The sequence below is a fragment of the Oncorhynchus tshawytscha genome, linkage group LG10, assembly GCF_018296145.1.
Source record: "Oncorhynchus tshawytscha isolate Ot180627B linkage group LG10, Otsh_v2.0, whole genome shotgun sequence".
NCBI classification, from domain to species: Eukaryota; Metazoa; Chordata; class Actinopteri; order Salmoniformes; family Salmonidae; genus Oncorhynchus; species Oncorhynchus tshawytscha.
The window spans coordinates 56,877,583-56,999,772 of record NC_056438.1 but is presented as its reverse complement, the minus strand read 5'-3'; the positions used below and the strand labels follow the sequence as shown (position 1 = coordinate 56,999,772).

The 122,190-nt window shown below is 41.8% G+C and overlaps 4 protein-coding genes and 2 long non-coding RNA genes across 6 annotated transcripts; 4 read left to right on the top strand and 2 right to left on the bottom strand.

The window, feature by feature from the left end:
• Positions 1 to 8,292: 8,292 nt before the first annotated feature.
• Positions 8,293 to 72,294, top strand: LOC112260487 (XK-related protein 4-like). The gene is made up of 3 exons (XM_024435633.2): positions 8,293 to 9,146; positions 56,141 to 56,340; positions 67,574 to 72,294. The coding sequence occupies exons 1-3, from the start codon at positions 8,461 to 8,463 to the stop codon at positions 68,530 to 68,532; spliced, it is 1,845 nt and encodes a 614-aa protein (XP_024291401.1). The 5' UTR covers positions 8,293 to 8,460; the 3' UTR covers positions 68,533 to 72,294.
• Positions 29,055 to 30,466, bottom strand: LOC112260488. Its single transcript, XR_002955024.2, has 2 exons — positions 29,954 to 30,466; positions 29,055 to 29,491 (listed from the first exon to the last, which is right to left on the bottom strand). It is a non-coding gene; the product is annotated as an uncharacterized LOC112260488 (long non-coding RNA).
• Positions 72,295 to 78,849: 6,555 nt separating the features above from the next.
• On the bottom strand, positions 78,850 to 82,562 carry tmem68 (transmembrane protein 68). Its single transcript, XM_024435632.2, has 8 exons — positions 82,224 to 82,562; positions 81,723 to 81,777; positions 81,047 to 81,447; positions 80,546 to 80,713; positions 80,183 to 80,376; positions 79,906 to 79,966; positions 79,669 to 79,808; positions 78,850 to 79,552 (listed from the first exon to the last, which is right to left on the bottom strand). Exons 3-8 carry the CDS (start codon positions 81,369 to 81,371, stop codon positions 79,448 to 79,450), a joined length of 993 nt encoding a protein of 330 aa, XP_024291400.1. The 5' UTR covers positions 81,372 to 81,447; positions 81,723 to 81,777; positions 82,224 to 82,562; the 3' UTR covers positions 78,850 to 79,447.
• Positions 82,563 to 98,867: 16,305 nt separating this feature from the next.
• On the top strand, positions 98,868 to 99,318 carry LOC112260486. The gene is made up of 2 exons (XR_002955023.1): positions 98,868 to 98,946; positions 99,128 to 99,318. It is a non-coding gene; the product is annotated as an uncharacterized LOC112260486 (long non-coding RNA).
• A 3,870-nt stretch (positions 99,319 to 103,188) lies between these two features.
• LOC112260483 (tyrosine-protein kinase Lyn) lies at positions 103,189 to 115,109 on the top strand. The gene is made up of 13 exons (XM_024435631.2): positions 103,189 to 103,369; positions 106,331 to 106,467; positions 106,869 to 106,923; positions 107,089 to 107,194; positions 107,376 to 107,474; positions 107,644 to 107,747; positions 107,870 to 108,019; positions 108,425 to 108,577; positions 110,189 to 110,371; positions 110,536 to 110,612; positions 112,734 to 112,887; positions 113,661 to 113,792; positions 114,214 to 115,109. Exons 2-13 carry the CDS (start codon positions 106,336 to 106,338, stop codon positions 114,414 to 114,416), a joined length of 1,548 nt encoding a protein of 515 aa, XP_024291399.1. The 5' UTR covers positions 103,189 to 103,369; positions 106,331 to 106,335; the 3' UTR covers positions 114,417 to 115,109.
• A 341-nt stretch (positions 115,110 to 115,450) lies between these two features.
• Positions 115,451 to 120,699, top strand: LOC112260482 (uroporphyrinogen decarboxylase). The gene is made up of 10 exons (XM_024435630.2): positions 115,451 to 115,633; positions 116,375 to 116,487; positions 116,641 to 116,720; positions 116,813 to 116,875; positions 117,083 to 117,280; positions 117,529 to 117,690; positions 118,537 to 118,671; positions 119,081 to 119,181; positions 119,424 to 119,490; positions 119,958 to 120,699. Exons 1-10 carry the CDS (start codon positions 115,611 to 115,613, stop codon positions 120,117 to 120,119), a joined length of 1,104 nt encoding a protein of 367 aa, XP_024291398.1. The 5' UTR covers positions 115,451 to 115,610; the 3' UTR covers positions 120,120 to 120,699.
• The last annotated feature ends 1,491 nt before the right edge of the window (positions 120,700 to 122,190 follow it).

Sequence of the window (122,190 nt, the reverse complement as noted above, 5' to 3'; positions counted from 1 at the left end):
AAAAAAGCCAGACTACGGTTTAGACTATGGCACATGGGGACAAAGATCGTACTTTTTGGAGAAATATCCTCTGGTCTGATGAAACGAAAATAGAACTGTTTGGCCATAATGACCATCGTTATGTTTGGTGGAAAAAGGGGGAGTTTTGCAAGCCGAAGAACACCATCCCAACAGTAAAGCACGGGGGGGGGCAGAACTGAAAAGGTGTGTGCGAGCAAGGAGGCCTACAAACCTGACTCAGTTACATCAGCTCTGTCAGGAGGAATGGGCCAAAATTCACCCAACTTATTGTGGGAAGCTTATGGAAGGCTACCTGAAATATTTGACCCAAGTTAAACAATTTAAAGGCAATGCTACCAAATACTAATTGAGTTTATGTACACTTCTAACCCACTAGGAATGTGATGAAAGAAATAAAAGCTGAAATAAGTAATTATTTCTGCTATTATTCTGACATTTCATATTCTTAAAACAAAGTGGTGATCCTAACTGATCTAAGACAGTGAATTCTTACTAGGATTAAATGTCAGGAATTGTGAAATACTGAGTTTAAGTGTATTTGGGTAAGGTGTATGTAAACATCCGACTTCAACTGTACTTGTCGATCTTACCATTGTAATAGCTAACTAACTTGTTCAAGTGAGAGATTCAAATACAAACTGAAGAGAGAGAGCGAGGGTGTAGTCTATATTTTTATGTGGCTGGTATGTAATTGTCCACAGAAATCAGAGGCCTAGGTATTTAGCCAATCTGCAGCAGGCAGCGAGGCCAGCTTGACTCCTCCCATCTCTTCGCCTGAACTCTGGTATTGCCCTGAGGGTCTGGGTACCACCACCCAGGCATGTCACTCCCTCTCTCACACTCCTCTACAGATCATCCAGCTGGAAAGAGACAGGGCCAAGGCATGGGACAGGGTCAGCATCCTTCTCCAAAAATACCTTTAGATTAGAACACTCATGGGCTCCATGCAATGTCAACATAGAGCTTTTGCTGTTGAATTTTATTGAATTGAAGCTGCACTTGAATTTTTGCATTTCTTTCTGGGTCATTCCACGAAATGAGTGCCTTTTGCGTCCTTTTGATATTTTAAGTCAATTGTGCACAAATATTGAATTAGAAAAACCTGTTATTAAATGAGTTGCCCTTTAATATAGACCACATGGAAAATGCAATTAAATCTGATATTGTTATGTGAATAAAATTCTGCTTTTTGTCCCTTTGTGCATCCTCTGTGACTTCTAGGAAGATTTTAACCCTAATATTTTCCTAAGTTTTCACCATCATTGCAAAGCCCTAGTTTTTTAAAAAAAATGTAAGTCATTTCTGAAGATTACAAATGATTTAATGTGATGAGTGATTAATTTTAAGGTAAAAAAATACATGTCCAACTTTTTAAGGTCAACCCTGTTACGTTAACAGAACTCCCATTTTAATATGGTGAAACATTGAACATCTAATAGTCAAATCATAGTGTAAAAGTATGCAGGTGAGCTGGTTCTACTCTTTTGGACATTTTCTGGTGTTTTGTGGTAGAAAACTGAGCGGGTCGAGCATTACAGGTCAACTCTGTTACTCATAGATATACAGGCTAGAAATGTTATGCACACAACAAGCTTTCATTCCCCCTGTCACGAGGGATATATGGCTGATTTAAGATGAAATCATCAACCCTGTTACTGTCAACCCTGTTACTTTATTTGGCACTTAATAAGGCACTTACTATCATAATTTGTTTATTTAAGATGAGATGGGAATATTTTGGTGAAATAAAAATTTACACTACTCAAAAGGCACTTAATTAGTGAAACGACCCATCTGTATTACCAAGATATTGCCAAAAGCCCTCTATTGGCTACTCCAAGGACAACATTTTATGTTGTGGTTGTTATTACTTTGGCCCTGTTCCTATACACCACAATCTGGCACAAGTCAGCACGTAAGAAGCTGCTTTTTAATAAATGTCAGCGAAACATGCATCATTCTGTGTTGTTTACCAATGAAAACACCTAATTTGAAATGTTATGGCAATTAAGTCTGAGCTAATTAATTATGTTGCCCCCCTATTTCCTCTAGCCAAGTCAGCCCCCAAAGTAGACCATGGATCACAAGCACCCTCCCACTGGACACACACTGGCCGAATCAACGTTGTTTCCACGTAATTTCAACAAAATTATGTGTAACCAACGTGGAATAGACAATGAATTGAGATCTGTGCCCAGTGAGCTGGTCTCATACCCAGGGGCCAGACAGACAGTACCCAGACAAGATCTCTCAGAAGGGCTAGGCCAGACAGGCACAGTGTTCCCCTGCCAGTGGGAGTTACACAGTAGAACGAGTGACAGATTGACAGATTGAGAAATAATTAGAATATTGTACTCAGCCCATTGGCTGAGTTGGCAGTTGACAGCGGGTCTTTGATTTTGTTGTTGTCTGCTGCTTCTCTCTACCCCTTTCTCTTGCTCAGAATGACAAATAAAAGGAGAAATCAAAGAATGACGCTAAAGAAAATAAACGTTTATTGGTTGGTTAGTGACTCCAAAGGTTTGGGTATTTCAAACCCATTTCCGCGGACTATTTTGTCAACATTATGTTGGCACTGCACCATAGCTTTTCAATGTTTTGACACTTGCCATTTTATATTATAGTACAGTGCCTTCTGAAAGTATTCACACCCATTGACTTTTTCCACATTCTGTTGTGTTACAGCCTGAATTTAAAAGTAATTAAATTGAGATTCTGTGTCACTGACCTACACACAATACCCCATAATGTCGAAGTGGAATTATGTTTTTAGAAATGTTTGCAAATGAATTAAAATGAGGGTTAGGGTTAGCTGAAATGTTGTGTCAATAAATATTCAATCCTTTCTTGTAGCAAGTCTAAATAGGAGTAAAAATGTGTTTAACAAGTCATATAAGTTGCATGGACTCACTCTGTGTGCAATAATAGTGTTTAACATGATTTTTGAATGACTACCTCATCTCTGTACCCCACACATACAATTATCTGTAAGGTCCCTCAGTCAAGCAGTGCATTTCAAACCAGATTCAACCACAAAGATCAGGGAGGTTTTCCATTGCCTTGCAAAGAACCTATCGGTAGATGGGTATAAATTAAAAAAGCAGACATTAAATATCCCTTTGAGCATGGTAAAGTTATTAATTACACTTGATGGTGTATCAATACACCCAATCACTACAAAGATACAGGCAACCTTCCTGACTTAGTTGCTGGAGAGGAAGGAAACCGCTCAGGGATTTCACAATGAGGCCAATGGTGACTTTAAAACAGTTGCACAGTTTAATAGCTGTGATGAGAGAAAATTGAGGATGGATCAACAACATTGTAGTTACTTCACAATGCTAACCTAAATGACAGAGTGAAAAGAAGGATGCCAGTACAGAATACACATTTTCCAAAAGAAAGCATCCTGTTTGCGATAAGGCACTAAAGTAAAACTGCAAAAAATCTGTCAAAGAAATTAACTACCACTATTCATATTTTCAAGCATGGTGGTGGCTGCTTCATGTTATGGGTGTGCTTGCCATCGGCAACAATTAGGGAGATTTGTGGGATAAAAAGACATGGAATAGAGCTAAGCACAGGAAAAATCCTAGAGGAAAACCTGGTTCAGTCTGCTTTCCAACAGACACTGGGAGACAAATGCACCTCTCAGCAGGACAATAAACTAAAACACAAGGCCAAATATACCCTGGAGTTGCTTACCAAGAGGATATTGAATATTACTGAGTGTCCTAGTTACAGTTATGACATGATCAACAACCAACTTGACAGCTTGAAGGATTTTAAAAAGAATGTGCAAATATTGTACAATCCACATGTGCTAAGCTTTTCGAGACTTACCCAAAAGGATCCTCAGCTGTAATCTCTGCCAACGGTGATTCTAACGTGTATTGACTCAGGCGTGTGAATACTTATGCAATATATTTCTGTATTTTATTCTCAATACATTTGTAAACATTTCTAAAAACATGTTTCACTTTGTCGTTATGGGGTATTGTGTGTAGATGAGTGAGAGTAAAAAATGATGAATACTTTCTGAAGGCACTGTAAATCCAAGACGTCTAACCCAGTTTGAAAAAGTTTCAGACGAAGCCTCTTCTCATGACAAGCCTTGTTTGGTTCAGTGGACAAGCCTCCCTGTGTCACCATCTTTACAGTTAGATGCCAGTCTGAGAGTGGCTCTAGATAGCAAAGGCTACTGTCCCACTTTTAGCATGTCAGCTCTCTTACTATTCGAACGGACCTGTCACAATGGCATGTTGTCTCACCGCAGGTCCTGACTTTGAAACGTTGGGGTTTTGTGCTGAGCAACTACGGCTGTCATTAATAACAAAGGAAGAAGATTCTTCACTTGACAAAATTACATTTCATTCAAATTCAGAATGATGAGCATGTTTTCTGCCAGATCTGCTGATCGATATACATTTTTTCAATATTCATCACCTCTGAATTCTGCATCTGTGTGTGTTTTACATAATCTATTCATTGCAGATAGTAAGTGTAAAATGAACCCAAACCCTTCTGACAGAAAGGTCAGACTGATCTGAAACTCAGTTCATGTATCATGTTTGTTACAGGATGGTATATTTTAGAATAGGATATGTCTGTAGAATATACGTATAGTAATTATAGTATAGCATGTGAATTACAGTAAATAGACTGTATACATTGAATTGATACCATGTGTTTTAGGAGAGGATCACAGCAGCCTGCCTGGTTCTGATGACGTATGATGCTGAGGGTTGCTCTATTAATATTTCATACTGTAGATATGGCCCAGATATTTGATGCAACACTGGGCTTTGAATAGACAATGTCATCTGGATCTTTTAATATACAGTACCAATGAAGCATGCATATTTGGCGACTGCTTTCTTTTATGATAAAGAAATAATCTAGGTTGGAAACATATTTTAAATTAAAAAATACTCCAGTGAGTTTGTGTTGTGTCCAGTACTTAACAGTAAGAGACCATGAGGTGTTAAATGCGGAAGACACATTTCAGTTGAATACTTTCCGTTGGACAACTGACTAGGAATCCCCCTTTCCTTTCCCTTTCCCAGTACATTCAGATGAGTATTTATTTGCTGGTTGCCACTGATGCAACTGATTCAAGAGGCCAGTGGAGTTGTATGATTGCTCCTGTCATAAAAAATTAACCTTGGAAATCATTAGGAGGAATTAATGATGGAATTCAGAGCTAGGCATAGCTATCCATTTGACAGAGTGCCTGTTCAAATCAATAAGAGTAGACAGCAGTAATTAAATTGTGGTTGCATAGGGAGGGATGTCTCCTCCACAGAACAGGAGTCTCTCTTGAATAACTAATATGCTTACTGCTGAAAGATTTTAACAGCAATTTATGGTGGAGTAATTGAAAGTGAGAATTCCACATGATAAACATGAATATGTGTGAGAATTCATTGCTGCAGACAGTTATGAATAATGTACCTTTTCAGTTACTTCAAATCAAGAGGTGAGGGCTAAAGATAGGAAGCACAGCTATAAAACATGGGTGAGATAATGTGGGGGCTGTCCCTAGTTCTGTGAGGTGGCCCTTATTTCATCATGGCAAAAGTTAAACAGCTCACAGCAGCCCTCCTATTTAATGAGTTCCATCTAATGAGAAGAAATACATTGTTGAGGTTCTCTACTACAGTAGTGTTGGTACCCGGGACCAGAAACCATCCCGGGCATTGCAAACACACCGGCCCATTTTTCCCTTGTGGCCACCAAACAGGCAATTTTTTTCTAGAGGCCCCCGTTGTTATCCAAATAAACATTATGCGCAAAAAAACTGCAATTCAGACAGGCCCACTGGGCCAAAGATGGACCAACTCATCTGACATTTGTCCAAACTGCATTTAGGAAAGTCTGTTTCTGGTTGGTACGGAGTGAGCCATTCCTCCACAGTGTGTTGTGTTTATGATGTGACAGGTGAGCTAGGAGAGGATCCAGCACCAGGTGACAGCTAGCCTGACAACTCACACTAAATTCTCTCGCTGCTCTGTCGTTCGCTACATACTTTAGTCTGAGACTGCCATCATTGAAGTTCTTTATGGTGATGAGGTGCACGAAAGGCATTGTCAGTGATTGGATCGTCTCTAACCAATCAGAGTATCAAAGCCAATGACTCATTGTATAACCCATCGAAGCAGGCTTGAAAATAAACGCCTGAAACTAGATCCCCTACATCTTGACAAGATGGGAATAAAACTTGCACAGGAGGTTTTCTTCTGCACTGTTCAACCAATCCAGTAAATGTGGAGGAGGAGTTAAGATGGAGTGTTGCCTTCTTAATGTTCAAAAGAGGAAGCCACGCCACAGGCTCTCTTTCATTTCCCCTGAAAACCAGAACATCTAGTTGTTGTGGACTTGGCAGAGGCTGCGCATTTCCAAACCACTGCTTTACCTACGTGTGTTCTGGCTCTGGCCCAACCCATCGGTTTCTGGACCTATCAGACGGCCCCGAATGTGTTCACATTCGGTGAAGGGTTGGGGAGGTACTCAGATCCAGACTCATTGCGGAGAAGAAACTAACGTCTGTGGGTGTGGCGTAGCGTTTGGCCAGAGCAAGGAGTCTGGGTAGCCAGGCGAGGTGACAGCACCATCCTTCTGGCCTAGTCACCCATAAGTGGTGTGGCTGTGGCAGTCAGAGAGAGAGAGAGAGAGAGAGAGAGAGAGAGATGGCCACAGGTACAGCAACATGGCACAACACTGGCCAGTGGTGGAAGGAGATGTGTGACGCTCATCTTCACGTCAGTGGGGCTTGAAATGGGATCTGCCAAACACTAGCATTTCGAGTCACGCCAAGGTATTTATCCTCCCCTGCACCACTAATGACAGATGGTCACATCTTTGAAGATTTACCATGCGTCGCAGATTGGCTGCCTGGGAGGGAGGCTACGGTTGTCATTCGGGGCCCCTAGGTGCCGCAGTGCCACTGTATAAGCCATTATGAGTGTGTTATAGTGTTTAGTAATATAGAGCTATAGAGTTGTCCTCTTTTCCCCATCTCCTCATTCTCACTCCTCTGTAGCATCACCTGTCTGTCAATCAGTCATGGCATGGATAGATTTTTCTTTGTGACAGGGTCCATATTTATATCTGGATGCTCTCCACCTCTCACACAGGCACACAATTTATTAACTATTTCCCTCATTTTAGACAGCTAATACAATCAATCTCTCAGTTTTACATCGCAAATAATAATATTTTAGTGTCACTGTTCAGCATTTCAACAAAATACCATTGAATTAAGGTCGTGGTCGTGTTTTGAGGTTGTGCAGTTATATAGCGTGGTCGTCCTCTGGCCATGCGTGCAGCCAAGCTGCGAGGAGGGCGTGTCAAAATCACAGCGGTTGTGCCAAGGCATAGCCTGTTATAACTGCGGAGATCATTCATTAAAATCGCAGTCAATGACAGTGTCGGGACCCTCTAGTAATAAATGACGGGACTTGATTGCTTACCGGCGTATTCTGTATGAGGGTAGCAGTAGGCTACAGTATGAAAGTGAGTTGACGCGGGAGCTGTCCATGGTGCTGAACCGTTGTATGCACTGTACCAGAATACCCAGATGAGAAATAGGCTACATATGTGAATAGTGGGATAATTGACTTCTTAACCACAAATCAACACTTTCTAGTGGGTGCGTGCGTCACTGCTCCAGTTATTTATAGCTATTGTATTATTTCATAGTGGCAGCAGGAGAGCCCTATTCCCTCCCCACTGGGCACAGACGTCAGTTCAACGTCTAGTTTTTATTTACATTTGGTTGAGTTGTCAACTAACAATCATTCAACGTGATTTAGGTTCAAGGTTGGGTGAAAAAATACAGAATTCTCTGAAGTTGATGACTTTTTGCAAATCCAATCAGTTTTCCACGTCGATTCAACGTTTAAATTATGTGGATTCGACGTTGATTCAACCAGTTTTTGCCTAGTGGGTCTGGATTAGGTTAGGTTAATAGCCTATTGTATTTTGCTCATCGTTGGTCAAGTATAACCTACCTGAAATATTGGCCAGGCCTTCGATTCATTTTATTGAAGTGCTTTGGAATATATATATATAGCCTATTTATATATATTTTAATTAGCCTATACATTTGGTTTAATTGGGCCTATCAAGAGTGAATTGCAATATGCTGTAGCTCTATTGTGGCTATTGAGGAGAAATGTGAGGTGATGAGCGACTGAGGAAGAGTTGCGAAGCAATGATGTCATAGTTTCAAGTATGTGCCATGGGAGAGCATATGGTTCGTACCCGCTGCCGAGCGGTAGGGTTGCTTTGTTATGAACAGGCGGCGCTGTAGCTGGCGGAAGAGGAGGTCGCCCAGCCCAGTATCTCTTCGCCTGGAACACAGAAGCCGAGGGGGAGACAAGAAAACGGGAGGAGAAAAGACGGTGTTGGCTGGAGGAGAAAGAAAAAGCTACGATAATGGCCGCTAAATCTGATGGGGTATTGAAAATTAGAAAGAGCGATGTAGCGTTCACGCCTTTGCAGAATTCGGACCACTCAGGCTCAGTACAAGGACTCGTTCCAGGATCGCAGCCGGATTCGGGAACCGGGGATGGGGAATTCGTGAATGGGGAATCGCGGTGCTGTGGTTCTAATTCGACATGTCTTCGCCTTGGCAGAGAGCAGCAAACAAAATACACGATATGGGACTGTCTATGGATTCTCGCTGCAGTGGTTGTGTATTTCGCCGATGTAGGCACCGACATTTGGCTTTCTGTCGACTATTACCTCCGTCGCGACTACTGGTGGTTCGGGCTCACGCTATTTTTTGTTGTGCTAGGGTCGTTCTCCGTCCAAGTCTTTAGTTTTCGGTGGTTCGTCCACGATTTCAGCACCGACGAGGGCTCCAATGCCGCCGGTGCGGCAAACTGCTCATCCCACATGGACGGGAAGCTGCTGAGCGGTTCGGCTTCTCATGGAGATGTGGGCGCCCAACCGTCCACACCTCAAAGACAGGCGTCCACCGCGAGCAAGAGCAACACCACAACCAACAGCAACAGCAGCACGGCAACCCCGACTAATAAGAAAAGGTCGGCGTCCTGTTCAGTATTCATATGGTCCGCGCAATCCGTCACCCACATCTTGCAGCTTGGACAGATATGGAGGTAAGTGTTAAATATGCTCTTTGGAATGAAGAGAGTTGCAGCCCATTAGCCTACGTGTGTTAACTTCTGACTGCACGTACCTCATAGCCTACACTTAGCTCCCATCATGCCCAAGAGGTTCTACTGTTATTAATTATTAGGCACCAACTGCCATAGAACGTACAACATTTCAGGTTTTACGCGCACTGCAAAGCATTTTGAGTAGCATACCCTGAGTAGCTTCTTGGTGGGTTATAGGTGTTACATCTTAAATAAGCAATCATAGGGAGAGAAAATAATCTGTCGCAAAACAAAATGGTATCATGTTTCATGATGTGATATCCTTGTGAATGTGTTTGGTCCAATGGTGAGCTCGACGTTGTGCATGTTCAATTGAATTCCTCACACCATACAGTATAGGGCTAGATATATGTAGCCCAGCTTAGCATACAAATGGGAAACTCTTTACAACTAGGCCTATTATTTACAAACAAGTACATTATGTGTGAGGAAAGAAACAGTAATAAACCACATTGTTCTCCCTAAATTAAGAATATATCAAATATGTATCGGAGACATTTGGGTTCTGAACAGTGTGTGTGTGTGTGTGTGTGTGTGTGTGTGTGTGTGTGTGTGGACCAGGGCGTCAATACACAGTCTTTTTTGCAAAAAGCATGTCATGTCAGAAGAAATGGATTGTAAATTCACCCACATCAAGTTCAAAATCTATTGATAGAAACATATACTGAGGCATGATATTGAATAAAATCACATTGCAAATCCATTATTAATGACATTGAGCTTTTAACTTCAAGAATTTCTTGAATTAAATACAGGGGGCGTAACAAGCTATTAATGGATATTGCTTCCATTCTCAATTCAATTTCTCACTGGTGCCATCCTATTTTTGTATCCATTCTGTTCCAGTCACACACATGTTATCTGCCACTGGGCTAATTTAATGTGGGTGTGTTCGCACATGCATTATTATTTGCATGTGATATTATGTTTTATTGATTTCCTGTTTATCTCCTGGCCATGCATGCTAAGGGCATCACATCATCTACGATAATGTATATTTCATGGGGGCTTGCACCCTTGACTCCTTATGTAACTCCTTGACACTGCCACACTTCAGCACTTGAGCATTTAGGGAAAGGGGAAATTCAGTAGTACAACTGAATGCCTTCAACTGAAATGTGTCTAACCTTTCGGTTACTGGCCCAACGCTCTAACCGCTAGGCAACCTGCCGCCCCATTTAGTTTCATCATTGTTATGTCACATTGTCTGGTGCATTGAGAATACTGTATATCTGACTCCACCAGGGTGTGTATCCTCAGAGAGTAGACAGGGTATTGTTGAGACACGGCAGTGAGCACAGTAGTCTGGGGAAATCAGGCAAAGTTGAGGGTGGCATCCCAAATGGCACCCTATTCTTTATGTAGTGCACTACTTTGGACCAGAAGCCCTGGTCAAAGTAGTGCCGTATATAGGTAATAGGGTGCCATTTGAGACACAGACAAGGTTTTATAAATGGCTGAGTGTTAATGAAGTTCATCAGACCCCGTGTGAGCCATGTTGGTTCCTGACAACGGTTATGACATGACATCATCACCATGTATATTATTAGCACGATGACTCTGTAATTGTTTGTCCAAACAGGTTTCCATCAGATATTTCTCCAAACACTCACATTGGAAATGGTTTATGGTTTGAATAATTCAGTTATTTCTGAATTATGAGTAACCTTTTTTCAAATGCATTTTCTGTATTAGTTTCCTCTTATTTCACACACACAATGTAACGTTTTCAGTAAAGTTTTCCCCTTTCAATTGCAGCTGTGGGGTTAATAATATGTCTGTCAAACCTCCCCCTAAGTGTTTGTATTTATTATGGATCCCCATTAACTGCTGACAAGGCAGCAGCTACTCTTCCTGGGGTCCAGCAAAATGAAGGCAGTTTTATACAATTTAAAAAACATTACGATACATTCACAGATTTCACAACACACTGTGTGCCCTCAGGCCCCTACTTCACCACTAGCACATATCAACAGTACTAAGTGTGTGTGTGTATGTGTGTATAGTGCATATGTTATCGTGTGTGTATGCAGGTGTCTGTGCCTATGTTTGTGTTGCTTCACAGTCGCTGCTGTTCCATGAGGTGTTTTTTATCTATTTTTTAAATATTATTTTACTGCTTGCATCAGTTACTTGATGTGGAATAGAGTTCCATGTAGTCATGGCTCTATATAGTACTGTGCGCCTCCCATAGTCTGTTCTGGACTTGGGGACTGTAAAGAGACCTGTTGTAGCATGTTTTGTGGGGTATGCATGGGTGTCTGACAGTGTGACAGTAGTTTAGACAGACAGCTCGGTGCATTCAACATGTCAATATTGCTCATAAAAGAAGTAGCGATGAAGTCAATCTCTCCTCCACTTTGAGCCAGGAAAGATTTACCTGCATATCGTTAACATTAGCTCTTTGTGTACATCCAAGCGCCAGCTATGCTGTCCGTTTTTGTGGCACCTGACCACACGACTGAAAAGTAGTCAAGGTGCGACAAAACTAGCGCCTGTAGGACCTGCCTTGTTGATAGTGTTGTTTAGAAGGCAGAGCATCGCTTTATTATGGACAGACGTCTCCCCCTCTTAGCTACTACTGTATCAATATGTTTTGACCATGATAATTTACAATCTAGGGTTATTCTAAGCAGTTTAGTCAATTCCACATTATTTATTACAAGATTGAGTTGAGGTTTAGTGAATGGTTTGTCCCAAATACAATGCTTTTAGTTTTAGAAATATTTAGGGCTAACTTATTCCTTGCCACCCACTCTGAAACTAACTGCAGCTCTTTGTTAAGTGTTGCAGTCATTTCAGTCGCTGTAGTAGCTGACGTGTATGGTGTTGAGTCATCCGCATACATAGACACTCTGGCTTTACTCAAAGTCAGTGGCATGTTGTTAGTAAAAAAATAAAAAATAAAGCAAGGGGCCAAAAACAGCTGTCCTGGGGAATTCCTGGTTCAACCTGGATTATGTTTGAGAGGCTTCCATTAAAGAACACCCTGTGTTCTGTTAGACAAGTAACTATTCATCCACATTATAGTAGGGGGTGTAAAGCCATAACACATGCATTTTTCCAGCAGCAGACTATGATCGATAATGTAAAAAGCTGCACTGAAGTCTAACAAGACAGCCCCCACAATCATTATCATAAATTTATCATCAGTAGTCCAGATGTTTGTTGTATACGTCACATCTTTGGATTGACACTTACAGTACCAGTCAAAAGTTTGGACACGCCTACTCATTCAAGGGTTTTTCTTTATTTTTACTATTTTCTACACTGTAAAATAATAGTGAAGACATTAATACCATGAAATATCATATGGAATCATGTAGTAACCAAAATGTTTTTACACAAATCAAAATATATTTTATATTTGAGATTCTTCAAAGTAGCCACCATTTGCCTTGACAGCTATGCATTCTTGGCATTTTCTCAACCAGCTTCACCTGGAATGCTTTTCCAACAGGAGTTTACGAACATGCTGTGCACTTGTTGGCTGCTTTTCCTTCACTTTGTGGTCCAACTAATCTCAAACCATCTCAATTGGGTTGAGGTCGGTGATTGTGGAGACCAGGTCACCTGATGCAGCACACCATCACTCTCCTTCTTGGTCAAATAGCTCTTACACTGCCTGGAGGTGTGTTGGGTTATTCTCCTGTTGAAAAAAAAATGATAGTCCCACTAAGTGCGAACCAGATGGGATGGCGTATCACTGCAGAATGCTGTGGTAGCCATGCTGGTAAATAAATCACTGGCAGTGTCACCAGCAAAGCACCCCCACACCATCACACCTCCTCCTCCATGGTTTACGGTGGGAACTACACAGCCGTTCTACTCTGTGTCTCACAAAGACAGAGCGGTTGGAACCAAAAATCTCAAATTCAGACTCATCAGACCACAGGACAGATTTCCACCGGTCTAATGTCCATTGTTCATGTTTCGTGGCCCAAGCAAGTCTCTTCTTATTATTGTTGTCTTTTAGTAGTGGTTTCTTTGCAGCAATTTGACCATGAAGGCCTGATTCACGCAGTCTCCTCTGAACAGTTGATGTTGAGATGTGTCTGTTACTTGAACTCTGAAGCATTTATTTGGGCTGCAATTTCTGAGGTGCAGTTAACTCGAATGAACTTATCCTCTGCAGGTATCTCTGGGTCTTCCTTTCCTGTGGTGGTCCTCATGAGAGACAGTTTGATCATAGCGCTTGATGGTTTTTGCAACTGCACTTAAAGAAACTTTCAAAGTTCTTTGAACTTGGTATTTGGATTTGGTCTTTTACCAAATAGGGCTATCTTCTGTATATCACCCCTACCTTGTAACAACACAATTGATTGGCTCAAATGCATTAAGAAGGAAAACATTCCACAAATTCGTTTTTAGCAAAGCACACCTGTTAATTGAAATGCATTCCAGGTGACTACCTCATGAAGCTGGTTGAAGTAATGCAAAGAGTGTGCAAAGCTGTCATCAAGGCAAAGGGTGGCTACTTCAAAGAATCTCAAATATAAAATATATTTTGATTTGTTTAACACTTTTTTGGTTACACATGATTCCATATGTGTTATTTCATAGTTTTGATATATTCACTATTATTCTACTATGTAGAAAATAGTACAAATAAAGAAACCCAGGAATGAATGTGTGTACTGTATTTAACAATGGAATAGACCTGATTCCATTTCAAATGAGCAGCCAGGCAGCCTCAGTGTATACAGTATATACAGTGCATTCGGAAAGTATTCAGACCCCTTGACTTTTTCCACATTTTGTTACTTTATGACCTTGTTCTAAAATTGATTAATTCAATATTTTTTTCCTCATCAATCCACACACTATAATGACAAAGTGAAAACAGATTTATAGAGATTTTTGCAAATGTATTAAAAATAAACAGCACCCTTTTTTACACAAGTATTCAGACCCTTTGCTATGAGACTCGTAATAGAGCTCGGGTGCATTCTGTTTCCATTGATCATCCTTGATGTTTTTACAACTTGATTGGAGTCCACATGTGGCAATTTCAATTGATTGGACATGATTTGGAACGGCTCACACCTGTCTATACAAGGTCCCACAGTTGACAGTGTATGTCAGAGCAAAAACCAAGATGTGAGGTCAAATGAATTGTCCGTAGAGCTCCGAGACAGGATTGTGTCGAGGCACAGATCTGGGGAAAGGTACCAAAACATTTCTGCAGCTTTAAAGGTCCCCAGGAACACATTTGCCTCCATCATTCGTAAATGGAAGAAGTTTGGAACCACCAAGACTCTTCCTAGAGCTGGCCGGCCGGCCAAACTGAGCAATCGAGGGAGAAGGACCTTGGTCAGGCCTTGGCGACGGTTCTACTTCCAACAGGAAAATGACCCTAAGCACACAGCCAAGACACCGCAGGAGTGGCTTCGAGTCACTGAATGTCCTTGAGTGGCCCAGCCAGAGCCCAGACTTAAACCCGATCGAACATCTCTGGAGAGACCTGAATATAGCTGTGCAGCAACACTCCCCATCCAACCTGACAGAGCTTGAGTTGATCTGCAGAGAAGAATGAGAGAAACTCCCCAAATACAGGTGTGCCAAGCTTGTAGCGTCATACCCAAGAAGACTCGAGGCTGTAATCGCTGCCAAACCTGTTTTTGCATCATCATTATGGGGTATTGTGTGTAGATGGATGAGAAGTAAAAACGATTTAATACATTTTAGAATAAGGCTAGAACGTAACAATATGGAATAAGGCAAGGATTCAAAATACTTTCCGAATGCACTGCGTCGTTTTTTAGTGTATCTGTACATTACTATTTCTATTTTTGATGACTTTGTTTTACTCCACTACATTCCTAAAGAAAATAGTCTACTACATACATTTCCCCTGACACCCAAAAGTACTCGTTACATTTCCAATGCTTAGCAGGACAGGAAAATGGTCCAATTCACACACTTATCAAGAGAAAATCCCTGGTCATCCATGCTGCCTCTGATCTGGCCGATTCACTAAACACATGCTTCTTTTGTAAATGATTGTGGAAGTGTTGGAGTGTGCCCCTGGCTATCCGTCAATTAAAACAACAAGTAAATCATGGCGTCTGGTTTGCTTAATAGAAGGAATGTGAAATGATTTTTACTTTTGATACTTATGTATATTTAAAACCAAATACTGTTTTTCTTTTTACTCGAGTAGTATTTTACTGGGTGACTTTTACTTTTACATTTTCAATTAAGGTATCATTACTTTTACTCAAGTGTGACATTTGGGTACTTTTTCGACCACTGTCTACCAGCTGGACCAAACCGTTGAGGTTTTGCTCCAGATCCTCTTGTGCCACCACCCACCTTCTTCTACAATAGCTCACTGGCAATTGGATTCGGAACACAGAATTTAAGCACAGAATTCACTGGCGCTGGAAGAAAACATCTAGAGTTCTGCTTTCTGGTCACGCCCAGTGTCCATGTTCTCTCTCACTACTGTAGAAGTACACTATCTCTGGAAGATTGATCATCATCAGAGTGATCATATAACGGTTGTATAGTTTAACGAGTCAATGGGCCAGGCTTCTGCTATACAACTAACTTCATGAGTCAGTCCCTTATGTATAGAGCTTGTATAGAGCTATTATGTACATTGTAATGTATACAGTACAACACTTTATTGAATCCAATGCATTCTCTAGCTGCATCCTCATTTTGTCAACCGTTGTGTTCATACTGAATCCTGTCATGGAGATGATGCCTCTCCTTCGATACGTCCCAAATATCACTATATTCCTTATGTAGTGCACTACTACCCTATGAGCAAAATTTGGGACGCAGACCTTGTCTTGTGTGTGAAGTATCATTCTTAGGACGCCATGTATAAGTGATTTATGGTAGCATCAGTGCATCGTCAATCTGTACTAATGACTACATTTTGTGTAGGATGATGCTGGTAGGCTATTTTGTATTTGGAAGACTGTCATATTTCTAATCTGTGCATAGTATGCATCACAGGTTGTAGTTTCAAGTTCTGGTCACAGAGAACGAGGCATATTTGCTGTTGATTTATTTTTGGAGTACAATTGTCAACACTTTCACAGAGTTAAATCTGAATTAAAACACGTACGTAGTCTTCAATGGTAATAGTTTTCATGTTTTGATTGGTTAACAGTCCCCTGTTCGTCAGGGGCGCTGTGAGAGTTATTTAAGAACTATTCAAAGAGGTAGGGTTTCAGACTTTTCTGAAGATGGGCAGGAACTCTGTCATCTTGACTTTAAGGGGGAAGCTTGTTCCACCATTGGGGTGCCAGGAAAAAGAAGAGCTGTGACTGGGTTGGGAGCTGCCCTCCTGTAGAGGTGAGAGGGCTAAGAGACCAGATGTGGCGAACAGAGTGCACGTGTTGGGATGTAGGGTTTGAGCATACCCTGAAGGTAAGGAGGGGCAGTTCCCGTTGCTGGTCCACAGGCAAGCACCAGGGTCTTGAAGATGAAGCGAGCTTTGGCTGGAAGCCAGTGGAGTGTGCAGAGGAGCGGAGTGACATCAGAGAATATAGGAAGGTTCAAAACCAGGCGGGCTGTGGCATTCTGGATAAATTGCAGGGCTTTGATGGCAGAAGCGGGGAGCCCAGCCAACAGAGTTGAAGTAGTCTAGACGGGAAATTACAAGTGCCTGGATTAAGATCTTCGCCGCTTCCTGTGTGAGGAAAGGTCGTACTCTACGGATATTGTAGACTATGATCCTGCAGGAGTGAGTCACTTTTTAAAATGTTTGCAGAGAACGACAGGGTGTTGTCCAGGGTCACGCCAAGGTTCATTGCACTTTGGAAGGAGGACACTGTGGAGTTGTCAACAATGATTGAGATATCTTGGAGCGAGCAGGCCTTAACCAGGGAGGAAGAGCAGCTCTGTTTTGTCGAGGTTGAGCTTGAGGTGGTGGGCCGACATCCAAGCTGAGATGTATGCAAGGCACGCATAGATGTGTGTCCCCACCTGGGTGTCAGAAGGGGGAAGGAGAAGGGTAGTTGAGTGTAATCCGCAAAGCAATGATGGGAGAGACCATGTGAGGATCTGGCAGAGCCGAGTGACTTAAAAAATATATTAGGGGGTAGATCAACTTTAATATTGCAGAAAGACTATAGCTTCCACCAATGTAATTGTCTGCATCACTTCCAATCCCCCATATATTGTTTTTGCAAATACACATACATCCGCACACAAATATCTTAAAAAAAAAAATAAAAAAAACTTTATTACCCTCCAACCTTACCACCCCTCCCCCAATTGGAGCAAACTAGTGAACACGCTTAGGCCTGTATTTCCAGCTTATACATACAATATACATTTTATGGACACAGTCTATTTTACAATAGTTTCATTTAGTTTGTTTTTAACTCTTGTCCTTCCTCTACCCTCAACCTCTCCCATATATTTCTGATGTTCATCCGGTTTGATTTCTATTTTCCATATCTTTCAAACTGTGCAGTTTTCACCAAAGTTCTGAACCCATGTACGTTTTACAGACACAGTATGTTTTACATTAGGTATCTTGTTATTAGTTGTTATTAGTCCCAACCTTCAGCTCCATTCAATCTCTCCCATCTGTCTCTTAACACCATCCATATTGGATTTATATTTGACATAACTGTGCTGTGATGTTTCACAAAAGTTCTGAACCTTTCTATTCTCGTTGTTTCTACACATTGTAAATTGAAAGTATTATTATATTATTAATCGATTGACTATCACTTTTCAGATCGCCCAGTAGTGCTCCAGGTAAATATTGCAATTCTTTAGCCATTCCTGGACCTGTGACCAAAAATAAGCTTCATATGGACAGTACCAAAACAAATGATCTAATGGTTCTGCCTCTTCACAGAGGCAGAGCTGGGAAGGTTGTATCCCCCATATAAATAACATGCTATTGGTTGAAAGAATTCTGTATAATAAAAAATAAAAAAATCCAAGTTTTGCGCATCAGTTCATAAACCACATGCCATGGAATCGGTACCTCAAAAATCTCTTCCCAACTATTTTTCAATCTATATGTCACGGCTGTCAATTTTTTTGGTCCTTAAATGAAACTGGTATACTTTTTTATTCATCACAATTTTCTTGAACCAATTATGTTCTTTAATGCAGGGCCGACAGACAAGTTCTTTACTTGTATGACACCTCCACCAGTCCTATTCATGATTACGACAGAGCCTGGGCGCAAACCAAGAGTCTCTGATGGCACAGCTGGCGCTGCAGTACAGCACCCTTAACCACTGCGCCACCCAGGAGGCCTTTATTCATGATTTAATTTACAAAGATTATACCTTTTTAAAACATTTAAAAAATGTATATCTGAATTTTTGTTTGTTCTGTCTTTTCTGGTGGATTAAATTGAAACCAACTTTCTATGGCGTGTTTTAAAAATAGCGAGTGACTTGGTGAAAAGAGAAAAAAGGAGAGGACCTAGAACCAAACCCTAGGGGACCAGTAGCGAGAGCACATGGTGCAGACACAGATCCTCTCCACGCCACCTAGTAGGAGTGACCTGCCAGGTAGGATGCAATCCAGGAGTGTGCAGAGCCTGAGAAACCCAACCCTGAGAGGGTGGAGAGGAGGATCTGATAGAGCCTGAGACACCCAACCCTGAGAGGGTGGACAGGAGGATCTGATAGAGCCTGAGACACCCAACCCTGAGAGGGTGGAGGAGGATCTGATAGAGCCTGAGACACCCAACCCTGAGAGGGTGGACAGGAGGATCTGATAGAGCCTGAGACACCCAACCCTGAGTGGGTGGACAGGAGGATCTGATAGTAAACTGTGTTGAAGGCAGCGGATAGATCTAGGGGGATGACAACAGAGAGAGAGTCAGCTTTGGCAGAACAGAGAGCCTCTGTAACACAGAGGAGAGCAGTCTCAGTTGAGTGAGCTGCCTTGAAGCCTGACCGGTTAGGGTCAAGAAGATAAGTCTGAGAGAGATAGCGAGAGAGTTGGTCAGACAGCAGGCTCAAGTGTTTTGGAAATAAAATAAATAAGGGAAATATATATATTTTTAATTACCCCTTTTTTCAACCTTGTCACATCGCTGCATCTCCCCAACGGGCTCGGGAGGCGAATGTCAAGTCATGCATCCTCCGAAACATGACCCGCCAAAGCGTGCTTCTTAACACCTGCTCGCTTAACCCGGAAGGCAGCCGGACACTGTTCACCTGGCCAGCCGGACATCACTAGTCACAGGATTTAATCTGTCAAGAGAGGGGAGAAAGAGGTCAAGGTGTAGGGTAGTTCTGTGTGAGTGGGATTAGTGGGCTCAGTAGGCTGAGTGAATGAGGAGCGGATGCCGTCAACCTTTTTTTTCATTAGTGGTTGACAAAGTCGTTCGCAGAGAGTGAGGGGGGGAGGAGGTGGAGGATTAAGGAGGGAAGAGAAAGTGGAGAAGAGTTTCACAGGGCTGGAGGCAGAAGCTTTTAGAGTGATAGAAAGCAGCTTTAGCAGCAGATACTGAGAAAGAGAAGGTGGAGAGGAGGGAGTGGAAGGATGATAGGTCCTCCAGAAGTTTAGTTTTCCTCCATTTCCGCACAGCTGCCAGGAGCCCTGTTCTGTTAGCTTGCAGTGAGTCATTTGGCCATAGAGCAGGAGGGGAAGGTCGAGCCGGCCGGGAGGATATGGGACACTGAGATGCAGACAGGGAGGAAAGTATGGTCGAAGAGCCAGAGTCAGGAGACAGGAGGGAGAAGGATTTAGCAGACAGAGGATAGGATAGAGGAGGAGAGAATAGTGGGAGAGAGACAGCAAAGATTGCAGTGGCGCATCTGGGTAGGGATGGAGGAGAGAAAAGGAAACAAAGTAGGAATCAGAGACACGGAGGGGGGTTACAGTGAGATTAGTAGGCAAACAGCCTCTAGTGAAGATGAGGTACAACATATTGCCTGCGTTGTGAGTATGAGGTGACTGGGAAAGAGTGATATCAAAAGAGGCAAGGAGGGGAAAGAATGAGGTGTAAAGAAAATAATTGAAGTCAGGCGTCGGGGGGTCGAAGCCGCCTAGTACGATGAGTGGTGAGCCATCAGGAAATTAGCTTAAGGTGTCAAGCTCATTGAGGAACTCTCCAAGGGCACCTGGTGGGCAATAGATGACAACAATGTTAGGTTTGAGTGGACAAGTGACAGTGACTGCATGGAATTCAAATTAGGAGATGATCAGGTGTGTGAGGGAGAAAATAGAAAATCTCCAGGAATGAGTAGCACGTTGTCACCACCATGACGACCAGATGCTCTTGGACTATGAGAGAACACCTAGTCAGATGACGAGAGAGCAGCTGGAATAGCAGCGTTCTCTGGGGTGACCCATGTCTCTGTCAGTGCCAAAGTGTAGGGACTGAAGGGCAATATAGGCTGAGATTAACTCCGCTTTATTGAACGCAGATTGGCAGTTCCAAATGCTGCCGGAGACTAGGAAATCCACATGGGTTGTGCACGCAGGGTACAAAAAATGATAAGGGTTGCAGTCACCAGGTCGTGAGCATCTTTAAAACCTACAGAGAGAGGAGCGAACTGGGATAGAAATCACACACATACTTGCCAAAGCTACAAAAGAGCTAAATGAGATCATCAGAAAATAACTAGGTAAGATACTCAAGTGAGAGTGATGTGGAGCCTTCCTCTCTTTACTTCCTCAAACAACTCGGCAGAACAACTCGGAAGAACGTCTTTGTTTCGGTGACAACATTGTCGTTTGACAATACCACCGTTTACAGCTGCCACTGAAAAATGAGGGGGAACTAAAAGTACTAACACTAATTCCTAGCAAAGGTGAAAGACATACCTCCCAGAACTGATGCTGATTGCCTAGTAGAGGTGAAGAAAACACCCCCTAACATACAATACACCCACAAATTAGCAAGACTGTTAGACAAATAGGCCTGAAACTAGTCCACAGCAAGTCACAAGTACTGAGCAATGATTTAAGTAGGCTACTAGGTAAAAGACAGCAATTAAATTAAATTGCCCTAGCAAGACAATACCAACAGCTAAAAATGCCGCTGGAGAAGAAGGCAGATGTTTTACATGTGCCCAACCGATTGTGTTTTTTTGTTTGTAACTTATTTTGGAAACTTATTTTGTACATAATGTTGCCGCTACCGACTCTTATGACCGAAAATAACTTCTGGACATTACTCACCACGCGATTACTCACCACAGACTGGCAGAATCCTTTTTTTCCTTTAACGAGTCAGACGAGCCCAACGATAACAATCTACTGCTTTCTCGGGAACAGGCCCAGATCCCCGTGATTTGTGTGAACAGGAGGCAGAGAAAAAGGGACCAGAGGGAGGTCTGCTTTCTGGGAATTTGTAGGCGATCAAATAAACCCCCACTTCCTTCCATTCTGCTAGCAAGCGCTCCATCGTTGGAGAATAAAATGGATGACCTACGAGCAAGATTAAACTACCAACAGGACGTTCAAACTGTAATATCTTATGCATCACGTAGTCGTGGCTGAACAACGACACTATCAACATACAGCTGGCTGGTTATACGCTGTACCGGCAGGATAGAACAGCGGCGTCTGGTATAAGACAAGGGGCGGAGGGCTATGTATTTTTATAAATAACTAAGGAATATCTAAGTAAGTTTTGAGCTATTGCTCGCCTGAGGTAGAGTATCTCATGATAAGCTGTAGACCACACTATCTACCTAGGGAATTTATCTGTATTTTTCGTAGCTGTTTACATACCACCACAGTCAGAGGCTGGCACTAAGACAGCATTGTATGAGCTGTATTCCGCCATAAGCTAACAAGAAAACGCTCACCCAGAGGAGGCGCTCCTAGTAGCCGGGGACTTTAATGCATGGAAACTTAAATCAGTTTTTATCTCATTTCAATCAGCATGTTAAATGTGCAACCAGAGGGGGAAAAAAACTCTGGACCACCTTTACTCCACACTCAGAGACGCATACTAAGCTTTCCCTCACCCTCCATTTGGCAAATCTGACCATAATTATATTCTACTGATTCCAGCTTACAAGCAAAAATTAAAGCTGGAAGCACCAGTGACTAGGTCAATAAAAAAAGTGGTCAGATGAAGCAGATGCTAAACTACAGGACTGTTTTGCTATCACAGACTGGAATATGTTCCGGGATTATTCCAATGGCTTTGGGGAGTACACCATATCAGTCACTGGCTTCATCAATAAGTGCATCGATGACGTTGTCCCCACAGTGACCATACCCCAACCAGAAGCCATAGATTACAGGTAGCATCCGCTCTGAGCTAAAGGAGCAGGTTGATAGCTTCACGTTCCTTGGTGTCCACATCAACAACAAACTAACATGGTCCAAGCACACCAAGACAGTTGTGAAGAGCGCACGACAAAACCTATTCCAGCCACCCTAGTCATAGACTGTTGTCTCTTCTACCGACATGTACATATTCCCTCAACTAACCGGTGCCCCAGTACCCCCCTGTACAGTGCCTTGCAAAAGTATTCATCCCTCTTGGCATTTTTACTATTTTGTTGCGTTACAACCTGTTATTTAAAATTATTTTTATTTCAATTTCATGTAATGGACATACACAAAATAGTCCAAATTGGTGAAGTGAAATGTAAAAAATAACTTGTTTCATCAAATAAAATTGAAAGAAATTAAATGTAAAAATGGTGCATGCATTTGTCTTTATCCCCTTTGCTATGAAGCCCACAAATAAGATCTGGTGCAACCAATTACCTTCAGAAGTCACATAATTAGTTAAATAACGGACCACCTGTGTGCAATCTAAGTGTCACATGATCTGTGACATGATGATCTGTCTCAATACGCCTGTTCTGAAAGGCCCCAGAGTCTGCAACACAACTAAGCAAGGGGCACCACCAAGCAAGCGGCACCATGAAGACCAAGGGGCTCTCCCAACAGGTCAGCGACAAAGTTGTGGAGAAGTACACATCAGGGTTGGGTTATAAAAAAATATCAGAAACTTTGAACATCCCACAGAGCACCATTAAATCCATTATTAAAAATTGGAAAGAATATGGAACCACAACAAACCTGCTAAGAGAGGGCTGCCCACCAAAACTCATAGACCAGGCAAGGAATGCATTAATTAGAGAAGCATAAAAGAAACCAAGGATAACCCTAAAGGAGCTGCAAAACTCCACAGCGCAGATTGGATTATCTGTCCATAGTACCACTATAAGCTGTACACTCAGTGGCAAGAAAAAAGTAATTGCTCAAAGAAAAAATATAGGCAAACACATTTGGTCTTTGCCAAAAGGCATGTGGGAGATTCCCCAAACATATGGAAGAAGGTACTCTGATCAGATGAGGCTAAAATTGAGCATTTTGGCCATCAAGGAAAACGCAATGTCTGGTGCAAACACAACACATCTCATCACCCCAAGAAAGCATCCCCACAGTGAAGCATGGTGGTAGCAGCATTATGCTGTGAGGATGTTTTTCATCAGCAGGGACTGGGAAACTGGTCAGAATTGAAGGAATGATGGATGGCACTAAATACAGGGAAATTCTTCAGGGAAACCTGTTTCAGTCTTCCAGAGATTTGAGACTGGGACAGAGGTTCACCTTTGAGCAGGACAATGACCGTAAGCATACTGCTAAAGCATCACTCAAGTGGTTTATGAGGAAACATTTAAATGTCTTGGAATGGCTGAGTCAAAGCCCAGACCTCATTTCAATTGAGAATATGTGGTATGACTTAAAGATTGCTGTACACCAGCAGAACCCATACAACTCAGTTTTGCCTTGAAGAATGGGCAAAAATCCCAGTGCCAAACTTATAGAGACATACCCCAAGAGACTTGCAGCTGTAATTGCTGCAAAATGTGGCTCTACAAAGTATTGACTTTTGGGGGGGGGAATAGTTACACACGCTCAAGTTCTGTTTTTTTGTTTATTGTTTGTTTCACAATCAAATCAAATAAATTGCATCGTCAAAGTGGTTGACATGTTGTGTAAATCAAATGATACACCCCCCCCCCCAAAAATCAATTTTAATTCCAGGTTAAAAATGCCAAGGGGGTGAATACTTTCGCAAGCCACTGTATATAGTCTCGCTATTGTTATTTTACTGCTGCTCTTTAATTACTTGTTACTTTTATTCTTATCCATATTTTTTTTAAACTGCATTGTTGGTTAGGTGCTCGTAAATAAGCATTTCACTAAGGTCTACCTACACTTGTTGTATTTGGCCCATGTGACTAATAAAATTGTATTTTATTTTATTGAATCATGATGCTACATAAGCTACTTATCATATGATGATCATATGATGCCCTCCCACATACTGAAGTATACCTAAAGGTGCACAAACTGTATTTTTTGTGTAAAATACAGTGTGTACTGTGTCAAACCTACTTCCTCTCACTTACACATTGCAGTATATTAGTACTTGCCCACTCAATCCCAGTAGACCATGTATTTATTTACCTAGTGTGGGACAAGCTGTTGCTATAACATCAGAACACCATTCTAGAGGATAACTCAGCAATGCAATGCTGTTGAGGCAGCTGAAAATAAACCACAGCAATTACACTTTTAATTAGTAGTTTTCCGATTACGTCATACTATATGCTTACCTGTTGACACCTGCTGGCTAGTTAGTCTGGATGAGTAGACTGCCTACCTGTATCGTATTGTGGTGTGATGTTGGATGGTGCTAGGAGGGAGAGAAAGAGAGAGGGGGGAGGGAGAGGCCACACACACCAGATGGGCTCACACTGCCCACCCAGCATCAGGAAACAAACACCACAACAACTGGTGTCGCTCTCTCCTAATTGCCCCATAGTGAAACAGGATGTTTCCGCTCCCTTCCAGTACTGCAGTTTGAGTGCCTTTCTTTTAATTAATGTTGCAACATGCCTCATTTAACAAACAAACAACTTCAAAGTGAATCAGTGCTGCCATGGTGTGCTGTGTACATCATGTGTATTTATTCACTGCAGACCCCCATCCTTCCAAAAGGATGTCTTACTAGGAAACACCCTGTGAAATGCATGTTGTTGTTTTTTTTTGTTTTTTACAGTTTCCTGCAGGTATGTCCTGTCTGCTTTGGGATGGTCAGCCTTTGGACAAAACAATGATGACAAACCTACTTAGCTACCACTTTTTTGATTAAATTCACTTTGAGGCTAATACATTAAATGACCGACTGACCTAGTGGGGGCAACTTAATGACACAGTATAACCCTGTGCATTCCATATTGATCTTCATTAAGAATCCCTACTTAAAGAGCAACTTGGTCCTGAATGTTTGTGATGCATTACAGCCCTCTTTAGTGGGTCTTGATGCTCCTGATGGTTTATTGGCAGTTTAATATTTCATTTCTGTATGGCTTGATTGCATCTTACAAGGTGGACTATAAAGTATGATTGCGTGATTGACCGTAACATCCCCTGTGAGAGTCATCAAACCATAGATTGTGTAGAAATTAAACAGATAATAGTTATTCTGTATAATGCCGTTTGTAAGTTAACTGTGGGAAATAGTGAAAACAATATTATACCTCTGACTCAATGTCCAAAATAAGGTGTGACAAATTTAAACCTCTGTTTTTAACCATATTTGTTTGAATATGGTGTATTGAATATTAACTTGAGGAATTACAAAGCAAATGGAAGTTGATTCAATTTATAACCCGGTAAACAGAGGAAAATTCCTAAGCGCTACGTACCTCACAGAGGAAAGCTGTTTCCTTAAACTGCCACATTTCAGAGAGACTGCTTCTTATACCAGTGAATGGCCCAACAAGTAAGCCTCCTAAATGTATTGCTGTGGTCATGAGTGGAGCAGCTTGCTTCCATTGAGCTCCTCCATTACAGAGAAGGCATTCTGTAGGCTTTAGCAGCATGGGGGACTTAAAGCTGATACATACTCCCCATTCAAGGAGTAGAAGGATTGTATAGGATTGGAACCCACTACTCCAGTCAATACAGAGCGAGAGCAAGCAACACACTCTAAGTCCCATAATGCACAAGGCTCCCAGGGGGATACCTGGCTGGAGTGTTCCATCAACAACACTGCTCCAACACCCCCTCTACCACTTTCATCCATGTCAGTTTTTTAAATTATCTCCCCACCAGCCAATGACCCCACCAGCCAAGGTTCCATAAAGACTATGACCTGTGCTTCTTTTTCCTCTATTTCCTATAATCAGAACACCAGAGGAAGTATTTGCTCTCCCACTGACGACATAACACAGCACTTCTTGTTCCTGAAGGAGTCACAGAGAGAGTAGAGGAGAGCAGTGTCTCCATCAGGGAGGGATGTCCACCTTGGATGAACATTTAACCAGATGCTCAGCCTATCGAATCGCTCTTTCTCCGTTTTCCCCTCTCAACCCAGCCCCTCCAGTTTTGGATGGACCTGTCACTGTCCATTTGTTCTCTGGATTAAAATGAAGACCCCCCCCACACACACACACACACACACACATACACACAGTGGAGGTGCAGTGTGATGAGGCCCATCCGTGAAGCCCAGGGGGGCCTGCTTCTGCTCCAGGTGGCTGCAAAGATTCCAGACCCTCCATTTACCATCCCCATTATATACAAACCTTTTTTTTTTTTTGCGTTGTTCTTAACTTGTTTTGTACATATTAGGTTGGAGTCATTAAAATTCATTTTTCAACCACTCCACAAATTTCTTGTTAACAAACTAAAGTTTTGGCAAGTCGGTTAGGACATCTACTTTGTGCATGACACAAGTCATTTTTCCAACAATTGTTTACAGACAGATTATTTCACTTATAATTCACTGTGTCACAATTCCAGTGGGTCAGAAACTTACATACACTAAGTTGACTGTGCCTTTAAAGAGCTTTGAAAATTCCAGAAAATGGTGTCATGGCTTTAGAAGCTTCTGTTAGGCTAATTGACATCATTTGAGTCAATTGGAGGTGTACCTGTGGCTGTATTTCAAGGCCTACCTTCAAACTCAGTGCCTCTGCTTGACATCATGGGAAAATCTAAATATTTTTTAATCTATACAAACAATAGTATGCAAGTATGCAAGCGACGAGAGGCTAATCTGCCCTTGCCTTCTGTTCTGATAGCTAACGTTGAATCGCTGGAAAATAAATGGGACGAACTGAAAGCACGTATATCCTACCAACGGGACATTAAAAACTGTAATATCTTATTTTTCACCAAGTCGTGGCTGAACGACGACATTAAGAACATACAGCTGGCGGGTTATACACTCTATCGGCAGGACAGAACAGCATTCTCTGGTAAGACACGGGCGGGGGCCTATGCATATTTGTAAACAATAGCTGGTGTACGATATCGAAGGAAGTCTCAGGGTTTTGCTCACCTGAGGAAGAGTATCTCATGATAAGCGGTAGACCACACTATCTACCTAAGAGAGTTTATCTGTATTTTTTGTAGCGGTCTACATACCACCATAGACCGAGGCTGGCACTAAAACCGCACTCAATGAGCTGTATTCCGCCATAAGCAACAGGAAAACACTCATCCAGAGGCGGCTCTCCTAGTGCACAGGGACTTTAATGCAGGGAAACTTAAATCAGTTTTACCTCATTTCTACCAGCATATTAAATGTGCAACCAGAGGTTAAAAAAGTCTAGACCACCTTTACTCCAGACACAGAGATGCGTGCAAAGCTCTCCCTTGCCCTCCATTTGGCAAATCTGACCATAACTCGTATCCTCCTGATTCCTGCATACAAGCAAAAATGAAAGCAGGAAGCACCAGTGACTCGGTCAATAAAAAAGTGGTCAGATGAAGGAGATGCTAAACTACAGGACTGTTTTGCTATCAGACTGGAATATGTTCCGGGATTCTTCCGATGGCTTTGAGGAGTACACCACATCAGTCACTGGCTTTATCAATAAGTGCATTGAGGACGTAGTATCCAGTGACTGTACGTACATACCCCAATCAAAAGCCATGGATTACAGGAAACATTAGGGTAGAGCTGACACTTTCAAGGAGCGGGACTCTATCCCGGAAGCTTATAAGAAATCCCGCTATGCCCTCCGACGAACCATCAAACAGGCAGCCACCCTAGTCATAGTCTAGTGCCAAGTCTATGTCCAAGATGCTTCTAAACAGCTCCTACCCCCAAGCCATAAGACTCCTGAACAGCTAATCAAATGGCTAGGGATTTTTAGGGATTTGCTTAGAACTGCATTGTTGGTTAAGGGCTTGTAAGTAAGCATTTCACTGTAAGGTCTACACCTGTTGTATTTGGCGCATGTGACAAAATTTGATTTGAAACTACTACAGCTACTTCCCCCGAAATGGCCTCCCAGAGTAGAGCCAATAATAGAGCAGTCATGGTGCCAACAAGCTCTTCAGGCTGGCCAGCAGGTTGCATATCTTTCAAAGATGCGCACCCGCCCTCCCAGGCTCCATGTCGGTGTGAGTGTGCGTGAGTGTGTGTGCCAGAGTCTTGAATTGGCACACAGAGGCTCCATTTGAAAACATCTGTCTCATGTGTGCACGCGTGCGTGCATGCATTATAGAATTATAGGATCTCTATGGTGTGTGAGGCTTGGGTATCGGCCAACGCGCCAGGCAGTCCTGGGTCCATTCCTCTACAATCTGCCCACCACGTGATGGGACGTTAGGATCTTTCTCCACCACCTGGATGTTGAATATACCCCTGGCTTAGAGCTGACACAAGATAGTCAGGATGACGTGTTTCAGGAGCTTCTTTATCTATTAATAAGTGCAGTAACTTCTGATTATGGGCCATCACAGAATAGATCCACTTCATAGTATATTAACCCTTGTAGAGATGAAACGGTGTGAACATTTCACATGACGATTATAGTGACCAAAATTATCACGGCTATCAGTATTTTCACAGTATTATTAAAATGTGCTGAACATTTTCAAAAAGTACTGATAGACACACTGAAATCATTTCACCAAGTTTTATATTGAAAACCAATAATCAACAAATAAAATTAGCAGCACTATGAAATTTGTGTGTGCATAAACATTAAAATAATAACGTTAACATTAAAGATGCCACCATGTGGCCATGAGAGGTAAAAGTTTCCCTAGTGCAGATTTAAATGAACACAAACTTAAGTAAGCAAATCAAATAAACAAACAACAAATACAATTAGCAGCACTGACTTTGTATTGAGGCACGTCAACCTTCATCAGCCTCAGAAAGCCAGGCCTCTCAACAAATTGAAATTGCATCATGTCCTTTGCAATGAGGTCTTGAGCATTTTTGATGTGGGTGCATAAGCAGCCTGCCTTATAAATGTTTGCTCGAGTGTCTGTGTCACAACTGTAAATGAGGAGGGACCGGTAGCATCACAGGGTTTGTCTGCTGCTCGCCCACTCTGTAAACAAGGGAATAGCAAATGTATTATTATTATTATGTTACATTATTATTAACACACACACACACACACACACACAATTTACATAAATACAAAATGAGTCTTAAGAAGACAGTGATAGTAATTGCAATGAGCCCGACAATTTACATAAATACAGGAGTCTTTTATAGGAGTCTATAGTGTTCCTCCTGTTGAAACACTTTTATAACCAAGTCGACGTCTGCCGGATTTTAAATGAACAAATTATGTTGGTTGGGTATCGTGTGCAATGGGCGAATAGAGTCTGCAGACACCCAATCATACAGCAGCAGAACAACGTGTAGTGTTTCTACAAGACTAGGTAACACTGAACGCTTTAGTTTACATTATTGACAAGCTATTAGCAAGTCAGACAGACAAACCATGACATTTTCCCCCATTCCGAAGTCCCCACATCATGCATTGAGCTAAAAGTTAACTTACCTTGTGTAGGCTATAACGTAGTGGGTGGTGATCACGAATATGACTCAAGAGATTTGAAGTGTTTTCGCAGCGATTGTTTTTGCATGTTCTGGAGACAGGGTGACCATCTTCGATTAAGTTTCCCTCGGCACTCTTGTAAAACCAAAAATACGACCACACTTCAGATTTGGTCTTCTTAGAAGGCTGAAAAATCTCCCGGCGCTGTCACTGCCTTCCGCCATGTTTTCACACAAAACAAAACACACGTTTCATTACCACGGTTTTAATGATAATTCAAATTTGAAACGGTAATACTAATCATTTCATCCCTGCATTATTGCTCACAGTTTACAAATGTAGTGATAATAGTGTTCTTTGGAAAAAATCTGACCGACTAAAATATTTCAAACACATGAATGACTTCAGAATCGTATCACATTATGATGAACTGTCTGCATTAAGACTTCAGATCTCTATCATTTTTTATTATTTTATCATTACAGGGGTGCGGTTGGCAGGCTTCTGTCCTGCGCATCTCAGATTATGGTCTTTAACATAGGCTCCTGCCGAGTTGATTGGTCTCCATGGCAATAGAGGTGGAGACTAATGGCTTTTTCTTTGTCTTTCTTTCATTTCTGATGTTGTTGAGAAATTAACCTGGCAGTGAACAGCTAGCTAGCTACCTGTCTGTCTGTATGTCTGTCTATCTGTCTGTCCGTGTCTTTCTGATGCAAAAATGTACTTTCTATGCCTGTGATATGTGGTTGTCCCACCTAGCAATCTTAAAATGAATGCACTAACTGTATGTCGCTCTGGATAAGAGTGTCTGCTAAATGACTAAAATGTAAAAAATTGTGTCTGATATGTAAGAATGTGCTTAATTAATGGTATTTTGTGGTGATAGAATTACATCAGCAGTGATTGTCATCACACACTGTCTGTTGTTTGATGGTAACAGGCAGAAATTTGAAAAAAAATAATGTTTTCACAGAAACAGAGTACAATCACCTACATACTGCTATCAAACACCCACACTACTTTCAAGCTCACAATATTAAGGCTCTACCTCTGATATATGAAATGGCCTAAAGCAAAGCAGTTGTTGTATTGCATGTTTTACATATTATATTTTGTACCGAAAATAGATACTAGATTTTACATGGCCACTTCATAAGCAGACACTTTCTGTCATTCCATCCTTTACCTGTACTAACATATGAGGTGTTTGTGTATGTGTGATAGAGATGCTCTCTAAAGAGGCCCTGTGCTTTGTGCGTTTTGAAGATTGTCACTCCCTGAGTCCTCAGTCAGAGCAAGGCTGCTGTGTGTGTGTGTGTGTGTGTGTGTGTGTGTGTGTGTGTGTGTGTGTGTGTGTGTGTGTGTGTGTGTGTGTGTGTGTGTGTGTGTGTGTGTGTGTGTGTGTGTGTGTGTGACTATGGCTGTGTGCAGGCCAGGTCAGGGAACAGTGCGTTGTCAGCAGGACAGCTGCAGCGTGAGCCATGATGTGCAGGCAGTCAGTCCTCTCCTCAAAACCAGGATACTGCTGTTTGCTGCTATCCAAACACGGGCCTGGGGCCATTTTAGTGTCAGGGGTCCCGGCACCTTAGGCTCAATAGTCAACCCTACCCTCACAGGACACCATCCCCTTGACCTTGAGTGTCTTGTGTGTGTGATCGTGAATGCACACTTTTCCAATATTATATCAAACTGTTAAATACAAAATAGTTCTCGTTTCTAAAAATAGAAATGTAAGATTGGACCAGTGTAAAGAAAGAAACTAGCACACCACACTTCTTCCATTATCAACCAATAGCAGGCGAGTGACAGGGGCTCTGTCGCTGCTGCAGTAGTCTAGTTTGCTGCTGTCACTTCTCGTTGATTGTGTTCTCTGAGTTTGTCTCCAGGCGGTGTAGAGGCATGCCGAATCTCACCATGACAGTTCTACAGAGGTAACTCTGGGTTTGATTATTCAGGCCAAGGCTCTGGTGTTGATACATTCACTTCCTGCTAATCCTACTGCTGCAGTCCCCACTGTCAAGTCAAACCATTCTGACCTCATCATGCCTGCCTTAAAACCACTCACCCCTACTGTCACAGTAAACTATAACGACACAAGGCGAGACCCAGATACAGACACGGGAGGCAGATGGTTTGAGCTCTCATATATTTATTATAGTCCAAGAGGTAGGCAAAAGGCAAGTCGGGGACAGGCAAGAGTTCATAACCAGTTCAGAGTCCAAAACGGCACAGGGCGGCAGCAGGCAGGCTCGAGGTCAGGGGCAGGCAGAATAGTCAGGCAGGCGGGCTCAGAGTCAGGACAGGCAAGGGTCAGAACCAGGAGGACGAGGAAAAACAGGGACTGGGAAAAACAGGAGCTAGGAGAAAAATGCTGGTTGACTTGGCAAACAAGATGAACTGGCACAGACAGACAGAAAACACCGGTATAAATACAGGGGATAATGGGGAAGATGGGCGACACCTGGAGGGGGATGGAGACAAGCACAAGGACAGGTGAAACAGATCAGGGTCTGACAGTAAACATTACTAAGGACATGCGCATGAAGTAAATCGATAGGCCCTTGTGCTTATTTGATGGATGAGAAAGAGTTTTCATTGTGAACATGGTGCTAAACACACCAAAAAAAGGGTTATTTGGCTTGTAATCATAGTGGATCCCTTTTTGGTGCTATATAGAGTGCATTCGGGAAGTTTTCACACCATGAACCTTTTTCCACGTTTTGTTACGTTAAAGCCTTATTCTAAAGGGGATTAAATAAAACATTTTCCTCATCAATCTACACACAGTACCACATAATTACAAAGCGAACACAGGTTTTTAGATTTTTTTGCAAATGTAATAAAATAAATAATAATAAAACCATTTTTACATTAGTATTCAGACCCATTGCTATAAGACTCGAAATTGAACTCGGGTGCATCCTGTTTCAATTGATCATCCTTGAGATGCTTCTACAACTTAATTGGAGTTCACCTGTGGTAAAAATTGATTGGACATGATTTTGAAAGACACACACCTGTCTATATAAGGTCCCACAGTTCACAGTGCATGTCAGAGTAGAAACCAAGCCATGAGGTTGAAGGAATTGTCTGTAGAGCTCTGAGATCTGGGGAAGGGCACAGATCTGGGGAAGGGTACCAAAAATATTCTGCAGCATTATAGGTCCCCAAGAACATGGGCCATCCTTCAATCAAAGAAGTTTGGAACCAAGAAGACTCTTCCTAGTGTTGGCCACCCTACCAAATTGAGCAATCAGGGGAGAAGGGCCTTGGTCAGGGAGGGGACCAAGAACCTGATGGTCACTCTGACAGAACTCCAGAGTTCCTCTGTGGAGATGGGAGAACCTTCCAGAAGGACAACCATCTCTGCAGCACTCAACCAATCAGGCCTTTATGGTAGAGTGGACAGACGGAAGCCACTCCTCAGGAAAAGGCACATGACAGCCCGCTCTGAGTTTGCCATGAGGCACCTAAATTTTCTGAATTTCCTTGAGTGGCCCAGCCAGAGCCTGGACTTGAACCCAATCGAGCATCTTTGGAGAGAACTGAAAATAACTGTGCAGTGACGCCCCATCCAACCTGACAGAGATTGAGAGGATCTGCAGAGAAGAATGGGAGAAACTCCCAAAATACAGGTGTGCCAAGCTTGACCACATACAACTATAGGACAAGTCAACAACATCATTTGGATATGAGTTGAAGGGATTTTCCGGTACTTTTCTATACTTTTTAGCCAGTAGTTCTGAAAGTAGCATTCAGGAGCCAAAAGTGGTCCCTGAAAATTGCGTACTACGTCACATATGTGCACCATGTAATAGCGCTCTCTCTCGCTCTTCTGTGTGTGGATGATTTGCGTCTTGCTAGCTGTCACTCGTATGGTGAGGTGCTGAAGCTCATTGTTTGAACTCAAATTGCAATGGTGCTGGACCAGGTGGGGGAAAATGTAGGGAAAGGGCGCAGCACGTTTCCCAGAAAAACGTTGCTTTCAAACAAGTGATTTCATGGCTAATTGAGGTAAGACAGTAATTCTGCTCATAGATGATGCATGTATGAATTACACATTGGCACATCCAGCCCAAAGTGGAAGGTTTAAAAAATACTTAGTAGTCGCCTAAGTTCCATAGCATGTCTTTAACAGTATATATATATATAGAAAGTGAGATGTTCACTGGGCAGTTACATTCATTCACAAGTTGAATCCAGTGTACTGGAACGAGATCTGGAATGGCTGGGGCTCACTGAGCATAGAATTGAGAACCACTGATTTAGTCGTTTCTCAAAACACAAGGCCTTATGTGATGTTTAACATGTAATGACATAACACAACAGATTAGGTCAACTGGAATAAAATTCTCACTCACGGTTGCACAAAAAGAGCTGTGAGCAGACTAAGCCCCAAAATATTTGTATGTCCCTACATTTTAGTTATCACTAAAAGATGAAAGAAACCTTTTCTGATCTGCAAAGAACTGTTGAAGGGCTCAAAGGGTAATTTGCGTCATTATGGTTCCACATAGAACCATCACCCTGACCAAATAACCAAATAGGGGACAAAGCTCTTTATCTAACAATGAAACAGCTGTAGCAAATTACTCAGACAGAGTGCTGAGTCAGTGAAGAGAGAAGGCTTATTCCTTAATCTTGGAACTTACCCATCCCGGATCCGGGAGAATTGTCATCAACTACACTAATTAGCATAGCGCAGCGGTCAAAAGATATTACTAGAAAATATTCATATTCATGAAATCACAAGTGAAATATTGTGAAACACAGCTTAGCCTTTTGTTAATCACCCTGTCATCTCAGATTTAGAAATTATGCTGTACATTATGCTTTACAGCCAAAGCAAGACAAGCGTTTGTGTAAGTTTATCGATAGCCTAGCATAGCATTATGTCCAGCTAGCAGCAGGAAGCTTGGTCACAAAAATCAGAAAAGCAATCAAATTAACCGTTTACCTTTTGATGATCTTCGGATGTTTTCACTGACGAGACTCCCAGTTAGACAGCAAATGTTCCTTTTGTTCCATAAAGATTATTTTTATACCCAAAATTCACGTTATGTTGAGAAATCCACCGGAAATAGCGGTCACGACAACGCAGAAACATGGCAAACATTTTATAATCAATCCTCAAGGTGTTTTTCAAATATCTATTCGATAATATATCAACCGGGACAATTGGCTTTTCAGTAGGAGCGAGAGGAAAAATGACTACCTCTGTCTTTTACGCAAGAATCACTCTGAGAGCCCTCAGCTGGCCACTTATGCAATGTAGTCGTTTACGCTCATTCTTCAACATAAAGGCGTGAAACTACGTCACAATGCTGTAGACACCTTAGGGAATACGTAGAAAAAGGAATCTGGTTGATATCCCTTTCAGTGGCCAATAGGGGTGCATAGGACCACAACGGTTTCAAAACATGAGTCACTTCCTGATTGGATTTTCCTTAGGCTTTCGCCTGCAATATCAGTTCTGTTATATTCACAGACAATATTTTGACAGTTTTGGAAACATTAGAGTGTTTTCTATCCTAAGCTGTCAATTATATGCATATTCTAGAATCTGGTCCTAAGAAATAGGCGGTTTACTTTGGGAACATTATTTTTCCAAAAATAAAAATAGTTCCCCCTAGTTTCAAGAGTTAACTAGCTGAGCCTTATTCCAATACTTAATGATAAGACATGATGACTAGACTTACAGTGGGGTGAGGTTGCCAGAAATAGTACTTTTTATTCAACTTTTGAAGTAGAATAAAGTTGTTTTACTACCCTCCTTCCTGTGGATAAAATTGTTCTATGTGATCATGAGCGGCAAATGGCTGTCAGCAAACAATGCATAGTTTCTCTCACAACTATTTTCTCCCATGCTTCTTATGGCTTAGGGGGACGCAGCGTTTATTAGCCGGTGTGCGGCCAGGCGGTGACAAACTTTGAGGGATACGAATGCATCTCAAGTCAGGGATTAGACTTGGGCTAGGAGGAATCCCAAACACCAGATTTCCTTTTGATGTCATAGAGAGCTATTTGTGTTGCCTTTGATGATATGTAAACGTCCTTGCATTCGACAATGGATATCAAAGGGTTTTGGTCAAGGGGGCTGTTGGACGTATTAAATGACAGACAGTGTTTCATACATTGCTTGGAGAAATATGAGGGACAGCTGAGGTATGTGGAATGTATTTTCTGAATAAAGTTTGTAAGGATATAATACATGTCTCTCATGCCTCAAATGGTCAGTGGTTTACTGAAAAGAACATTGCATATTTCAGTATATGACGAACATCTATAGAAATGTTTACTCTCTCTATTTCTATCTCTCTATGGAATTGTGAATGGCTTGCCTTGAACGTCTTTACCTACCGCTATAGCTACAGCTAAAAACAACTCAGTTAACCTTCAGTAATATTCTGAATAGAACTGAATCCTGAAGAGAAGTGGTTAGGTTGCAAGCTTGCTTTTTGTCGTAGAGTATTCTCCAAATATAACATTCAGGTTTAATTCCAAAATAACTCAATCAATGTTTAGAATGTTTTCTTCACTTACTAAAAATCACGATGTTCTATGTGTTGGTAGCACCATTGGTCATCTCTGGTCTGGGTGTGTAGTAAGCGTTGGTTAGAGAGGTGGTGAATGTTCCCTAACAATCCTGGGCTATAAACAGATATTGAGTGATGCCCTCACAGTGTTCCAGCCAAGTCAATCTGTTCTTCAACTTGATCTGTAGCTGGAGACAAGCTGCATTTAATGGCAACCGGAGGGCACAATTATATTTCTTCCTGTCAGGATGGGGCTTAGCTGACTGTAGCTGTGGCCCTTTATCTGGGTCTGTAGTACTCCTAATCACTGTATACTGTTTACCTAACCGCAACGGTCCACCACTGATCTCAGATCATCTGACCCACATCTATTCATCTTGATCCAGAAAGTGTTGCCGCTCGCTACATATGCCCAATTGATGTTCTGTTTTGTATCTTTGTTCCAAAGCAAACACCAAACACGTCACTATAACCTACACTCATATATCATGCACATACTGTATATATGTAAGCTGTCTGGCGAAACTGGCAACCAACTGCAAGTGTTTGTAGTGTTGTCACAGTGCCAAGCCTGCCCACGGAAATGATCCCATGGTGATAGCACATTTTTATCAATGCACTGCTGAAGGGCACTTAGTGTTAGGCTGGGCATAATCAACCCAGGGAAAGGGCTTCCAAGGACCTAATACCAAGTGCCTTATGTCCATCTAAAGGACATCTCCTTCCTTCTCACAGATTTAACTTTCAAATAGTTTATAGAGAATGAAGTGTATGGATCATATTTCGGAGAGTAACCTTACATTGCTTTGGAACTGAAAGAGATCTGCTGCAAGGGATCTCTGCTGCAAGGGAGAAAAAGTCGGTATTTAAAGGCCCAGTGAAGTCAAAACTTGATTTCCTGTGTTATAAACTCAGCAAAAAAAGAAACATCCCTTTTTCAGGACCCTGTCTTTCAAAGATAATTTGTTAAAATCCCCAAAACTTCACAGATCTTCATTAAACACTGTTTCCCATGCTTGTTCAATGAACCATAAACAATTAATGAACAGTCGTTAAAACGACTGACTGGAACGGTCGTTAAGACACTAACAGCTTACAGACAGTAGGCAATTAAGGTCACAGTTATGAAAAGTTAGGACACTAAAGAGGCCTTTCTACTGACTCTGATAAATACCAAAAGAAAGATGCCCAGGGTCCCTGCTCATCTGCGTGAATGTGCCTTAGGCATGCTGCAAGGAGGCATAAGGATTGCAGATGTGGCCAGGGCAATAAATTGCAATGTCCGTACTGTGAGACGCCTAAGACAGCTCTACAAGGAGACAGGACTTTACAGCTGATCGTGCTCACAGAGGCAGACCTCGTGTAACAACGCCTGCGCAGGATCAGTACATCCGAACATCACACCTACGGGACAGGTACAGAATGGCAACAACAACTGCCCGAGTTACACCAGGAACGCACAATCCCTCCATCAGTGCTCAGACTGTCCGCAATAGGCTGAGAGAGGCTGGACTGAGGGCTTGTAGGCCTGTTGTAAGGCAGGTCCTCACCAGACACCACCGGCAACAACGTCGCCTATGGGCACAAACCCACCGTCGCTGGACCAGACAGGACTGGCAAAAAGTGCTCTTCACTGACGAGTCGCGGTTTTGTCTCACCAGGGGTGATGGTCGGATTTGAGTTTATCGTCAAATGAATGAGCGTTACACTGAGACCTGCACTCTGGAGTGGGATCGATTTGGAGGGGGAGGGTCTGGGTCTGGGTCTGGGTCTGGGTGTGTCAAAGCATCATCGGACTGAGCTTGTCATTGCAGGCAATCTCAACGCTATGCGTTACAGGGAAGACATCCTCCTCCCTCAAGTGGTACCCTTCCTGCAGGCTCATCCTGACATGACCCTCCAGCATGACAATGCCACCAGCCATACTGCTCGTTCTGTGCGTGATTTCCTGCAAGACAGGAATGTCAGTGTTCTGCCATGGCCAGCGCAGAGCACGGATCTCAATCCCATTGAGCACGTCTGGGACCTGTTGGATCGGAGGGTGAGGGCGCGGGCCATTCGCCCCCAGAAATGTCCGGGAACTTGCAGGTGCCTTAGTGGAAGAGTGAGGTAACATCCCACAGCAAGAACTGGCAAATCTGGTGCAGTCCATGAGGAGGAGATGCACTGCAGTACTTAATGCAGCTGGTGGCCACACCAGATACTGACTGTTACTTTTGATTTTGACCCCCCCTTTGTTCAGGGAGACATTATTCCATTTCTGTTAGTCACATGTCTGTGAAACTTGTTCAGTTTATGTCTCAGTTGTTGAATTTTATGTTCATACAAATATTTACACATGTTAAGTTTGCTGAAAATAAACGCAGTTGACAGTTTCTTGACGTTTCTTTTTTTGCCGAGTTGATGTATATATATATATATATCCACACTATGAGGTTGGAATAATACTGTGAAATTGTGAAAATGATGGTAATGCTTTTTTAGTGTAAGAGGTGCTTGAAAAGACAGCCTGAAATTTCAGGCTTTGGTGGGATGGAGTTTTGGCCTGCCTGGTGACATCATTAAATGAGTTAGTAGACCAATAAGAGTGTTCCAAACCTTTCGGCCAATAACAGATAGCTTTCAGTTTTCCCCTCCCCACTCAGACCACTTCCAGACAGTCCTAGCAAAGTTATTGCTTGAGAAATTGCTATTTGCTAAGAAGCTATTTTTGTTTGTTTCAATTAAAATTTTAAAAATAATCAGAGTAAGGCACTTTAAGTGAGACACTAGTCTCCTTTTCACCTCATGTATCATCTGATTTACTTAACAAAAGGTACACCTCAATAGGTGGTCCAGGTAATTCATGACATAGCACAAGCCTATCCACTTTTGTTCTCTATTGCTCCTCTATTGTTCCTCAAGAAAGGGGGAGGCCAATGACATTACGACTTCCCATCAGACCAACTCCTTGAATGCCCTACTCCTTAAACTTTGCAGTTGTGTGTAAAAAAAACAACATTATTTTGCGCAAAAATATTTTTGGACCCTTAAGTGTGTGTACTTTACTGTATTTATACTTGGGATGTCGCTTTTCAACAGTAAAAGTTTTTAAAAATGGTGGGTGGACGTATCTAATTGTTACCCAGAAATGATTTGAAGTCAGATAAAAATGGCTGCAATGGCCTTTTTTTAAAGCAAAATCTTAAAAGCGGTACGTTCAATTTGCCAAATGTTTCATCCCCTTTGTCTTTGTCTCTACAAAATGTCCAGTATCCTTTATTATTACATGACTGATAGTCAAATTACAAATTAGACAGAAATTCAGCATTTGAACAACAGGCATAATGAACAGAAAGGGACCAATTAGGAAAATTACAAAAAGTCTTAATCCAATAATTTGTCACTCAGTATCAGAATGTTTCACCCTGATAATGTTTTTCATCTATATTCTTATAAGAAAGATCTAGTTGGCATGCTATATGCTTATCATTGTTGTGTAAATTATGTATCAATCAAACCATAGTTTCATTGATCAAATGGGACTAAGCTGCTGCGTCCAATGTCACTTTGTGATGGATGGACCTTGTGGAGTAGCACTGGGCATGGAGACCAGGCAGTGATGGGCCTCCTGTGCCCAGACTGGGACATTATCATCTGGGATCGATGGTTGCAGACAGCTGTTGTAATGTCCCCCTGAGGAGGGCCTCAGCCCAGCCTGTGTGCCGGAAAGGGCCGGGGAGGGGAGACAGAGGGGGGAAGGGAGATGGAAGAGGGGAGGGGAAGGGTGGAAGAGGGAACAATGGTGTGCAACTGCAGCCTGCAATTCGGGGCATTTCTGCATGTGGGAATTCTCCCATTGGTTCCTTTTTGAACACTCCCCCTCTATCATCCCATTGGTTTACAAGCATTTTGCTACACTCGCAATAAGATCTGCTAAACACTTGTATGTGACCAATAACATTTGATTTGATTTGCATGAACACATCCCTCCTCGAGCATGACATCCTCATGCTTGTGACACTTTTGAATGTGGGTCAAAAGGGAAATAATTATTATCTGAGTGTCTTTCGCTTACACCTACTGAACACCTGCCCTTACCATCGTTAACAGAACTGCAGGAAAACATTGCCCGACAGGCAGGGGCGGAAGGACACTGTCTATTGGTGTCACTCCTGCCTAGCGCTAGCACAGCAGGTGGGAGGCTGGGGCGACACTGTGTGCTAGCTAACTAGCTATCTTGCTAGTTAGCGACACCGAGTGTCAGCTTGCAAGTTAGCTAGCACATGGTGTTGCCCCCGCCTCCCACCTGCTGTTATCTGGAGAAAACCTTGCCAGACATGTGGGCGAGAAGGACACTGTCACCCCCGCCTACCACTAGCACAGCAGGCGGGAGGCTGGGGAAACACTGTGTGTTAGCTAACTAGCTAGCTTGCTAGTTAGGGACACCACGTACTAGCTAGCATGCTAGTTATCTAGCTAGCACACGGTGTCATCCCCACCTCCTGTGTACCGGACTAGCTGGCTAAGCTAGCACAGTGTCTTCGCTCCCGCCTGCCGAACACCTGCCCTCGCTGTCCTTAACAGAACTGCAGGAAAACAGTGCCTGACAGGCGGGGACGATGCACACTGTCTATCATTGTGCGGCTACCATTGTTGCCCCTGCCCCTTCTTCTGTGGGGTTTATCGACGGCTGGCATTCAATGTTATTGTGCATTAACACCATCTACTGCACTAGAGCGTCCCCGCCTCCTGCCTGTCATAGCTTTAAAAATGTATCAATAGAAGTATAAAGAGGGGTTCCTGCAGATGCAAGAATGCCCACATGCAGGAACACCCCGAATTGCAGACCGCAATTCCACCCGTCTCAAAGGGAAGGGTCGGTGGGGGAGGGGCAGTGAAATGACCAAATGGGTCAGACGTTCCGGCATCCTCCAGGGGGATCACTCCCTCCCATCATCTTGAGTGAGCTACTCCAACACACAGGCGAAACCGCACACACGCAAACACACATATTATAACCACAGTAATGACAATGTATTGACAATGACGTTCAGATGAGATCAGCCCTCGTGGGTGACCCTACCCCAATCACATCTTCTGTCACAGCTGATGGATGGACATACACCACACCCTGATGTATGCAAATACACTCTATTGTTGATTTCAAGGTGTCATTGTCAGTGTTTCACCGGTTGAAATCACGCAGACAGTATTGCATTTGTGTCAACCTTTGTTGTCCCAGGACAGGAGAAGTCTGGGAAATAATTCAATGTATTAGAAATGTTTTATCTTTCAACAATTAATGGAATTTCTTTGTCTCTGGATAGATGATATAGTCGATTAGCCACACAGCAAGTACAGTATGTACTTTAGCTTGTTCTCTGTCTAGGGTTGCATTTCGTCAGCCCTTTTTAAGATTAATTATACTTAACAATACATATTCCAATTATGATTTCTGCTATTTCACCTTATAGTCGGCACCCTGCATGACGTCTATGAAGACCAGTGTTCCTTCCCAAGATATATTGTACATCAATACTTAATGTTTAAAGGGCAGCACTGCATCTTATGTTATGACAGTACTGGTTCAATGAAAGTCCTCCTCAGTCAGCCAAAGCAGCGCAAGCACCAAAAGGTGTTCTCATGTCTTTAATCTCTATCATTACCCCCCTGAGGAAATGAATTGGCCTGATATCTCATATCTGGGATTAAGGTGTTAAGGTGTTAAGGCAGATTAAGTGTTAAGGCAGATTTGCAGAGGAATCCGGTCCATCCATCTGGGTTTAATAAGCGTTTTTTAAATTCAGTTGACCATCCATAAACACGCATACAAAACCCCCTGCATCCATAGTCATACATCACTAAATGTTAAATGCAGCATACCAAGCATGAAGATATCATACTGTAGGGCCTATGTTGTTTGTATTTATATTTAAGTCTCACATCCATGTGTTTTATGTGTAGTTCAAACACTGGTGTTCTATGCATAATTATTGTTATTATTATTGAGTTAACAAATGTTAATGCAATGAATTTGGATAATTAAGGGTCAGATGTTTTTGATATATGTACTGCTGCACGAAACGCATGCTCTCAGTGATTATCAACTTTCAACTCTTGAGTCCAGTAGCTACTCATAAGCCACATGGGATGCAGAGGAGTTAGTCTATGCGATAGTGTTTAATGTAGTACCATCGGAAGCTATGCAAATGAACTTTAAGCAGTATTAAGTTAGTGGCAAAGGGGAAGAAGATGGAAGAAACAAGGATTTTTCTTTTTGTTTTCAAACTAAGATTCTGTAGGTTGCCCCAAAAGATCTCAATACCCCAGCTATTTGTCATAGAGCCAATATCACAGTTACACATTTGGGCCATCTGTTACATTGCTTTAGTGACAAATTGCCCTCTGGTCTTAGGAATCATTGCTTGCACAGCAACAAAAAAGTGCTTTTCAGGGAGGCCTGTTTGCCATAAATGCTTTGGAAACTGTGGGTGTCTATGCGTAACCCTGTGTATTGTACCTACTATAACATGATGTTATACTTAATGGCTGTACAGGACCATAGGCATTATACACCTCTATTTGCCAGTCTCAGTATAGATTCCATCTCTGCATGAATTTCAACTTGGAACTTTGCTTATCTTCACCGATCTTCTAATCCTAATCTTTACTGGCGATAAAATGGTCTCAAATCTACTCCGCTGTAACCAAGAAAATATGAACAAGACCAAACGGCCACAGGAGAGAGAGGGGGAACATCTTTGGCACCTTGAGGGTGAATCTCAGAGGAACCATGGGAGAGAGAGGCTTACGGCTGCTGGACATGCCTGGATGTCACTACTGGCTGAATGTAATCTTCTAGGTTACTCATGTGTGCACTGCTCTGGGTGCACTGCCATGTGCACGCTGCACCTCACACACTCAGCCATTTTGTTTCAGGGATTTTAATTGGGATGATAACATGGAGGGAGAGGGGAGGGTATTGGAGGGAAATTTGCAGGTGTAAGAGTACAGTATCTGTACTGTCTGGTAATGTGGCCCATACAGTATGACGATTGTGCTGAAGCACCCATAGTCCACACTCAGCACTATGAGCAGTCTGACCTGAGGGGACATGCTCTCCATGTGCCTAATGAGGGACACATTAACTGGAAAGGAGGATGCCTTGTACAGCTGTGTGTGTGTGTGTGTGTGTGTGTGTGTGTGTGTGTGTGTGTGTGTGTGTGTGTGTGTGTGTGTGTGTGTGTGTGTGTGTGTGTGTGTGTGTGTGTGTGTGTGGACTCAATGTGTCCAGGGGGCAAAGCACTGACAGCAGAGCCCCTTTATGCCGGCTGATTCTCAGGCTAGGAGGGGCTGTGCTAGGCTAAGGCTGGGCTTCTATCTGCCTCACTGGAGAGTGTAACAGTTACATGCCACTCTCTCTGAATAGGGCTCAGTGTAGACTGAAGTTTATGCGCTGTGACATAGCAGTGATAGCATCTGTGGGTCCTGGCATGCAGAGCAGTCTGACAGAGACCCAGGCAGCCCAGCCAGCTCTCTGACTGACAACATGGCTCTCTGTGGCTTCATGGTTAGTGCCTCCTCCTTCTTGTCCTCCTCCTTGTTCTCGTCCTCCTCCTCCTGAACACATACTGCGATGGCTGTCCTTCTGTCTATAGATAAGACACATTTGGACAAAACATGAAAACGCTACAGTCTATCGATCTGGAATACTGGTGGGAATAGTGTTGAGAACTATGAGGTCCAGTCCACAGAACTGCAGGATTTATTTATCTTATATGCATCCACTGATAAAGTGAATGAGATTTTAAATGACAGGATGGCATTCAGTGCCACCAAGTGAACCCATTATTAGATGAGGAAAACAATTGAAGGTGACGTACTGTGTTAATTTAATGGATTGCATTTAAAGACTGGAGTGACAAGCCATCTGGTTCCACCGTCCAGTTTATGCTTCAGGTACATCCTTAACATCAAGTGTGGCTGTCAATCACTCAAGGTTTTCTCTGTGACATTCTACCTCCAGACCGTCAATGGCTATAAGCCTGGAACCTATGTGTCTGCTGTGACTGGTAAATGCAAGAAATATGGCCGTGTCAAGAATTTAGTGCACAATAATATCCCGGCGAGAGTTTTATTTATGGCGGTGAATCCCATTGACCTTTTTCATTGGGCATCATGCAGAAAAAGTGCTCCTTTTGATAATTGCTGAATAACAAGGTTCAATTGATTGGGTTCCTCTTGGCAGCGGCACAGGATGCATTCATCATGTATGGGAAGGAGGCAGGACTGGACTGGGCTGAGCTGCAGGCTGGGGAGACGCTGGCTCCGGCTCCATGTGGCATTGATTGAGCCATGAAGGACACACACACACACACACACACGCAGAGAGAGAGACACACACACACACAGAGAGAGAGACAGACAGACATACCTTAAAGATATCATCCTTAATTCAAACAATAACAAAGCATTGTCCCCATCCCAGTTTCACTAAAAAGCTAAGGGATGGGGCTAGAGAAATGTAACCACTCTCAAATTCAGAGACAGAGCTATGGATGCAATGACTGACCATCCATTGTATCAAATAGTTTTAAACATGTATTGAGTTCATGTTTATGTTGTTTACAAACGTTGGAGTAAAACAAATGTATATTTTGGGTTTTGATGGGGTACAACAGTTGAACTAAGCTTATTAGGCATTTATAAGTTATATTCCTCAAGAATCAACCAAAAATGGATGCAGAACCTAAGGATTTTAGCTTTAAAGGTTTATTAGTATTAGAGGTGCAGTATTTCTGTGTTGTGATCTCACCCTGGTCTTCTAATTGACTTCAGCGAGCACGGTTGTAGTGTGCAGTGTGTCTCATTGTAGTGTGTCTTTCTCTGATGTTCTCTGATTGACAATGAGAAGCAGGAAAAGGCAGTAATTAGCAGACTTAGTTGGTCAACGGTGGTGTGGCGGTGAAGCTTTGATTTACTGTGAGAGATGGAAATTCCCTCCACACTTCTCCTGGCTGTATCGAAATCCTCATGAATAAGACGGTAGAGGTAAAGTGGTTGCTGTGTTTACCAGTCAAAATGGCATTCAGATCGATAGGGAAATAGTCCTTGCAAACCATTCGACTCAAGCCCATGTTGGTAATTACGATGAGTGTTTGCTGTCTCTGCGTTACCCCGAGGGTCCTGAGTGGATGCATGAAATCGTGCCACTATACGGTATAATTCACTATAGAAACACAGACCTCTAGAGAGGATTGCATACATGCAGCTGATGGTGATGGTGGTGCTTAGCAACGGAGGGAGCGCTTAAAGATCAGGTGTGTTCCGGCACTACAGCCTCAGCCTGTGTCTGCGTCCCAAATGGAACCATAGTCCCTCCATAGTGCACTACTTTGGACATGGGCCTATAGGGCTTTGGTCAAAAGTACTGTACTATAAAGCGAATAGGGTGCCATTTGGGACATTGCCTGTTCTGTTCCTTTCTTCCATGGTGTTTCTGTCTCCCAGGGCTTGTAGCCTGTCTCTGCCAGTCAACCTCAGAGCCTGGCTCTTACCACCTCAGTCTCCCCCATAAAAGCAAAGGCTTGTTCCACTGACCAGTTACCATTCTCCAGCAACCATTAGCAGGTCAAGTGCTCTCCAACTGTGAAGGATGAGTGTCACTCAATACTTGAGACTGTCTGAACTAGATATTTGACTATACAGTGCTGTATAGATGGGATCACCAGTTGAAATGTCTGAGTGGCTTGATTTCACAGACAGACAGACAGACAGTATAAAGTTTTAAAAGATAGTGTAGTCTGGTCTGGCTCTTTTGGAGGTGATTGACAGGACCCAGAGCTTGGGGAATAGATGAGGCTTTGGCAGCAGAGAGATATATTGGTGGGGAGAAAGTGTGCGTGCCTGTGTGTGTTTCTGGAGCTGTGAGTGGGAGTGTGTATGTGCGGGGGAACGTGGGTGATAACAACACTGGGCCACTGATGGTTGGGGAGGGATTGATTAAAATTAGACAGTGACGAAGGGGACGAGGCTGGACCCTACAGTATGATGCAAGAGCCAGTGAGACATGAAGGATAGAGCCATTGGGAGAACAGCTCTGTCACACAGAGAGAGAACAGAATAGCCACTGCCACCGGGCCCCAGAACCCACAGAGAAACAGCAAACAGAACAGAGCCAGAGGCCCAGGCCAGCAGCATGAGAAGTAACAAACAGGACGAACTAACCTGGGTCGTGTTCATTTGAACAGAGCCAGAAGCCCAGGCCAGTAGCATGAGAAGTAACAAACAGGACGAACTAACCTGGGTCGTGTTCCTTAGAACAGAACCAGAAGCCCAGGCCAGTAGCATGAGAAGTAACAAACAGGACGAACTAACCTGGGTCGTGTTCATTAGAACAGAGCCAGAAGCCCAGGCCAGCAGCATGAAAAGTAACAAACAGGACGCACCAATCTTGGGTCGTGTTCATTAGGCACGAGACAGCAGGAAACCTTTTGAAAATGAAGTGGAGGAGTGGAGCTATCAGAGCTCGGTCTCCACTGATCCTGTGAGTCGGCATGCATGGCCTGTGAGGATGCTTCCCTGTCCTGCACGCCTCACACAGTCAGTCAGTCACACAGCCCTGTGTGGAGCCTGTCATCATCACGTTTCTCAGTCTGGTGCTATTTAGACAATGTCAGTGTTTCTTAGCTCAGCCCTCAAACATAGACGCAGGCCTGCTTTGTGTGTATTGTATTATGGGTGTCTACTCAGGCAGGCGTGTTGTGTGTACACTGTACAGTAAGCTATGGGCCCATCCACAGGCATTGTTGCTCTATGCACGTCTCTTGAGCCACTCGACAGACTGGCATTGGCTGAGTGGTAGAAATAATCCCATTTCAGGGAAGGATGCACAACAACATTTGGCTAATCCCATTTAGAATGGCAATTTATCAGCACACCATGCAAAGCCCTGGCTCTCCGCTGCAGGAATAACATCATCCAGAGGCCAGTTACCCATCCAGTTATCCAGCCACACCCAGCTTTTCACATACTGGGGAGCTTGGTGCTGGGGACGATATGAAATGGGTAGTTACCATGAGCGGGATATGTTTTCAAAGGAAATAGCAAACGAATGGGCCTACTGATGTCCACTAATTCAGTACTGCAGTACTATTTGCTTCTATGGTATTGCACAGTATTTCATCATGGTAGTGTCCTGGATCAACCTGGAAGATTAGCTTTGTTTTTCATCGAGAGAACATGTGAGCAGTAATCTGTTGAGATGATCTCCAGATTAGCCTTGACAATGTGGAGAAGCAGTGAATGAGGAGGGCTAGTGTTCGTTCGGTCTTCATGGCAGTGTTAAGGGGATGGGGTGGAGTGCATCATTATGCTCTTCAGGGCCTGGAGCCCATTCATTGAGAAGGTCAGGAGGAAGATTCCACTGAGACTCCCAAGTGCAGACCTGGGCCTTGTCTAACACACACACCAGTAAGATTATTCCTGTTTTGATTGATAAATCATGAATAGGTCATTGGATCATTGACAGGGCAGGAGGGAAGTATTCTTGTAGTTTGCACAATACTTTACCTCTATAATAATCATGCATGTATGTAGATTTTGTAGAGCTTCCATGCCAGACATTGTTATACTAAAGTCTAATGTATCAGCAGAGGACTAATATACAGTTTATCATTTCAATTAATGTACATCATAGGCTCCTATTTAAAATTCCCTCATCCTATCGTCTCTCTCTTTAAGTCTAATTAATTACCGATTACCATAACAGAAACTGCTTCGTTTGACCCAAAGATACTATTCAGCAAATTGCTCAGTAAAAAAATGATCTATATTTCCGTGCAAGATTCGACTCATCTAAAAATAGGTCAGGATTCAAAATCATTTACATTTATCCTGGCACTTCTAGAACACACTTAATGCAAATTAGAGGCGTAAATCCAAGAGTAATGGAGGGTTGTAATAATTCTGTATGACACAGAGGTTCTCTTCTCCATACATCTCTGTAATAAGAACGTTTGTGGAAGAAGCCATTTAGTTATTCTATAAAATATTTGCCGACTGGACAAAGGAAGTTCGATGCTTGGCTTGTACCTAAAGCAATGGTTGGACCACTTGAATTATAGGTTATTTATAACGCAACAGTATATCTTTTGATGATGCTCCAATTAGAGAGAACCCAAAGCAAGTACTGATTCCATCGCCATAATTTGACTGTCCTTACTGTACAGTAGTACAGGCCAGGGGCTAGGATGAGTGGCTTCCTAAAGGGAGAGGCACGCAGTTCTTGACGGGGAAAAAGGCCTCCTTCCTCATTATCAAATCAATGGAGGAAATGAACTAGCATGATGTCACTAAGAGGAGTGATGCATTTCCCCAGATTCAGAAGATGTTTCGCCTTAGCACATTGAGAAAGGCAAAAGAGAACTTAATATGCATATGTCTGGGTTTTAAGATAACTCATCATGGGTTCGCTTGGTGGAGATATTTGTCATGAGTTTAGATATTATAAAATACTTGTTTAGTTGTGAGGAATGATGTGAAACATAATCCTTTAATTTTCATCATTGTAGTTAGAATACCTCATGGTAGGCCTCCCGAGTGGTGCAGCGGTCTAAGGCACTGCATCGCAGTGATAGAGGGGTTACTACAGACCTGGGTTCATTCCCAGGCTGTGCCACAACCAGCTGTGGCTGGGAGTCCCATAGGACAGTGCACAATTAGCCCAGCATCGTTAGGGGAGGGTTTGACCTGTGGGGCTTTACTTGGCTCATTGTGCTCTAGCAACTCCTTGTGGTGGACCGAGTGCCTGCGGGCTGACACCGGTCACCAGTTGAACAGTGTTTCCTTCAACACATTGATGTGGCTGTATTCTGGGTTAAGTTTGTGGGTATTCAGCAATGAGATAAGATTGAAAGTTGGAGAGAAAAAGGGGGTAAAAAAATATATACAGCACCAGTCATAAGTTTGGACACACCTACTCATTTAAGGGTGTTTCTTTATTTGTACTATTTTCTGTATTGTAGAATAATAGTAATAACATCAAAACTATGAAATAACACACATTTAATCATGTAGTAACCAAACATAATATTCAAAGTAGCCACCCTTTGCCCTGGTGAAAGCTTTGCACACTTTTGGCATTCTCTCAACGAGCTTCGTGAGGTAGTCACCTGGAATGCATTTCAATTAACAAGTGTGCCTTGTTAAAAGTTCATTTGTGGAATTTCTTTCCTTCTTAATGTGTTTGAGACAATCAGTTGCGTTGTGACAAGGTAGGGGTGGTATACAGAAGATAGACCTATTTGGTAAAATACCAAGTCCATATTATGGCAAGAACAGCTCAAAGAAGCAAAGTGAAACAACAGTCCATATTTACTTTAAGATATGAAGGTTAGTCAATTTGGAAAATTTCAAGAACTTTGAAAGTTTCTTCAAGTGCAATCACAAAAACCTTCAAGCGCTATGCTGAAACTGGCTCTCATGAGGACTGCCACAGGACTAGAAGACCCTGAGTTACCTCTGCTACAGAGGATAAGTTCATTAGAGTTACTAGCCTTAGAAATTGCAGCCTCAATAAATGCTGCCCAGAGTTCAAGTAACAGTCACATCTCAACATCAACTGTTCAGAGGATACTGTGTGAATCAGGCCTTCATGATCAAATTGCTGCAAAGAAACCACAACTACATGACACCAATAATAAGAAGAGACTTGTTTGGGCCAAGAAACATGAGCAATGTATATTAGACCGGTAGAAATCTGTCCTTTGGTCTCATGAGTCCAAATTTGATATTTTTGGTTCCAACTGCCATGTTTTTGCGAGATACAGAGTAGGTGAACGGATGATCTTTGCATGTGTGGTAACCACCATGAAGCATGGAGGAGGAGGTGTGATGGTGTGGGGGAGCTTTGCTGGTGACATTGTCAGTGATTGATTTAGAATTCCATGCACACTTAACCAACATCACTACCACAGCATTCTGCAGCTATACGCCATCCCATCTGGTTTGTGCTTAGTGAGACTATAATTTGTTTTTCAACAGGACAATGACCCAACACACCTCCAGGCTGTGTAAGGGCTATTTGACCAATAAGGAGAGTGATGGAGTGCTGCATCAGTTGAACTGGCCTCCACAATGACCCTACCTCAACCCAATTGAGATGGTTTTGGATGATTTGGACCACAGAGTGAAGGAAAAGCAACCAACAAGTGCTCAGCATACAGTGGAGCAAAAAAGTATTTAGTCAGCCACCAAGTTCTCCCACTTAAAAAGATGAGAGAGGCCTGTAATTTTCATCATAGGTACACTTCAACTATGACAGACAAAATGAGAAGAAAAAAATCCAGAAAATCACATTGTAGGATATTTAATGAATTTATTTGCAAATTATGGTGGAAAATAAGTATTTGGCCACCTACAAACAAGCAAGATTTCTGGCTCTCACAGACCTGTAACTTCTTCTTTAAGAGGCTCCTCTGTCCTCCACTCGTTACCTGTATTAATGGCACCTGTTTGAACTTGTTATCAGTATAAAAGACACCTGTCCACAACCTCAAACAGTCACACTCAACTCCACTATGGCCAAGACCAAAGAGCTGTCAAAGGACACCAGAAATACAATTGTAGACCTGCACCAGGCTGGGAAAACTGAATCTGCAATAGGTAAGCAGCTTGGTTTGAAGAAATCAACTGTGGGAGCAATTATTAGGAAATGGAAGACATATAAGACCACTGATAATCTCCCTCGATCTGGGGCTCCACGCAAGATCTCACCCCGTGGGGTCAAAATGATCACAAGAACGGTGAGCAAAAATCCCAGAACCACACGGGGGGACCTAGTGAATGACCTGCAGAGAGCTGGGACCAAAGTAACAAAGTCTACCATCAGTAACACACTACGCCGCCAGGGACTCAAATCCTGCAGTGCCAGACGTGTCCCCCTGCTTAAGCCAATACATGTCCAGGCCCGTCTGAAGTTAGCTAGAGAGCATTTGGATGATCCAGAAGAAGATTGGGAGAATGTCATATGGTCAGATGAAACCAAAATATAACTTTTTGGTAAAAACTCAACTCGTCGTGTTTGGAGGACAAAGAATGCTGAGTTGCATCCAAAGAACACCATACCTACTGTGAAGCATGGGGGTGGAAACATCATGCTTTGGGGCTGTTTTTCTGCTAAGGGACCAGGTAGACTGATCCGTGTAAAGGAAAGAATGAATGGGGCCATGTATCGTGAGATTTTGAGTGAAAACCTCCTTCCATCAGCAAGGGCATTGAAGATGAAACGTGGCTGGGTCTTTCAGCATGACAATGATCAAAAAAACACAACCCGGGCAACGAAGGAGTGGCTTCTTAAGAAGCATTTCAAGGTCCTGGAGTGGCCTAGCCAGTCTCCAGATCTCAACTCTCACCGCTGTCATCAAGGCAAAGTGTGGCTACTTTGAAGATTCTAGAATATAAAATAAATGTTGATTCGTTTAACACTTTTTTGGTTACTACATGATTTCATATGTGTTATTTCATAGTTTATGTCTTCACTATTATTCTACAATATAGAAAAACCCTTGAATGAGTAGGTGTGTCCAAACTTTTGACTGGTAATGTATATATATATATTTAACAAATACAAAGATTACCTCATGATAAGCTGTAGACCATACTATTCACAGAGAGAGATTTAATCTATATTTCTTGTAGCTGTCTATTTTCCACAGACCGATGCTGGCACTAAGACCACACTCAACGATCTGTATAGAGCCATAAGCAAACTAGAAAATGTTCATCTAGATGCAATGCTCCTAGTGTTCAGTGATTTTAATGTCTTATCTAATTTCACCCAACATGTCACTTGTGCACCTAGAGGCGAAACAACTCTAGATCACCTTTACGTCACACAGAAATGCATACAAAGCTCTCCCTCACCCTCCATATGTCAAATCTGACCATAACTCTATCCTCCTGATTCCTGCTTACAAGCAAAACTCAAACAGGAAGTACCATTACCATGGCTAATACGGAAGTGGGATATAGCCAAGTTACCATTACTGATTGTGTCACGGTTGTCGTAAGAATGGTACCAAGGCGCAGCGGATATTGAGTTCCACATATTTATTCCAAAGTGAAACATAAGCCAAAAAACAATAAATCAAATAAACGAACAACGGAACGTGACTACGTAGTGCACAAACACAAAATAATATCCCACAAACACAGGTGGGAAAAATATCTACTTAAATATGATCCTCAATTAGAGACAACGATTACCAGCTGCCTTTAATTGGGAATCATACAAAACACCAACATAGATATAAACTAGAATAACCCCAGTCATTGTGTATTTATTATTACTTTTATTATTATGTGTTATTACTTTTGTAGTATTTCTCTATTTTCTTTCTCTCTGCATTGTTGGGAAGTGCCTGTAAGTAAGAATTTCACTGTGTCTACACCTGTTGTTTACGAAGCATGTGACAAATAACATTTGATTTGATTGTACAAACATCAAAATAAAATCATTAGTGCCAAAAACCATACTTGGGAATATTTTGACTTAGTACTACAACCGTTAAAAACAAAGATTTATGGTAGCTGAAGACTGAGACTAAGCATTTGGGTTTGAAGTGCATTCATGTCATAATACAGGGGACGGTTGAGCTAACGTAGGCTAATGCGATCAGCATGAGGTTGTGAGTAACAAGAACATTTTCCAGGACATAGACATATCTGATATTGGCAGAAAGCTTAAATTATTGTTAATCTAACTGCACCCTCCAATTTACAGTAGCTATTACAGTGAAAGAATACTATGCTATTGTTTGAGAAGGGAGCACAATTTTGAACATAAAAAGTTATTAATAAACAAATTAAGCATTTGGGCAGTGTTGACACAAAATTTTGAACAGAAATACAATGGTTCATTGGATCAGACTAGAAGTTTGCACATACACTGCTGCCATATAGTGGCCAAAATGTATATTGCACCTGGGCTGGAATAATACTTTATGGTCTTTCTCTGGCATTTCAAAGATGACGGTACAAAAAAATACAAAAGAACGGTAGGTTTTTCTTTGTATTATCTTTTACCAGTTCTATTGTGTTATATTCTTCTACATTCCTTTCACATTTCTGCAAACTTCAACTTCAGAATATGCATATCCTTGCTTCAGGGCCTGAGCTACAAGCAGTTAGATTTGAGTATGTAATTTCAGGTGAAAATGGAGAAAAGGGGGCGGATCCTATTGGTTTACCTCTGTTGCCTGTGAGCGTGAGTATTTTGGCTGTGTGCCTAGGTGGGTCAGGGGGATAATGTGTCTGCGTGAGGACCCCAGACACTCTATGGGAATAGGGCATCTGGCACCGCGGGGCAGGACTGGTGCTGGGATACATTAGGGCACAGCTAGCAATTTTTTTTTAAGCGTTCATCAATTGAAAACAGAAAACAAGTGCTTCTTATTGTACAAGTTTAGGAAGTTGCTCCCTGTTCCAGTCCTTTTCTTTCTTCGTTTTGGGACCAAATTAATACAACTCAGGTGCCAGTAGGCAGAGCCTCTGTTGGAGACAAATTCAGGGCTCCTCAGTAGCTGCGTCCTGGAAAAACAGGAGTTGGATCAGTCTGTGTATCAATTAACAGCCTGGCTACGTTTCATTAGGGCCATATTCAGTCATTAGACCTTTAGCAATGACCGTAACCCAAGTCAGAATTTCATAAGGACCCTGTCTACTGTGTTCTGTTTTAAAGCAGAAATGTGATTCTTAGAAACCTCTGAAGTGCAGTTACCCTTAATAATCACTAGCTAACCCTGGAGACTTGAAGGCCTACACAGAGTCATAGAAAGTTTAACTCTTCTTAAGAAACCTTTAATTCATATCACTTAAATATGCAACACTGAGTGTTCAGATGTGGTAGTATTTCTGCTAGGGAAATATACATGTGATAAATGTGGTACAATCACAGATGAGATGTTGTGATAAGTACAAATGTATAAACAAAATCTACATGTTCAACCTCAGTCCTTTCAAAATGGTGTTGCATATAATCCACATTTAGTGAGGCACTGACTGAAAGTATTATCAGTCAAAGCTTACACCTACACTAAGTTTGAAAGCAGCAGTTTGGCGAATACATCCAACTGCAGTTCCATAATTTCCACATTAACTTTACAGATGTGGCACTTGAATGTGGTTATTTGTGACAAAATGAGTTTAATATCAGTGCTCTTAATGTAGAGAGCTACAAAAATTATAGGGGCACCAAAACACAGACACTAATTGGTCACCATGTCGGCCTCCCCTGAACATGTTCTCAGGTAATGGAGTAGTAGAAGCAGTGTACAGTGCTGTATTCAAATAGCCCTGTGGTGAGCAGGTAGATTCTGGCCGGTTATGTTTGGACGGTTTCCCAGACTGTCAGTGGAGCATATTATTTTTGTGTGTGTGAGGATTTCATAGATTGTTGGAGCTCTAGTCAATAGCTAGCCTCATCTTAATTCTGCGCATGTATCTCTCTGACAGTAAAAGTGTATGTTTGAGAAATAAGCTCTTTCAAGCCTTTATGTTTAAATGGCTAGATTAGCAATGTAAATATAGATGTAGTTAATTAGCTGGGAATAGCTAGCAGCTTAAAAGTGATGTTCCATCCACTTGAAGCTTCTGAGTCTCAAATGTCACCATATTCCCTATAGTTCACTACTTTTGACCAGAGCCCTATGGGTAGTAGTGGACTATAAATGGAATAGGGTGCCATTTGGAACTCAGCCTAGAACAAGCAAGCAGATAGCTGTTTCTGCCAATGCTGAGGTTAACTAATCTTAAGTGCCACTTGAGACATTTTCACTGTGTAACAATTAAGTCCACTTTTAGAAAACAATTGGTCTTTAATTGTTTAATAATTTGCAATGACAGGTTAAATGTACTTATAAAATGGGAGGTTTGAGCCCTGAATGCTGATTGGCTGATACCACGCGTATGACAAAACATGTATTTTAACTGCTCTAATTACGTTGGTAGCCAGTTTATAATAATACGGCACCTCGGGGGTTTGTGATATATGGCCAATATACCACGGCTAAGGACTTTGTCCAGTCACTCTACATTGCTTTGTCCCTAAGAACAGCCCTTAGCCGTAGTATATTTGCCATACACAGTACCACATCCCCCTGGGACTTAAATGTATCATAATCATTATTCTAGCTACAATACCAAGCTGAAGTGATGTAACAATGACATCACTTTCTCTATGTTTATTGTTTCTAGCCACACTATGTCTGTATTCACAGAATCAACTGCAACAGCACTAAATAATTCACATCAAATTCATGTGCATCCTTAGGCATAGCTAACACACAGGATAACCCAACACAACATCAGAAACCCTCTTACTACTGAATGCAGTTTGTTGGATAGGAGCTATAAGACACAATTTTAGAAGTTCGACTTGGTGAAATGCATTCTAGATAGGATTATATGGAAATGAATGAAAAACATTTGAGTGGGACATGTAAACACACATATAATATGACTCTCTATGTACATGCATAACCAAAGGGGGCCATACTGTGGAGTCGAGCGGTAGCACATTAGCTGTGACGCCAAGGGATCCAAACTTTTTTTGACAAGGTCACTAGGTGTCCTGTAATTTGACTTGTGGATGTATTGTTTCCTTTTGTTCCAGGTATTTCCACGCCATCTACCTGGGCATCCGGAGCCGGCGCAGTGGGGACCATGACCGCTGGAGGTTCTACTGGAGGATGGTGTATGAGTTTGCTGACGTCAGCATGCTGCACCTCCTGGCCACCTTCCTGGAGAGCGCTCCTCAGCTGGTCCTGCAGCTCTGCATCATCATCCAGACCCACAAACTGCAGGCCGTCCAAGGTACTGGCTGGAACCACACCCTGTATTAACACTCTCCCACCTCATCTATCTGCCACTATACACATACTGTAAATACACAGGCCATCCAATGTCCTTCCTGAAACCACACTTCCACATACTCTCTCCATCCCCCACTATTCCCATTCATTGCCTCTGTCTGTTGTAAATCAGTCACATTGCACTGTTAGGGTTTCCCAAGTTGGGATACCGCTGTTTAAAAGAACACCACCACCCAAGTGTTCTATTGTGGTCCGGGCCTGTGTGGAATACTTCTTTGTTAGTGTGAACAGAAGCACATCAATGTAAAGTCTGCTCTTAGAAATGCAGGCCTAATGTAATTTTAAGTACAGAAAGAGTGTGGTCCTCTCTCCGGGGCAATGAATCATGTTTAATTACACTGGCTGGGCTGGCACACACACACCTCGCATGCCTCACACACACAGACAGACACACACAAGCAAACGCACGCAGGGGGGAAGAAGGCTGGCCACATTTAGGCCAGTGGAAAGCTTCCGGGTCTGCTGTGGGCTTGAACACTATCACAAGTCTTCCCCTTGTCCATCGTCCCCACAACTCCATAGCCTTGCTTTGCTCTACCTTCTCCTCTGCTGTGCTGAGCCGCGAAAAGCAGAGTATTTGCTGCACTTTAGAGGCACTTATGCTCTTTCTGCTGTGCTAAAGAAGATTGGACCTCCTCTGACGTTAGCGGTGAGGAGGGTTTCGAAAAATGTGTGATGCGCTTGAGAGGGAGAGAAAACAATGGAGAGGATGCTGACGAGTCTGTGGATGTAGTCACTCGGTTGTATTTCCTCTTGTCAGTCTCTCTCCAGCCATCATTTCAAAACAATTCTATTCATACGGTGGGAGTTGCATAAGATTTACAAGTGGAAAATGCACATAATGCAGGATGTTAATCACTGTAGCTACTCTGAGTCTAGGAGCCTTGGGAGAAGAAGAGAGAGTGTATTTATAGGTTCTTCTTCTTCCATTTGATATTCACAGGCTGCTATAGTACAATGGGACAGAGAAATGTGGATGGATTGATGGGGAAAGTTAATTGCTCTGAAAATCCCATCCTCGGCTCACCAAGACTTGAGGACATTATGGCGGATTTATAGAGCACCTAAAACCCATGGCATCGCTAACCTTGTCTTGACCTAACTGTTTTAGTCCCCCATTCAGTTTAGCTCATTAACAATTTTCTATAAAAATACATGAAAATATGGTTGTTCAATATCGGGATGGGTTTTGACGAATAAATAAGTTGTGGGTGTGTCTAGGCTTTGCCCCTTACTGGCCAATCAGAACGTGTAATTACGGTCTTTTATGTATTGTCTTGGGATCAACTTCAATTCCAATGTTAGTTTGTTAAATTACTTACACAAATGAAATAACAAAATGTAGACCTATCTTTGCTAAATATGTTAACTTGAACCCATTTTCAGTCCACATTGTTTTAAATAATTGCATGGCTTCAATAGCATTCACACTGATATTTTATTTATTTCACCTTTATTTAACCAGGTTGGCAAGTTGAGAACAAGTTCTCATTTACAATTGCGACCTGGCCAAGATAAAGCAAAGCAGTTCGACACATACAACGACACAGAGTTACACATGGAGTAAAACAAACTTACAGTCAATAATACAATAGAAAAATAAGTCTATATACAATGTGAGCAAGTGAGGTGAGATAAGGGAGGCAAAGGCAAAAAAAGGCCATGGTGGCAAGGTACATACAATATAGCAAGTAATACACTGGAATGGTTGATTTGCAGTGGAAGAATATGCAAAGGAGAGATAGAAATAATGGGGTGCAAAGGAGAAAAATAAATAAATACAGTAGGGAAAGAGGTAGTTGTTTGGGCTAAATTATAGATGGGCTATGTTACAGGTGCAGTAATCTGTGAGCTGCTCTGACAGCTGGTGCTTAAAGCTAGTGAGGGAGATAAGTGTTTCCAGTTTCAGAGATTTTTGTAGTTCATTCCAGTCATTGGCCGCAGAGAATTGGAAGGAGAGGCGACCAAAGGAAGAATTGGTTATAGGGGCTAGGCCTACCGTAAATTACATTATGGCTGAGCGTGGACATACCAAACATTGTAAATAAGCAAGATTAAATTAATTATTGATAAGGTGTAAAAAGAGGTGAATAATTCTAATCAAATTCTAAACAAAACAACAACTTGTTTTAATAGGCTATGTCACACTTACAGGCACCATCATTTCTCCATGTTGGCATGTAATATTAAAACAACGCAGACTATGGAGGGTTTCACACACATCCAAAACGGGACCTGCATGGTTAAAATAATGTGGGCCTGACTACAATGCTTAGATAAAAAGAGAATGCCCGCTGATTTGCTTTGGTGATTTAAGATTTATTTCCAAGTAGTCTCAGGAGCCAAACCTGTTATCGACAGTCTCGACTACTTCAAAATGGCAATGGGCAGACAAAAAAAGCTTTGTTTTTTTAATGTTTCTAAAAAGGAAGTATACAGGCACCAAAAGCACATTAGGTCACTCTTGTTCAGTGGTGGAAAAAATACCCAATTGTCATACTTAAGTAAAAGTAAAGATACCTTAATAGAAAATGACTCAAGTAAAAGTCACCCAGTAAAATACTACTTCAGTAAAAGTCTACAAGTATTTGGTTTTAAATATACTTATTAAATAAACAAAAGTAAATGTAATTGCTAAAATATTCTTAAGTATCAAAAGTAAAAGTATGAATCATTTCAGATTCCTCATATTAAGCAAACCAGATGCCACAATTTGTGTTTTTAAAAATGTATTGACGGATAGTCATGGGAAACCTAACACTCAGACATAATTTGCAAACAAAGCATTTGTGTTTAGTGAGTCCACCAGATCAGAGACAGAGATAACCAGGGATGTTCTCTTGATAAGTGTGTGAATTGGACCAATTTCCTGTCCTGCTAAGCATTCAAAATGCAACGAGTACTTTTGTGTGTCAGGGAAAATGTATGGAATAAAAAGTACATTATTTTCTGTAGGAATGTGGTGAAGTAAAAGTAAAATTTGTCAAAAATATCAATAGTAAAGTATAGATACCCCGAAAAAACAACTTATGTAGAATTTGAAAGTATTTTTACTTAAGTACTTTACACCACTGATCTTGTTCCATGTGCAGTGTACGTCACGGCTGGATAGGATGCGTTTCCGCTGTCAAAATTCATGCCATAACCAACTGTGTTACTGCTAAAACCAGCTTTAGGTTGGTCTTAAATATCCCTGTCAGCGCTGCCTGAAATTAGCACTTTGGATCACGTTTTCAAGGACACACCTCAAATATTTCCACCCTGCCCATCTGAGCGCAAGCTAGCTCATGTAAGACAGGTATATTGAGGAACCTGGCGTTAGGGCTGGAAAATGCCAGCGTGCAAGTTTTTACATGACAAAATTGCAAACTAATGTGCGTTTGACACTAGTGCCGTCCTTAACGCCAGCCAAAAATAGAGCCCTCTATCTCTTCCTCTCCACCTCTCTCTCTTCCTCTCCACCTCTCTCTCTTCCTCTATCTCTTCCTCTCCACCTCTCTCTCTTCCTCTCCACCTCTCTCTCTTCCTCTCCACCTCTCTCTCTTCCTCTCCACCTCTATCTCTTCCTCTCCACCTCTATCTCTTCCTCTCCACCTCTCTCTCTTCCTCTCCACCTCTCTCTCTTCCTCTCCACCTCTCTCTCTTCCTCTCCACCTCTCTCTCTTCCTCTCCACCTCTCTCTTCCTCTCCACCTCTCTCTCTTCCTCTCCACCTCTCTCTCTTGCTCTCTCTCATATTCTCACTCACTCTCTCATTCGTTCTCATTATATTTCCCTACCACTCTCTCTCTCTCTCTAAGTGAAGTTGCCATAGCTACTGTGGTTTTAGCCCACACTAGCAGTGAGCCAGACCCCATCAGTTGTCAGCCTTTTTCCTCTCTTACACTCTGTCAGAGTGACACACTTCCTTCCCGGGAAAAGGATTATTCTCCAGGAGGCCTATCTAACCAGCACCTGTAAGTGAGCGATTCTTCAGCTTGACTGTATTTCTTGCAGCACTTTTCCGGAATTATATCTATCCCAGGTGAAAAATAAGTGGTATTCAGCAATCCCTCTCGGTCATAAGTCAAGGGTACATCACTGTTGGTTACCTATTGCTTGAATATGCAGTCACATTTGACTTGGTGACTCTCATATTGGAAAAGAACAAGAGAAATTAGAGATTGTTTGCATCAACACACTGCGCTATCACAGGGAGCTAATATGGAGAGCTTTATGAAATGCAAGTCAGGTCATACCTTCTGTGTTGATTTGAGAAACCATTTAACCCAGTGGCATATCACACACCATTAATTTGTCTGAACTATTTAGGTAAAACAATACATCCTATAATCTGATGAACTGGGCAATGTATTTAAAAACCCACCATGGTTGGGAAGAGCTTGCTTTCTCCTTTTCCAAATAAGCTTGTGTTAATGGTTTGATACGGCTGCTTCAGACCTGTCCCAGGCCCTCTCTGTGTGCTCTTCAAATCACTTGTCTTCATTCCTCTCTCTGCTAGATAAGTTAATTGAGGTAATGTCTTCTTCCTTACCACAACAGTATGTCTGACTCTCTCCCCTTGTTCTGGTTTTATTTTAGAAGGCCAATCCTGGCAGTTTTTTAAAAAATCCCTGAAGTTAAGAAAAGTGTTATTTTGATCATGCGGCCATGGCCACAGACATTCACCTCTCACTCACCCACTCACTCACTGACTTAAAGTATCACTGAGAGAGTTATCCAGATAGTTAGTTATCCAGCTCTGTTGCTTGCAGTGAGAATACCATAGGTTGCCTTCTTATAAAAGCAGTGACAAATCAGTGAAAGAAACTGTCAGCAACACAGTGACAATGCCAAAGGCATGAGTCTATGAGGAGAAAACCACTCGCACTGAAAAATCTCAACTGTACAGTATACCAGGAAGCAGACACTCATCAACGTTTTATTTCCACAATATCCATTTCCCAGTGCTGCCAACATTAATGACCCTGCTGCTGCTGAAGCAGGTATTTCCACACAGGCTACATCTGAAATTTAAACCTATTCCCTACATAGTGCCTATACTATATAGTACCCTGTTAGTACTTTTGGCCAAAGACTTTTCTGTCTGAAATGGCCCCCAATTCCCTTTAATATAGTGCACTAGTCTGGCTAAAGGTAGTGCACTACATAGGGGATAGGGTGCCATTTGGTACATTGCAGCCCCAGTGCTGCAGTGATGCTGCTGTGGTTTATGTAACCCTGCCCCTCCCTGGTCCCCAGCCCGCCTCCTTTCCCAAATTACTGAAGCTTCTGTGAGAGGAGAGGAGGAGCATTACATCACCAGTTAAATCACACTATCCAGTAGCCAGGCAGCACGCTGCTGGACTGTGGCAGCCCGGCAGATTCCTCTAGCTTCCCTCCCCTCCTCCTTCTCCTCGAGGTGTGTGTGTGTGTGTGTGTGTGTGTGTGGGGGGGGGGCAGAGGAATGGCTTTGCTTCCTTCCTCAGACACACACCCACACACTCACGTGCATGCACTAAACTAAATGTGCACAAACACACACGCGCAGGGCCTAGCTCCAGAATAAGAATGGCATCCCCCTCCCAGTCCCCTGCCACTCCTGGCCTCAGCCTGTTAATCAGCCCACTCCACACAGTAGTCATTAAACCCTTTCATCACGCCCCAACACCTAATGGCCTGGCCTGCATCTAACTGGGTTAAAGACTGTTATTAATCAATGACAAACAAATACAAATGTGTAAATAGATAGGCCAATCAATATAGTAGATAGATACAGTTGATTAAAAAAACTCTGCTCAAGGCATAGCTATATTATTGATAGGCATAGAAAGAGAAGGAGACAGACATACCTGATTCTCTCAGCTCAATGTATTGTATACACTCTTAGAAAAAAGTAGGAACATGACAGAACATCATTGTGTTCTTCCACTTCTGTCTACGCAGAAACATGCTATCTAGAACCTAAAAGGGTTATTCAGCTGTCCCCATAGGAGAGCCCTTTGGAAAAAATAGTTTTGGTTCCAGATAGAACCCTTTCCACCACCAAAAGGCTTCTACTTGAAACCAAAAAGGGTTCTACCTGGAACCAAAACTAGTTTTTCGAAGGGCTCTCCTATGGGGACAACTGGTTCTAGATAGCATTTTTTTGTGTAGACAGAAGTAGAAGGACACAATGATTTTCTGTCATATTTCTACTGCATACATCACGCCATCCAGTTCTGACATCCTGGAAAAGAGAGAGTGGACGTCTCTCTCAACAAACTGACTCGGTTTGACTTTGAAGTGAAAATAATTTAAAAAGCACAGGAGTCAGCCATATGTTAACATCTGATTACAAAATGCAATTGACTGTAATGGTCCTGGGTGTTAAAAGCCAGGAACAGGGAGATAAGTAATGCATATACTGCAGTTACACTTAAGCCCATAGGGACTATTTGGGAGACATTACACAAAGGGTATCTACAGAAAGGGTAATTGGGTAACACTTTGCTGTACTGTAAGACTCCTTGAGTGAGGTGACAGGATTGACATTGGTTCCAGATACATATCCATCCACAAGGAGCCATAGAGTTTTGAGTGAGGTTCTAAATAAGATATCGATGCTTTGATATGCACATGCATTGAAGTTGTCCTATATTTTCTCTATCATCTCAAATCTTCATTTACATTTGAAAGGGTGTTTGGATGGCTTTCATTTTCAACTTTTGAAGCTGGATTTATTCATCCAGCTCCAGGATAATGAATTGGTTTATGTATAAGGTTGTTGCTACATGGACAACAATGTCCATAGCAGCCAGTCACATCCTCATCCATGATCTAGATTAGACAGACAAGTATCCTGCCCACAACAGTCTTTGGTCTAGAGAATGTCAAGTATGGATTTAGTTTTGTGCCCCATCATCAAAGCCATCTCTGGTAAAAGTCAAACGGAAATATCCGGGACAGCTCTACCACCAGACAGAGCACAGCTTGTTGCCAGATGTCTTTGTGGGTAATTCACAGTAGTAACTCTTTGTTATAAGAGGAGCCAAGGGAGCTGCGTTGCAATGAATAGTGATCATCTCCATTTTAAATGTGGTCTGATCTATTATAACCTTTAAAGTCACAATATGATCACAGGTTGATCAAGAGCTAGTCCACCCAGCCAGGCCGCTAGACTATTGGATAAACTGGGGTCATGAGGCACAGCTCGACCAGTATTAATTTCCCAGTTTGCTTCACTCTCTCTTTGCTCTTGCGGATGTAATAAAACAATGGAGCAAGTGTGTTTTCTGAGTGGACTCTGGCTCACTTTATGGGAAACAGTAAGTAGCTGTCATGCCCCGTAATAACGACTGTTCCTCACTTTTAATTTGCACATGATTGAATAGCATGGTTTATTAGTGGTCGGATGGTGACATCATGTTCTGCTGCTCGTTGTGTTAATAGGAAGCTGTCTTCATTATGTATCAACCAACCGCACCATTGTATAATCACCATTCCCTATATTGTGGGCTGCTCTTTTTTTATTTAACTTTATTTAACCAGGCAGGCCAGTTTAGAACAAGTTCTCATTTATAACTGCGACCTGGCCAAGATAAAGCAAAGCAGTGCGACAAAAACAACAACACAGAGTTACACATACAGTAAACAAACGTACAGTCAATAGCACAATAGAAAAATCTGTATACGGTGTGTGCAAACGAAGTAAGGAGGTAAGGCAATAAATAGGCCATAGTGGCGAAGTAATTACAATTTAGTAATTAACACTGGAGTGATAGATGTGCAAATGAGGATGTGCAAGTAGAAATACTGGTGTGCAAAGAGCAGAAATAAACAAAAAACAAATATGGGGATGAGGTAGGTAGTTGGTTGTATGAATGGGCTATATACAGATGGGCTGTGTACAGCTGCAGCGATTGGTAGGCTGCTCTGACAGCCGATGCTTGAAGTTAGTGAGGGAGATATAAGTCTTCAACTTCAGTGATTTTTGCAATTCGTTCCAGTCATTGGCAGCAGAGAGCTCAATAGGGCTTTGGTCAAAAGTAGTGCACTATATAGGACAGGGGTATTCAACTCTTACCCTAAAAGCTCCGGAGCCTGCTGGTTTTCTGTTCTACATGATAATGAATTGCACACACCTGGTGTCCCAGGTCAAAATCAGTCCCTGATTAGAGGGGAACAATGAAAGAACACAGTGGAACTGGCTTCCAGGTCCAGAGTTGAGTTGGAGGGCTATAGGGAATAGGGTACCATTTTGGATGTATCCCAGGATATTCATGGGGTCCTCCTCCATGTGATTAAGGGGTCGCATGAACTTGGATGGCTGCCAATGAACCTCCGTATTGCTCCTACTTTCAGTGTTTACAGTCAGATTGTAGTGTAAAGAGTTTCCATTGAATCCCTAGGGCAGGGGTAGGCAACCCTCGCACTTCATGCTTTTGATTTAACTGACCTGGAAGACCAGGCGTGTTGAATTTAGGCCCTGAACTGATCAATTAGCTCAGTTGGTTAGGTGTGGTGCCTAGTTGGAACAAAATCCTGCAGTACCTGCAGTTACGGAGAAATAATAAACAGTAGATACAGTATATTCAATAGGATTTAACAAAGATAGTAAAATGCAGTCAATTCAGTCTGTCCACTTGTGCTCTTTGCCTCTTGCACTTGTCAGTTAGACCAAAGTATTGTGTGTGTGTGTGTGTGTGTGTGTGTGTGTGTGTGTGTGTGTGTGTGTGTGTGTGTGTGTGTGTGTGTGTGTGTGTGTACATGCAAGTGCGTGTGTAGGCTGTTGTCTCCCTCTGGTATCGAGTCCAGGAGAGTGAGAGTCTCCTCTCACTCTTGATAGAGGACGATCACTCCAGCACCATGAGCACTTGGCACTTGAACCATGGCACCCAGCTCCTCAGAGAAACCCAGTGTCAAACCCAGTGTCATACAGCCAGGGATCCCTGGACCACAGCCATCTTTACTGGATTTTTACTTAGTACAAAGCAACAATACAGTCCCTCTGTTCAGATATTTCAGAGCTAAACGCCACCAGTGGGCCCTGTGAATTGCTGTATTTTACAGGCAGCTTGGATAAGAATGGGTTTCATATTGAGCTAATTGCGCTGCAGAGAGTCTGAGTGGGGGAATATATCATGTTATGCAGTTCCTCCTGAAGGGTTGTTTGTCTCCCAAATGTGCTTGTGTTTGTGTTTTGGTGTAAAAAAAAACATTTGTTTGGCTCCCGGTTCTGTTTGGTGTTGCGTTGCTCTTTGAAAAGTGTTCTTCTTTAAATACTTCCTGGGAATATCTTTTTTCTTCACACATTTCTTGTGACTCATCCATTTGAGACATTATACATACCGGTACAGTATCTATTAAAGAGTCATCACATCATGGCAGACTTACAGGAACAAAAAACTCCACACATTACTCCCATGTAGTTAAAAAAATAAAAAATAAAAAATCACCTTTATTTAACCAGGTAGGCCAGGTGAGAACAAGTTCTCATTTACAACTGTGACCTGGCCAAGATAAAGCATAGCAGTGTGAACAGACAACAACACAGAGTTACACATGGGATAAACAAACGTACAGTCAATAACACGATAGAAAATCTTTATACAGTGTGTGCAAATGTAGTAAGAGTAGGGTGGTATAAGGCAATAAAAAGGCCATAGTGGCAAAATAATTACAATTTAGCAATAACACTGGAGTGATAGATGTGCAGATGATGATGTGCAAGTAGAGATACTGGGGTGCAAAGAGCAAAAATAAATAACAATACGGGGATGAGATAGTTTGGTGGGCTATTTACAGATGGGCTGTGTACAGGTGCAGTGATAGGTAAGCTGCTCTGACAACTGATGCTTAAAGTTAGTGTGGGAGATATCAGTCTCCAGCTTCAGTGATTTTTGCAATTCGTTCCAGTCATTGGCAGCAGAGAACTGGAAGGAAAGGCAGCTATTGGGGGAGTTGGCTTTGGGGATGACCAGTAAAATATACCTGCTGGAGCGAGTGCTATGGGTGGGTGTTATGGGTGCTATGGTGACCAGAGATAAGGCAGGGCTTTACCTAGCAAAGACTTATAGATGACCTGGAGCCAGTGGGTTTGGCGACGAATATGAAGTGAGGGCCAGCCAACGTGAGCATACAGATCGCAGTGGTAGGTAGTATATGGGGCTTTGGTGACAAAACGGATGGCACTGTGATAGACTACATCCAATTTGCTGAGTAGAGTGTTGGAGGCTATTTTGTAAATGACATCGCCGAAGTCCAGGATTGGTAGGATAGTCAGTTTTACAAGGGTATGTTTGGCAGCATGAGTGATGGAGGCTTTGTTGCAAAATAGGAAGCCAATTCTAAATTTAATTTTGTACTGGAGATGCTTAATGTGAGTCTAGAAGGAGAGTGTACAGTCTAACCAGATACCTAGGTATTTGTAGGTGTCCACATATTCTAACTCAGAACTGTCCAGAGTAGTGATGTTAGTCAGGCGGGCGGGTGCGGGCAGCAATCGGTTAAAAGACATGCATTTAGTTTTACTAGCATTTAAGAGCAGTTGGAGGCCACGGAAGGAGTGTTGTATGGCATTGAAGCCCGTCTATAGGTTTGTTAAGTGTCCAAAGAAGGGCCAGAAGTATACAGAATGGTGTCGTCTGCGTAGAAGTGGGTCAGAGAATCACAAGCAGCAAGAGCGACATCATTGATACACGGAGAAAAGAGTCGGCCCGAGAATTGAACCCTGTGGCACCCCCATAGAGACTGCCAGAGGTCCTGACACCAGGCCCTCCGATTTGACACACGGAACTCTATCTGAGGAGTAGTTGGTGAACCAGGCGAGTCAGTAATTTGAGAAACCAAGGCTGTTGGTCTGCCAATAAGAATGCGGTGATTGACAGAGTCGAAAGCCTTGGCCAGGTCGATGAAGAAGGCTGCACAGTAATGTCTTTTATCGATGGCAGTTATGATATCGTTTAGGACCTTGAGCGTGGCTGAGGTGCACCCATGACCAGCTCGGAAACCAGATTGCATAGCGGAGAAGGTACAGTGGGATTCGAAATGGTCGGTGATCTGTTTGTTAACTTGGCTTTCAAAGACTTTAGAAAGGCAGGGCAGGATGGATATAGGTCTATAACAGTTTGAGTTACCATACTCTCTGATTATGTTATACCTGTGAATGTGACTGCGAATCTCATGAGTTTTTTTGTCCTTTCTGTGTCTCCATAGGAATGACAGCGGCTGCCTCCCTGGTGTCTCTGGCCTGGGCCTTGGCATCCTATCAGAAAGCCCTACGAGACTCCCGGGATGATAAGAAGCCAATCAGCTACCTGGCCGTCATCATCCAGTTCTGCTGGCACTTCTTCACCATTGCCGCCCGGGTCATCACCTTCGCCCTGTTCGCCTCCGTGTTCCAGCTCTACTTTGGTATCTTCATCGTCCTCCACTGGTGCATTATGACCTTCTGGATAGTCCACTGTGAGACCGAGTTCTGCATCACCAAGTGGGAGGAGATTGTCTTCGACATGGTCGTGGGGATCATCTACATCTTCAGTTGGTTTAATGTGAAGGAGGGTCGTACTCGGTGTCGGCTCTTCATCTACTACTTTGTGATCCTGCTGGAGAACACTGCTCTGAGTGCCCTGTGGTACCTGTACCGCGTCCCTCAGAGCACCGATGCCTTCGCCGTCCCCGCCCTCTGTGTCATCTTCAGCAGCTTCCTCACCGGCATCGTCTTCATGCTCATGTACTACGCCTTCTTTCACCCCAACGGGCCCCGATTCGGACGCTCACCCAGCCTCGTGCTGGACGACCCCACGGCTGCCTTCACGCTGCCCGCTGAGGGGGCCACCAACTCATTGAGGTCCAACCGTGGTGTGCCTCTTATATCGGGGGACGGCACCATTGGCAGGGACGGCAAATACACAGAGAGGGACGGCTGCATGCCCGTGTTTCAGGTGAGACCCACCGCCCCCTCCACGCCGTCCTCCCGTGCCCCACGCATCGATGAGACTGTCATCAAAATAGACCTGTGTCGGAACCGCTATCCGGCCTGGGAGAGGCACGTATTGGACAGGAGTATACGCAAGGCCATCCTGGCCATTGACTGCTCCCCTACGCCGCCCAGACTCCAGTACAAAGATGACACTACAGTTCAGGAGCGCCTGGAGTATGAGACCACGTTGTAGCCCTACACTGCTGCCTGGATGTTGGATGCTTGGATGTTGGATCCTTGGAAATGCAAAACCGTAACAAAGGATGACCATCAACTTGGATTTACAGCAGGACTGTGGCAATAATAAGTTATTAGTTCTCTCTCACTCTAGATACTAGCATTGAACCATGATGTTGATTGTCATGGGCAAGAATAGACACAATTTATTAGTTGATGTGACGGAGGGATATATTCATGTTTTCTAAACAGAGTTCCTCTTTTTGGGTTTATTTGGTTGATGTTGTTATTGTATTTTAGTTTTTATTTATTTTACTTACGTCCGTCAGGGAATCTCTTATTTGATAAAAGGCCATTGCGCACACACACAAAAAAAACTAAATGTAGCCCAATAGTCTATCAGAATAAAAGCAGTGTTCTAATGAATGATATCATGCCCTTTCATAACAGATCCTTATGGAGGTTCGTAACAGGTTACAACAGGTTATTCATGTTTACCTACTATATCTCATATTTACATTAATTTCTATTACCAACATCTTAGACCTGCAAATATGTACTTTACATTTATAGGATACAAGTAATATCCCCTGATATAGTGGACGTGTTGATTAACAAAAATAAGAATAAAAAGGTCAGTTAATGGTCCTGATTCATATTTAGGATGGTTCTAGTTATTTCTAATTCAAAGTAAACAGGTGACAAAGTAGTACACGCATAGTCCGTGATGTAATTAGCGACATGAGTAGGGCGTTGTGTCTGTCATACTTTACATGTGTACTGGCCCATGACTTCTGATCTGATTTCATCAGCCATGTTGTCCTAGTGCCAAAAGGTCTGAAACTACTGGATTTTGTGGCTGTGACTGCCAGTAACTGGATATTAGTAGATTCAGGCAGGGCAGAACTGCTATTTACTTTGAAGAAGCTTAGTACTGTACCTGGTAATCATGCTGTTTATATGCTAAATAAAACCGGAATGTTCGTGTATTGTGGAGAGACTGAAGGACAAACCTCATCTTTGTTCTCGCCTGGATAAAAGGCGGCATGCCAAGAAAACCTTCCTGGCAGCTCCTATTTACAGTCCAGCCTCGTCCAGCTGTGGTCTGGGCTGCCATGCGTCCATATGGCTGATAAGGATCAGTCTGCTGGGCCACATAGTGCTGTTCTGTACGGAGAGGAGGACAGGATAAGAGACAAACGAGCAGCCACTTCAGCCAAACTACTCTCATAACTGAAGCACCTGCAGGATCTACTGTCATCATAGATGCCGCATTCTTTTTTACGTTTTACCTAACTGATGTAAAAGTGTATTGCCATCCGTGTGTGTGGGAGTGTGTGTGTGTGTGTGTGTATGCGTGCGCGCTCATGCGTGCTTGTAAGAGAGGAAAAGCATGGCGCAGGATGGTATGTGTAGATGCTACAATCAGTGGTCAGTTTGTCTGCAGCTATATATTGTAGTGCAATGAACTAGAGACATGCACTTCAGCACTATGGTGTGAAAGGCTGCTGTAGCCTATACTCAACACAAGATCAGTACCAATTCTAGGGTGTATACCACTATCATTGTAGCTGTCAACATCCAACATCAATGGTGTCAAGATGGTCTTTTGAGCAGGAAACAACAAGTATTTCACCTTTTATGCTCTGACTTAAGCCCCAGGCACTATGACTGTGGATGTGATATCTAAAAATATCTTCAAATATCTTGCAAAGGTGTCTTCACAAAAAAGAAAGTGTGTAGCTTCTCTTTCAGTTCTAGGTCACAAGCGCTTCTTTTTTATGTCTTGTTCGTTTGAACTATGGAGAGAAGAGGGTGACAAGGAGGAGGGAAAAAAACAAGCACAAAACTTCTGTGGAATTAATCAGAGCACATTGAGGGAAGGAAACCATGATATTCAATGTGAGAGTGAGAAAAGGCCATTGATCAGTCCAGAAAGATGTGCCTGTTGTTTTCGACTAGAGCTAGACTTGAAATCTCTACTGAATGGCTCAGATTTATTTTTGTTGAATTGTTTTTGTTGAAATGTCTTATTTGAATTATTCATATCCGTTCGAATGTGGGAAATTCTTGGTTTAATTTGCTTTCACATCATTTGCCTTGTTGTTGCGACATCACACAAATTGTCTTAGTTATGTCTGTTCCCTTCTGTTCTGTGGCATGTTTTACTCAACTCCATTAAATATTCAGAAGTGAATGCCGCTACACATTCAAGAAACTCTCTAAAAAGTTTTTGGGGGATAATACATGCAGAAGCACTGGGTAAAATCATGTCCACAGCTCTTCTTCTGAGTTGAATTCAGTGTGGATGAGCATAAATGGTGCAACATGTTTTATTACAACTTATCTTTTCAGTTTCTCTCATTAACCCAGGGCTGTCATATGGATCCGGCCCGCGAGCCCCTTCAATCCGGGCCTGTTTGAGTGTTTATTTATTCATTTGTATTAATAACATTTTTTGAATTATTTCTGAGGAAAAACAATCTCAATCGACATAGAAATGGCAACAACAACAACAAATATGAAACTGTAGAAATGATAATGGACTTACATTTATAGTCTCTTTATGCTGCTCTACACTGAATTCAACTCCAAGAAAACAGAGCTGTGGACATGATTTTACCCAGTGCTTCTGCATGTATTACCAAAAATAACGTTTTTTAGAGAGTCTCTTGAACATGTAGCGGCATTCACTTCTGAATATTTAATGGAGTTGAGTAAAACATGCCACAGATCAGCCACCGAAAAGCTAGAGAGTCAGGAAGCATAAAAAATTCCAAAAGCGATGGATAGATGCCAATTTTCAGCAAACTTTGACGGCGAGGAAATATAACCAATTTTAAGTGTGGCTCTCCGGACCTTGGTGAAGACTGAATGCAGCCTGTGGGGCAAAATGAGTTTAACACCCCTGCATTAACCTGTCTGTGTTTTAAGGTTAATTTTTAAAAAAGCAGATTTTTATTTATTTACAATGAAGACAGAAACCAAATGGCACAGGGGGAAATCAAGAAAGCACAGGCTTAGAAATGAGCAAATTATCGTGAATGGCACAACACTGGTGCTTTTGTTCTATTTTATCTTGGGATCTCTTATTTAGGTCTGCTATTGATGATACACTTAAGAGGTCAAATGAATTGCTCATCATTAACTAGTGAATCATTGAAGGTCACTTGGCCTGGTTCCATCTCCTCATCAATAAAACATGTAGTAAATTATTCTCTCAATGTCACCTTGCACGTCTTTAGCTTGTGTTGCTTTCCTTTAGTCAATCTGATCCATGTTAACATGAGATTTTATCATGTTTTGTTCATATCCCATTATTTGCTTTCAACTGCTATTTTCATTTTCAGTGGGAGTCCCAGTGTTTATGATTTATTGGGGTCACGGCCACAAATAGACAACGCGAGTCTTGTTTTTCAGAATAGTGGTGTGTCTGACTGTGTCCTCATACAGTGATATCCACATAGGTTTCCTCAGTATTCATGTACATTGCGAAAAATGTACAGATACAACAACTGCTGTCAGTCCCATCCAAATGAACACCCACTGGACTCACCCAGTACACCACCTCTACAGTGGCTTGCGAAAGTATTCATCCCCCTTGGCATTTTTCCTATTTTGTTGCCTTACAACCTGGAATTAAAATAGTTTTTTGGGACGTTTGTATCATTTGATTTTCACAACATGCCTTCCACTTTGACGATGCAAAATATGTTTATTGTGAAACAAACAAATAAAACAGAAAACTTGAGTGTGCATAACTATTGCAGCAATTACAGGTGCAAGTCTCTTGGGGTATGTCTCTAAACATTTGGCACATCTAGCTACTGGGATTATTTTTGCCCATTCTTCAAGGAAAACTACTCCAGCTCCTTCAAGTTGGATGTATTCTGCTGGTGTACAGCAATCTTTAAGTCATACCACATATTCTCAATTGGATTGAGGCCTGGGCTTTGACTATGCCATTCCAAGACAGTTAAATGTTTCCCCTTAAACCACTCGAGTGTTGCTTTAGCAGTATGCTTAGTGTCATTGTCTTGCTGGAAGGTGAACCTCTGTCCCAGTCTCAAATCTCTGGAAGACTGAAACAGGTTTCCCTGAAGAATTTCCCTGTATTTAGCGCCATCCATCATTCTTTCAATTCTGAGAAGTTTCCCAGTCCCTGCTGATGAAAAACATCCCACAGCATGATACTGCCACCACCATGTTTCACTGTGGGGATGGTGTTCTCAGAGTGATGAGAGGTGTTGTGTTTGCGCCAGACATTGCGTTTTCCTTAATGGCCAAAATGATAAATTTTAGTCTCATCTGACCAGAGTAGCTTCTTCCATATGTTTGGGGAGTTTCCCACATGCCTTTTGACGAACACCAAACTGTGTTTGCTTATTTGTTTCTTTAAGCAATGGCTTTTTTTCTGGCCACACTTCCGTAAAGTCCAGCTCTGTGGAGTGTACAGCTTAAAGTGGTCCTATGTATAAATACTCCAATCTCCGCTGTGGAGCTTTGCAATTCCTTCAGGGTTATCTTTGGTCTTTGTTGCCTCTCTGATTAATGCCCTCCTTGTCTGGTCTGTGAGTTTTGGTGTGCGGCCCTCTCTTGGCAGGTTTGTTTTGGTGCCATATTCTTTCCATTTTTTAATAATGGATTTAATGGTGCTCCGTGGGATGTTCAAAGTTTCAGATATTTCTTTTCTAACCCAACCCTGATCTGTACTTCACCCCCACTTTGTCCCTGACCTGTTTGGAGAGCTCCTTGGTCTTCATGGTACCCCTTGCTTAGTGGTGTTGCAGACTCTGAGGCCTTTCAGAATAGGTGTGTGTATATATACTGAGATCATGTGACACTTAGATTGCACACAGGTGGACTTTATTTATCTAATTATGTGAGCAAAGGGGGTGAATATATACGCACACACCACTTTTCTGTTTTTTAAATATTTTATACTTTTTTTAAACAAGTAATTTTTTTCATTTCACTTCACCAATTTGGACTATTTTGTGTATGTCCATTACATGAAATCCAAATAAAAATTAATTTAAATTACAGGTTGTAATATAACAAAATAGGAAAAATGCCAAGGGGGATGAATACACTGGCACTGTAAAAATACGAGACTTGTGCGAGACTTACAATCTAGCCAATGTTTAACGATTTCTATCTTTAGAAAAAAGTAGTGTTGAGCTTAGGGTCAAATATGAATATGTGTCAGTCACTTTTATAGGGCAGAGGGTCAGGAAAGGTCAAAAGAGTCATTATTAGTACATCAAAAATACATTCCCTGTTGTCACAACGGAGTGGGAAAATCTCCTTTGGTCTTGTGGGTGATAATGATGAAATTATTATTACACCATCTGTAAAACCCATCTATACAGAAACACTTTTCAGGAAGGCGTATTATTCTTTAATAAAAATAAATAAATAAATGTTTTAGCACATCCAGGGATTAATCTCAGACTACCATTGTTCTTCATCATCTCTGAAAAAGTGTGTAAATTGTACATATACCTACCTCAACTTGGTTTCTGAACAGAATACCCTCCTCTGACGTCATTGATACATGATACTATACTGATCTTCTTACCAAGAGCATAAATCCAAATGTGAATCAAATGATAAGGCGTTCAGTGTTTTGATGGTGGATGGTATTCTGTTTACCACTGTAAGTGCATCAGCAAGCAGACTGAGACAACAGGAAAATGCACTTGTCAACAAACCCGCTTCATTGTTTATGAGGAATTCATGGTTGTGACTATTTAAGCTGCTTAGGCCTATATCTGTTTCGTTTGCCTTAAGAAAATATTTCTATGCTTTTGTTTAATTTATTTCAATCTCATAAGGATTTGTTTTTGTCCTCTGGTTTTGTGGTTATGATGATCAAAGTGGTGTGAGGTCTCTAGGTTTATCAAAGTTCTCTGTTCACGACCCAATAGCAATGTGTTTCTATACAGTTACTGTGCTTATACTATTATATAATTATCCACAATGCAAGATAGACCTATTAAACTCACAGTTTAAATGAGAACCCTTGACCCAGGAAATGGAATTGTCCTTCTTGTAGTAGGTCATACTGAAGACTTCTAACAAAAGGAGCTACTAATATTATGTATTGATTTGGATCCATTATTGGGGTTGAGTTTTGTTCTGAGGTATTCATCAACATTAGATACTAGTAATGTAGACAAATAGCAGTGATGTATTGTATCATACTATTCCAGCCCTACTGTAGCCAATATAACATTAGTACAAGCACAGTAACAAATGAACATAGGAATGTCATTCCATTTTGTTAACTTCTAACGCATAGTGTACAGATGTCCTTAGTGTCTCAGTTGCAAATGGAAGATCACAATAGTAATTGAAAAACAAAACTATATAACTGTAAATAAATGTATGCAAATGTACATGTTAAAAGAACATTCCTCTCAGAGTCCTGATTGTGAAGGGTGTCTGTTGACTGGAGGTCGCCGCCACAAGACGGCAGTTACATATGATGTAATACAGATTAAAATAGTGTGGTGTATGTGATGTATTAAATGACAAAAATGCAAAAAAACTAAAAAACTGTTAATTATTGGTATTTTAAGTAAGTTGCATTGTGTAATGAAAGTCTGAAGTGCTTGAACTGCATTCAATCAGAATTAAACTAATGTTATTATAAATTGAACAGTAAAAACAGAACATGACATTTTTGTACATATTGAATTTTTGTACATTTTTATTTGATTCTAATGCAACACAAAGTACCAAAATTAATTTAATAAAGTACACTGTGGCCATTTCTTCAGCCTCCACTTAGATAATTTGTGTTTTGGTAACACAGGTTGTCACATTATGTGCATGCAACTCTAAAGATATGGGTATAATGGTAATGTATTATACCATGATTCATATATGTTCACTAGAGCCACTGGTTATACAGCATTCCAACAGCATTGTTATTGATATAATGCAGTGTTTGCAGAATGGGCAGTGAATGAACAAAAGATCAGCACATTTACACACCGATACATTTAAGTGCATTGAGTTCTTGGCTTTGAATACTGTGTGTATACAGTATGCAAATAGGTTTGTGTGGGTAAAATGTACATTCTGCATGATGACATACTAGATAATAGGTGCAATTTACCTCTTCATTCATTATTGAAGAGGCTGTATCCACTGATAATGTATGTGTCCCAAATAGCATCTTATTCCCTATTTAGTGTACTACTTTTGACCAGACCCTATAACCCTATGGGCCCTAGCCAAAAGTACTGCACTACATGGATGAGGGTGCCATTTGGGACACAACCAGTGGCTACTGCAGCCCACCAGAGGCGAATAGGTGAACAGAATATCAGGACAGACAGGGAGAGCTGTACATGTGTCAAAGCCTCATAACTAGACAGTACCGGACTGAAATAAGCTGTACAATATGTGATGTGGATACCAACAATGTTCCATAACTCAGATCTCTGCAGGCCTGAGTTTGTGGTGTTGCTCATCACTGTGAGATGTAAGTGTTATGGAGTTTGTGGTGTTGCTCATCACTGTGAGATGTAAGTGTTATGGAGTTTGTCTGCTGAGAAATATCCCCAAAAGCCATTGAAGAAATCTCATTCTCATTCTTTATTGGAAATATTAGGTCATTCTCACCTTTGGATTGGCATCAGTGGGCAGTGTTTTTATTCGACAGGTTAGTACAAAAAAATACACTAAGTGGGTTTTAGCATAGGCTACACATTACAGTGAACTTAAACATTAGTTACATTTGACTTACAGTATATCACAAAAGTGAGTACACCACTCAAATTTTTGTAAATATTTGAGTACATGTTTTCATGTGACAACACTGAAGAAATGACACTTTGCTACAATGTAAAGTAGTGAGGGTACAGCTTGTATAACAGTGTAAATTTGCTGTCCCCTCAAAATAACTCAACACACAGCCATTAATGTCTAAACCGCTGGCAACAAAAGTGGGTACACCCCGAAGTGAAAATGTCCAAATTGAGCCCAAAGTGTCAATATTTTGTGTGGCCACCATCATTTTCCAGCCCTGCCTTAACCCTCTTGGGCATGGAGTTCACCAGAGCTTCACAGGTTGCCACTGGAGTCCTCTTCCACTCCTCCATGACGACATCACGGAGCTGGTGGATGTTAGAGACCTTGCACTCCTCCACCTTCCGTTTGAGGATGCCCCACATGTGCTCAATAGGGTTTAGGTCTGGAGACATGCTTGGCCAGTCCATCACCTTTACCCTCAGCTTCTTTAGCAAGGCAGTGGTCGTCTTGGAGGTGTGTTTGGGGTCGTTATTATGTTGGAATACTGCCCCGCGGCCCAGTCTCCGAAGGGAGGGGATCATGCTCTGCTTCAGTATGTCACAGTACATGTTGGCATTCATGGTTCCCTCAATGAACTGTAGCTCCCCAGTGCCGGCAGCACTCATGTAACCCCAGACCATGACACTCCCACCACCATGCTTGACTGTAGGCAAGACACACTTGTCTTTGTACTCCTCACCTGGTTGCCATCACACACACTTGACACCATCTGAACCAAATAAATTTATCTTGGTCTCATCAGACCACAGGACATGGTTCCAGTAATCCATGTCCTTAGTCTGCTTGTCTTCAGCAAACTGTTTGAGGGCTTTCTTGTGCATCATCTTTAGAAGAGGCTTCCTTCTGGGACGACAGCCATGCAGACCAATTTGATGCAGTGTACGACATATGATCTGAGCACTGACAGGCTGACCCCCCACCCCTTCAACCTCTGTAGCAATGCTGGCAGCACTCATATGTCTATTTCCCAAATACAACCTCTGGATATGACGCTGAGCACGTGCACTCAACTTCTTTGGTCGACCATGGCGAGGCCTGTTCTGAGTGGAACCTGTTCAGTTAAACCGCAGCTCAGTTTCAGGGTCTTGGCAATCTTCTTATAGCCCAGGCCATCTTAATGTAGAGCAACAATTCTTTTTTTCAGATCCTCAGAGAGTTCTTTGCCATGAGGTGCCATGTTGAACTTCCAGTGACTAGTCAGTATGAGGGAGTGTGAGAGCGATGACACTGAATTTAACACACTTGCTCCCCATTCACACCTGAGACCTTGTAACACTAACGAGTCACATGACACCGGGGAGGGAAAATGGCTAATTGGGCCCAATTTGGACATTTTCACTTAGGGGCGTACTCACTTTTGTTGCCAGCGGTTTAGACATTAATGGCTGTGTGTTGAGATATTTTGAGGGGCCAGCAAATTTACACTGTTATACAAGCTGTACACTCACTACTTTATATTGTAGCAAAGTGTCATTTCTCAGTGTTGTCACATGAAAAGAAACACTCAAATATTTACAAAAATGTGAGGGGTGAACTCACTTTTGTGATATACTGTATATGCCAGAAATAATTACTTGATCAGTCTTATTGAAACATTACAATCCTGAAAAACACTTGCGCAGAAAAGTTACCTAGAGGTTTTATTAAAGAAACATGTATATTGTTTGAAACCACTTCCCAAATACCGTATATTGGAATGGCTGTCTGTGGCTCCATTTGCATTTAAGAGTACTGAACAAAAATATAAAACGCAACATGCAAGAATTTCAAAGATTTTACTGAGTTACAGGAAATCAGTCAATTGAAATAAATGAGTTCCTAATCAATGGATTTCACAAGACTGAAAATACAGATATGCATCTGTTGGTCAGACACCTTAAAAAAATGGGCCTCACAATGGGCTTCAGGATCTCATCACGGTATTTCTGTGCATTAAAATGCAATTGTGTTTGTTGTCTGTAGCTTATGCCTGCTCATACCATAACCACACCACCACCGGGCACTCTGTTCACGTTGACATCAGCAAACCGCTGACCCACGCACCACTGGGTCACACACCACACCATACATGTGGTCTGCGGTTGTGAGGTTGGTTGGATGAACTACCAAACTCTAAAAGACGTTGGAGGCAGCTTATGGTAGAGAAATTAACAGTTCTGGTGGACATTCCTGCAGTCAGCATGCCAATTGCACACTCCCTCAAAACTTGAGACACCTGAGGCATTGGGTTTTGTGACAAAACAGCATATTTTAGAGTGGCCTTTAGGTGCATCTGTGTAATGACCATGCTATTTAATCAGCTTCTTGGTATGCCACACCTGTCAGGTGGATAGATTGCCTTGGCAAATAAGAAATGCTCACTAACAAGGTTGTACTTTTTTTTTTTTTTGTACATATAGAACATTTGTTTTCTTTTATTGCAGTTCATGGGACCAACACTTCATATGTTGTTTAAATTTGTTCAGTGTATAAAGAGTATTTTTAAAGGAATTACTTGTAACCAGCAAAACTCATTAAAACATGTTTATTGTAACATTACAAATAATTTCCGTCTTGAATCACACTGACAATGGACCTCAACAGGTTTTAAAAGTGCATAGGCTACTGTACATACCTACATAATACAATGTACAAAATCCCCAAATTAAAGAAATTATACAATTAAAAGGCAAACATTGTACACAGATGAAAATAAAAACAGCCCAGTCTCCATACCTATATTGTTCCATGTATATCAATTGCTATATTGTTCCAATATTTGCAGTTGTTAAGCAAAAGAAAGGCCTCTTAAATTGAAATTGTTGCCAGTGGAACTTTGAACAATTTGTGCAAATCAATTGTGGGATCATACAACAATGCACAAATGTCTTCAATTTGCACATTTGACATTAACGATTATAATTACAGTTGTAGGCTATATGACACCTTCACAATTTTCTGTACTTGGTTTGTGACAAATTGAGTGTAAAAAGTACTAATATAGTGAAATAACAGAAACTGGGAATCAGTTAAACATTCAATTTATCACCTGATAATACTCTTAACAGTTTGTCTTAAAAACAAGTAACTGCTTCATTTAACTAACAAAAGGCTATTCAAAAGGATATTTATTTGTCTTTATGCCTGCTGTGGAATCGCTCTAGTAATGCTCGAAGGACATTCCCAGGAATTATTTGGTGTCTGTCAATGAGTGCTTGAACTGCTTGCTGTGTCTGCAAATCAGAAAAGGAAAATTCTCTGACCCCGTCTTTCCCAATCATTTGACTTTTGTGTACACTACATGTCAGACAGTAAGTAACCATTAAATTACAGTTGCATAATGACTTACCTTTTCAGCTAATTCTGCTGCACTAATGTTATGGTTGTATGGGATGGGGTTGCCTAGGTATGTACGAAACTTCACAGGAAAACCCCCATACACAGGGGCCATCGGCATGCGGAACTTTTCATACGACCATCTGAAAAAGCCTGAGAAATATAAAGTGTTCATGTTAATTTGAACTATAATAAAGTTCAAATAAAATAAGTTACACTGCAATTAAAATGAATAGTTAAGCATACATACTTAATCCTCCGAGAGATCGGAATCCTTCCCTGACGTTTTGAGTAAACATCGGAATTATTGGCTGAAAAATATAAAGAAGACATTAAATATCTAAGAGGATTTCAGATAAAGTTATGCTCCTGTGTGAGACTAAGAAGTAACATGTACGGTCTGTCCCCAAATGGCATTCTATTCCCTATAGGGCTCCAGTCAAAAGTAGTGCACTACATAGGGAATAGGGTGCCATTTGGGACACATCCTGTGAGAACAAAGACAGAAGACAAAAACCCATATGTACCACTTTGGAATCGATAGCCACTTGTGCAAAGCCCTTTCTCTTCCCCCAGAGCAGTGGATAGGTCTCGTCACTGAGGAGGGCTTCCCTCACGCCTCCAGGTGAGATGCCCAGGAGGTGGCCACTTTTTAGGGCCTTTACACACTCCTCCTGGGGCCCGTGGATGACACTGAACACCTCCAACAGCAGCTTGAACCCTACAGAGAACAATAAAAGGTCCTGCTTTTAGGGTCTAAGTGGCTCATGTAGTAAGAATGGACTACGGCAGCTATAGGCTATACACTTTACTGATCAACTACAGAGGGCTGAATGTAACATCTCACTTTTATATTTAGATACTGGGAAATGGAACTGTGAAGATCTTACCTGGAACTTTGAACAGAAAGTAATCAGCGACTGAGTGAACAATCCGTCCCTTTTGAATGAGGACCTTTGCCAGAAAGTAATAATAGTCAATGGGAATAGCCCCATGATAATAGACTATAAGAGCTGCTCCTTCATCGGGAATCTTCTCCATACCATGAATTTCATATCCTGTTTTGAAAAAGACACATTTATATAAGCATTGGCAATAGTCATTGTCATGGTAAAGTGGAAGTAAACAAGCAATAAACAAACACCCTGCAACATCCCCTGACATACACACACGTATAATTTGTGTTTATTTATTTAATTAGGCAACTCAGTTAAGAACAAATTCTTATTTACAATGACGGCCTACCCCGGCCAAATCCTAACCCGGACGACGCTGGGCCAATTGTGCGCCGCCCTATGGGACTCCAAATCACGGCAGGTTGTGATACAGCCTGGAATCGAACCAGGGTCTGTTAGTGATGCCTTAGACCACTTCGCCACTTGTATAAATACCGTGCCAGATGAACCCGTGGCCATCCCATAACGTTGCCAGCGTTTTTCTAGCACCATCCCACAGGTTGTTGGAGTAGGCCTCCCTGAGCTGGTTCTTGTGTTTGTACACATGGAGGAAGAGGATGGAAAGGTAGAGGAAGATCACAATGAGGAAGGGCAAGATGAAAACGACAACCAGAGGGGTGAAAACCCAGGCCAGGTACTCCAGATAGCTCAGATAGTCTTCCAGTGGTCCTAGTCCTGACCATTCCTCAAATGTGTTAAAGAGGCAGGCTAGAAAATCATCTCCATCACCAAACATGCAGGACTCGTTCCCATTTGACATACTGCCTGCCTGCCACAGTTAGCCTCTCCCAAAGGAAGCCAAGTCGAATGAGGACACCATCTGCCAATGGGCAGGCCTGGAGTATAGAATGGAGAGAAGAGGACTAATGTAAAATAGCAATACATTAAAGTAAACCAAAATACAATGAGAGCATGTTTTACACATGCTGGTTAATATGCAAATAATGAAATCAGCATGCATAAATTAACAATTAGCTAGATGAAGTTCAGCTATTTGACAAACAACCCAAATAGCAAGTAATCAAATGGTATTTTACAGCATCACTGAATGAAAAATCATAAAATGTAGCTAGCTAGCTATAAGTTCTTCAAAGGGTAATACGTCACAAACCTTTTATTCTTCCAGCGTAAATAATACTGGGGACAGATCATTCCAGGGCCAGACTCTAAAGAGAAATGAAAGTAAATGCCATTCATTCACCCCTTGTGACAGCGGAGTTAGCTAGCTACGTTAGCCGTGTACTGTCTTGACGCCACTCGTTAACGCGCTGTAATAACTAGCTAGCGAATAGCATACTAGCTAGTGAGCTACAACTTTAAAGTCCAATTTAAAACTAGACATCTTAGCAAACTAGACACAGTAATGAAAAAGCTGCTCGTTATGAATCGCATTTCCCTCGATTACCTAGCAAACGTTTAATTTACACAGTAGGTACAAAGATATACATCTGTCTGTGGTAACGTTAGCTAGTTCTTGAGACTGAATGACCTCAATTACGTTAGCATTGACATCGATGCATAACGAGCTAACGTTAGTACAGCTACTGCATGGACATCTATACTAGTTATTGCATAAATAACAATACCATATTTTAATGAAATAATTACATACTTTTTTAGCACTGGTTTGATCCCTTTGGAAAGTCGATAGCAGGAAAATGACAGATTATTTTCTTCTTTGTTCAACCGGTTCCTTATTCATGTGACACAAGCAGGAACGAATGTCATCGAGGCAAAACAACTTGCGTGGAATGAACTGCAGTAGAATAGGCTTAATGTTAGCTAGCTTGTATATTTTATGTCTGGATTTGATCGGATAGCAAGTGTGAACCACATGATGATTGATAATGGAAGATCGAATGTGGTTGTCGACATTATTTTTTGCCAAATGACCTTAGCTGGAGATGATCATGGGACGATACACTGATTGTGCTCAAGAGCTTTTGTACAGTAAGTAAGTTAGCTCACAACAAGTACAACACTCAATGTCAACTGTGTTGCACTGTTTTCACTTTTCACTATCTTCTATTTCTCCCGGTGTGTAGGGATCGTAAATTGGTATAGATCATTGGACATACCTCACACATTTTAATGATTGACATTGACATGCATTTTGATGACTTTTTCACAAGCTTTGAAAACTGAAGATTTTGTCTGTAACTCTGCCTATTGTTGCACTCTCAGAGGCAGAGGATGAGCATGGAGAAGAGCTGTCAGAAGATGAAGAGGAGGATGGACCGATCGATGAAGAAGCCCAACTTAAGGCAAGCATAGGACTGCCTGTGGAGTTTATAAGTTCCTCTGCACAGAAAAGAGCTGTACGTAGTAGCAAGTAAACATTGCCTATGTCTGTCCGTCACCATAGAGTCCACCTAAAATAAAGAAAAAAGATAATGTTGCTCCGATGCTCTCTCTCTTGAAGGGGAGAAAGTTGATGAGGAAGAATGCCATCCACTGGGAAGCAGCTCCTGAGAATCTGGATAAAGAAGATCCACCTTCACTCCAGGTGGAGAAGAATGATTCCACTGTTGAAAGCACCAAGGTTGCATTTGATTTGATCTCAGTGAGGGGCCAGGAGGAAAAGCAGAACCTCCACCCTCCCAGGCAAAAGTAGTGCACTATATAGGGAATAGGGTGCCATTTGGGACACATCCTGTGAGAACAAAGACAGAAGACAAAAACCCATATGTACCACTTTGGAATCGATAGCCACTTGTGCAAAGCCCTTTCTCTTCCCCCAGAGCAGTGGATAGGTCGCGTCACTGAGGAGGGCTTCCCTCACGCCTCCAGGTGAGATGCCCAGGAGGTGGCCACTTTTTAGGGCCTTCACACACTCCTTCTGGGGCCCGAGGATGACACTGAACACCTCCAACAGCAGCTTGAACCCTACAGAGAACAATAAAAGGTCCTGCTTTTAGGGTCTAAGTGGCTCATGTAGTAAGAATGGACTACGGCAACTATAGGCTATACACTTTACTGATCAACTACAGAGGGCTGAATGTAACATCTCACTTTTATATTTAGATACTGGGAAATGGAACTGTGAAGATCTTACCTGGAACTTTGAACAGAAAGTAATCAGCGACTGAGTGAACAATCCGTCCCGTTTGAATGAGGACCTTTGCCAGAAAGTAATAATAGTCAACGGGAATAGCCCCATGATAATAGACTATAAGAGCTGCTCCTTCATCGGGAATCTTCTCCATACCATGGATTTCATATCCTGTTTTGAAATAGACACATTTATATAAGCATTGGCAATAGTCATTGACTAGTCAAGCAGCGCCGATGGAGAGCCGACTCCCTGTCGTGACCCAGGGGAGTCAGAGTTTGGAGGAAGGCTGAAGTGAAGTCAGGCGGGCACTAGTGAAGTGATCGATCTGATTGGGCAGACTTTTGTCAGTGGTAGCTGACCAGTGTGATTAGGGCCAACAGCAAGCAGACCATGTCAGTGGAAATGATGATAAACCCTTGTGATGGTGGTAATCGCAAAAGAGCTGCCTCCTCAAACACCAAGCCCACTGAGTCATAAGGTGAGTCCCCCCACCAATCCATATACATGCCTTTTCTGTTTCTCAGTTTAGTCAACTATTCTGTATCGTTGAGGAGACTGAAACTATATTGACATAGCAATGATTTCTATCTCCCGAATGATTATATCAAGAACCTAACAATGTCATTAGAGTAGCCAGGCAGCCCAATGTTCTACTCAAAATGACTATGTCCAACAGACCTCGTTTTTAAAAACGTATTTTAGTCCTTGTAATTCTGGCCTTTTTCCAAACTGTGCATTGACTCTGTCAGAGTACTTAATGCATCATACTATCAAAATATGTGTTCCTTTTGAATGAAAGGACCATGTGACACAGGCCCATGCATTTTTAATGGCTCTTCTTGTCATAGAGAACAGTGGCGCGCACCACTGCCTGACTCAACGTCTCCCTCTCCTCTGGGATTTTACATCCTGTCCGTGACTGATCCCATACAACACGACACTGCCCTCATTTATATGGCATAGTATATCTGTTTTATCTGGCTTTGTAGCAATGTTTTATACCACATGCCAACTTCCTTTTCCCTGTTTTATCCTTTTGATCAGAAAACATGAATGTAGAATGTAATGTTGAAGGGATAAATGAATGTACACGTTTCTTCCCTCCAGACACAGGATGGGTGTTCCCGGAAAAATAACAATGGATCAAGTGAGAGAAGAGCATCTAATAGTGAAGGTGATGAAACGCCACATAGAAGAATTGCAAAAGTAAAGTGGAGGTAAGCTACATGACATCAACCAATATAGTATTACTGAATATCACTGCTTCAATTGTCTGCCATATGCTGACAGTGACTGACATATTTTTTCCTATGGGTTTGAATTGGACTATGGTTCAAGCTGTAAAGGTTCGAAATATTGACTATGATGCATTGAATGTAAAAGTGTCAGCCTGGGGAAGGAATGAAAGTGCTTATCCACTGTCTTTTTCAATTTCAGTTTGATCTAAGGAGATGTTTATGTCCAATGATAAACACTCCATCGTGTTTCAATTAACCAAGGATTCTGTAAATAGATTCTGTAGAATCTGTATAGATGTAAATCAGTAAGAATCACATGGTCCATTCCAACCCAAAGGCTGGTATTGGGGACTGATATATGATTAAGCCTACACAATTATTTGTGAGATTTAACAAAATTGTTCTGCATGAATGGCACCCCCGAATGGCACCCCATAGGGCTCTGGTCAAAAGTAGTACATTATATAGGGAATAGGGTGCCATTTGGGATGTAGCCTTGTTCAATCATTGTGATTGTTTGTTAGGCTAATGATGTCTACTGATCTATTGATTGACACAGTCATGAACTGGATGTGGAGGAGAACCCTCAGATGTCTGTAGAGGAAGCCTGGGATAAACTGTGATTAAAGTGCAGCCACGACCCCATGTACGTGAGCATTACTACATGAGACTTGGGCTACATCCCAAATGGAACCCTATTCTCTATATAGTGCACAACCTTTGACCAGCCTGGTCAAAAAGTAGTACACTTTTACAGTATGTAGGGAATAGGGTGCCATTTCGAACAGAGACCAGTTATCTGTATGATATTCTAAGAGGACAATCTCACATAATCAATCTCTTTTCATGTTTTGGTGTATTAGGTTTGAGAGTGTGCTGAAGTTTAAGCCCCAGTCACCACCAGGGTGGGAAGGCTGGGAGGAATAGGAAGCTTCATGGTGGTAGGAGAGCATCCTGCCACATCAACAAGCACACCTTCTTTACTGAAGAGGGAGATGCCACAGAGCCCAAGCTGAGCAAGACCTTTCAAAAACTAAGCCTTGTAAACATTTGACCAATTATTCTGAAATGATTTTTGATAGCAATACCAATAGTCACCCTCCCTTTTAATCAAATCAAATACAATTTTATTGGTCACATACACATATTTAGCAGATGTTATTGCGGGTGTAGCAAAATGCTTGTATTCCTAGCTCCAACACTGCAGCAGTATCTAACAATTCACAACAATGCTCACAAATCTGAAGTAAAATAACATAGTTAAGAAATATATTAATATTAGGACGAGCAATGTCAGAGTGGCATTGACTAAAATACAGTAGAATAGAATACAGTATATACATATGAAATGAGTAAATCAGTATGTAAACATTAAAGTGACCAGTGATTCCATGTATATAGGGCCGCAGGGTTGAGTAACCAGGTGGTAGCTGGGTAGTTATAGCACACACCCACAGTTCATAGCAGCTTCTGACTAGCAAGTGGATGAGTGTGGTGAGGAGGAGGATGTGCTGTGGTTGACACCGGGGGAAGCTTTGTCAGAGAGGTCCGCATCATGTCTAACTCAGCTGCCTGTAGCCTCAGCCTCAGTGTTCACTCAGTGTCCGCTGGCAGAGGAGAGAATGGGAGAGCAGCCAAGACTCCACAGGAGCCCCTCCTTTCCTCCTATCCCCCCAACCCCTCCCTGTCAGTGCTGCCCTCCTCTGACACCCTCTGACACACTGCATCTCTTTAAACGTGCAGCCACTGTTTTCGTCCGACTGAATTTATTTACAATGCACTGCACTGGTTCAAGGGTAGCCGTGCTGTTTAAAGTTCATGTATCATCCGCGTATTTGAGTCAGTCACATTTCGTTGGTAAGACTACCTTTGGACGGCTGATGTAGGAAGTTCACATCACTGGCTGACCTTCAGAGGGTTCAGTTGGTTGCTATAAACTCAGATGCTTATTCACATCATAATAGAGAAGCTAGGAAATGCTGCTTTTCTCTGTTTGCTGACTGTGCTGGATTTGTTTTATCCCAAAGAAATTGAAACTTGTCAAAGTACTTGAGTGTGCACAAACAGCACTTCAAACAAGGAGAAACTTAATGACTCTCTTTACCTACCGTTATAGGTTCCCCCACCGTTGAAGAAGATATCCGTGTGTTTCTACTGAGTTGGCACTGAGTTGAGACATTATAAAGTAGTGTCACACTGTGGGAGGTCCTAAATGCAGTGCTTTTCCACTCCTCTCTCTGTATGAGCTCACTGAATTGATCTTCTGGGCAAGACTTGCTGTTTTTACTGTCTGCAGCAAATGGCTCCATCATCCAGCAGGCCCAGTAGAAATGACTTCAGCATGGATTAAGCCTATTGTAAAGTATTATTTTGTTGTCAAACTTGTCATGCTTCTCTGTTGATGTAGTGTTTATTGCTCATGCTTTGTGTCTTGTACTTGCAGATCACATGTCCTGATCTGTCTTCAGGTTCAGAGGTTCCTCCAGAAAGTTCAGAGAGGAATACCCCTCTGGAGTTGGATAGTACTGAGCAACCCTCTCATCAGAACCTCTTCACCAGAATAGAAGATGAAGAGGATGATGAGATTCAATTCAGAAGAGAGGTGTACTCACTGGACATACCAGACTACTTAGTTCCCGGAGCACCTGAACACAATAACACAGGTGAGTTTGCGTCAACAGCCGGTTTAGACCTTTTTCTAACCCGGGGTTTCTTCATAAACAATTCATGTCAGATCTACGTTAGTGTATTTCTTGTTTGATTTTAGAAGTCTTGTACAACTTTTGCACGACCTATTTCCAGAGGCTACTGGGAAGAAAAAGAAGAACAATAATACCAAGAAAACAGAGAAATGTGGAGTGATGCCAGCTGAGATTTCAGTGGAGCCTGAGCTGGCTAAGTACTGGGCCCAGCGCTACCGGCTCTTCTCCTGGTTCGATGAGGGCATCAAATTGGAACAAGTTGAGTCACAGAGCAAAGAGAACACACACACACACTTCAGGAAACACAACCGATTTCTTCATACAGGCTCAAGAAGAAAGGGTTAGTGGTATTCTGGAATGACTTTATGTTATTATTGTTGTTAATATTTCTCTAGTTTGAGAACAACTATTGTAGTCTCCCAACCACTTCTATTCGTGCAGCCCAAATGGAGTGTTGTCAAATGTGATTCAGGAATGCACTTTATTCTGAAAAGAAAAGGATTTGCCTCAAGGTGACTGAATGTTATCTTTCTCTCCAGTTGAGAAACAAATGGCTGTTATGTCCAAGGTAAAAGCTACAGTTTGGCTGCTCTTGAAGTCTAACATCATGTTGTTTTCAGAGAAGCAGAGGGAAAGAGAGGCAGGGAGGTTGAGATGGTGGTGTAGTGGGTGTATGGCTTTGCTGGCTGGCAGACAGGGCACTCCGCTTCCTGTCTGTAGGGAGAAGTGCTGACGCCGGTGAAGCACACCTCACCCTGTGTCACATGACATGACAGCATCAGGCTCTCTCCCTGTCTCCCAGCAGAGCAACTCTTTCATGACTCACGAGTCTCTCCTTTCCTTTACTCTCTCTCCCTTGCAGCTGAAACAGGTGTCACAGTTTCTGTTCCGAGTGCATCTGCCCACCTGTCAGTTTCTCCTCCCCGGGAGCTGTGCTCGATTTGTCTCTTCTCCCCATTGGTTAATTGTTTGCAGGAACTTTTCAATATAACAGTCCTAGTGAGTACATAATCGTAAACATTTTTTGGGGGGGGGTGTATCTACCGACGGCCTGTACAGATCTAGAAAGATACATCCGTTGTTTTACTCTTCCTGTAAACACACTGGATGATTGAGAATCCATTGAAGAGCTTGAACGATTCATTGACGAGAGATACTTATGCACTCAAAGACAAATTGTCGCTGGTTTCGGAGGATTCAAACACTGTTAAGGACAACAAACCCAATCAACAAACCAAAGCCAAGTTGGCCAAGCGGTATCAACGATGGCATAAAACCATCCACAAGCAAGAGGGCGTGAGTGGGGAGTGGTTTACGGATATGGATGTTGACTTGTTGAAATCCATCAATAAAAGGCTTGCCAAACTTGATATCTTGGATATGTTACGAGAGGACATCAATGCATTATGTGACAGTCTAGAATTCAGCCAACGTCAGATTGATGATCGAAGGAAAGAGAACATGGCGCTGAAAGGTACTGTAGACTCTTCATAGCAAGGTGGAGGTGGTGCAAAGGGAGAACAAAAAACTTAAAGAAACCTTGCTTGATGTACAGTGTCGATCAATATGGGGAAACTAATATTTTCAGGGATGCCAGAGAATGACAACAGCAAAAGCTGTGAGGACACTGTCTGAGACTTTATGTCAACTCAACTAAAACTGCCCACAGATGTCGTGCGTAATGTCACTGTCTCCAGAGTCCATAGAATGAGTAAGGCCTCTGGGAAAAGGCCACGGACTATTGCATGTTTTGAACATTGTAAGCAAAAGGAAATGGTGAAGAGCTGGGGCAGAAAACTCAGAAACACAGATTTTGGAATGAATGATCACTTCCCCACGGATATCCCATCATGAAGGAAAAGCGTTCCCGGAATCAACGAGTCTCCTTGGTGATGGATAAACTTTATATCAACAGGCAACTGTATTGGGACTCTAGAGTAACTCCCTGGCTATTTTAATCCAACTGTATTGGGACTCTAGAGTAACTCCCTGGCTATTTTAATCCATTATTTAAATCTGAGTTTGTGTGTTATAGTGTATCATTACAACTTCAACTATAATGAATACATGCTCTATTGATCTCCACTTGACAAGGAAAGGGCTGCATATAGCTCAGGTTAATGTATGTATGTGGCCTTCCTAACAAAATACATGAGGTTTTTAACTTGGTCAACATAAATAATATTCATATTATAGCTTTGACCGAAACGCATTTGGATGCATCTATAAATGATGGGAAAATGAACATCTATGGATATAGTCTACTGAGAAGGGACAGGAATCATGGATATAGTCTACTGAGAAGGGACAGGAATCATGGATATAGTCTACTGAGAAGGGACAGCAATCATGGATATAGTCTACTGAGAAGGGACAGGAATAGGAATGGTGGGGGTGTAGCACTGTACATTCAGAATCATATACCCTTTAAGAGAAGGGATGACCTTAATGTAGGTCAAATAGAGGCACTATGGGCTCAAGTACATCTGTCTCACCAGGCACCCATATTGGTAGGATGTGTGTATAGACCTCCGAGCTCTAAGGTATCCTATCTGGATGACTTATGCACTGTGTTTGACCAGGCCACAAATAGTAACAGAGATGTATTTATATTGGGTGATTTTAATATACATTGGAAGGATCATAATAATTCAAATATTAATGATATATTCCGAGAGCTGTGGTTTGAAACAAATGATTCATTATACTACTAGATCATCAACTAAGTTGGGTCATCGTTCAGACACATGCATTGATCTGATATTCTGTAATATACTATTGCAATGCTTAAAAGCCAGATCAATGCCAGTGGGCTGGACAGACCATAATATTGTGACCATAACTATGGTCAAGAGAAATTTTTAAACATTTAATCATGAGCTATTTCAAAATGATTTGGCCGCTGTACCCTGGGAGCTGAGTTATCTAGAGGATGATTTAAATCACGCTAAAGAATGTTTTATTGATTTGCTCACTGAGGTAATGAACCATCATGCCCCAGTAAGAAAGAGTACTGTTGGGGCTCGTCTATCTCCATGGATTGATGATTAACTGGCTGAGGCATTTTCTCAAATAATATGGCAAAAGTCTTAGCAGCCAAATCTAAACTAGAAATTGATTAACAGAATTATAGAATACTACGTAATTATGCAGTTAAATTAAATCGTAAGAAAAAAACATTATTTTACAAAAAATATTTTATTGATTGTAAAAAATGATTGTAGAAAGGTATGGAAAACAGTTAAGGGCCTACTTGGAACATCTATCTCATCATGTCCATCTAGTGTGGAGGTTGACGGGAGAACAATAACAAAACCAGCTGACATTGCCAATCATTTTGCAGATTTTTTTTTTTTTACAAAGAAAAGTAATTTACTGAGCGATAAAATAAACACCCATTCTCCCAAACAAGCAACTGTCCAATGGATTGATGATCATATCATGAGCAAAAACACCTGCTCTTTTAGTCTTCAAATGGTGTCAGTAGAGCTGTTAAACCTATTGAAGTCATTACCCGATGGTAAATCTACAGGTTATGATCTTATGGACAATTTTTTACTTCGCTACGCTGCTCCCCAGATTGCAGCTCCACTGAAATATATATTTAATTGGTAACTGGAAAAGGGGACATTTACAAATGTATGGAAGCATGTTAAACTGTGTCCTATTCCGAAAGACAGCAAAGAACCCATTACTCCTGCCAATAGTCTACTCCCTTCACTCAGTAAGATATTGGAGGGTATTGTGAGTAGACAAATATGGGAGTACATGGAAAAGAATGATCTGATTACAGCCAATAAGCATGCTTATTGCAAAAAAAGTTCCACTTCCACTGCATTGGTTGACATGATTGACCAGTGGCTTAATGCTATGAATAATGGCAGGTTTGTGGGTGTACTATTTTTAGATTTTAGTGCAGCATTTGATTTAGTGGATCATGAAATACTTTTGACAGAATTATCGCATTATGTTTTTAAGGAGGCAGCATGGAATTGGGTACAGTAATATCTAATTGTCAGGAAACAGTCCACCTATATCAATGGGTTGTTTTCTTCCCCTCATGCTTTTAACTGGAATACTGCAGGGCAGCTGCCTTGGGACAATTTTTTCTCAATATATACCAACGACCTTGCTTATGCCTTATCTGAAACTCAACCTACTATATTTCCAGATAATGCTACAATTTTATACAGCAAGACAATTAATTCAACAGGTTCAGCAAGCTCTACAAGTAGATCTGGGAAATATCAGGGAGTGGGTTTGCCTGAACAAACTTGTTTTGAACACGAATAAAACCAAGGTATGCATGATCAAAAAGATAGCTAAATATTTACCAGGAAAGATTCTTAGGCAAACAACCCAAGCACTAATTGGGAGTCAGGTAAACTACTGTTCTGTGGTCTGGGGAAATGCATCAGAAAGTGAAATTAGGAGGCTGCAGATTGAACAGAACAAAGCAGCAAGGATTGTTTAAAGGTGGATATATGGTTATTCTGTTGGAGTCATGCTCAATGCTCTTGGTTGGTCATCAATCAACAAGATAATTGAAAAAAAACATGCTTATTTTATTTCACAATGTACACCATTTAAAACAGCCAAACTCTATTCACAACAGTAATCAGTTGGTAAGAGACAGACATTCAGTAAATACTAGGAATATAGTGTCCATCATCTGTGTTATCCAGACAGAAAAGAGAAACAGGCAAAATAACATTTCAATTTAGAGCAATAAAGATATTTAATAATTTATCGGAGAAAACCAGAAACATTTCAATATATAAATTCATACAATACTGTAGAACCATTTTAAATATAATACATTGGAAGGTTGTGCGGAACTAGGGTCGATGAAGGAATCACTCTATATTTTCAGAATGTTAGAGTATTTATCTGGTCAATATGTCAGTGTATTATGTATGTTTGTAACAGTGTGTTATATGTGAAAATGAGATCGTATTATAAATTGTATTTTAATGTTTAAGGACTCTTGGAAGATTAGTCCAAATGAGGACTAAAAGAGATAATAAATTCTAAATCAAATCTCTCTCCCAACAAAAAGAGCAGAGACTATAGCAGAAATAAAAGCAACCTTGTACTCTAGAATGACAAATATTCATACTGTTAGTTAGGGTTGGGCGGTATCAGATTTTCATACCATTTCTGTACCATACCAGGGAATAACGGCATTACCGGAAAAAACAAGGGGCACTATTTCACCAAAACCAAAAAAACAATTATGTCTATTGTAACCAAGGAGCTTTATCTTGACATTTAGCTAGAAGGTTAGCAAACCAAATGCATAGCTGGAGCCCTGAGCTGGATAGAAGTTATTTTAGATGTCTTATGTTTATACTTATAGCATCCCCACCTACTGTTAGTAGGGTTATAAAAGTTGTTTTTTCAAAGCTCAGTTTATACCTCACTGACGGCCTTCTCCAACCTATCTGGGAAAGAGTTTATCGGTTATCAGAGAGCCTATCTCATCCTTCCGAATCTCCCTATTCTCCAAAGTATTATGACTAATATGTCTTTAGTCTACCTAGCTCAAATAAGAAGTCTTTCACAGAGCATTCTGAATTCTGTTTGAAAACGAGATCAGAGCCTTCATAACTATTCAATTATTCATGTCAACAGAGAAGAGCCTGGACACATACCGTAGCATGGCTGAAACCCACTGCAGATTACAACCTACTCCTATCAGATTCCTATGGTGTCTATTGCTCAATTACTCATAGGGGTAAAGTCTGAGAAAGTGCCTGTACAGCTTCATCATGTGTAGCAGTGCCTGGCTAATGATAGATAGCAGATTGTGAAGAGGGGTAGTCTAGTCTTCTGGGACTGAAGTGATGTAGCTCGGTTTTAAAACTTCCGACATGATGTTGTCTTCCCTTCAAGATCTGTTTGAGAATACAACGCTAACTAGTCGCCCATAGACATAGTTGAATATAGACATTAGGGGAATGCATGAGCTCAATATTTTGTTTGGACCCTCCCTTGAGCCCCAGTAAAGTTAGTCCTCTCCTCAGTTACTTTTCTCAGGATGGAGGGAAGGCATAATAAAAGAGTGAGAGACGTGAAGCGCTAATAACAAGTAGAGACCACTCCCATCATTGTTTGCCTTAACAGGTGTTTATTCTCTGAGGAGGCTGTGAAAACAAGCAGCGGAACAGAAAATAGCAATGACTGCTAGACTCAGTTAGAGAACGATGGCAGATGGTCTAGGGGTCTCCGAGGGGAGACAGGAGGACGTGGTCTATGAAGCATCCCACTCTCTCCACATAGTCTAATATATCTCAATATCCACAGCATACTTCTTGAATACTTTTTGTGTTGTCTTGTATAGTATAATCATAACTAGGCTTTTCCTGGTGTGATGGCAAACCCACATCTACTTTATATTCCAGCAGGCCTAATATTAGTATTTTGCCTGCAGTAAAATGTTGTGAATGACAGCTGTTTTGAAATGTAACTCTCACTGATAGTGTTTTGGTTCTTTTGGTAAAGTTGCGCATGGCACTAGCATGACTTCATGAGCTCACAAAATAAATCAACTAGATTATATATTATATTTCTGGACTTGGCTTGAATATCAGAATGGCAGTTTGAACAAAACCATTTGACACTTGTCTGACCCCTGGTGGCTATGCTGGGCAATGGGGACACCTACAGTATTTCTCTTTGCAAAACCCCCCAAATTCTGATTTATTAAAATGTGAGTATTAAAATGCACTTAATTTGCCTTGTATTATAGTCAAATTACAGAAATTAGAATATATATTAATTGTCTCTGTCTGTCTGTCTGTCTGTCTGTCTGTCTGTCTGTCCGTCCGTCCGTCCGTCCGTCCGTCCGTCCGTCCGTCCGTCCGTCCGTCCGTGTGAAAATGTGTCTGCCCGTCTGTCTGTCTGTGTATGTACAGAGGCCTGGTTCTCCGTCACCCCAGAGAGGATAGCCGACCACAGATTCCACTCATAGACACCTTCTGTGGAGTGGGAGGCAATGCCATCCAGTTTGTCCTCACTGTGAAGAGAGGTACATCAATGTTTGATATAAACTTTAGATATTTTTGCTTATACTGTATCTGCATTTGTCTTTATAGATAGGGCGAGAGTTTTTCCTGACCCTGTGATGTGACCAGGAAAATATCTGGGCCCTTGTTATATCATATAGGTTAAAAGTTATTGTCCTGAGTGGTACTCCCTGTGTGTCTGACTCTCTGTCCTCCCTGTCCCTTCCACCTTGTAGTGCTAGCCATTGACATCGACCCAGTGCGTCTGGCCCTGGCCCAGCACAACGCCCAGGTCTATGAGGTGGCCGAGCACATCGACGTTGTGCAGGGAGACTTCCTAAAGCTGGCACCACGTCTTAGTGGGGATGTGGTGTTCAGACTACCTCAGCGCAGATGTCTTCGATATCAAGAGCATGATGGCTCCAGATGGATATCCTTTTTTCCTCTCATTGTAGCTGCTCTCAGGCTTTTATAGTCAGGCAACGGGCCAGACTCCAGCACTCCGGGCATGGCAGGGTAGAGGCAGAGGGGTAGAGGTAGAGGCAGAGCGGTAGAGACCGAGGCAGGGCTTTTGAGAACAGGGCAGAGTGGTTGAGGCCAGGGCAGAGCGGTAGAGACCCGGGCAGATGAAGAGCAAGACATGCCTCTGTATTCTGGGTCAGCAGCAGCTTAACTAGGTATTCTTTTGCAGAACCTGACAATAGTACTGGACAATAATCAAGATAAGATAAAACAGGAGCCTGCAGGACTTGCTTTGTGGAGTGTGGTTTCAAAAAAGCAGAGCATCTCTTAATTACGGACAGACTTCTCCCCCACCATTGAATCTATATGTTTTGACCATGACAGTTTACAATCTAACGTTACACCAAGTTATTTAGTCTCTTCAACTTGTTTAACAGCCACACCATTCATTACCAGATTCAGCTGAGGTCTAAAACTTATGGAAATATCTGTACCAAATACAATGCTCTTAGTTTTAGAGATGTTCAGGACCAGTTTATTACTGGCCACCCATTCCAAAACTATATGCAACATTTTGTTAATGGTTTCAGTGACTTCATTAGCTGTGGTTGCTGATGCGTATATTGTTGAATCATCAGCATACATGGACACACATGCTTTGTTTAATGCCAGTGGCAGGTCATTGGTAAAAATAGAAAAGAGTAGAGGGCCAACAGAGCTGCCCTGCGGTACACCCCACTTTGCATGTTTGACATTTCAAGAAGCTTACATTAAAGAAAGCTCTGAATCCATGATATGGCTGAGGTTGAGAAAACTAACTAACACATTAGTTTTCTCAACAACCGGTTATGGTAAATAATATTGAAGGCTGCTCTGAAATCTAACAGTACAGCTAGCGCCCACAATCATCTTATTATCAATTTGTTTCAGCCAATCATCAGTCATTTGTGTCAGTGCAGCACATGTTGAGTGCCCTACTCTATAACCATGCTGAAAGTCTGTTATTAATTTGTTTACAGAGAAATAGCATAGTATTTGGTCAAACACAATTTTTTTCAACTGTTTGCCAAGAGCTGGCACCAAGCTGATAGGTCTGCTGTTAGAACCAGTGAAGGGAGCTTTACCACTCTTGGGTAGTGGAATGACTTTGGCTTCCCTCGAGGCCTGAGGACAAATACTTTCCTCTAGACTCAGATTAAAGACATGACAGATAGGAGTGGGTATAGGAGTAGGTAACCATACCATCCCCAGTAGCTTTCCATCTAAGTTGTCAATTCCAGGAGGTTTGTCATTTATTCATAATTTTTCCACCTCTCCCACACTAACTTTACAAAATTCAAACTTACAATGCTTTTCTTTTGATTATATGTTTTTTTTATGCATGAGTACGATGGCTCACTGTTTGTTGGCATTTTCTGCTTAGGTTTGCCCACTTTGCCAATTAAGTTATCGTTAAAATAATTGGCAACATCAAATGATTTTGTGATGAGTAAGTCATCTGATTCGATGAAAGATGGAATTGAATTTGTCTTTGTGCCCATAATTTAATTTAAAGTACTCCAATGTTTTTTTTTTCCCATCAATTTTTATATCATTGATCTTGGCTTCATAATACAGTTTTTTCTTCTTTTTGTTGAGTTCAGACACATTATTTCTCCATTTGCAGTAAGTCAGCCAGTCAGATGTGCAGACAGACTTACTAGCCACTCCTTTTGCCCCATCTCTTTCAACCATACATTGTTTCAATTCCTCGTCAATCCATGAAGCCTTAACAGTTCTAACAGTCAGTTTCTTAACAGGTGCATGTTTATCAATAATTGGAAGAAGTAATTCCATAACTTCATTCAGTGCAACATCTGGGTGCTCCTTATTTAATCACATCAGACCAACAAATATCATCCACATAAGAGTCACAGCTAATGATTTTGTACTATCTCTTATACACTATTTTAGGCCCAGCTTTTGGAACGTTGGCTCTCCTGGATATAGCCACTATATTGTGATCACTGCATCCAATGGGTACGGATACAGCTTTAGAACAAAGTTCTACAGTATTAGTAAAAATGTGATCAATACATGTGGATGATCTTGTTCCTGTAGTGTTTGTAAACACCCTGGTAAGTTGCTTAATAACCTGAACCAGGTTACAGGCACTGGTTACAGATGAAAACCAGTCAATATTCAGGTCCCCATGAAAGTAGACCTTTCTGTTTACATCGCATACACGATCAAGCATTTCACACACATTATTTAGATACTGAATGTGAGCACTGGCCTATAGCAACACCACAAAATAAAAAGCTTTAGATGTGCCAGGTGAACCTGCAACCACAACACATCAATAACACTTTACATAAGATCTTCTCTAAGCATTACAGGGATATAGCTCTGAATATATTCAGCAACACCTCCCCCGTAAGCATTCCTGTATTTTCTATAGATGTTATATCCTTGTATTGCTGCTGCTTTGTCATCAAATTAAATATCAAATTGAGTCTCAGAAGTGGCTAATATACACTATATATACAAAGGTATGTGGACAGCTCTTCAGATTAGTGGATTCAGCTATTTCAGCCACACCTTTTGCAGACAGGTGTATAAATCGAGTACACTGCCATGCAATCTCCATAGACAAACATTGGCAGTAGAATGGCCCGTCCTGAAGAGCTCAGTGACTTTCAACTGGGCACTGTCATAGGATGGCACCTTTCCAACATGTCAGTTTGTCAAATTTCTGCCCTGCTAGAGCTGCCCCGTCAATGGTAAGTGCTGTTATTGTGAAGTGGAAATGTCTAGGAGCAACAACGGCTCAGCTGCAAAGTGGTAGGCCACACAAACTCACAGAACGTGTCCGCCGAGTGCACAAGCGCATAGTGAGTAAAAATTGTCTGACCTCGGTTGCAACACTCACTACCGAATTCCAAACTGCCCCTGGAAGCAACGTCAGCACAAGAACTGTTCATCGGGAGCTTCATGATATAGGTTTCCATGGCAGAGCAGCCACACACAAGCCTAAGATCACCATACACAATGCCAAGTGTCGGCTATAGTGGTGTAAAGCTCACCTCCATTGGACTCTGGAGCAGTAGAAATGCGTTCTCGAGAGGGATGAATCAGTTTGGTGGATGCCAGGAGAACATTACCTGCCCCAAGTGTAAAGTTTGGTGGAAGAGGAATAATGGTCTGGGGCTGTTTTTCATTGTTTGGGCTGGCCCCTTAGTTCCAGTGAAGGGGAATCTTAACACTACATTCTAGACAGTTCTTAGCTTTCAACTTTGTAGCGACAGTTTGGAGAAGCCCCTTTCCTGTTTCAGCATGACAATTCCCCCGTGCAGAAAGCGGTCCTCACTAATGCTCTTGTGGCTGAATAGAAGGAAGTCCCTGTAGCAATATTTCAACATGCAGTGTAAAGCCTTTCCAGAAGAGTGGAGGCTGTTCTAGCAGCACAGCGGGGTGGGGCTACTCCATAATAATGCTCATGATTTTGGAATGAGATGTTCTACTTTTGACCATGTAGTGTATGAATGTTAGCGAGTTATTGATTTCATTAACCTTATTTCTAAGGCTAAATATATTAATATGGGCTATTTCCAGCCCTTTCCTGGGTAGCTTATCTGAGAAAGATATAATGTGGAAAAGAGCAGTCAAAGCAAGAGAAAAAAGTATACATTCAACAGTCCATGAATCAGTTGGTATTTACTATTTACACGCATTGTAGCATTCTATTATATTGTTGTGGAAGACTTGAAATGCCCTCTAACAGACACAGTTGTTTTCCTTAACTGTTAATACTTTTGACATTTTCAGGTTGTCCAAAATGAAATCCAATAATATTGTGTACTTCCTGCCACTTAATGCAGACATGTATCAGGTAGGTTATATGAACAAGTGTCACTTGTCCTTGATTGTCCACCCCCTTCAGGTGTCACTTTTTTCCCCCTAGTGTATGTATCCCTGTGTTTCCTGTCTCTCTGTGCCAGTTTGTCTTGTGTGTCCAAGTCAAGCACTGTGTTTTTCCCGTGCTCCTGCCTTCTCTATTCTCTTTTTGCTAGTCCTCACAGTTTTGACCCGTGCGTGTTTCTCGGACTCTGTACCTGCCTGCCCAACCATTCAGCCTGCCTTGACTTCGAGCCTGCCTGCCACACTGTACCTACTGGACGCTGAACTGGTTTTGACCTTTTGCCTGTCCACAACCATTCTCTTGCCAACCCCTTTTTGGATCAATAAACATCTAAGAGTCCAACCAACTGCCTCCTGTGTCTGCATCTGGGTCTCGCCTTGTGCCCTGATAGACAAGTAGAGGAGTATTGGTTGTTTGCATCTTATTTTGATTTACAGTCTTTGTGCATGCTAGTCTTGCTTGGCTAATCGTCTACCATTGAGTCAAGATGTACAGTGCATTCGAAAGTATTCAGAAATGCAAACATTTCTAAAAACCTGTTTTTCCTTTGTCATTGTGGGGTGTTGGGTGTAGATTGATGAGGATGTTTGTTGTTTAATCCATCCAAAATAAGGCTGTAACGTAACAAAATGTGGAAAAATTGAAGGGGTCTGAATACTTTCCGAATGCACTATATTTGTTGATATTTCAGTGTAAATTACATAACAGTAATAGTCTGAAGGCCTTTAGAGGTGTGAAGTTTCTGCAGGGCCTCTTATCTGGAGGAGGATAAAGGCTACGTCCCAATTCTCCACCCTTCTCCTAAAGTGTGCACTTGCACACTTCCCATTTAACAATGGTGGGAAGTCCCTCCAGACAATGCTTACACCAATCCATTGCTTTTAAATCCATGACGGGTAGTGTGCAAGTGCATAGTTTGGCTGAAGTGTGGAGAAATGGGACTTAGCTGTAGTCAGAGCCGATGATGCCAGGCGTCAGCCTGCCCTGCTGAGCCTGTACTGAACGTGTTCTTGGGAATACCCATACTTCTCCTTTTTATTTAGATGACTTCCCATTTCTGTGCTCTGTGCTATCCAGTGGCCTGGGGCTGTATGTGTTCACACTGTCAGATCACAGGCTCCCAGAGCAGGAACAGGCCTCATACTGTAGACCTCATTGATATTGTATTCTGCCACCATCATGTATTTTATCAGCAGTGTAACAAAGCAGGCCATCACCTATTTGGTAATACATTGACCTGGTTACTTAGCAGTGGGAGATCTAGCTATAGCCTTTTATTGCATATCTACTACTATAAAAAGCTAAGTCCGTGTTTGCTGTTATTAGAAGATAAGAAGTATACTGAGTATAGAAAAAGTATGTGAACCCTTTGGAATTACCTGGATTTCTGCATAAATTGGTCATAAAATTTGATCTGATCTTCAACTAAGTCACAACAATAGGCAAACACAGTGTGCTTAAACTAATAACACACATTATTGTATTTTTCTTGTCTACGTTATATGGAATTGAAACATTCACAGTGTAGGTTGGAAAAAGTAGGTGAACCCCTAGGCTAATGACTTCTCCAAAAGCTAATTGGAGTCAGGAGTCAGCTAACCTGGAGTCCAATCAATGAGACGAGATTGGAGATGTTGGTTAGAGCTGTCCTGCTCTATAAAAAACATTCACAAAATTTGAATTTGCTGTTCACAAGAAGCATTGCCTGATGTGAACCATGCCTCAAACAAAATAGATCTCAGAAGACATGCATAAAGCTGGGATGGGATACAAAAGTATCTCTAAAATCCTTGATGTTCATCAGTCCACGGTAAGACAAATTGTCTATAAATGGAGAAAGTTCAGCACTGTTGCTACTCTCCCTAGGAGTCGAGGTCCTGCAAAGATGACTGCAAGAGCACAGTGCAGAATGCTCAATGAGGTGTCAGCTAGACTTACAGAAATCTCTGGAACATGCTAACGTCTCTGACGAGTCTACGATACGTAAAACACTAAACAACACTTCAACTGAAGAAAATACACCTGACCTCAACCCAATTGAGATGCTGTGCATTGACCTCGAGAGCAGTTCACACCAGACATCTAACCATTAGGCTACCCTGCCGCCCCAGTTCTCTGCTGCCAATGACTGGAGCGAATTGCAAAAATTGCTGAAGTTGGAGACTTATATTTCCCTCACTAACTTTAAACAACAGCTACAGTATCTGAGCAGCTAACCGATCGCTGCAGCTGTACACGGCCCATCTGTAATAGCCCATCCAATCTACCTACCTCATCCCCATATTGTTTTTATTTACTTTTTTGCTCTTTTGCACACCAGTATTTCTACTTGCACATCATCTTCTGCACATCTATCACTCCAGTGTTAATTTCTATTTTTCTATTGTGTTATACGTTTGTTTATTCCATGTGTAACTCTGTGTTGTTGTATGTGTCGCTTTGCTTTATCTTGGCCAGGTCGCAGTTGTTAATGAGAACTTGTTCTTAACTGGCCTACCTGGCTAAATAAAGGTGAAATTAAAAAAAAACATTAAATCCAAGGGTTCACATACTTTTTGCACTGTGAATGTTTACACAGTGTGTTCAATAAAGACATGAAAATGTATAATTGTTGGTGTGTTATTAGTTTAAACAGACTGTGTTTGTCTATTGTTGTGACTTAGATGAAGATAAGATCACATTTTATGACCAATTTAGGCCGAACTATACTTTTTCTTGCCACTGTATATAGAGCTAGCTACATTGGCCCAAGTCATCAGTTGATCAATTGATACTACTTGACATTAGATAATGGCACTAGGCCCCTATTTATTTTATATTAGTGAGTCTAGTTCTTTGTCTGTTTCATTCTCTATAACCAGAGCCTAGGGGAGTCTGGCTCTGTGTGTGGCCTTAACTGTTACTGTCAGACCAGTGTGGTCTAGCCAAATGGAAGCTTACATGTCAATGCACAGAATAGTTCTTCTATTTTGAAGACGTGCTGGCTACTCTGTCAAGAATAGCCTTGGCAGTTTTGCAGTGATACATGTTTTACTCTTGATTTTGATTGAAGAACACATTTTCTTGGATGATCTATTGTTGTATTAAAGCTAACCATGCCATCTTACTTTGCCCTGTTCTCAACATTGGCTTTTTTTGTGTGGACATTTTTGTTTACATGTTAGCTACACACTGGATATACATTTGAGTCATTTAGCAGACACTCGTATCCAGAGTGATTTACAATTAGTGCATTCATCTTAAGATAGCTAGATGAGGCAACACGTATCAAGTACATTTTCCCTCAACACAGTATTTATCAGCATAGTCAGTGCTTGGAAAATATGACATGGTCATCAGGCTTCAGCAAATAGACAGTCAGCTGAATGAGGACCTGTTCAAGTTGGCCTCAGTGATGCTTGGGTCAAGATATGTGTCTCTCTCTCTCAGTGAGCTCAGCACCTGCTGGGCAGGCACCCTGTATCACAGCAGTGACCAGCCCTGCTGTTTGCAGCCTGGCCAACAGTTAAACCCTATTGATTCTGCATCAGTTGAGCTGATGTGTTGATAGCTATTAAGATATCTCTATGACACTGACACCGAAGCCTCCCACTGGGGATAGATGCCAATTCAACATCTAGTCCACGTTGGTTCAATGTAATTTAATTGAAATGACGTGGAAATAACGTTGATTCAACCAGTGTGTGCCCAGTGGTCTGGGCCTGCCTACCGAAGAAGAGCATGCGTATCTAAGCAGACAATAAAAATAACATATCACACTATCATGTTTTTCAGACAGCTATTATATTATTTAGTATGTCTTATGATGTCACTAGATTGTTTGTTTTTTTGTCTATTTTTTAGCTTGAAAAAGAATATTGGCCCCTGCAGAATTGCAAGAGACACATGGCCACATCCTTATTTCTATTATCTTTTTGGGAAATTAATATATTGTTTTGGCTGACTCTTCATCATACTGCTTCTCACTAATAACAACACACAGGCAGTAGTTCCACAATGTCCCCTCTGTCCACTTCATAAATTGTAGTGTCTTTGACTTTATAAAACAAATAACCAAGTGTAAGGTAAAGGGTATGTAGTAAATATATGACTTTGACCTCAAATTACCTGTGTAATTAGCATGATGTTTGAAGATGTTGGACACTCAAATGTGTTCAGTTGTGCGCTATTATGCAAATACTTTGGACGAATGAACATTGTACCAGGAAGTTACAGTAACAAAAAAAATCCCGACAATTTAACATATGAATTTCCTCATTCTGTTCGGTGAATGTAACAGTCTATGACAGTCCATTCTCGGCTCTAATGAAGAGCAAGACATACGAAAGTTACGGATTACAACTACTTTTCTTTATTTGGCTAAAACGCATCTATAACTAGTGTAATTTGACAGGTAAGTCTCGTCTATATTATGGCATTGCACCTCTATTCTATAGCCTAGCTGTTAAAAAAAAAGTTATCAGCAGTTTAAAAAAAAAATCAAGCATGACTTCATTTTTATTTCTATAGACACTAGGCTAGTCCGTTTATTTGGCTAAATAGTCCACATTTTATGTTTTAAAAAATCGTGATACGATCCACATAGTTTAGTGCGCAAGTTTAAATTGTTCTGAAACCTTTGTCTAAAGAAATTGGTGTGTGTACAAACTTGGCGTAGCCTGTATTTTCAATTTGGGATGTTTTAAGCGTGGACATATTATTACCCCAACGTATGTGTTTTAAATAAAGAATTTCAACTGTAGACTGCACTATGCAGCTTGCCTAGTAAACCTGATCCCAGTAGCGTTGATACATTGTCCGAGGCAACAAGTCTGCGGTGGGAGACTTCTATGCAATAGGTTCCTATCACCACCTCGCTCACACTTCACAATGGTGTGATGGACATTCCTGTCGTGTGCACGCCCACACGGGCTGTGCCCTCTAAAGTGTATGAGGCATGGTCTAAGTGTGTTTTTATGTATTCAACATTATTAAATGGAATTGCATTTTCTGCATTGTTTAACCAACTTAACTCATATAGAAAATGGAACATTCCTTGACCTAAATAACACCAGACAGAAATACATGCAGAGGGTTTTTCACTTTTCTGACAAAAGACAGTGGCTGGTCAAATGAGGAAGTGTACCGAAGCCACAGTAGCACATATCCTCTGTATTTGTCTTCTTCTACGCTGTCTGCAGCCATTTCCTGGCTGTCATATAAATAACCAGGCAAGGTCAGCCTCAACACTTGTGACAGCCAGAGCCTGAGACCCAAAGGACCCAACAGGGTTGTTTTCTTATCACAGATATCTTGGTTAATGGTCTAATGCATTGCCCATATCATCCAACAACAGTGCATTAGTACAACCAAATGCTACGGTTCACAATCAGACGTCCATCATATAAACGCAACATGTAAAGTGTTGGTCCCATGTTTCCGGAGCTGAAATAAAAGATCCTATAAATGTTCCACAGGCACAACAAGCTTATTTCTCTCAACCCAGACCACGTGTAACCACGTCAGCCCAGGACCTCCACATCCGGCTTCTTCACCTGCGGTATAGTCTGAGGGGGTGCTGAGGATTATTTCTGTCTGTAATAAAGCTCTTTTGTGGGGGAAAACTCATTCTGATTGGCTGGGGTACTCATTCTGATTGGCTGGCTGTACCCTTGACTCGGCAAGGGTACAGCCATGGGTGGGCCTGGGAGGGCATAGGCCCACCCACTTGGGAGCCAGGCCCACCCATGGCTGTACCCTTGCCGAGTCACGTGAAATCCATAGATTAGGGCCTAATAAGTTTATTTAAATATACTGATTTCCTTCTATGAATTGTAACTCAGTCAAATCTGTGAAATTGTTGCATGTTGCATTTATATTTTTGTTCAGTATAGTTTCTGAACTGGTTTCCATTTGGGGTAAATTAAATACAAGACTAAGACAAATGAATGGTGTGCCTTTAAGCTGTTAGTTGGCCAGAAAGAAAAACTGATCAATATTTTTATAGGGATCCGAAGTTTGAGGAAACAGCAAAGGAAGAAAAACACCTCACACTCTGATAAAATCAATTTTAATTTTGACTGGAATAGTTAATAACAAATACATGTTTTCCCTCCCTCAGTTTTAGTGACCCACTGGTTTCAGATCAAACGATAGGCCTACTGTGTTAATTATATTATTTTGTAGCTCTTGATATAAGACGATATCTGTAACTTATAACTGAAATCATTGGAGAATTCTCCTGGACACTGAGCATTGGAGTGTCATGAGAGTGTCATTGGAGTGAGTAAATGTGTTTTGACACAGGAAATCATGTGTTGCCCCTGATATCAGTGAACCAGCTGTACAACCCTGTTTCCTGCCGGTAGGTTACAAACCGCGGCTTGTATCGTATGTATATGGTATTAATGTACTGTACATAGAAAAGCATGTACAGATCTAAGATTGTTACCTTCACAGTATTGTTGTTATACTCAACCACTGCTGCTCCAAACTCCACGCACATGTGTGTATGTGTGTGTGTGTGTGTGTGTGTGTGTGTGTGTGAGAAAGAGCGTGTGTGAGAGAGAGAGAGAAAGATACTGATTTACAACCACTGCTGGTTGTATATATATAAAAACCCACTCTCTTCTATTTTGAGATGTAACTTAATTTTCAATCCGCGCTGAATCAAGTGGTGTTGTAGTGTAGTACAGTAAAGACCTCAACTCCCCTGAGCTATCATGTCTAACTGATCCCAGCTGTTGAGACAGAAAGAGCCTAACTCAAATATCCATAGTTAGTGCCTACAGGCTTGTTTCTCAGATATGTGTGCATGGTCTGAATATGAAACCCTTTTTAATTTCCAAGCCGAACAAATCAGGACTTAAATCAGGACTTATCAGGACTTGACAATGTACAAACACTGTTAATGTTTGTGAATATTATAAACGTTAAATTAGCGAGTGAGGTTTGATCTGTGTTAGGTTGCAGTGCTGTTGATGTTAAGGCAAATAAATAGGCACAGTTGAATCCTGATCAGTGCACTTTGATTAATTATCAACTCTGTTGTGCACTGTCATTATGACATAGATCGAAGCCATTACATTTATCAGGACTTCTTAGCTACTGTATGTATTAATAAGTCATTTGTGTTTATGAACAGTGGTCATGTGTACAGTAGGTCTCACACACACAGCCACACTGTCAATGTTTATCTATGTTTGATTTTGTTTCTTGATAATCATCTGGGTTACGTTTCTCGCCACTCATTCCTTCATGGCCATTTTGTTGGAATATTGAAATGATGAATAGCAAGCTTTGCTCAAAATTCTATGTGCCCATCTGTGGTTTTAACCAATGGAAAAAAAGTTAACTTCTGTGTCTTTCCCAACAGACAACATGGGTTGTAAAAAATCCAAGCTAAATGACGGTCTGAATGGAGGTGTGCTTGATGGCAAGAACCAACGGCCAGTACGTCCCGACCAAACTGTATATGTGAGAGATCCCACCTCCAGTAAACCAAATGCTACAGTAAGTAGTACTGTAGTAGGAAACAGTATTTATTTCGTAGTGATTATTCTTGTAGTGATTACTAATGTACTGCAAAAAAATCCCTGACCTGGAAACAATTGACACAAATGGTTCAAGTGTGTTATTAATGAATCTTTGAAAATTGAAAAAGTTACCAAATTATCAATGTTTTTATTTAAATGGACCCAATAGCACAAATGTCAATTTCCAGCCCTCTCTCTCTTTCTCTTTCTCTCTCTCTCTCTCTCTCTCTCTCTCTCTCTCTCTCTCTCTATTTCATATGTTCACTTTAGATTATCCTTTGATCCAAACTACTGTTCATAGATTAGCACAATGAAACCATAACAACATTTGGAAAACTACTGTTCAGAGTAGTGATTTGAAATCATCTCTTGATACAGAGTAACTCACCTCCTGGAGGTCTCCTGCCTGGTCAGGTATTCATGAAAATGGAAGGTATGCTTGTTGTATTTCTTTATTGCACATTATTACAGTAATATTTGATGCAGGGCAAATATTGTATGGTGGTTCCATTTCTTCTGCAGTGCATTGTGCAGTGCATTATTCCAATACTATTTGATTGCAGACAAATGTTCCCACTGTCCCTCTTATCTCACACAGAGCAATCTGAGTCTGGTAAAATAGTTATTGCACTATACCCATATGATGCAAAACACAAAGACGATTTGGGATTCAAGAAGGGGGAAAGGCTTAAGGTTCTTGAAGAGTAAGTGCCTGTTCTCCATATTTGAGTGTGTTAGATTTTATACATAAACCAATCCAATGTAGGACTAAGAGGAATATTGCTTGTTCAAGCATTTTATAAAAAGATAATAGTGTCATCATTGAATAGGTATATTCTTGTTGTGCCCCTTTATTGACATCATATGAATCAAAACTGTTCTCAGGCATGGTGAATGGTGGAAGGCTCAGTCTCTGACCTCTAAGAAAGAAGGGTTCATACCCTCCAATTATGTTGCTGAGGCCAATACCATGGAGACAGAGGAGTGAGTGTCGACATCACAATTACTTTTACACATTCCTCTCAGAGCCAACAAGGTTTTCTATTCACTGTTAATAGATGCACATCCTGTAGCTGTTATTTTCCATTCATTTCAGGGGAAGATTGGATTTCTAATTTGTGTCACTATAGTATTGTTTTTCTGTTCTGTGTAGATGGTTTTTTAAGGATATTACAAGGAAGGACGCAGAGAGACAACTTTTGGCGCCTGCAAACAAAGCAGGATCTTACCTCATTCGTGAGAGTGAGACATCAAAGGGTAAGGACCCACTGGAGAAACAAAGTCTTTCTAAGGAAAATAGATGGTCCATGAATCACTCTATTGTATTTGGATGTCTGAATATATGAGTATAATTCCGATGTGTTTTTTCTCTTCACCAGGAAGTTATTCCATGTCTATTAGAGATGTGGATGCCCAAGGGACCGACGCTGTGAAACATTATAAGATCCGGATGCTGGATAATGGAGGCTTCTACATCTCACCTAAAATCACATTCCCTGACATTGGCAGCATGATAAAACATTATCACAGTGAGTACCACTGTATTGGAGCCCACCTGTAATATGACACAAACTTAAAAATTTTACAAGGCAAAGTTAAGAACAAATTCTTATTTTCAATGACAGCCTAGGAACAGTGGGTTAACTGCCTGTTCAGGGGCAGAACAACAGATTTGTACCTTGTCAGCTCGGGGGTTTGAACTTGCAACATTCCGGTTGCTAGTCCACCACTCTAACCACTAGGCTACCCTAGTGGTATCTTACTTGGTTACTCTTCCCTTTGACCAATTATTTCCATAAACTCTTCTTGGCTTCTTTCAGATTTAAACTTTCAACTTCTCTATTCACTAAAAGTGAATAAAGAATATCTTGTCTAAAGAATATAGTAATGTCACTCTGCTATGTCTCAACATTGGTTTGTTGTGTGCTTGCCAGAACAATCGGATGGTCTCTGTCGAAAGCTGGAGAAGGCCTGTGATAAACCCAAAGCTCAGAAGCCATGGGACAAAGATGCCTGGGAGATCTCCAAGGAGTCCATCAAGATGGTGAAGAAACTAGGAGCCGGACAATTTGGTGAAGTGTGGATGGGTGAGTCAACGAAAGAATGCTCCCTGTCTGTTGGAGGAGTGTGTTATGTATGTGTGTGTAAGTGTATAGCAGTGGTTCCCAACCTTTTTCGGTTACTGTACCACCAACGTGATTTTGCTCTGCCTGGAGTACCCCTGAGGTACCCCCTCATGTACATTTTATCAGTAGGCCTATGGTCTCTTGAGTCTTCCTAAGTACCCCCTGTGGATAGGCCAAGTACCCCCAGGGGTCCTAGTACCACTGGTTAGGAACCACTGTTGTACAGTATGTGACTGTGTGTCATTTCACCAAGAACATAGTAGTGGTGATTATCAGATATCCCAAATTAGTAAGTCATCTTTATTGTAATGTAAGTGGATGCATGAGTCATGGCAGACCTTTGGTCAGAATTCTCCATTGTTTTTGAATGGGATCACTTTATTGTGGTGTAATTGTATCAGGGTTAGGGCAGCTGAGACAGACAGACAGTCAAATGTTGATCCTACTGTCTCTATGAGATTGTGAGCAGCTGTAGAGAGTGGAGGGATGGGACTGGTACAAGGAACTGTTGGTGCTGTTATCAGAGGCATCTGTAGAGGAAATGTGAGTATGTCTGACTTCGAATTTGCATTAGATTTTGTTATTATTCAAGTCCTCCCTTCCCACACCTCAGCCTTGATGAATTGCAGGAAGTTGTCATCTTTGCAAATATCCAAATGGACTGTGGGGCTCCTGTACGGCGCTCAAGATGTTTCCTTTGTTTTCTCTGAACTCATTGGCTTTCAGGGCTTTTCCTATGGCACAGTGAGCCAGCCAGATGGAGCTGTCGACAGTCCTGCTTCCTCTCATTCACCTCTTTGCATTTGTTATGTCTCTGTAGAGTTTAGTCCCCTCTTCTCTATGAAAACGAGGAATTAAGAGGCTAGGAGATTAGAGATTAGGATGAAGTTCAGTGCTTGTTCAGCTAGCACAGTGGAAACAATCAAATTGTTGGAGACTTATGTGATAAAGAAATGCTATTCTGGACGGAGGGTTCAAAATGCTCAAACTTGTACTGAAACTCCACTTGTTAATCAGTAATATATACAGAGAAACTCCCTAGCTTGTATTTTATTATGTGCATTCCAAATAGCACCCTATTCCCTACATAGTGCACTACTTTTGACCAAAGCTCTATGGGCCCTGGTCAAAAGTAATACACTATATTGGGAATATGCTGTCATTTGGGACGTACACTTAGAGTTATTGTTTTGAATCAATGGTCTCTCTAGCAGTTCTATCATTCCCCTGAGGCGTCTTACAGTTGATGTTTGTTCAGAGTGCAGTGAAGCTGAAACATGAAAATGTATCTGTCTCAAGGCTCCTGCTGTCTACTTTTAGCTCTCTCAAACAAACACTTTTTTTCTGAACTGTTACAGCTTAATTCCTTCGTTCTATTTATTGAGTATGAACTGCACTTCACTACTCTATGTCACTGCCATTGGTTCCCTTGTTGCTTAATCGTGTGAAACTGTTTATGTGATATCTTCCAATCAAAATGTAATTCAAATAAAAAGACAAAAAGTAGGTAGCCCTAGAGGTCAGAAGACATTTTTATATACTTCATACTGTGTAAATCCCTCCTTGTTGCAGCGTTCTACAACAACACGACTAAGGTGGCAGTGAAGACACTGAAGCCAGGCACCATGTCAGCTGAGGCCTTCATGGAGGAGGCTAACCTGATGAAGACCCTGCAACACGACAGACTGGTGCGCCTCTACGCCGTCGTCACCAAGGTCGAGCCTATCTACATCATCACAGAGTACATGTCCAATGGTAAAACACCCTTCAAGTCCAATTCCTAATCATTTTGCCGACATGTTTTCATCAATACACACCATTTGATGTTACATAAGTTATATAAGTGTTCTGTAAGTCACCTCTGCACATTTTCATTGGTTTGGTTTCTATTCCTCCATTTTGTTTCTTTCCTTTTTTAGGTAGCCTCTTAGATTTCCTAAAAAGTGAGGTAGGCTGCAAAGTTCAGCTACCTAAGCTCATCGATTTCTCTGCACAGGTAATGCTTGTTCTTCTTACATCTCTATATGTCACAAGGATTAAGATTATTGCTCAACTTTACAGACATTTCCACTTCAGAAATAGATGATGATGTCAGTTTTTCCATTGGTAAACCAGAAAGAGGAATAGCAACTAAATACTATTTGGTGACGCACTTTCCAAATGAGTTGCAACAAACTAAGAACATAGAAGTGACAAGTGAAGACCATCCTGTGGTGCCTCACACACGCCTATTAAAGTATATGCCTCATGGAAGTATAAGAAATGTGATTCAACCAAACAGTCAACACACAAAATGATGATCCATAAGGTACCATTGATAACATGCCTCCCCAAAGAAGTAAACTACCTAAAAAAAAGGTCACACATTTTGAAAGGAATACACCTCATTCCATGTAGGTCAGTACACTTGAGATACTAATTAGTTCAACAGAAATTCCTAATGAACTTTAATCAGGTCTTTGTGGATTGACTGAGAGGTGTGGTCCGTTCAGGCTTGGGAAAACTGCATCTAGCCACAGTTGCACAACGTGTTAGACAAAGTGAAAGAGGATGCAGTTGGGGAAATGAAACAATTGTCTGATTACCAGATCAACCCTTTCCCAGAATGGACTCAGCCAGCTCACTTAAACATGTTGAGTAATAACCAAGTCAAATGGTTGGTAGCTAATTCAATTCTACCAAGAGGTAAAATACAAACATTAACTACACTATGTATACAAAGGTATGTGGACATCCCTTCAAATGAGTGGTTTCGGCTGTTTCAGCCACACTAGTTGCTGACAGGTGTATAAAATCGAGCACACAGCCATACAACCTCCATAGACAAACATTGGCAGTAGAATGGCCTTACTGAAGAGCTCAGAGACTTTCAACATGGCACCGTCATAGGATGCCACCTTTCCAACAAGTCAGTCATCAAAATTCTGCCCTGCTAGAGCTGCCCCGGTCAACTGTAAGTGCTGTTGCGAAGTGGACACGTCTAAGAGCAACAACGGCTCAGACGCGAAGTGGTAGGCCACACAAGCTCACGGAACGGGACCACAGAGTGCTGAAGTTTGTTGCGTGTAAAAATCACCTGTCCTCGGTTGTAACACTCACTACCGAGTTCCAAACTGCTAGCTTCATGAAATAGGTTTCCATGGCCGAGCAGCCACACATAAGCCTAAGATCACCATATACAATGTCTAGCATCGGCTGGTGGCTTAATGGAAGCAACTCCCCGCAGAAATGTTCCAACATCTAGCGGAAAGCCTTCCCAGAAGAGTGGAGAATGTTATAGAAAAAAATAAAACCATTATTTAACTAGGCAAGTCAGTTAAGAACAAATTATTATTTACAATGGTGGTCTACCAAGAGGCAAAAAGCCTCTTGCGTGGATAGGGATTCATTTTTTTCAATAAAAAAAAAAAAAAAACATAGGACAAAACACACATCACGACAAGAGAGACACCACAACACTACATAAAGAGAGACCTAAAGACAACAACATTGCATGGCAGCAACACATGACAACACAGCATGGCAGCAACACATGAAAACACAGCATGGGAGCAACCCAACATGGCAGCAGAACAACATGGTAGCAGCAGAAAACATGGTAGAAACATTATTAGGCAGAGACAACAGCACAAATGGCAAGAAGGTAGAGATAACAATACATCACGCGAAGCAGCCACAACAGTCAGTAAGAGTGTCCATGATTGAGTCTTTGAATGAAGAGATGGAGATAAAACGGTCCAGTTTGAGTGTTTTTTGCAGCTCGTGCCAGTCACTAGTTGCAGCGAACTGAAAAGAGGAGCGACCCAGGGATGTGTGTGCTTTGGGGAACTTTAAGAGAATGTGACTGGCAGAACGGGGAATGAGATGTTTGACGAGCAGGTGTCCACAGACTTTTGGTCATGTGGTGCATGTTGTGCAGCATTGCACATTTGCCATACTGAATTTTTGTCAGAAGAGAAGTCTAGTTATTAACCATTTTCAGTACTGTTTTATGGGAACGAAACGACACAAGTCAGTCGGAAAGTTTGACTAATTTGGGTCGAATGCTGAATTGAGTTTCATCTCAGATAGATAGGTACTTTATTAATCTCTGAGGGGAACTTTCATCAATTTTCAGATTGCGGAGGGAATGGCTTACATTGAGAAGAAGAACTACATCCACCGTGACCTGAGAACAGCCAATGTCCTGGTGTCTGAGAGTTTGCTGTGTAAAATAGCTGACTTTGGCCTTGCTAGAGTTATAGAAGATGACCAGTACACAGCCAGAGAGGGTGAGCCTTCCGTCTCTGCATGCTAGAATTAGTTAGTACAATATTAATACTGTACTTTGGCCATACTGTTATACATATGTGTGATTCATGTGATAACATTCATGACTGATTAATTATGCATCATGAGTTTTTCCCAAAATGATTTGTCTAGTGTCACATCTTTGGCTGAGCAAGACAGTATAGAGAAATTCCCTGTTGCTCTCTAGAGTTATTACAGTAGTGTAATTGTGTATATTTTGTAAGATCGTATCTGTAGAGACTAGTACCGCTGAGGGACATGATGTTGATGTTTATCTAAGGGACTTGGATCAGGCTTTGCATAGTGTGTTTGTTTTTTGTTATGCCAATGAGGAAGTAGAGGTACATATCAGCAATGTAAACATGCTAGAAGCAAACTGGTTATCATTGCATATTGGTTTGTACAAGTAACAGTATACGTAACAGTATAACTTTAGACCGTCCCCTCGCCCATATCCGGGCGCGAACCAGGGACCCTCTGTACACATCAACAACAGTCACCCACGAAGCATCATTACCCATCACTCCACAAAAGCCGTGGCCCTTGCAGAGCAAGGGGAACCACTACTTCAAGGTCTCAGAGCAAGTGACATCACCGCTAACTAGCTAGCCGTTTCACATCCGTTACACAAGAATGCTTCTGTCAGCAGTCCAAACATGTACTAGTGTATATAATTGTACCTTGGTTGGTTGGTTAGGCAGATAAGTGTCAAACTATTCCGTCCTCTGAATATGTGAGTGTTTGCCCATTACAGGTGCAAAGTTTCCCATCAAGTGGACAGCACCAGAGGCCATCAACTATGGATCCTTCACTATCAAGTCAGACATGTGGTCCTTTGGAGTCCTCCTGTATGAAATCATTACCTATGGAAAAATACCTTACCCAGGTAATTACATGCAACCTTATACACATAAACACACACAATACTTTCATATTTAAGACTAGCTTCTCAAGCCTGATTTCCCCACGATTTGCTGCCAAATATAGTTTGAATTAACCGTTAACATATATTTATCGCCATCTGCTGGTTAATGACAGATATTGCATGAGATCATTGAGTGGTATTCTCCAGAGAAGGACCCTGTATTTGGTTTGATGGTATTTATTGTGATGCGTTAGGAAATACCAAATACCTGCTGACTTTATTTGTATTTTTTATTTGTATTTTTTCCGCTATTGATCAACCATTTTCCCCACAGAAATAAGAATTGGTCACATTTGCTTTTTTTTCAATTTGGGTCGACCTGCATTTCAGAGTATCTGCTTCGTCTCACTGAATCTTTCTGTTCCCTTTTTCCTTTTTCAAGGGATGAGTAATGGTGAGGTGATGACTTCAGTGCAGAGAGGTTATAGAATGCCCCGCCCTGAGAACTGTCCCAACGAGCTCTATGACATCATGACCAGTTGTTGGAAGAGCAAGCCAGATGACAGGCCTACATTTGACTACATCCAGAGTGTCCTAGATGACTTTTACACTGCCACAGAGGGCCAGTACCAACAGCAGCCCTAGGAAGTCAATGTTTGAGTCCCAATAGGGCTCTGGCCAAAAGTAGTGCACTATGTAGGGGATAGGGTGTCCTTTGGGATGTACATACATCTGCCAATGTGCTAGTTTCATTATGAAATAGTCAATCCACCAGCAACAATATCAGCTATTCAGCGGAAGTAGAGATATTGTCGGACAAGTTGACTGCTTGTTTATTTGTTAGGCAAGCCAAAAGATGAATCTATGAATTCAACTTCATATTGAAGTATAGACCTGCTTGTGCATTTCAGCATTTCACGGGAAATGATCGAATAACAAATGGCTTACTGTTGACTGACTCTGATCAAACCTGTAGAATAATTATCACATTGAACAGCACAAAATAGACATTCTACCACATATTTATTATCACTTTAGCCATATCTGTTTGCCATGTTGAATTCAATCATACATTTTACCAGCACAGATGCTTACCTTTTCATCTATTACATTTCTATTTTTCTTTGTATTTCAAGGTACATTGATTTGTTTTAGCAGCTGATCTTTTGGGTTATTTTCTGAATGACAGAAATAATGAGACTAATGATTTATTTCATGTATATTTGTTGTATTGTAGGTTTTTTTTTGTTGCAATGAGATATTGATGTGTGACATCACGTGATTGTATTAACCTGAATAAATGCAAATGATCTGTATCAATAAAAATACTTATTTGCAGATGTTTTATAATTTTGGCCTATTTTAAGTTATTTGAAAAGTGTCATCAGCACTAGAAATGATATTATATGCTATCAACTATTTATCTTCAGACAAGACAAGTGGCGTTCCATGTCCTCTTTTTGTACTAGCGCTTTTCAATGAATTCCCTTCTCCATGCGATGTGAGATCTGATTTAAAATCAGATCACTTGAGTCAGTGAATTGACTTACAAAACATGAAAAGTATCAATCAAAAGATCTTATAAACGGACAACTACCGATATCACAGTGCGCAACATACAAAATTCGGGGTTCGCGAGGCAAAAAGTTTAAACGTAGCCATAGTGGTCACATGACTTTCTAAAGATGGCCGCGCCCTGTAGCCGAGGGGTGTGACATAATTTTAGTTGTACAACATTCTGGATGATAGTTAAGAAGCAGGCAGCATTGTGCCACTGACATCTAGGACACGTAAACATAATTTCTACACTTTCTCAACCATTGTATCATCTGTCCCATCATGGAAAATGACGATCTAATACTGTACGTATATTCTGTGTACCTAGTTACTCTAAAGCAAGCAATCGTTAGCCGACTAGCTAGCTTGCCATTTAGCTTGTATAGAATAATATACATTTTATTGGAAGCGTTACAAAACACTGAACCATTAGCTATCTATCCATTACGTCGACATTCAAATGCATGCAGTGTTGTTTGTGTTCTTCTCATGCTTGATTGTAGCTAGCTAGTTCTTTTTTAAATTGTGTGCTAAGAAGCTAGCTAGTTAGCTACCCACCATTTAACAGCTAACTGATCCAGGCAACTTTTCCTCAGTCACTAAAGGAACACGATGAAGACTTGCAGCATGTCACATTGAAGTATTGTCCGGGGTTAGGCTTGGTACATAAAGCATTTGTGACAGTGTCACTATGAAGTTGCATGAGAAAGAGAGAACCTGCATAATTTCATTTCAACCGTTACACAATGTGCAGCTGATAACAGAGAGGGGGGACTTATCTTTTTAGATCACATGCTCCTACAGCACTCTATAGTGGGTGGCCAACACGATAGCTAGGATAAGGGGAGGAGTAGGCCTTGCCTCTGATAAGAATATGACCTCATTGTTAAAGTGGTGAAGAATATTACTAACTAAATGTGTCTGTACCTACCTATCAACCTGTTTGAGTGAATGGGTGGGTTGGGAGGGGAAAAACGTCATGTTCTGTTTACATTGCTTTGACAATGTCTCATTCCATCTTTGACATGATATTTTGTTTTTTTTAGCCCCAAAGACTTCCCTAAGTTGAAGAATGATACATTCCTCTGTGCATGCCATGGCCAGGAGACCAATCATGTGCCTGTGTGGTGTATGAGACAGGCTGGACGCTACCTGCCAGGTGGGCCTCACGACACCCTCATATTCACTTCACTGACATAAGAGACTAACATTAACAAGCACTAGGCTAAATCAAATATGAATAGGTTGTTATTGTTTGAGGGGACCCATCCATCCTTTAATGAGTTGCTGGTATTGACATGTCTGTTTGTAGAGTTCCGTGAGTTCAGAGCTGGGAAGGACTTCTTTGAAACTTGTCGGTCACCTGCAGCCTGCTGCGAACTCACTCTCCAGGTAGCTATGCAGTACAGGTATAAAACGATCTACAAAACATCTTAGCCTTGATTGATAACGTTCACCTATTCTTTTTTGGGGTCTTCTCACAGCCATTGAGACGTTTCCCATTTGATGCTGCCATCATCTTCTCAGATATCCTGGTTATCCCACAGGTAAGAGTAGTCCTTGTCTGACAAAGATTTTTATTTGCCATTACTTTACTCACTTCAATTACAAGTGTTCTTCCTCCTTTTCCTCCTCAGTAAGAAGGTCATCTCTTTGTGTAGTATGTGGAGAGGAGGAAGCACATAACTCAGATACAGTATGAGGAATGGAACTGCCCAGTGAATGTCTGGGTGTATGTGTGTTCCTGCTACCAGGCCATGGGTATGGATGTCCAGATGGTGGCAGGAAAGGGCCCTACGTTCCCAGAGCCCCTAAAGGAGCCAGAGGACCTGCTGCTCCTGCAGCCCAAGGTGGACGTCAACAAGGAGCTGGGCTATGTCTTCAAGGCCATCACATTGACACGCCACAAACTGGATGGCAAGGTCCCTCTGATCGGCTTCACTGGTGCCCCGGTGAGATCGCACACACACACACACACATACACACACACACACACACACACACACACACACACACACACACACACACACACACACACACACACACACACACACACACACACAGACAGAGAGAACACTTTTCAATAAATAATCTATTGGTTGCTTCAATCGTCAGAAGAAAAAAATGTGTTGTATTTTGGTGTTCTTAGACTAGTGGCTTCGGTAAAGTGGCCCATATCATCATCTGTTTTCCCTTGTAGTGGACCCTAATGGCCTATATGATTGAGGGGGGAGGTTCAACAACCCATTCCAAGGCTAAGCGCTGGCTGTACCGCCACCCTGAGGCCAGCCACAAGCTGCTAAAGATGCTGACGGATGTCATCGTAGAGTACCTGCTGGGACAAGTGGCTGCTGGGGCACAGGTAAGCTAGGTATCATGGGAGATTGAGTTCCAGCTGTATCTTACTACAGTTTATCCTCAGGTGCACTGCTAGATCAGAGTTCTTGCAGATGGGAAAATTATCAGGTGAATAGAGGGTAGATCATTTTATTTACAGCACTTAATTGGACAAGGAGAAGATGTTACACTTGCCAGACGACCATTAAATATTTGATAGCTCAATATCTAGGAACTGATAGAATGTTGATTTTATTCATGCAGGTCTCTTATAGGGCCCCTGGCATAGGCACATTATACAAAAGACATACACTGAGTGTACCAAACATTATGAACACCTTCCTATTGCGTTGAGCCCCCCGGCCTCAGTTCGTTAGGGCATGGACTGTACAAGGTGTTGAAAGCGTTCCACAGGGATGCTGGCCCATGTTGAATCCAATGCTTCCAACAGTTGTGTCAAGTTGACTGGATGTCCTTTGGGCGGTGGACCATTCTTGATACACACAGGAAGCTATTGAGTGTGAAAAACCCAGCTGCGTGGCACTTTTTAACAGACTCAAACCGGTGCGCCTGGCACATACTACCATACCCCGTTCAAAGGCAGTCACATATTTTGTCTTGGCCTTTCACCCTCGGAATGGCACACATTCCATGTCTGTCGTCTCAAGGCTTAAAGATCCTTCTTTGACCTGTCTCCTCCTCTTCATCTACACTGATTGATGTGGATATAACAAGTGACATCAATAAGGGATCATATGTTGCACCTGGATTCACCTGGTCAGTCTGTCATGGAAAGAGCAGGTGTTCCTAATGTTTTGTACACTCAGTGTAGTGCTATGTAGATACATCCCCCATCCCTGTGTTTCCCCAGGCCTTGCAGGTGTTTGAGTCCCATGCTGGCTGTCTGGGCCCAGTGGAGTTCCAGGAGTTCTCCCTGCCCTACCTCCGAGACATCGCCCGTAAGGTCAAGGACCAGCTGAAGGAGTCAGGCCAGGATGTCCCCATGGTGAGCCCACACAGACTGTCATTCACACATCAACATAGACCTCCATTTTGTGGATTTTATGTCACTAGCTTTTCAAGACAAGCTTTTGTTTATCATCTCCTACGTTGTCCTTATAAAAGGCTTGCCGTTATTGCAGTGAGAAATGTTGGCCAGTGTGATGTGATATTTCACCAGTAGATGGCACTATATGGTCAGATTTGTCTCTACAGGCGGCATCTTAAATAGTCAGAAATACATGAGAGGTTTTTTTTATGCCTTGAATCATTATATAGTATGTCGTAGGTCTCAGAATCAGCAGTGTAGTGGCGGGTAAATGCAAGTTAACACAGTTCACCCAACTTTTTCTTGCCCAACAGTTAACCCACATTTTTGCCGAAACCCCCCCCCCGTCCTGTATGTTCTGTTCCAGATTGTGTTTGCCAAGGACGGCCACTATGGTCTGGAGGACCTCTCTCAGTCCCACTATGAGGTTGTTGGTTTGGATTGGACCATCGATCCACGCTCAGCACGGTAATGGACATGAACCCTTTTCACAGAAAGCAATTGATGATTATGAATCATTCCCAGAGAGTTAGCTTCCTAGACAGTCAATGGCCGAGCCAACGTTTGCAAAAGACGTTTTGTCATATGTTTAAATTATATTGGATTCACAAGTTTATCCTGTCAACAATAAAAATGGGGATGCCTGGCTTTGTCCACTGAACACCTTGTAAATGAACTCTTCCTAACGAGCCTATTGTCTCTGATTTCAGAGAGCGGACGGGAGGAAAGGTTAGTCTCCAGGGGAACATGGACCCCTGTGCACTCTATGCCCCCAAGGTAAGCACATTTTACAGTTTTAAAGCTATATGAGTGACTCAAAATCAATGGGGGCCCCATGACAAAAATACTCCTGACTGCATCATTTTTTTTGAATGCTTGATTCTCCCTGACTGTAGTTTTTTGTTTTGGAGATGGTTAGTTCTCAAAGATTATCTTATTTAAAAATATATAAGTCCATTATCCTTTTTACATACTTCATATCTGGTTTTAGTCGTTTAAGTTTACACTGAAAACGTTTGACCATTCCGAAAATGATTTTATTATATTATTTAAAAAATACATCTAGAATATTGACAATAGAAAACACAAGGTACAGAGAGATGTTTGAGTACAAAGGTACTGTACAGTACAAGCACATGACCCAGCAACCATTGTGTTCTTGAGCCAGGCACTTGCTAAGCCCGCTGCTCTTATTTATACGGCACACTTTCAAAAGTGATGCTCATTTGTCTCTGTTTCTACAGGAGCGTATATCAGAGATAGTGAAGAAAATGCTGGAAGGCTTTGGGACCAGAGGGTACATAGCCAACCTGGGCCACGGGCTGTACCCTGACATGGACCCAGAGAATGTGGGTGCCTTTGTAGAAGCTGTCCACACTCACTCTCGCCACCTCAATCTCAAGTAACACCCCCGTCACCAGGCAACATTGACCACAGTCATCATACTAGCAGAGAGCAGCGCCCAAAGAACTAAGCAACATTGCATTGGTTTATAGAGACAATGTATCATGTATTCACAGAAATCCAATCTACCAACAGGTCTTATCAAGTATGTTATCCCAGGACAAATCCGGACTTGCGCTAATCGGCCGTTTCCAGCTACAATAGTAATTTACAACATTAACAATGTCTACACTGTATTTCTGATCAATTTGCTGTTATTTTAATGGACAAAAAATGTGCTTTTCTTTCAAAAACGAGGACATTTAAGTGACCCCAAACTTTTGAACGGTAGTGTGATTTTTCTTTTATAAATAATATTTTGGTTATATTCTATAGATAATCCTTGGACAAAAGAAAAACAAAGTAGTGCACGACCTTGTAATATTTCCTATGTGTACCTCTGCTCTGTTTTTTCATCAGGTAGTTCATCTTACAACAACATGAAGGGTTTAATGTGATTATCTTGAAAGGTTGTGTGTTGGTCTCATGGCCAACTGTTGTTTGACTGTGACAAATGTACTAAAGCATAAGCACTAGTGTTTATTTCGCTCTTTGTTTTTATTCAGTCAAAAGCCTTCATCCAGGACTGTTGGTTCAGCTTGTTGTGCTCCATAGATTTGGACCTCTGCAGTTCACCAAAGCTCTCAAGGGAAGCTCCCAATTTGAGATGAATTCGCAATCCTATGTCCACACATCTACCACTATACCACTGGTGCTTGAGATTATCAGGGGAAACTCTTAAATGACAAATGAGATGTACAGTCGTGGCCAAAAGTTTTGAGAATGACACAAATATAAATTTTCAGTCTGCTGCCTCAGTTTGTATGATGGCAATTTGCATATACTCCAGAATGTTATGAAGAATGATCAGATGAATTGCAAGTCCCTCTTTGCCATGCAAATGAACTGAATCCTCAAAAAAACATTTCCACTGCATTTCAGCCCTGCCACAAAAATACCAGCTGACATGTCAGTGATTTTCTCATTAACACAGGTGTGAATGTTGATGAGGACAAGGCTGGAGATCACTCTGTCATGCTGATTGAGTTCAAATAACAGACTGGAAGCTTCAAAAGGAGGGTGGTGCTTGGAATCATTGTTCTTCCTCTGTCAACCATGGTTACCTGCAAGGAAACATGTGCCGTCATCATTGCTTTGCACAAAAAGGGCTTCACAGGCAAGGATATTGCTGCCAGTAAGATTGCACCTAAATCAACCATTTATCGGATCATCAAGAACCTCAAGGAGAGCGGTTCAATTGTTGTGAAGAAGGCTTCGGGGCACCCAAGAAAGTCCCGCAAGCGCCAGGACCGCCTCCTAAAGTTGATTCAGCTGCGGGATCGGAGCACCACCAGTACAGAGCTTGCTCAGGAATGGCAGCAGGCAGGTGTGAGGCGAAGACTTTTGGAGGATGGCCTGGTGTCAAGAAGGGCAGCAAAGAAGCCACATCTCTCCAGGAAAAACATCAGGGACAGACTGATATTCTGCAAAAGGTACAGGGATTGGACTGCTGAGGACTCGGGTAAAGTAATTTTTTTTGAATCCCCTTTCCCGATTGTTTGGGGCATCCGGAAAAAATCTTGTCCAGAGAAGACAAGGTGAGTGCTACCATCAGTCCTGTGTCATGCCAACAGTAAAGCATCCTGAGACCATTCATGTGTGGGGTTGCTTCTCAGCCAAGGGAGTGGGCTCACTCACAATTTTGCCTAAGAACACAGCCATGAATAAAGGATGGTACCAACACATCCTCCGAGAGCAACTTCTCCCAACCATCCAGGAACAGTTTGGTGACGAACAATGCTGTTTCCAGCATAATGGAGCACCTTGCCTTAAGGCAAAAGTGATAACCAAGTGGCTTGGAGAACAAAACATCGATATTTTGGGTCCATGGCCAGGAAACTCCCCAGACCTTAATCCCATTGATAACTTGTGGTCAATCCTCAAGAGGCGGGTGGACAAACAAAAACCCACAAATTCTGACAAACTCCAGGCATTGATTATGCAAGAATGGACTTCCATTAGTCAGGATGTGGC

What these genes read in the sequence shown, in the direction of transcription:
- LOC112260487 (XM_024435633.2), top strand. Translation starts at nt 8,461, where the DNA reads ATGGCCGCTAAATCTGATGGGGTATTGAAAATTAGAAAGAGCGATGTA. An exon ending in CAGCTTGGACAGATATGGAG is followed by an intron (nt 9,147 to 56,140) that starts GTAAGTGTTAAA and finishes CTTTTGTTCCAG; the next exon opens with GTATTTCCACGCCATCTACC. An exon ending in CAAACTGCAGGCCGTCCAAG is followed by an intron (nt 56,341 to 67,573) that starts GTACTGGCTGGA and finishes GTGTCTCCATAG; the next exon opens with GAATGACAGCGGCTGCCTCC.
- tmem68 (XM_024435632.2), bottom strand. Translation starts at nt 81,371, where the DNA reads ATGTCAAATGGGAACGAGTCCTGCATGTTTGGTGATGGAGATGATTTT. An exon ending in CCACGGGTTCATCTGGCACG is followed by an intron (nt 80,714 to 81,046) that starts GTATTTATACAA and finishes TTTTCAAAACAG; the next exon opens with GATATGAAATTCATGGTATG. An exon ending in CAGCAGAATTAGCTGAAAAG is followed by an intron (nt 79,553 to 79,668) that starts GTAAGTCATTAT and finishes TCTGATTTGCAG; the next exon opens with ACACAGCAAGCAGTTCAAGC.
- LOC112260483 (XM_024435631.2), top strand. Translation starts at nt 106,336, where the DNA reads ATGGGTTGTAAAAAATCCAAGCTAAATGACGGTCTGAATGGAGGTGTG. An exon ending in GGTATTCATGAAAATGGAAG is followed by an intron (nt 106,924 to 107,088) that starts GTATGCTTGTTG and finishes TATCTCACACAG; the next exon opens with AGCAATCTGAGTCTGGTAAA. An exon ending in TGGAAAAATACCTTACCCAG is followed by an intron (nt 113,793 to 114,213) that starts GTAATTACATGC and finishes TCCTTTTTCAAG; the next exon opens with GGATGAGTAATGGTGAGGTG.
- LOC112260482 (XM_024435630.2), top strand. Translation starts at nt 115,611, where the DNA reads ATGGAAAATGACGATCTAATACT. An exon ending in GGCTGGACGCTACCTGCCAG is followed by an intron (nt 116,488 to 116,640) that starts GTGGGCCTCACG and finishes GTCTGTTTGTAG; the next exon opens with AGTTCCGTGAGTTCAGAGCT. An exon ending in TCGGCTTCACTGGTGCCCCG is followed by an intron (nt 117,281 to 117,528) that starts GTGAGATCGCAC and finishes TTTCCCTTGTAG; the next exon opens with TGGACCCTAATGGCCTATAT.